This window comes from Prinia subflava, chromosome 9 (genome assembly GCF_021018805.1).
Source record: "Prinia subflava isolate CZ2003 ecotype Zambia chromosome 9, Cam_Psub_1.2, whole genome shotgun sequence".
Classification (NCBI taxonomy): domain Eukaryota; kingdom Metazoa; phylum Chordata; class Aves; order Passeriformes; family Cisticolidae; genus Prinia; species Prinia subflava.
In genome coordinates this window covers 4616658-4760836 of record NC_086255.1, presented here as the reverse complement: position 1 = coordinate 4760836, position 144179 = coordinate 4616658, and the positions used below count along the sequence as shown (strand labels likewise).

At 42.3% G+C, this 144179-nt stretch overlaps 2 protein-coding genes across 11 annotated transcripts; one reads left to right on the top strand and one right to left on the bottom strand.

Annotated features, from left to right (window-relative positions):
- Positions 1–56671: 56671 nt before the first annotated feature.
- On the bottom strand, positions 56672–136994 carry FGFR2 (fibroblast growth factor receptor 2). 10 transcript variants are annotated; one of them, XM_063405172.1, is made up of 18 exons: positions 136860–136994; positions 132470–132726; positions 117289–117555; positions 116521–116595; positions 109256–109425; positions 103090–103213; positions 86481–86671; positions 85496–85643; positions 81423–81625; positions 73528–73679; positions 70659–70780; positions 69886–69996; positions 68895–69085; positions 65984–66106; positions 64616–64686; positions 62767–62904; positions 61910–62015; positions 56672–58416 (listed from the first exon to the last, which is right to left on the bottom strand). In XM_063405172.1, the coding sequence occupies exons 2-18, from the start codon at positions 132642–132644 to the stop codon at positions 58252–58254; spliced, it is 2532 nt and encodes an 843-aa protein (XP_063261242.1). In that variant the 5' UTR covers positions 132645–132726; positions 136860–136994; the 3' UTR covers positions 56672–58251. The 10 variants fall into 10 exon arrangements, with proteins under 10 accessions (XP_063261242.1, XP_063261241.1, XP_063261239.1 ...); XM_063405171.1 differs by lacking the exons at positions 85496–85643; positions 136860–136994 and adding exons at positions 83753–83897; positions 134890–135215 and having other exon boundaries at positions 81429–81625; XM_063405169.1 differs by lacking the exons at positions 85496–85643; positions 136860–136994 and adding exons at positions 83753–83897; positions 134890–135210.
- On the top strand, positions 136376–142139 carry LOC134555072 (uncharacterized protein DKFZp434B061-like). Its single transcript, XM_063406426.1, has 3 exons — positions 136376–136385; positions 136693–137287; positions 141769–142139. The coding sequence occupies exons 1-3, from the start codon at positions 136376–136378 to the stop codon at positions 141986–141988; spliced, it is 825 nt and encodes a 274-aa protein (XP_063262496.1). The 3' UTR covers positions 141989–142139.
- Positions 142140–144179: the final 2040 nt, after the last annotated feature.

The following is a 144179-nucleotide window of genomic DNA, read 5'->3' as shown; positions in this document are numbered from 1 at the left end:
GTTTCCAGCACAGAATGGCACTGCCAACATGTCATGTCACGTTAGCTGCAGCACAAATACCTCCTGGGACAGGCAGCAGCTATGTTTGTTTTTCCTCTGGCTCCATTCTGATGACACTCTCTGTAACCTGTGGATATCACCCCCATCTCTCCTGTTTTAACCTGACTACAATGTTTGCCTGTCTATCTCTTAGTCAGAATAAAAGCTAAACAAGCAAATGTTTCCTGCTTATTATTTGGAAAGAAAGGAAAAATGTTTCTGCAATAAAAGAGAGAGCAATAAAAACATCAATAAAAGCCAGGGTGATGCTTCTGCAGCAACTATTTTTCCATCCTGGTGAGCAGTCACACTCTTGCTCTTCTTTAAATTTAAAGATGCCTTTGCTTTCAGCAGCTTAATGTGTAAATATTTCCCCAGCCAGTGGGCAGCAGCCTCACAGAGCAGTGTTTTCCTTTCCAAAACTGAATAAAAGTAGGACTCAGAGGACATGAAATATGGGAATTAAAAAGCCTTGGGTGTCCAGGGATAAACCACAGCATGGTTTAACAGCTTACAACGTGTCTGGAAATCACCACATGTGTCCAAGCACCTCTTCCTCCCCCAATGATGCTCCTGCTTACTTAATCCTGATGTTTTCCACCCAAAGAACTATGACAGTTTATCACCAATTTAAGTGAATTAAGTTGAAATGACAGCAAGGGTTACCTGGGTGTCACCCTGTTTTTGAGGACTTTTCTAAGCCTTCTGAATTGTTCTTCATGTTGGAGTCAGAATTTTTACTTTATCACACTTTATACTATAAAAAATAGCTGGGTTTTGCCATCTGTCTTTCATTGCTTACATATTTTAGGTAGAAGGAGAAAGTTGATTGACAGTTGGCTTGACCAATGTGGTTTGAGAGGTGGGATTCCATCCTCCAATCCACGGGCACTGTAAGAAATGTATAAAATTGAGTTTTGTAAATAAATCGCCCCTTTTCCTGCTTTGCTCACCAGCGTGTCCTCGTGCAGTTCTTCCTGTGTCATCTGTGACACCTGGGCAAATAAGTAATATTACTATGGTTTGGGGTTTTTTGGGACAATCTGCAAGATTTCTGAATTGACAGCATAGTAAGACCAGGCCAAAAAAAACTGAAGAGAAAAAAAAAAGTTGAAAATGAAATAATTTTTAATGAGGTGCTGTGGTGGTTCAGCTGGATGGAGAGACCACACAGTTTAGCAAGGACAAAGTCACAGAGAAATGCAGGGGCCCAGTTATAAAGCCCAGCAGACACTTGCTGTCCAGAGATACTACTTTGATGAGAAAACTATGCTTTTATTTATTTATCTGTCTATCTATCTATCTATCTATCTATCTATCTATCTATCTATCTATCTATCTATCTATCTATCTATTTATATTTTATGTAAGATCACCGTTTTCATAATAAAGCATTTTAATTTGAGGATATTTTCTGCCAAAATTAAATTTTAAAAGAAGTTGAAATATGAGAATTTAAAGGCTTATTTTTGTATTTGTCTCAAAGGGTGCTCAATACTGTCGAAAATCTTTCCACTTCCCTAAGTGTTGGTCTAATACCTATTATCAGATCAACATTAAGAAATAATAATAATACAGTCCTAACTCCAACTGAGGCAAACCCAGACTTTAATTACCAATTAACTGCCTGCTGAATAATATCACAATCAGAGTCATGGTTTTCCCCTTTAATTTCTGCCTTATTTAATGGCTTCTTTTTAGGATGCAAGAAACAAAAGTGTCACACAGACAAAGGCAGAACATTATTTAAATGTTTATACAAACCATACACACTCAAACAAACGTGTAGCACATCCATAATATGCTCATTGTTCCTAAACACAGGATTTGCCATTGCACTTTGACAGATCAGATTGTTCTCTTTTTTAATGCTCCACTTCATCTGTTCACACTTCCTATCCCTAAATAATTCCAGTGTCAGGTTTTGTGATGCTGTAATTTACAGGCCGTGTTGTAATTGTTCCAACGAGGCCACACTGAAAAGAGAAAGAGGAGGATGTAAGGAAATCCCTCTGCTGCCAGCATATGGCAGTCCCCATCCCTCAGAGGTTGGGGACAGCATCCCAGAGCTGCTGGGGCTGAGCTCCTGAGGGGTTTCTGCTGGAAGGACTGGGATTCTGGCCAAGCCAGACTTTGCCATCCAACAGAGCTCACTCCCATCTGAAGGGATTTTCTGTTCTGGTCACTCACTGAACTCTGATTTGTTTTCTTGCTCCAATAAGGGACCTATGAGTAGAGCATCTGCAAATGGATTGATTGGTGAATAGTAACAGGAAAAAAAAAAAAACAACTAATTTATCTTTACCCTAAAAGAAACATCAGACTTTAATGAACTGTTCTTGCTTTTCTCACATTTTCCTGATTTCTGGTTGGCAGATTCCATTATGAATTAAGCACATATATAGGCTTTGCTTGTTTGCTTTTAAGCTCACATCTCAAAGCCAAACAGCTTTTTTTTTTTTTTCCCCCGATTTGCATTATTTCACTGAAGTTTTGACTAAATATTGTTCCTGTTTTGTCCACATTTCTTTCAGGGGTAGAGAAAACACTTTTTTCCTCATCTCTCTTTGAAACTTTTAAATGCAAACATGAGAAATCCAATGTGACAGCAGGACTGTACTACTGCAGCCTAACTAAGGTGGCTGAAAAAATTCTAGAGGACAGGCCCCTTTATTCCCACACATTCACTTGGTATTTATTTTCTGTAATACTAAATCCTTAAACTAGATTGGAGGGGGGAAAAAAAGTAAGATTACTTATATTTTAAAAAAAAGTAGATGCAGAACACCTACAGCACCACTGAGAATCTCTATAAGCCACATTTGTTCATCTTCACATGGACAGAACAAGAAGAGCTTCAACCCCAGCAGTTTCTCAGGTGTTTTGGCTCTTTCTGTGCAGACCTAGTAGCCCTGCAAGAATTTCCTGCGGGGCTGTAAAACTGCTTTCCTGCAGCCACATTTGTCCTTTTGTTCCAGGGACTGTCTTGGCACGAAGCTGTGGTTCCTCTGCCCATCTGATTAGATCGGATTACATGCTTTCACTACTCCTACAAGCTAAAGCAGCAGACCTACAATTAAGCGTGGGATGGTTTAGGGTCTAAATGGAACTAATGTCTGGCCCTAGCAAATGCCCCAGGTTCTGGGTTTGGGGCCTTTTTTCTTTAAATTGATATTTTTTTAGGCTGTTTTCCAAAATGTAAGCCCCTGAAACAAGTCAGAACAGTGAACCCACCCACCCTATTCACAATTATTTTTGCTCCCTAGCAGTTTTCAGTATCTCTGACAAATTACTCCCCCTACAATCTTGCCTTTGTCAGGGAGGAATGAACTGGAAGCAGCAACGTGATGTCATTCAACCTTGTATAATATCAGCATTTGGGGAAAATACATTTGTTAGCATGGCCATGGATATGGGCAAAACACTACAGCTTTATGTTTGTCCACCTTGAGAATGGAATACAAGAAAATATGGCATGGGATGAAAAAAAAAAAAAAAAAAAAAAAAAAAAAAAAAAAAAAAAAAAAAAGAGCCAACCCATGCTAGAAGCCCCTCCTTCCCTGGCAGGAAAGTGAGAAATACCAGAGGTGTTAGGAACCCTCTGGCAACGCAATTCCTGAAATTATGACAGAACCTTCGAATTTGTTCTGGCTAGTTAGTCTGAAAACTTCCTAGAGGGAAACAGATAACTGGATAACAACATGTTTATTGCCCACAGGCCCCATATGGAAAAGGAGTGTAATTTCAGTGCAGTGATATGATTACATTTAATTTGCTTGCTATAGGCTGCAGCACGCCGTGTGCTGAGGAGGACAATCAGATAACCCTCGGTGTGCTGCTCATGGAATTCAGAGCTTCTGGCACCAGCCCTGCAATAAGATTAATGGCAACGTGCTCCACTCTGCCCTGAAGTAGGTTTGCATCTAGTTTCACTAAATATTGCTGTTCCTAGCATCGTTATTAAAAAAATATATATTAATTTAAGATCCAGAAACCTGTCACTGTGAGGAGCTGAGGTCTCGTTTTCATGCATCTTCCTCACTGATACAGGGATTTTATCAACTGATTTTATCAGCACTCTGAGTGTTGTCTTCAGTTCAACTTTCAAAGTCTTCTGTAACCTGCACTGGCACTCTCAAATATAACAATTCAGCCCATAGGAAACAAACAGCTGAATTTTCTCATTTGGAATAAGTTCACAAATAACCTGGTTCACACTGTGCTTGCTTTGCTTTTCCTTGTTCTCTATTAATATTTTCTACATCACACTTGAAAGTTAGCTTTAAAGATCTACCCAAGTCCAGGTAGCTTTTAAATTTGTAACACTGTGAACCTGGCAATTTTTCCAAAACATCATGTTTAATTCCTTATGTTATCCACTGAACACCTCTATCTCCTGTACAACAATGAATTAAATAGGATCACAGAGTAGTGTGGGTTGGGAGGCACCTTCAAGATCATCTTGTTCCACTCTCTTTCACTATCCCAGGTTGCTCCAAGCCTCATCAGCTTGGTCTTGAACAATTCCAGGAGTGAGGAATCTACAACTTCTCTGGACAGCCTGTGCCAGAGCCTCACCACTCTCACAGGAAAGAATTCTTCCCTAATATCTGATCTAAACCTGCCCAGTCTGAAGCCTTCCCATAGGAAAATATTGTGGTTTGGTATCACAGACTCACAGAATTTGCTGAGTTGGATGGGACCCATCAGGATCAGCAAATCCAGCGGCTGTCCCTGTGCAGGACACCCCAAAAATCTCACCCTGTGCCCAAGAGTTGTCCAAACTTATGTTGAAACAAATGCCATTCTTGTACAAAGTATGAAGGTGTTACACCTACTGCTCAATTAAATAACTGATTGATTATTGGAATCATGAAGAGTTAATAAAGGTCTTTTTCCCCCTCTCTCTCTCTCTCTTTCTTTGCCCTGGAGACCTGTCAGTGTGTAATTATTTTCCACACTGATGAGTTTAAATTGTTGGATCCTTTCCAGCTATGTTCAGCCTTCAGGTTGCATTCTCCTGCTTGCTCATTTGTGACAGAGCCCCTCGGGTAACCAGCCAGCCCAGTCTTTTCCATTCTTGATCTTTAGGAACCCCACCCTGGGTCAGATCTGTACCCCTGAGCCATTCCACTCAGCAGGAAAACATTTTTTATTGTGTAATGCACCTCTGTGTGCATTGCAAAGGACTTGGAGCTTTTTTGAGGTGTGATCTTGTCCCACATTTCTCAGACACAGCACACACAAACCTTGTCTCAACCTCCAACAATTAATAGTGAGACATGAAGACCTGGGTTGTTTGGTTTGGGTTTTTTTTTCTTTGTCTTTTCTTGCAAACTTCTATAATGAAATCAGCTCAAGTACTCTCAAGGAACTGAGTTTATTTTTATTAAATGTGTCATTTCTCTGGGCATGTAGGATACTCTTAGAGTAAAGGAAAACTAGTGGAGTCTGGTATAAACTCCTTTTTTAAGCTAAAATGGGATGCTAGTCTTTATTTACTTTTCATTCATTCATTCATGGAATATATGATGTCTCATTTCCGTTTCCAGACCATACAGAGAATCACAGAATCAATTAGGTTGGAAAATGTCTCTGAGATCATCAAGTCCAACAACAACATACAACTTTAGGTACAAAACCTTGGTGATCTGATGGATGACAGTGGAAAGGAAATGTGGTTGGATTTTTCAGATAAAAGAATTTCCATGTCATTCCCCACTACTTGTAGTTGTGTGCACAGCAGCTGGGGTCTCTGAGAGACTGTCACTACATGAGTGTAGAATTATTTTTTTCTCTTTTCTTTCAGGCATTATTATTTTTTTAACCATGTTCTATTGAAGATATGTGAGACATTATCAGTTCAGGTATGCTCCTTTGGTATTGCCTTTTGCTAATAAAATTTGGATGCCTACAACGTTAGTCCTGTGTCATTTTTGTAGTCCTAAACTCTTCCGGCCACTCCTACAAGCCATTGTCAGCAAGGGGGAAATGAAAAATGGAAAAGCCTCTGGTCTGATTCTATTTGACCCTTTTGATGGTTTTGTACAGATTTTCTGAACCATTTTTTATGGAATACATTGTGCAGAACGATGTATTACCTTTACATTTTCTACAAACTCTCTACAGTCTTCCATAAAACTCAGAGAACGTCCAGTTCTGTGCACGTCAAAATTAACATTATATGGCCAAAATTGTTCAGTCTTCTCCTTCACCCTACAGAGCATATCACTCATTCTTTGGGGAAAGCAATGCTGTTATCCCTGTCCAAATAAATGATCACTAGGAAAATAAACCTGAGCTGTAAACAGATTGTTGGACAGAGGTGCACATATGGGACCCAAAAGCCATCTGTTGAAGTCTGGTTTTCTTCCATTGCAATAGCAGAATAGTTCCAAAACCCTTAAGAGATTGGCTCTTTATCTAAAGAAATCATCTTGCCTAGAGGCTACTGAAGCAGCTAATTTGAGTTCTTATTTTAAAAAAAAATTCTTTTAGCAATTATGATGTATGAATGTTTTAATCCATATTTTATATGTTGCTAGGTCATCATGTAATAGAGTGTTAGTTCACCATCAAAATAACAGACTGTAAAGCACAAATTGGCAAAAAAATGTAGAGAAAACAATACTAGGTAAATATTAAGGTTTACAGAAAACAAACCAGGAAGAATAAGAATAATGTCATCCATATTCCCTCCTAAGGTAACAGTCAATTTAGGAATAAGTTCCACCATTTATCTGAGCAACAGTATTCTGGCTTGTGAGAAATTTCCTAGGAAATATGTGTGCATATATGGATTTTTTTGTCAAATTGACATTTTATCTCTTGAAATGCAGATTATTTCAATAATATTTCTTTCTAATTTCTTATTCACAAAGCCATATCTTTTCTTTCTGAGTAAACTCAACCAAATTCAAATATTTCACTCTGTGACCTGCATGATGATTCTTTTTCTTCCAAGACAGCTCTTCAGCAAACTGCATCTGCCAAGCTGCTTACTGGGACGAGCAGTTCAGGTGATTTATGGCCTCTCTGTGTGAGATCCTGTCTGGGGTGGACTGTGACACTCTGCTGGAGTCATTTGATGGAGCAGATGACTCATGTTATTACCTCACTGAAGCCATGGTCCATCTCACAGGGGCTTCTTGCTGCTCAGACATCCCCATCTGGGGTTGCTGATTCCTTGTAGACAATCACAAGAGAGTGTTTGGGGCCTGGAGAGAATCGATTCCCGTGTTCCCTGCTAATGAACTTTGCTGTTTCCCAGGTGCTCTCTTCCCTCCATGCCAGTTCTACTCAGCAGAGTTTCACTAAACCCATAATTAAAGGGAAATCTGGTAGCCCAGACAATCCTATGTAGAAGCTGCAGCAGCATTCATTGAACTGTACATGATCCATTGTCCAAAATTAACAAAATTAACAAAATTAACCCAAAATTAATGAATTAATGCGTATCTCTGAGCAGGGGAAAGTATTCTAAAAGTCCCTGAATTTTGGCAAGGTAATGGTGGTAGTTAAAGGTGTCATGAGGTAAAGAGTATGGATGGGACATTCACAGACACAGGATATAACAGGAAAAAACAGGTTCGCCTTATGTGAGGCTGACTTCCTAGGATAGCACCTTTGGGGTTTTCCTTTCTGATTTGTTCTTTCCCTGACTGCCATGTGGGGATCATTGTCAGCACTTTGCTTTGTGAGAGAGCTATGCCCTAAAAGAGACAATTCCTCCATCCCTGAAGCATTTTCACACCAATATCTTCGTATTGAATTCTGTGTAACACCACATTTCAGTCATCCATGAAGTCTTGGGTACATTGGGAAAGGATTGATGAAGATTTTAATCCAAATGAAGTAGAACTGTCCCCAGCACTAGCTCAGGCTGTAGATGCTTATCCTGGAGCACTCCAGACTGCAGGAATTGCCAGGGCCAGGGGACTGAGCTGTGCTCACACACTCACACAAGACCTGCCTGCTCGCTTTCCTTCCCCTCCTAAACAACTGGTGCTTTCCTCGTGCTGTCTCTTTAAAAGCAATTTGGTGCCAAATATCAATGAAAGGATGCTGGCAACACCTTTTAATAAAAGGCAAATCCCACTTACCACTTTTGATTTCGTTTTAGTAACGTTAATCACGATGAATTCATTCAGCGTGTCGCATGACTGCTGTGTGTAATTTCTTAGGAATTCCATTTTCATTTAACGTTAATTAAAGAACACTTATTACAGCGTTACCAAAATTAATTCCCGGTCTGCCGCCCTGTCTGCCAAGTTTCAGCCTTCAGCAAATTATTCTGGGTGAGTTATAGACCCTGGGAAATCGAGGCCTATCATGGAATATTAACCATGGTGATGCATTCCTCAGCACAGGGCAATGCTCAGGGAGGTGCTGATCCTCCAAAATAATGCACCCCCTGATCCTGCCTGGCCCTTTAAGAGAGTTACTGGAGCCCACAGAAATTCCAGATCCTTAGCAAGCTTGTTTAATCCAATATGGCTTGTGAGACACTCCATCCTTCTTGCTTAGAGTCTGTTTGATTATGATACACTGATCAGACTCAGGATATTACCTCTTTGGCAATTCAGCTTCCTGCTGCTGAGGCTGCACAGACACCGTGGCAATATTTTTGATACAGCCCAGCAGAGCTAAGTGTCGTTCATTAAAAGAAGATTTATTCACGTGCATCTGTCTTGAGTCTGTCATACTTTCCCTAAAGAGTCTCAGGCATTTAATAGATCTCTTTTTTTCTGTCTATGACATTCACCATGGAGTATATAATCTTAGTTTTCCCATATTTTCAGCACCAAAATAGCAGTTTTGTATATCTTAAAGGATTTTGCTGTATCCTGTTTTTGCAAGAAACCCTAGAGAGACCATGAATTATGTAACAGACCTTCTAGGATGAGAGAAGTTTGAGCATTGCTTTTTCATGTTGTTTTATGCAAGTTCACACACCATTAGTTGGTCCCTTGTTCTGGCATCTTTCCTATAAAATTCCAAACATCTCCAAAGCCTTCCTGATGAGAAAAAATTTAAAAATCAAGGCAAACAGAGTGATTTTTTTGCCAAGAAAAATCTGAGCCACCTGAGATGGCTTTTTTTTTTTTTTTCAACTGAAGAGAGGGAAATAAATGCACAGGAAAGCCATACAAGTGACCAGCATGAGAAGAATGTCTGTTCTTTCCTTTCCAGCCCATTATTTAATATTTGTCTTTGGGAAAGTTGTTCCCCAAAAGTGGCATCTACAGAACTTCATTTCCCTAAGCAATGCTGAATTTCACAGGTATTTCAAACCTAAGGTAACAAGAAGTGGCAGAGGAGAGTCCTGTGCTGCCCACACAACTGGGCAGGCCAATACCATGGTGCCTACCTAAATATCTGTTCCCAGACATGGGAGAAAACAAAAAAAACCCAAACTAAACAAAATAAAAGGTATCCAACAAAATCACAACCAACCTTCACTTCTGTCTCATGTATCAGATTCCTGGGATTTAACATGGGATGAGGCCCTACCTATTTTATCAGTGAGGGATCCTCACAGCTCATCACCCCATTTCTAATAAATCAGAGGAATTCTGATCATTCAGCTGCTGACCAGCAGAATCAATGAGCAGCAGCTAAAAGATGTTTCCTTGGTCCTGCACCTTCTCCAACCCAGAACCTGGTGCCCTGTCCAGAGGGGAAGCCAAAGATGCAGGGAGCTCAGCCCCCTAACCTGATGTCATGTATTTCAGGAATTGTCATTGTAGCCCTTCAATGTCTAACCTAAGCCAGTCTTTTCATCCTAACCATGAGGGACACGACACCCAGGACCCTTTTTCATTATGTATTTCTCTCTCACACAATTAGACTCAATTACACAACCACAGCCTGTGTTTGCTTCTTGGAAAGGGTGATCTCAAGGCTGTATTGGCAGACTGGTGGAACCCTGGGTTTATAATAACTGCATTAAAAAAAAAAAAAAAAAAAAAAAAAAAAAAAAAAAAAAAAAAAAAAAAAAAAAAAAAAAAACCACAGAAAAACCACAAACTTTTCCAAGCTCTAGGGTTTGTTTCCAAACTTCAAAAATAATTCACCACAGAGGGCTCTGCAAAACTTCCGCAAAACTTCTGCAAAACTTCTGATGGAAGCTTCCCAGGGGTGGTGGGCACTCTCTGCCCAAGACTTCAAAGCCACCAGCCAGGAAACAGCAATGTTACATCAATAACCACTCAGAGGTTTGAAATTTAAGAAATCTGTCCATGTCTGCAGTGCTGGAGTGAGGGATGTCTGTGCCAGGTAGACATCTCCAGGATTCTTTTCCTCCTCATCCAAGACCATCCTGAGCAGTGACCCAGCAAGTGCTGGTCACTGGTTTGGAGCTGACACAGGGCTTGTTCTGAGGGAGTGACAGCAGCACACCTGATATGAAACAGCAGCCTCCAGTAATGAGATTTTGGCACATCTTGTTCCTTCAAGCACTTCTCCCAGGCATCCCTCAGAGGCTCTGATTTTCTCTCTGCTTGGTACCTGTAGATCACACACCAGCACGTTTATACTCAGCCAGAGACTTGGCAAAAGCATGACCTTCTCTAAGTAACATCATCCTGACAACAGCCTATTGTCTAAAAATCATTCCCTGAAAACTTTCAGCAGCAGCTTACAAAGAAATGAAAGGTCTTAAACCAGTTCAAGAGAAGCAACTATCGTGACATGAGCTGCTCAGGAATACAAGCAGCCTATTGTCTAAAAAGCATTCCTTGAAAACTTTCAGCAGCAGCTTATAAAGACATGAAAGGTCTTAAACCAGTGCAAGAGAAGCAGCTATCGTGACATGAGCTGCTCAGGAATACAAGCTGCTTGCATGAGGTGATGAATGTAAAAAAGGATAAGGATTGAGACTGTGATTACCTGACTGGAAATATCAAAAACTGGCATGACCCTAGTCAGGAATGAATTATTAACTACTTAGCTATTTGGTCCTTTGTACACATTTGCTTTTTCTACTTGGAAAAAAAAATTGAAGACAAAGTTTACCGAGACACAAGGAAATAGCTCTGAGGCACAAACCCAGCTTCTCTCAAACCTCAGCACTGCTAAGAGTTGAGTCACACGGGTTCTACCATTCAATCTTCTGCCAGAGCACATGACAAGAACATACATTAAGGGATTTTTGTCTTTTCTTGCAGGGTGACATCCGTCCCATTCAAGCAGCAACTTGCACCGGTTTGCTCTAAACCACATTTTGTGAGTCAGCGCTGCGGGTGAAGATCAAGGCACACGTCAGTGGGCTCTGGGTCATGCACAGACACACATCTGAGAGGGGAGAGGTCTTCCCAACATTCACAGGTAAGAGTTTCTTCTGTTCTTTTCACAGACTCCCTCCAAACCCTGCCAAACTCTGCCAGCTCATGCCTCTGGTATGATAAAAGGCTCGACCAAGAAAGTGTTTTTATCCCTAGCAGGAAATGTGCCATCACCTGATGACTCCCCCCAGTAATAATTTCAGCAAGGGTGTGAGTTTCACCTAATTGTGACAATAATTCCATTATTGTGCTTCACTCCACTATTCAACTTTAGCCTGCTTTAGGCCTCTGAGCAGTTGGACAAGCACCTAAGGAATGTCCTTTTTAAAGGACCCCATAAAGAGATGCCTTGTTGTTCATGGCATCTCCAAAAAGAAGTATGTTCACAGCAAGGTTAGCAGTATATGAAAAGTAAAATGCTGTGATAGGGTCATTGAGTCATTTAGGTTGGAAAAGACCTCTAAAATGATCAAGTTCAACAATTAATCCATCACTAAACCATGTCCCCAAATGCCACATATACAGGGCTTTTAAATCTCTCCAGGGATGGGGGTTCCACCACTGCTCTGGGCAGCCTGTGCCAATGTCTGATAACCACTTTCAAGGAAAAAAAATATTAATATCCAATATAAACCTCCATGACAGTTTCCCCTCTGCTGTATTGTATTTTCAACAGAGACCTGGTAAGGTGAAGTCCCTCATGAGACCATGGTGTCTCATGATACCAAAATAAATATGTAACAAAAATCAAAGGGCCACAAAAAAACCCCAAGCATCATTCGGGAAATAGACAATAGAGAAACCAAGGTGTCCATTTAATCTCTGCTACATGCAATATTTCATTATCTCATTGTGAACTGCTTTAATTTTATTATTTGCATGGTAAAAAACAACCCAAAAATCTCAAAGACCAGAGTGGGGAATGTAAAACATCAAACCTGATCCCAACAGCTGAGGTCAAACAGGCAAAGGGCCTGGATTTCACTTGGGATTGTTCCTGGATTTTCCTGCCACCTCTGTGGCTTACAGTCAGTGAAAAAGCAGCACTAAATTCAAGAGGAATTACTGTTACTAAACTCAAGCTGAATCCTGCAGGCTTCTTGCACAAAGTGAAAAGTATTTGATGAGACAACTTTTCCTTTGACTGAACTTTTTTGTGTTTTATTTTTCTTTTACTTTCTTGGGAAGGAGGCAAGTTATAGTCAGCCACTGTGGCAAAGGGCAAGCAAGTAGATGTGCCTGCACTGATACATTTTCCACACTTTAATTTTTGTCTGGTCATAAAACTGTGTTTTAAAGGATTGTTTTGTGTTAGTTTGGAAGGAGAAAGGAGACTTGGCTTAGCAGGTCATTCCATCCACATCCAGCTAATGATATTGATCTCCTTCAAGAATATTACTAAAGAAATAAAACTCCAGCTCCTGATTTTTCCATTTTTTAAAATTCTCTGGGGAAATGAGGCCTAATCTCAGTTCTGATGGTGCCTTTTGATCTGAGCTTCAGTAGGCTCTGCTCAAATCTCATTTTCTTCACACCCAGGCTCTGCAGAGTCTCTCCAAAGCTTCTGGTGACCATCCAGGCTTCATCCACTCTCAGAGCTGCTGCTGCTGCAGGGAGTGACACTGAAGGAAGCAAGCAGATTGAAATTATAATACATTAATCTCAGAGTCTGCATTCTTTTCAAGGCATGGACCAGGTTTTCTTTTTCAGAAATACCCTTTATTTGAAGAAAGGATGTAAAGTCATGCTGATATTGTGTCTCTTTGCTGCATACAGTTCTCCATAAAATCTCACTGTTGGAACACAGTTCTAACACAAGTGCCAGAAGAATTGAAGCTATTTAGTAATTAGTAGCTAATTAGCTACTGAGATGTCATTTTACCTTGAGGTTGCAACATAGCAAAATCGATTGCCTCATTGCTCAATTTTATAGGAAATATTGAGAAATAATTATCTATGTTTACTTGGAAACCCTGTCACTTTATAAGGTTTTAGACCCTTGAATAGCCCAATGAAGTCAGAAAGTTTATCAGACAACAGATGTTTAACAGGCTAAACTCCCATTTTACTCACCAAAAAAAAAAAAAAAAAAGAAAGAAAAAAAAAAGAAACACAAATGAATAAACCAACAATTGGTTGTAAATCACAGCAAACCAGATGCTACTGTGTAGTGAAGAAGAATAAATTCGGCTCTTTTATTCTTTAAATCTGAAAGCTTTTCCACAAAAGCTGAAGAAGATGTAGTGTCTAATGAACACTGAATTTGCATTTCTCTGACATTTCACTATAAGCATTAACCTGTTGTGGAGACATTTCTTAATTTCCTTTGAAAATCCTGATTTCTGAGTCTACAGATTCAGAAGTTCCCTCTATATCTGAAAATCAGAGATACCCATGACCCCTGAGTTACCTAAAAAACATTTTTTTTTCTTTTTTTCTTTTTTTTTTTTAGTTCATTTTTGGTGCCAAACCCAGAGCTCCTGGGTTCTCTGGGCAGTGGAAACTCTCAGAGAAGTTCCCTCCTCCCCAGCTGAGGGCTGGTTGAACTAGGAAAAGAATACCTGTGCATGGTTAGTCAAAATTACCCATGAGGTGACAAAACAGGAGTACTGAAGTGTTGTATTTCACTGAAGGTTGGGAGATGTAAATTAATTCTCTTTTTTTTTCCCCTCCCTGTGCTTCAAAGCTGCTTTGGAAGCTCTGCATGTCCAACCTTCAGCTGCAGGTGGAATCCTTCAGTATTGCAAGCTCTGCCTGGTGGCTGCTGCCCTGCCTACCCTGAAAATACACAGAAGCCACCATAAATTCCAGAGGTGGATGAACACATACTTTCTTCTCATTGCCTCAGACATAATAACTGCTGAATCCATGAGGGAAGGACCTTGTACGTAATGGGTTTTCCAAAACAGAGCTGAAAAAAACCTATGAGATGCAGATTTGGTCAGACAGAACATTTTAATGAGGAAGATTGGTTTTCACAAAACTTCCACTATGAAGCTTTCTTTGGCCTCAGATAGGTTTTCCAGTCCAAACCCAGGGGAAAGAAAGGATCCACTCTAAAAAGTCTTGTTAGAATAACATTCCCCCCTGAATATACCTGTAGATCAAAATTCCATTTCAATCCATTTTGGAAAAAATGCTGTGATCACAGAAGAGTTATCTACCCCCATTTGGGATTTTGGCTCCTCTTGCTCTCCACGTAGTGGAGGTGGCTCTGCCATAAGGTTACATTACCCAACAAACTTCCTCAGATATCAATATTCCAACCAATATTGAGAGAAAAGCTGGGAATCCTCTGTGCTTTGAATTGGCTTGATTCACTATCATGAATATTGGGAGGCTCTGACTTACAACCTCTCCCTTCATCTGTGAGCAGTGGGAATTATTTTCTTGCATGGAGTCAAGCCTAAGTGAATAAAAAGATGTAATACTTGGAGTGTGCACACACTCCGTGGTGGAGTTGGCAGCACAGTGGTTGTTTTCCAAAGGTAAACATCAGTATCTCGTCACCAACCACTAAGAAATTTGTTGAGGTAAAAATATTTATCTTCAGCAAAACTTCTACAGCTGTTTCAGTTTCCCAGGATTCCCCAAAATAACATTTCCCCCCCTACCCCAGATTTTCAATTACATAAATACAAACACTTCTGTCTGCCTTGGCATTCACTTCAAGGTTTAATAGTTCCCACCTTTTCCCATGTGGCTCCCTTCATAAAACACGTTTTGTGTGTTACCAAAAAGAAGAGATGACTTGGGAGTTATGGTTGTTTGAGAAAAGTCACTTTCCACTACACTGCTTTATTTGCTGACACTGCACTGGGCAGTGACACATCACTGGTTTCACACCTCCATCGTTTGTTAGCTTGGCTTTCATTTCCATTTAAAATAGAGGTATTTTGGTAGAAAAGAAGAAAATTAAGAGCTTCCTTCCATAAGAATTTTTTTTAAAAACCTATATATTGTGAAGCATCACTCAGTTGAAATTCTGCTAAGATCCAAAATGACAACTTCTCCTTGAATTAATCTTTCAAAGTGGTGTTCAGCATCTATCAAAATTCCTTCTATAAACAGGATTAACATTTTTTTTGTTGTTTTTAATTTTTTTTACCATTTCAGGTAATGATACTTGAGCTGCTCTGTAACGTGCAGGGAAGTCTGGTGAATGTTAGGGTTGTTTGGCAGAGAGGAAGTGACTGCACCATTAACACTGTCCAGGAGTGAGTGGTGATAAACCCTGACAGGGCAGCAGAAGGAATGGCCAGGCAGAGGGACACCAGGACTTGTGGAGTGCATTCTGCAGTGGGAGGCAGAAGAAATTCAAAACATCACCAGCTCAAACAAACCCTGTCCTCTGCAAGCTGCAAACAAAGTTCAAGAGTGAGTGTAATGGTGAGTGAAGTGATAAGAGGTTTTTTCTCTACTACATTTTTTAATAAAAAAATCTAAGTGTGTCAGCTTCAGTGTAAGAATACTTCACAATACAATTAGAACTGCAATTAGTTCAGAGAAGTCCAGTTGTAGCTACCATCTTGAATTTATCTTTCAAGAATTTCCTGCTGTTTTTATCTCACAACTCTGGCAGTTCAACTGAGCTGAATGGCAGCTCACTGTTAACCAAGAGAAACAGGAATGCACCAGATACTTCCTTGGATTCTGATGGGCTGCTCATGTTTTAACTTTAGGCTCCATAAGTTATGTGAAGTTCTACATGGTGTTCATGCTCCCATGTGCTATTCATGCTGAATTATGGCTGTCATTTCCCTTTTAGCATGAAATATGAGCCAGTTAATATATTTACCTTATTTCCTTTCAGGATCAAAATTCAGAAAGAACTGAAAGAAAAAAAAAAAAGCTCTACCTATGAGTGATGAAATATCAAACAAAATATTGGTATCTAAGAATGTATTCATAAATTAAGCAATTTTTGAGCTTTCATTAAGGAAATATTAAGTTCCAATAGATACTGGCTTGCCACGTGCATGAATTCCATCCATCCTAATCTATCCATCTATTCCAAGTAATAACTTGCAACCCATCACATCTAAAATAAACTTTTGCTAATGAGTTCAAGGGAATCGAAATATTTGCTTTGGCATCCTGGATATTTATATTTCACAGAGCTAGCCCATTCTGACATAATCAGCAGCAGGATAGCACATTAACCTTTCCTCAGTGCTCCTAACTCAGCAAGTTTGATGGCCAAGCACTAAGTCAGGTAGACCAGATAATTATTTAGGAAAACAAGAATAAAAGTCTTGAGACAAAAATATGAGATCCTAACCCATGCAGAGAAAGGTTAAATAGAGATCATATTTGAACTAGAAATGCACTGGCTTAGGTTGAATATTTTCTCCTATCTCAATAGTTAACTGTACTTGTTTGTTCAAGCAGTGGTTGATTAAGTTTTCAATGCCAGTGCATTAAAACAGAAAATTAGGATTAACTTAATCAATGGCAAATAAAAGACTCAGATACTGATGACACCAATAATACAGAAGAATTTTTCTGTCAGTTTGTGGCATGTAGATAATTTATATTTATATTATATTTGTAATTATATTTATAATTATATTTATAAATATAAGAACAGCATCTCTCCACTTGAACTTGGTACTTTCTCATGAAGTATTTCTTTTTTGTGTCACTTCCTCTCTCTTTCTGACTTGTTACAACTTTTTCAAGACTTCACCAAAGAAATACCTGTCACACATGGAAATACTGTAATAGTGTCTCTTTGAAATCTCTTCTTTGTACAGTCCTCATCCAGGGTCTGTCACAAACTGAAAAAGTATTTCACACTCAAATCTCTGTGGTAGCTTTAAAGAGATATGAAATAACAAATATATAAAACATCAAAACAAATTATTCCACAGAGAGACCAGCATTAGCCTAAGCTGAGATAGGGTCTTCAGCTGCTCCTTCTCTGCTTTGTGAATTAGTCTTGGGGATTTTTTTTTTTACTGCTGGTTTTCATTGGGGGTTTTCTGAAGCTATTTTCAGCAGCTGGCTGTCAAAACTTTTTCTGGAAAGCATTGCTGATATAAACAGACTACTGATCTAATTGTGCAGTAGCCCTGCATTTAATTAAACTTACAGTGTGTCTTCACATTAAGGAATTTTTTAGTCCTTGAAATGTACATATAAAGCCAAACTCTTGATTTATTGGAAATGCCTCTTTGGGAACAAGGTGATGATTCAAAATGCCATATTTCAAAGAGTTGTCACACAAATAAATACAAAGCTTACCTCCCCTGGGAAATACCATATAATGGATTTAAAAGATGAATAAAATCCCAGTGTTTATTCATTCCAGTGGATAAAAAGAGCAAACTCACTGGCTTATCACAATGGTCAATTGTGCAAAAAGCTGAAATAGGCCATTTTGGACAGTCAGTGAAAAGTAACATTTGTGCCCATTAAAAAAAAAAACAAAAAGAAAAAAACACCACCACAACCAAACCAAACTCATGTTGTATTTCATAATGAAAAGCCAATAGTAGCTTTTTTTTATCACTGAACTATCTTGATTTATTCTTTGTCTGAAGTTCTCAAGATGAAACTTTCAGTCTCTAGCTCACTAAAAATAGCTACAGCTGGTTTGGGAGGCAGCTGGGGCAGGTAAGGCTGGAGCATTCAGCCCTAAGGAGAACAATTGAGGCATTACTCTTTTGTTCTTTGGAAAGCAGTCACATCTTCTAGGCATTCAGGTCTGCAAATTCTTAGTAATAAATAGTCCATCTGAAGCTCATTTGTGAGATGGATTTGCAGAATCTGAACCTTTTTTGAGAAAACTCAACATCATTAATGGAAAAATGTGCCCTCTCTGCAGATATTTCAGTTTGAATATTTGTAGTTACCTATTAGCAGTTGAACCACTGAGAGATGCTGTGAGAGCCTTATAACAAAACAGTCCCTTTTCCTCACTAATATTTTTTTTTTTTAATAAGAAATTAGTCAAAACTCTGCCAGGACTGGTTTGCAGTAGCTGACTGCTCTGGGACCAGTTGACCTCTCCAGGTTTTCACTTACATGTTTAGATTCTGAGAGTTTTCACTTCAGAAAATCTGTTACTTATATAGGCAGGTACAGCATTGCTAGCTCAAATATGATTTATGGAGTTGGTTCTGAACTCAGACAAGGCCAAGAAACACTCTCAGACCTGGATGTCAGTTCCTAAGCTACACATAAAGACATTCCTGACCCTCTGGGCAGAGAAGCATTCAAGATAATATTATAATGACCCGCAGGACAAAAGACATAAAAATATGGAAAATAAATTCTTAATCTTGCAGACACTATACACTTTTCTTTGGATTTATTGTAGCTTCATATTAGTGCTGTTCTAAGGTCAGTTGTATGGGAATTCATGGTCACATATATATAATTTTAGAGTCAGATATATTTTTTGCAGCCACTAATGTATTAAGGGAAAATTTCCAGTTTCTTAGTTTACAATTTTCTATGCTTTGCCCAATTATCTTTGAACATTTTTTCTTCATCCAAAAGCAGTGTGGAGTTGGAAGATAAAAGTGGAAAAGCTGCAATCTGTGGGATCCCTCTGTGTGCACAGGTCCTGAAATTGCTCATTGTCCTCACACTTTCTTACACACAGCTTCATAAGCTCCCAAAGAGCCCCACAGGACTATTTCACTCAGAATTTCACACAGCAGACAAAGAGAAGGAAAGAAGATAGAGACATCAGAATTAAAGATTGCATGTCTAAGGGATCCTGTTCAGCAAGTGGGCTTATTTTAAGCCTTAGTGCTGACATTGTTAGACACAAAAAAAATAAAAAGTATTAGAAAAATCAGCTGCTGAAAGTTCTTTAAGCCTCAGAACTGGGATAAATGACTTTTCTGCTGTGTTGCAAACTGCATCAGAAAAGGAGGATGTTATCTTGCTTTGAGTGTATTCTAAATTAAAAGCCGTCAGGAAACTATTGTGCTTGTGTTCTGCAGAACAAAGTACATGTTGTAGAGTATATTCCTCAATAATTCAAACTTTAAAAAGTGTGGTGTTTCAAGCCTTAAAATAACAAAGGCTACAATCTTGCAGAGGTTATACCACATGGGGGTGTTCATTTCCCTTTGTCTTAGCTGCATAAACTCAAAATCAACCCTATACAGTAAATGATGTCTGCCCTATTGTCTTGTATAAACACTCTTTTGTTTTCCTTTGGTGCAAAGCTGTGTTTTAAGAAAGGTCTGTACAAATTCCAATAAAGAAACCAGTGTAAGAAAACTGGATTGGTAAAACGACTTAGAACAGCTCTACTGTTACCTCTCCTGGTGCTGCAAAGCCAGCAAAGTCAGATAATATTTTATTTGGAGCTGAAATGAACTGTTGTGAACTCTGACAAACCAGCACTTCAAAGCATTCTGAGCATACTGCCACCAGCATAAGGAAATTTATCGTGACTGAGAGCCTGACTCCGACCCTCCTTGCACCATCTTTACTCTGACTTCAGCTGGGTGGAAGAGCAGAAGTCCATTCAACCCTGCTTTGTCTGTGATCTATCTAGAGAAACATGCCAAAAATAAAGGTGGGAATCATACTTAATACACCTATTTTAATCCCACAGAAAAGCAGCTAAGAAAAACCTCAGACAAAAATTTGGGCAACTTCATGGGTGGCCCATGCAGGACTCCAGGGAACTGATGAAAAGTAAGATGTCAGATTTGGTGATATTGCTGAACCTTTAGAAATTCAAACTTTCTGAGACTGGGATAGAGCCCACATCATTATATTATTTTTACTGAGCCATAGAAATGCATTGACATGGCTAAATTATAATATAAACCACAATAAAATTATTTGAAGGTTTTAAGAAAAGATACATATTTTTACAACCTCAAGCCCATTCTGGATTTCATGGAGACTGGTGTGTAGCAAGCTGACATTATTACGATGATAATTTATTAATGATCTGTATATTTCAGTGCCCCTCAGGCTCTCCTGAGACAACATCAAGACTTCTCTCTGCTATGCATTTCACAGACACAAAGAATGGATTTTTTTGTCCTCATAAATCAGCAGAATAATGCAATTGCTGAATGCACATAAAGGCCAGAACACAAGAGGATTGTTATAAAGCAGGGTATAAATCGTGTTGCCAGTTATCCCTAAATGTTCCCTTTTTGGAGCTTGACAGGTTTGGGGGTTTTTTATCTATACTGTGCATAGATCTCCTCAGACATTAAAAACAGTTGAAAACTTGTTAAATTCCTTGATCACACATGAGTGAGTGAACAGTAAACACAGCGTAGCCACCAAGAAGAATTCAAAGGACTTTGAATCTTTAGATCTGATGTGTAATTCAGCTGACACATGGCACGTGAAATTTAACATAAAGTAATGCAAATTGGTTACAGAAAAGCAGTTCAGAAGGAAAAAGAGAAAGGGGAAAAAACACAGAAGGGCTTAATAACAGTGGACACCCAATAAAACAATCATAGGACTTGGCCTGCTGCCAGCACAGCACAAATATTCACATCCCTGGAGCTGGTGGAGCAAAAACCCCACCAACACCCCACAGGGGAGCAGGGTTAATCTCAGCCACAGCTATGATGTCATCAAAAGCTATTATTTCGTTCCCATTTTTAAAAAAAAAATTAAAGCTTGAGCCCAGCCAAGAGAAGTCACACAATGAAACTGCTCTCTCTCCACAAACATGTGCCAATGGCCTGGTGGCTGGAATGCAGATTTAGGTGAAAAACAGGGTGGTATTTTTAGGGATTTATCAGCATTGTGGACGTTTCAACATTACAGTTTTGGAGAGGCCTGTCAGGACTAGAGGACCCTCTCTGCAGTGGAGGATCACACCTCAGCCCTGCCCAGAGCACCACCACAAACTGTGTTCTGTGTGTACATTTTGAGGCACCTGCCCTGGCCAGTGTTACCTCCCTAGTTCAAAACCTGGCAGGATTAGAGAAGTTTGTGAAACTTCGGGGCTGTAAATAGTGAATTACTGGAATCATTCTTTAAAGTTCCTTTGAATTTTTTTTTAAACTTTTTTTAATCACTTCCAACTCCCTTCAAATTCAGATTATGTGTCCTTAATGAGATTGCATTAAACACTATGGTATCTGCCTTTTTTGAAGTTTCTTAGACAAAACACCTTTTCATTTCTCATTGTCCCACTATCTCTGAGCATTCAGAAATGCAAATTGTGATGCCAAAACCAGCAAAGACTCTCATATTTGTACATGCAAGACAAGAGAAGTGCTTAACCCTGCCTCTCTGCAATTGCAGCTTTGCAAAACCTTGCTGCCTTGATAGTTTAAAACTTCCTTTCACTGACCACTATAATGTGCTTTTGCAAATCTCTTGATGAATCCCAGCTTAGTTGAACTGTTCAATTACAACTTTATCCTAATCCTACTTGCTAAGCATTAATGCCAGCAACCTCCCACATCCTAATCCTGTCCCACTTGACACTGACCCACGCTCAGTCCCACACGGGCCGTGTGTTAGCACAAAGCCATGCAAACAACAAATTAATCAGGAATGCAACAGGAAAAGGAAAGAGGTGGAGCAGGGAAGAGTTTTTCAGCAAAAAGACACCACTGGCTCCACACACACAGGCTTGGCACATACAGGTTTAAATACATCTTAAAAACAATGTAAATACGTACACAAATGTGCTGAACGGTTACAAATCTTGTAGCTAAGCTCTTAGAAGGTCTCTTGATCATGATTTAAAACAAGAGAAAAATCCAGTCTGAGGTCAGATTGAAAGTATTAAAATTAGATACAGTCTTAGAAAATGGAAAGACTTTTATGTGTGATAGACTCCCATCCTCTATAATTCACTGCAGACTGGGAAAGTGATTCCTTCAGATCTGCTGCTGACAGCTTAATATTCCCAACGATAATGTTGTCAGGTGATAACACAGAGCCAGCCTATACACTTTGATCTGGATGGAAAGTTTGCTTTAACTGAAACAGTCAGAGAGATTCTGCTTGGGAAAAAAGAGCTCAGCTAAGCTGAAAGATTACCTGAAAAGCATCTAATTGTGGTCAAGTTAGAAATGCATCAACCTTGAATAGGTCTAACTTGCCTTCCCTGAACAAACCCTTAACAGTGATCAAAATTCTCTCTCCAGAAACATTACTGAGGCAGACAAAGGCACACAAAGAACCTCATACCCAGTTTTTAAAGTGAGTGTGCTGTCAAACGTATTCTCTCAAATTTCAGGGACATGAATATATGGCTTGTCGAAACTCTTGGTTTAAATGTCTCTCCACATCTTTCTTTCGCTAACCACAAGACCAACGAAATTCCTGTAGGTTTCTACATCCATACAGCTAAATGTGCTTTCAATTATTTTCCTGGCACAGTTCAGGAAGAATTTCGATAGTGTAAGGCCTTTATGTCAGGATAGTAAAACTGTGTCTTTCAGAATGCTATTGATACTGCTCTGCTCGTGCCCAGCACTGTAACTGCACCAGTGGAAGGCTGGACTGTCCCTGTGGGGCAAGAGCTGAGCAGCACTCCCCACCACTTAGGGATTAAGGACAATTATTCCCTGCCTATGGGCAAAAAGGGCACAGAGGACAGAGAAAAGTAAAGTGATCTAGGGTCATGATTCTTTTCCTCAACTGCTTACCAACTTTTGGAAAAGGTAGAAGCACAATTGTAGCATGATAAGTAGGAAAGGTGCAACTTCTCCATCTTCTGAGGAGCTCTAAATTTTAGGAGCAAAGGCCAAACAGGAATTGGCCAAGTTTTGCACTAGCAGCCCATTTGCATGTTGAGAAGTTCTCTTGAAGAAGCATGTTGAAAAGTTTCTCTTTGAAAAAATCCTTAAAGTGCAGAGAAGCTGATTTATGCTGCGTTTAAATCCATGCCATAATTATCTGTCCCTGTTTTCCATGTCGTGTTTCTGTTTGCAGTGTAAGGAGCATTGTGCTCCAGGGTTTGCTCAGAACATGAGAACCTTGTCACTGCAGCCCTCTAAAGTATCACATGCTGAAACTGAGGGATTTGAGGTGGCAAGCAAAGTGGCACTAATGGTTAAAATCCACCAACACAAACTGGAAATGGGATCTGAAAAATAACCCAACTGTTTTGGAGATTATGATGAGTTAGAAATCAGGGAATAATTTGAAAATTGCTTTCAGGTATTATGTTTTCAAAAATTGCTTTCCTACCCTGACTGAATTGCAGAGTTATTATCACCTACCACACGTACCAGATAAGCTGTAGCATTTGTAACCTGAGCATTATTCATATCATAAGGGTTTCATTAAGAGCTTCCATGTGATACTCTGGTGTTTATGTGCACACACACGTGCCCCACTGCTCTGTGTGTGCATCATCAAATTACTTTCCTTTTAATTGCAAAATCCAGGTTGCCTTTGTGCTTAATACAGGCATTATGGAGTAGGAGAAAAGAACAGCATATGAATAAGAGAATCTCGATTTCCTGAAATTTAAAGTGCTACTGTCAGTGTGCATTAAATGCACATAGCAGAGTGGTCAGTTAATTGGAAAAAAATTAAAAAAGCAACATCTTTAAAAAAATAAATTCAATACATCACCTAAGCACAATAAACCACTTAACAGCATAGAAACTTGAACTTCATCAAGGAGAAAGAAAACAGCAGCCTTTTCAGTTATCAGACTTGATTTTGGCAGGAGTGACAAATCTTGGATCAAATTCTCATTAAGTTGTGAATTATTAATTTTAATCCTAATACACAAAGTGAAATTTCATCTTGAAAATCTGGACTCAAAAAAGGAATATTGCATCTTCAAATATACTTCAAATATACATTCAAAATACTGCATTTTCAGGTAGAAGGAACAAAGTCTTGGTGAGCTGGAGTCATGGTGCAATTTTCACACAAAGCGGGGTGACACAGGACCTTCTCCTCACTGACCCCATGGATTCATTTCCAGGGGAGTTTCAGGAATAAACCAGCTGAGCTTTGTCTTATCTTCCCCTATATAATGGTTTGAAGTTTCTGACTTGAACAAATCTTCACAGGCAGCAGGATTCTCCCTGAAAGTGCAGACTCCCAACCAGAAAAGCAGAAATGGTGCAGGCTGTCAGCAAGTCTGTCTGGAGACCCTCTTTGAATGAGACATTCAATCCCCCTCAGATTGCCACTAAACCTGCTGGCCACCTCTAGGATTTTCCCTGGATTTACACTTTATTTTTTCTTTTGTCACTTTTGCAGGGGTTTTAAGTGTTGGAAACTCCTGTATTTTTTCCAATCTGACCCAACAGTGGCCTAAAGGTGGTTGAGTACATATTATTATCAGCCAATGGTTAGTACTGCAGAAAAGACTACAAAGATAGAGCTATCAAGTCCACGTGAGCTCAGTTAAAACATGTTTCTTTCATGTAGAGATGATAAAAGACCTGTGGAGGAAGGGTAGGTCATGCATCACCAAAAAAGTACACATGAAGGTTGTTCCTTGCACAGTTCTCCCCTTTGTCAGTCCATTATTTACCATAAATATACCTTTTGTCACTACCTATGTCACTACCACTACCCTGTTTATGTTAATAAAAAGCAGACTGACAAAAATCTGCTCTCATATATACAGAGAAAATATCCACTGATTTTGGAGTGGTCTAAAGCTACCAAAACCCTGAGTTTGGCTTAAATATTTACATATGGACATGTGCTGCTCCAGATTTTCTATATCTTTTTAAAGGGATTTTTCCACATGGTCTTCTCTTAAATTTTTCTGGTGTGCAATGAACTTTTCCAAGCCCAGGTTTAAATCCCACCTTAACTCACCAGACAAGGTGGAATTGGCGCCTTCTGAGCACCAGCAGCTCTCACCCTCTGTTGCTGGGTGCTAAAAGTGCACTAAAAAACAAATCAAAGCATAAACCACTCCAGACAGTAAGGAATAAAATTTTCCTGCCTTTCTCACACCTTTTACTACTCTTATTATATATAAAAGATGCTATACTGCTAAAAGACAGGGAGAAGGTGTTTCCATTTGTGCAGATATGTAACATATAAAATATGTTAAGCAAATGATAAAAATAGTGGAAGATATGACACTTTATATTGTTCTCAGCAATACATTTACTTGCCTGTATTTATTTAGCATGGCTTGTTAATTTGTTTATTCTTGTTACAGAAGTAAGAAGCCTTTGCAACCTCTTCCACAATATAAATCTGACAGCTCCTCCTGCCACCCTTCCAATTTTTTCTTGAAACTCCCAAGCTTGCACTCTGCCCTCTTTCCCTCAAAAACGTAACCACGGTTTTTGGGAGTGTTTCTGTTCCTGGCAGGGCTGCCAGTGTCTGGTGGCAGGCTCTGCATGGGCAGAGGCTCCCTGCAGAGGAATGGCAATGTTTTCCCTTTTCCCAGAATGTTGTGTCCCCTCGCTGTTCCGCTCAGTGTGGGGTTCCTGGCCAGAGGAGCACTTTGTCCTATGTGTCATACGCTTGAGCCCTCCCTCCTTCCTGCTTGGGATCATGAGATTACTGCTAACAATAATAATGTCAACATTCTGAATTTACAAAATAAAAGGCACAGAGATTAAGTCCTTTAATTAATGCTTGAGGGGAACAATCCAGACATTACTACCAGAGATACTGAATTTTTGGGGATGGGGGAAAAAACCCTCAATATTGGTTAAAATAATTTTCAGAACGTTGCAAATTACTAAAAGCTAAGTTGCAACAAACTCTCTCCGTGTTCCTCAGCAGGCATTCAGATGCAGCAGCTGCTCAGGACTGTCCCAAATCCACGTTATGGGCTCAGGTCAGGCTGTTCTGTCCTGATGCAGGATGATGGGGTGTAAGCAGCACAAAACTCAAGTGGGGGCTGTCACAGATATCACAGACACTCTCCCAAACTCAGATGGAGTTCACTTGAGTTGCTCCAGGCACTGGGGATTTTTCAGTCCAGTCCCATTTAGGAGCATCCTTAAAGGATCTCAGGCTACACGAGGACACAGTGTGGTACCAGCTCATGCTCCTGCCTGGGGATGCTGCTCCCTGTTCCCTTGGAAGGAACAAACCAGATTTCACTGGACTGGACAGAAATCTTTATCCTGACCTTTAATGAGGGCTAAATTGGGTCTTTTTTCACACAGCTCCATGACTTGGTATGAGTAAGAACATTACATCTTCTTTTAAGGGTATTTATTCACTGTTGACTTTTCCAGTATTGGTGCCAGCTTTTCTCATCTTGTTGGGAAAAAAAAAACAAACCCGCACAGTGAAGACCCTGGCAGTGCTACAGTGGAGGTTTCATGGTTGTAGAAATCCTAAAACTATCATGTATTCTTCTAACACATGTGTTTGGGAGTGCTAAAACACTGACTTCGCCCACAAGCAGTTCAGCATTTTACCAAGTTCCACTTCCCTGCCCTCGAGAACTTTCTATCTTAAATGGCAAAAACAAAAGAAGTGAAGAGAACAGAGCAGAAGTGAAAAATATTTCTTTTTAAAAAAAGACTCTGGTCCTTTGTTTCGTCATTTTTGTCAGTAGTTGTAAACAACTTTTATTGAGACATTAAACTAACTAGTATGTCTATGAGAGAGTACTGAAAACTATATATAAAACTATGTATAATTACTTTTCAGTAATTAAATCTTTCTTCTGTCCTTCAACAAAGGCTGAAGGTTGAAAATACCTAAGAGTTGTTCCCTGGGTTCTTATGGGAGTCAGTCCAAATTCCATTAGCTCTGGTGGGTTCAGACCCATAATTTCTGTGAAATGAATGGAATAAGTTCCCAAGAAGATGGCACTGATTCAGGAAGACTAATTGTAGAACTAAATATTAATAAATCTTTAAAATTATATCCCAGTAATGCTGGTGAACATTTCTTACCCTGCAGCCAGAATACATTTCTGTACTGAAAAAGTTCTATACTGTCAATAAATATTTACACCAGTCTTGATCCTAAAAATATTAAGAAAAAGATTTTGCTACATGAAATTCAAGGAAACACTTGGAACATGGATTTATTTGATTTATTAACTAAATTAAGTCCATTTAGCAGTTTCAGTATTAAGGAATGTATTATTACTATTGCTGTACTAGGAATAACAGTTTTTCTCAGAGAGTGATGCTGATAAGTACGGAAAGAAGTGATCTAAAAGCTGTGCAGATGTTCCTGGGACAGCAATGGGAAGAGCAGCACCTACAAATTCAGTTCCTGAGAGGAGAAGGCAATCCAGACAGCTCAGCTTGCATGGGGAGGACTGAGGGTGAGCCAGGGTAAAGGCTGCAGTGGACCAGGCAGGGGTGTCTGGGAACAGTAGGATTTGAAAGCATTTTTCCATTAAAAAAAAAAAATACACAAAATGACAACAGTGAGGCTCAGCTTTCAAGTCTGCGTATAAACATCAGTGCTTGGTTCTGAGACTTGTGGTCCTTAAGACCTCCTATTTTATTTTCAAACAGCATACCCCCTGCCAAGAAGTTACATTTTTTCCCTCTTTAAATAAGCAGCTAGGGTAATGGCGTGATGAACAAGTTTCATTTCTTTCTGTTCAGTTTTTTCCATCTTTAATACAGCCTCCAGCAGGCCAGATGGCACCAATGCAATTGCTAGTAAGTCAATACATCTGGCTGCATTCCTGAAATGACAAATCTGATGGATAGAGCCCCAGCTCCTATACAAAGCCTCTTTTCAGAACGCTCTCCCTGGTACTTGTCTGCTTTAAGCAAAACCTAATGTGTGAAAACAAAATAAAATTGAGCTCTTTCACCACCCCGCACTAACGTTTCATTTGCAGTGTTTTTATTAACGCTGCCCTGCTCCTGTACCTCGGCCCTGCTCTGCCCAGAGCTCACTTTTTGGCACAAGACAGGCTCTGTTCAAAGCCCTCCCTCCTCTGGAGCCGCCAGCGGTTCAAAGCAGGTTACAATAAACACTCTGGGCTTTGCTCATTAGGAGCAGCAAGATTGTTTAGGAAATTGTCCTCGAAGAGAAAACAATCTGAGAAAAGCAGAAATTGAGCAAATGTTTCTTTCAGCTTCAATAATCTCCCGTTGGGCAAACTGGGAGTTGGAAATAGGTGTGACCTGCTGGCATCAGCAGAGCAGAATCTGTCAGCGAGGGACTGTGCGGGTGCTGCTGCAATCCCAGCCATGCAAGGTGCAAGGACTTGCACAGGATCCCTGGATTATTCACAAATCTGAGGATAAACCCCTGGAGGAAGTTGTTCAGACCAACAGGAGTGTGTGTAGGCAGAAAACCTACAACAACAGCAAGTCAGGTGTTACCCCTCTCCAGAAAGCTACAGCCCGCTGCACATCAGGTGTTCCCCACCTCTTAGACAACATTAGACCTCATCTTATTTTAGAGGCATGACTTGGGAAAGCAACCAGCACCAGATAAAACACAAAACCCAAAAATATGCAACTGTACCAAAGAGCTGCTCTGTCCCCATAGCTGTTTCAAAAAACAAAGCACTCTGTGAGGTGTGATGCTCGTAATTTGTGTTTATTCATCACTGACACACTTGTGGAAAGGGGGAATTTATTTCTGTGGTAACTGCAGTCCCTGCCATGATAAAGATCAAACAACTGACCATTTTAAGTCACAGCTTTCATGTTACTTACTCAAGAAGTGGCTCAGTCCCTGAAACACTTATCCTTAAAAAATAGTACTTTATCTCCTGAAGGCACTGAGATGGCTCAGGGAGTAACAAAGCTATAAAGAAATACAGAAATCAAAGAACTCATATTATAAACACTACTTGGAGCAGTTACCAACTAGTGAGTAAGAGGCTGTGTGCAGTGGGTTAAAGGTCCATCATTCCATCACAAATACAAGCCTTGATTTCGAGTCTGAGCAGCCCCATGGTGAGCATTTCTGTCTGCAACCTGAGCTGAAGAATCTCAGTCCAGAACATTAACAGTGCAACAGGCAAAAAAATTCTGATTTATTGGGTACAGTCTTTGGGCATAGAAACAAAAATGACGACAGTGAAGCTTTCCCAACCTTTGTACTCTGCACCAAGGCTCGGATTCCCTCAGAACTCAGGGTTTTCTTCTTAAAGGGGCAAACCAGCTCAGGTGGAGCATTTCAAACACACCTCCTGCAGCTCAGAGCTCATCTCCAGACAGAGAGCATCGTGTGTTCAGGGGCAGATCCCCTTCCAAAACCCCTGCCCTATTCTTCTTAAGGCTTTTGGGATTCATTCTGTCTCAGCTATATCCCACATGGAGAATTGAGTTACTTGCAGAGGGGCTTTTTGCATAGTTCAGTAATATCAAAAGTTTAACCTCTATTTCAGATGATTTCATTGTTTTAACTTTATTTTTTTTATGAATCATGGAAATAAAAATCATTTAAGCCACAGCAAGACTCAGGGTCAGGGATGTACAGCACAGATAAGGACCCATCTGTCCATTTCTCTGTACCACAGCATCCTTGGCCTGGGTCTCATATGTGTTTGGGGCAGAAAGGAGAGGAGTTGTGGTTTATTTAGTCTCTTGCTAGATAATGTGGGTAGCCCTAGAAATCAGATTCACATTTTTCACATTTTTTGGTGAGCAGTGAAAATAAAATCCTGGGCCTTATCAGGAATTTATGTGTAAATAATTTCAGCATTATTTTAAAAACAGCAGTGCAAAAAAAATACTTCACATACCTCAAGTATCAGGAATCAGCAATAAAAAAAGAGAAAGTTTTCCTCACCATATAAATTAGAATGTAAATATCTATACACAAACTTACCATGGCAACACCCAGCCAATGGATTATTAAAAGTTATTACTAAATTTATGATACAAAACTGCATCTTCACAGCACTGTTTCCAGTGGTGAAGACACTGAGATTACAGACCTGAGGTTTTAGATACTGAGCTACTCTTATTTAACATATCATCAAACATCAGAGAGATGTATAGAATTATTATAATATTTTACCCAAGAGTTAAAAAACCCTAAACCTGACAGCTGTCATTATGAGGAGTGATTAGAAGAGGAAAATTGAGAATAAGAGAGCATCCCTTTAAGTATAAGGGGCTCTACAATTGGGAGAGAGTGAAGGAGTCTTATTCTGCACAGCTTTCCATCAGTTTCTCTCACTGTCTTACTGTTTGTAGCTTTCATTTCTTAGCCATTATTTCACCTTCCAATCTACTGCAGACATTAATTATTTGATTTTTAGATTCCTTTAATCTCTCCAGGTTGCTTGTCTAGCTGTCCTTTGACAAGATACTATATGTGGGTGAATATTTTCTATTTTCTCCACTCATTTTTATCAAATGACACATTTTAAATTGCCTCATTTTTCCAAGCAATTTTTGCCTACCAGTGTAATTGCTGCAAGGACTTAAATCATGTTATATTAGAACATTCTGAAATAGCAGTAATGATCTAAAAATAGAGAACCCTTTTGAAACAGCTTTCACTTACAGAGAATCCAAATTATTCTAATTTGGAAATACATTTAAGGAAATTTGGATGTGTTGTGCAGCCAGTGATTTTTCACCACTTTCATTTTGCACAGCCACATTCCATGCTGATCACCTGAAATCAAAACTTCACTGGCCTTGTCACCCTCCTTAATTTGGTTAGTGAAACAGCACTGAGAAATTGCTTTGTTTTTGAATATTTATCCATTGAGTCATGTACTGAAGCCTAAAACACAGTGACTGAGGGGGAGCCTCCACACATTAAGTCACCTTTCAGGATTTGGCCAGGGAGAAAAGGAGAGCACACTGGCTATGTTTGGAAAGACCCTGGGGAGAGAAGGGGAATCAAAGAAACCACTTTGAATGTGCTGATAGTAAGATGAGCACGAAAATCCGTGTTTTATAGGCACTTACGTCCCATTGGAGCTTTTTTTATATTTTAAATCTGCCCTTAGATATTCAGGTGATAAGAACTGTAGAAAACAGATGGTACCCAGCCCTGGGGATACTAATTACTAGAAAATTAGCATAGCTGAAAATGACATAATCCAAGTGAGCAGGGATTCTCTGTTAAAGCTTGTGCATTATACAAAATAATAAACAATATACTTGTCTTCTGGTTGAGTGACTGGGCAGAGGCCCTGGAGATGCTTACTGTTCTCTCCAGATTTGATACAGGCACCTTTTATCACTGGGCTTGATGAACTTTTCTTGTCTTTTCCCACTCCTGAGAGCAGTGCAGCCCCAGCCTCCACCAGAATTTCCAGCAATTACTGCAACATTATTGTTAATAGAAGAGAAATAAGTCCCAGCCACATTAGCAATGCAAATATATCTGAACTTTGGCTGGTTGTATTAGATCTGATGCCATTATGGAGAAGACCAGTAATCCCACAGTAATCTATTCCTAGGAAATTTAATTAGGCATTTTGATGTGGGCACCGTTGCTCCGTGATTAGCACATCACAGGGATTCACCATCATTAGCAAAGGTAATGACTGTTTATCTCATCCCTCGGGATCATCTACCAGCTCTGAGAGCTTCACCCCTCTCATTTTCTAGTCTGAGTGGAGTCAGGAGGGTCTGAGAAAGGCTGTGGGATTTGGAGATTGCTCCTTGGAAACATGTGCTCAGTAAAGAGAGGCTCATTCCACAATTTTGGTTTGAAGTCTGACCCACAAGGTTTTATTCAATACAAGAAATGATGCTGGAATCACAGTTTGGGTCTTTGCCTGCTTGGATTGATTTTCTTAAGGTCCTGGGTACTTTTATCCCTGTTTTTCAACAAATAACACAGGACAGATCATCAGTTTTGACTGATGTTTTGAGGGATTCTGAGGTTTTTGTGCAGCAGAATGTAGTGGGTAGGAGAGCCCTATCTCTTGCTCTCACTGCACCTCCTCAGATGCAGAATAAATGTCCTGGATTCAGATGTCCTCCTCCATGGAAAGAGCCCCTTGGCACCTGATACCCTGGAGTATCTGTGTAAGAGACACCCTGTTATCAGTGCTGCTCAGAACAAAGCAGCCCATTGTTTGGGGTTTACAAGAAGTTATATGGATTAAATCATTCACCAAAGACCATGGTTCTGGAAAAAAATGTGGCATATATGAACATAATAACCAAGTATGTGTCCCACTATTTGGGGTTTCATTTCAAGAGAAAACAGAAAATTGGAGATCATATCTAAGCAAGAGCAACCTGTGGCCATTATAAACAGAGGTGCTTTTCAAGGTCCATTAAGCACTAATCATACCTGAGATTAAGGGGAGAAGGGGGAACCACGAGTCTGGATTGTTTAAAGGGTACATTTTATATTAGAAAGAAATTTAAGACAGAGACAGGTCAGGCTGAGTTCTGTTTAATTTAAAAGATACTCATCTCGAGCGTTAGTCAGAGGTCTCGGGATACTGGATGTCTTTCTTGTAACAGTGCACAACAAAAAAGTGAGGAGAAAGGATTTCAGGAGAAGAAATAGGAATACAGTCCTGATTCAGGCCTAGTTTCCTACATTTCTGCCAGAAAAACACATTTTAGGACCCAGTTCTAGAATTATTCTAACCAGTGTTCAAGCTGTTTGTCTAAGACACAAATTTAAAATATCTTTATCCTCCCCTAACTTGCCAGTTGACTTGCTGCACTTACAGAATATCTTTCTGGGCAAGTTCTGCTGCTGTACAGGGGTGGTTTTATCTCAGTGCTTCAACATTTGCTCCACTCACCCAGGCAGTGACTGCCTGCCAACTCCACCCCTGCCCACACACTGGGCACAGGCTGGCACCAGGCACGTGCTCCTGTCAGATAAATCAGAAAAACCAGAAAAATCAGAAAAATCAGGTAAATCAGGTAAATCACATAAATCCCAGTGCTGTCAAACAGAAACACTACTTCCTACTTAAAATGGTCTTGCCAACTACTGTACACAGTTTGAAGTGACTGAAATTTGGAGTACAAGTACAGTGGTGAAGTTCTTCAAGCTGGAGAGGGACTTTTGACTAGGGTGTGTAGTGACAGGACAAGGTGGGATGGATTTAAGCTGCCAAAGGGCAGGGATGGATGGGATATTGGGAAGGAATTGTTCCCTGTGAGGGTGGGCAGGCCCTGGCACAGGGTGCCCAGAGCAGCTGTGGCTGCCCCTGGATCCCTGAAGTGTCCAAGGCCAGGCTGGACTTTGGGGCTTGGAGCAGCCTGGGACAGAGGAAGTTTTCCCTACCCATGGCAGGGGATGGCAACAAGATGATTTTGAAGGTCTCTTCCAACCCAAAACACTCCATGATGTTATGATTCTAAATGTTGTTGATCAAAATGGGAAACGAACATTTTACCCTGAGCCTAGTGGTGAGGATCTGATGATTTAACATTTAACACAGTTCTGGCAGCCTATTCCCAGCAGCAGGTGAATTATCCAAAAGATACCAACCACCCAAGCCAAAGGGTGCTCATCTTCCTTCCAACCTCAACATATTCCAGCCACTCAGTCTGTCACCAATTTGGATAAGGGACTATCTTGATTTAGGGTAAATTTGGGAAAAAACCTCCAAATAGAATTTCTCTGGGAAGCAGCCTAAACAACCCTTCCTTCAATCGGTCTGGGAAAAAAATCTCCTTAGAGAAAAGTGGAAAAAATTATTCATTTGACAAACAAAGTGCCCACAAGCATAAAGAATGAATAATATGCAACAATGAAACCTCTTGCTGTTCTGAAGAGAGATGGTAAAGTTGAGCAAGTCCTTGCTGTGGGTTGTAGCTCAGCTTTCCCTGTCCCTTGTCAGCCCCTCAGGCGCTGGAGAAGGCCAAGGTCCAGGCCCTGGGTCTGGGTTTTTCAGTCTAGGACAGGTTTAAATAGTTCTAAGAAAAAAGAAAAAAAAACAATCTAGGGAATTTCTCTGCCTCAGCTAGCTAAAATCTAACTAAAAGCAAAGGAGAGCTTTGTCTTGCTCTGTCTGTGCTGCAGAAGCTCAGTCCAGGATGTGCAGCAGTGAGTGCAGGTTCTGCAATTTATTTCCACGTTTCTTCTTTCCCCCCTTTGTGAAAATGGTGCACAAAATAACAACACGGAGGCAGGAGATCTACAGTGAAAAGCTGCTCCCCAAAAAGAGGACAAACCTGTTTATTTCTTTCATTTTTATACATTTGTGGGTCCGGTTGTGGATTGGCTTCTGGGGTTACTATCCCTTCACCCCACTGGCCAGACCAGCTGTCAAACAACATTATTTTCAGGCTAGAAATACATAAACAAAGGACAGTGAACAAAAACAAGAAAGGCTGTTTATGTTCCAAAGTGTAAGAAAGTGAAAAACTGACCCTTAATATTGCACAGAAACTAAAGAACTGACTCCATCTTATGAACAAGTAGAAGGCTTTAAAAAAACTCAGGAAAGCTGAGAGAACAGCCCTTTGCTCTCAGAACCATTCTGGAAGGTGCAGAACTTAACATCCAGCACAAAGAGAACAGACAGCTGGGGATAAAAATATCATTAAAAAAAGTCATAAAATATCATAAAGTCACCACCCCAGGACCCAAGGTGCCCAAGGGCTTGGCCCAAGCCCCAGCAGGCCCTCAGGTCCCTCAGCAGCTCCAGCCCAGCCCGGTTTGGCCTGGCTGCTCATCCCCTCACAAACCCTCCCTCCCCACCAGGAGCACCAGGGCCAAGGAAATCCCAGTTCCTGCTCCTCTGGCTGTGGGAAACAGCCCCAAAACAAGGCCGGGGAGGAAAATGCCACCTTTGAAATAGAAGGAGGTTTCTGTAGCACATTATCACGTAATGTAAACAAGAGTGGCACCAGAGACAGCAGAAGTTTGCAGCTGTATTATAAACTTTCTTCCATCCCCCTCCCCGCCTAGGAATAAGTCATCCAAACAAGCCCTGGCAGTTTTGACTGCTCGAGGAACTTTATGGCTGAGAGCTGCACAGATGATTTACTGCCACGTCCCCTTTTTCCCCTCAAGCTTGCACTACACTAGAACGTCACAATTGTTTAATGAGGGACAGCACACTCGTATTTTTCCTTTTTTTCCCCCTTTTTCCTTCTCATGAGGAAACTTGTTTTACGGTTCTTGTGAAAGAATCTGTGATGTCTGATTACAACATGGAGCTATAAATCTAAGTCTTGAAAAACAGTGTCTCTCTCTCTTTTTTTTTTTTTTCTTTTTTTTTTTTTCTTTTTTCCTATTCTTTTTTCTTTTGATGCAATAGCACAATTGTTTTAATGAGCCAACTGTCTAGGTATGAGAGCACACGACTGGGGAGAGAGAGGAGATAAGACAAAGCTCCCTGCTGCATCCCTGACGTAGCTGTGATGGATGCTGCTCTAGCAAGGCACAGAGCTGCTACTTAAAGCTGTTTATAAACTTCAGGCCAGCTCCTTTCTGCTTGTGAAAGCCTGGAAAATGAAGCCCCAAACCCTGATACTCTGAGGTGCTGCAGAGGAGATCCCATTTTAAGTACATTGCCTTCATCAGCCTGAGATTTAATTATGGAAATTGTATATATACATATACAAGAGTCTTCACTTAGTCCATGAAAACTAACATATGAGAAGCAATTGTTTTTGTACTTACTTAAGTAGAAGACAACCTCCAAGGAAAGGCAACCACCACTTTTATAGGAACAGGTGTTTCACTGAATAAAATGCTTCAAATTCAGTGTAAAATATTTCATATCAGATTCTGAAAACTGAAAAATCTCAATTCTCCCTTCTCCAGTTTTAGGTTTTTTCCTCTCCCTTCTGTTATTCCTTTCTCTCTCCAGAAAGGTTGAAGCAGTATGAGAAACTAGAAATACAAGGAAGTCCAACTTCTTTATTTCACTAGGATTCTTTAGTTAGAAAAAATTACAAACATTAAGATGATATAAAAGTGGGATTGAAATGACATGATTTAATGCTTAACCTCTAATTTGAAGCATTTTTTAAAGTTAAGTATTTTATGTGTAGCTCTTTCAATAAGATATAATCTCTCAAATAATCGCAGAACAATCAAAAAATATTCAAGCTGATTATTTTATTCAATGAAGTTTTCATTCATCTCGAAATAGCAACGAGGTCTTGGGGAAATAACTTGTTTATTTTTTCATTCATTGTGACAAATGCTTGACTACACCATGGGTTTTGCTGTTGATACTAATAATTTATGTTTCAGATTAATATACTACTGTTTCAGAAACAATGGGGCTGACCTCTTCTGTTAGGAACCATCAATGAAAAAGCAATGTTTATTTATTTAAAAAGAAAACAGCCTGGTGTCTGACTTGCTTTGCTCAAGATAGAACAAGATATCAGCAACAGTCCCCAAAAGTACATGTTATATTGAAAACCAGAGCTACAATTTAAATCTAAATCAAGGTTTGAATTTTATTAAAAGAAAGAGGAAAACTTTATATTTTTCTGTTAAATCAGTTCTTTTCCAAGATCAGCTTTTAAACTGAGTTTTTAGCACCTTGTAGGTAGGACTCCAATGGTATTTACCTGTCACTCTGAACCAAATCCCAAATTTTCAGTTTCACCATTTAAGATTGAGTCCTTGTGAAATTTAAAGGAACTCTAAAATGAGGCTGATACCTGGTGTCTGTATATGGTTTTGTCTTAGTATTTTTAGAAAAAAAAAAAAAAAAAAAAGAAGCAGCAGGGGGACATATGATTTTATCTTAAATTTAATCATTTTTTATGATCTTTTCTTTGATGCCTTGGAACTATGTTCAGAATGCAGCAGAAAATGAAAAGTCATTTAGCAAAATCCAGTAGAGGCTGAGAATACAGGGGCAGAAAATCCCACAAAGCTTTGGAGAGCAGGGAGCTGTTCAGATCAAAAATCACTGTCTCAAATAAAAAATATCTCTAGTAAGTAACAGAGCAATGGTCTGCCCTTCTCTCCCAGCTGGGCCATTAGAGGGGACATGTGAGATTAAATCCACACCCACATCAGGACTTTATCTGCAATACCATTGCCCATGAACAGGAGTGGGTAGAAAATATGGATTATGGTGCTTTCTGTTAAGCAAGTTCAGAATCCTTAAACACTGTATTGTGCTCTTAAGTCCTCCCTACCCCCATAAAAAAATAAAAATAAAAATAAAAATAAAAATAAAAATAAAAATAAAAATAAAAATAAATAGAAATAGAAATAGAAATAGAAATAGAAATAGAAATAGAAATAGAAATAGAAATAGAAATAGAAATATAGAAATAGAAATAGAAATAGAAATAGAAATAGAAATAGAAATAGAAATAGAAATAGAAATAGAAATAGAAATAGAAATAGAAATAGAAATAGAAATAGAAATTAAATAGAAATAGAAATATACATGTAACTATAAATATAAATATAAAATATAAACAATATATGTACAAACTAGATCTGGACTATCCAGGTAGCCTCCCAAGACAGCCGTATGTAAAGTTAAACTTTCCACATTAATGAATTTATGATGAGCTAAAAATAAAATGAGGACTTTCCACATAGAATTATTATTTTTAAAAAATTAAAAATAAAAAATTTGCAAAGAGATTAGAATTAATTATGTAAGGATGCAGGGACACTGTCACTTTTGGAAATGCTAAGCAGAGCAGAAACCTTCCAGGCTGGGAAAGCACTGCCTGCCTCTTAGGAAGGGAAACTGTTAAAGTAAACAAGATTCTCTCATTTCAGAAGTATTTGAACAATGGTTAGTTTCAGTTTAGCTGCTGAACTTTCCCCAGGCTGGCTGTGCTCACAGCACAAGGTGTACCAGCCCTGGAGAACCATCCATCAACCTGGAACCGCTCTGCATCTGCTGCTTGAGCTTTTTGACTCGGGCTGCACAATTTTAACCCAGAAAGTGTCAGAACTCTGCTTTCAACCTGGATCTGCAGCCTTCAAAGCCCAGCACAATTTCCTGCATCCCACCAGCACCATCCCCCTCTCCTCCCACCACACACACTCCGCTTTTCCTCACCGCTGCCCCAAAAAGCGCTGCACACGCATTTCTGGCTCCCAAGGAAAACAGCAGGGAGTGGGTGTACTTCCTTCAGATTGCATTGTGCTCAAAGATAAGCCAAGCACAAAACAAAGAGCACGTTATGAGCAACTGGAATAGCAGCTTCTGAGGTTTCCAGGGCTTCAGTAAGTTTAAAGTGGATATTAATGACAAACTTTCCTGATTGTCAGCTCTGCCATGGCTTTTTACTGGGTGAATCAGGAGAGGACAGAGCTTGCTGATAATGCTGAGTTTGTGGTGTTGCTCAGCAAGGGGAAGGTCAGAAATGTTGTGGTGCACATCTGCTGGTGCAAATTCCACTTAGGATATGCACAAAGAGGTAAATTTACCCAGGTTTGTTACTTTTCAGTACATATCAGAGCTCCACAAAGAATCTTGTTTAACAGTTTCCCTTCCTAAGAGGCAGACAGTGCTTTCCCAGCCTGAAATATTTCTCTTCTTAGCATTTCCAAAAGTGACAGTGTCTCTAGATCCTTACATAACTAATTCCGATCTCTTTGCAAATTTTTGATTTTTTTTTAATAATTAGTCTATGTGAAAAGTTCTAGATTTTATTTTAGCTCATGACAAATCCAATAATGTGGAAAATCTAAGTTTACACATGGCTGTCTTGGGAGGCTACCTGGATAGTCCAGAACTAGTGTGTATGTATATTATTTATCCTCCCAAAAACCTGGCTCGCTGGGGTGGAACATCCTGGGTGAGATGTGTCAGGCAGGACATGCTCCAAATGGAACTTACCTATGTTGCATAAAATCTTTCATTATAGAGGGATTTAGCAAGCTTTTCTCAAAAAATAATCCTCTCCCACTTCTGATGTTTGCAAAAAGCTTCTGGCACTTGGCAAGCAGAGCATCTTTGACTTAGGAAAAAGAGCTTTTGTTTGTCTCATCAAATTCTTTTTGGTTTGTGTTGATATGAAATTGTTAAAAATCTCCATTTCCTTTCTCCAGCCTGCCAAAATAGCAATTAACTACAAAAGGTGGCTGATTAAAGTCTCAAAGCAACACAGAGTTTGGAATGATTTTAGCTCTAAGTGATAGTCTCTGCAAGTGAAACCATTTGTTTTAAATCCTGTTATCTGGAATGTACTACCTAGGAGCAGCTTGTAACACACAAAGATTAAGAGCAGTGCCTTAGAAAAGAACTATGAAGGTTGCCTTCAGATCTTGGGCTTGTTTAAAAGCAAGAAGAAAGTATCATAGAGAAGTTCTAAAAATGAACTTTACTATGAAGTTGTGTAGAATAACTTGCCATCAGCTGAAAAATTGCTTGCTAAGACAGCACAGAAAATCAGAGTAGTTTGGCTTTAGGGGTATTTGTAGGTATTATAGTGAATATACCGGCCCTAACAGAAAGGGTAAGGGTTCTCCACATTGTTTTTTCCCCAGTATAAAATTTGGACAGTGCTAGGATTGCCACTCTGAAGGATCTGCCTGGTTTAGGCCAGAATACACCAGAATTAACCTCTGGAGAGATTCTATCAAAGCTGTCCCCAAGTCAGTCCCACATATGATGCAGCATTTTCCTAGTGCCAACAGCAAGTCTAAGATGTAGAGATCCCTAAAATTACTACAGAAATACTTACCCTGAAGCATCATCAAGCCAGTAATATCTCCAGAGTTTTAGGGTCCTTGAATCTATGAGTTACACCAGGTACAAGAAATTACATAAAAATCACAAAAGTCATTAGTTGGCCAATGATTTTTTTTAAATCACATATATTAGCAGGCTCAAGATGTGAAAAATTAACAGTCATGTGGTCCAGAGCAAGTGTGCTGCCCTGAGTTTAAATATAATGTGGAAAAGGGTGGAAGCCCTCAAATGGACTCTTATATTTACATTATGTATTATCAGGATCCAAACCAGCATAGAAACATCAATAACCTGTTTTGATTTTTTTCTATTTTTTAAGTGATAGTTCACAAATGCAAACCATGAAGAAGAACAAAGTAGGGGAAAATAGAAAAGGGCTCAAATAATTTGATTGCACGCCTTATGACTGCACATATTACATTTTATATCTATGTAATTCAGATAATTAAGCATCAGATAATCCACACAGACTCTGCTTTGACCATGCTACAGGGATAATATTGTCACAAGAATGATTGAGAACAACTGGCATGGTGCCAATACCCAAAAGTGGGGAAAAGACCCAAAAATGCATATTAAAAATTAATGGCATAGGAAATCTAAAATGACATGCATTTAACTGCATAAGAAGGAACAACATTTCTAATAACCTGTGTTTCAAAGGTCTGCTAGGCTGAGACAAAACCTGACTTTGAGAAGCAAGGTACCACAGAGAATACAGGAAGGAAAGTGCTGGGAGTAGAAGGAAACCACTTTTTCCTAACTACAAAACCTGATTTGTGTCCAAACATTCATCATGGGCCATCTAGGAAGACTCTTCCTTGCCACCACACTCCAGTTCTCCTAGAAAGCCAAAAATCACTGACATGATAAAAGATGTTGGATCTATCATTCTTAGCAGGAAATCCTAAAGAAAATACACCTCTGTAAAACTCAGTATTGAAAAACGGCTGGATTTTGAGCTTTCGTTGACATAAATGACTTAGTTCTTTCTAATTCCATCCTTTTGAATGACCTCCCATATTCTAAAAAGTATTTGGTACTTTTTCTTAAAGTATCAATGTTTGGAGTGATCATATGAAAACTTCAGGAATCATTAGAAAAAATGTCTAGTAAAGATAAACTCTTAAATCCAAACCCTAGAATTTTAATTTAAAAAATCTCAGATTTTAGCTGTTCTAGCACCTAGCTAAATATTAGAAATGGGAAGGATAGACAAGAGGGTTTAGATATTCAGGTTTAGAATAGTGAGCTGCAGACCTAAACTTTATTGTCAGAGCAGACAAGGCTACTTTTAAATTCAACATTTCACAATTTAGATCCTCATGCCAAAATGTATTGACTTTGCAAAATAAATAATGTCCTTCCAATAAGTACTCCTACTGAAAATACATATCTATATATATATCATTCTCTGAATAAGAATAAGAAGTTATTATAAAGTTACATATTTAAATCAGTGTTCTGGGATTGTTATGGAGTTGGACTTGCATTTATAAGAACTGCTTTGAGTTGCTGAAAAATCTGAATTAGAGAGCGGATGTGGAAGCAAATTCTGTTTGATGAACACGAGGCACGCTTGAAACCAGCTCAGAAAATTGTCCAGAATTTACCTTGAAAGACAATGGAAGGCTGAATGTCATAGAACAAGGCTGAAAACTGTTGGTTAACTTGCTAAATGCATCTCATTTCAACTCTTCGTATATTCATGCACCAGAAACCTCAGCCCTGACTCCTGAATCCCTGCTCAGAGCCTTCCCAGGTCCCCCTGGAGGGACAGTCAGAACCCCATCAACTGCAGGACAAGTTCCAGTTCGTTCCCTGAGCAGCCTGGTCAGAGCTTGTTGGAAAAACCCAGCTCTACAAAGACAGGGCAGTTGAGAGGTGTTTTTGAAGATTTTGTTCTATTATCAATCTCATAGAAGGGTGAGACACAATAGGTGTAAAACTTAAAGCCATTTTGTCAGAAGTCAACCTATCTCTTTGTTACAACACCTTATAAATGTTTTTCAGCCTAATTAGCTTTTGCCACACAATGCTTCTAATACTTCTAACACCGCTCACCTATTATTTTACCCCACGTGGTCTTGCTACAATGCATCTTCCACAGTTCTAATTCTCAAAAACACCTGGTCTGTTTGCAAGGTCATAATTTAAACTTGTTTCCAGTTCAATTTCTCTCTCAGCGTCTTCTCTATGCCACGGCCTTTCCGAGTCAGCACACCTTGTCTCAGAGTTTGCACACAGATGTACAAGACTGTGTGAGCTTTCAGTCAGGCTTTGAGAATCCTCTACAGAACTGGCAGAGGTTTTTGAAGGCATGGCCCATGTGCACATCTCCTGTGCAGAAAAGATCCTTTGTTCAAAGCTCACTGCCTCTTCTTCCTCTCTCCAATTATCTGCACACAGCTCTAACTTATGGTGTGTGTGCTCTTAGCACATTTCCTCTGCTTAGGGAAAAAAGAAACCAAACCTCCCCTCAAAAAACCCCACAGCCAACAAAACCACCACTTTTATGGCCATAAGCCAGGTCTTACACTAATAATGAGATTTATATTAAAACCAGCAGTCGGGTACCTCGGTTCCTATTTTCTGGTGTCCTGTGATGTACAGAGCAGTCTGAGCTGTGCTGCATTTGGGGTAATTTTGTCTTATTTCACAGGACAAAGACTGAATGTACCCTCTGTGCCTTGGTACAGGGGGGTCATTTTGCTACATATTTATTTCGAGTCCCAGTGTAGCACAGAAATGGGGAAAAGCAGAGGCAAGGATTAAACTCTCAGTATGGAAAGGGAAGTTTGAAGCAGGATCAGCCCAGAAGAGGCTTTCAGGAAGCATAAAGGAATGATGAAAGCATGGAACTTCCTCAGGACTTGGTTTGTTAACATTACCATGGGTTGGTGAACGTGAGGTATGAAAAACAAACAGGTCCTTTAGCCATGTGAACAGATTCCACAAAAAATCACCCAGGCTGAGCCTCTGCACATGGCAGAGATTTCACAGCTCCACATTGCTGCTCTTCCCTCATGGAGAACTCCAGTTTGCATAGGAAAATATCCATCTCTATAACCCTTCCTTCATCATCATTCCAAAAGTTTTATGGCTTTATGTGAGTACAGTGGCATCCCTTATTCTAACATCCTCCACAGCAAGAATCAGACTTTTGGATGTGGAAAACAGCAAGATTTCAGGCTTTAGAAGCTTAAAGGAAAGTGACTTTGGGGAAAAGCCTCTGGAATGGGGTGTAGGTGGGCAGTGGTGGTGGTTGCTGTACCTAAACCTCAGCAGGTTCTCGTGTCTCTTCTCAGGTGCCCTTCCCTGTAAGCCTGCAGGAGTCCTCATCCCCAGGCTCAGCTTTCCAAGAGTGTTGAGAAGGACAGGAGAGGAGAGACAATTACAACTCCTAATCTGCTTTGTGGAAGAATTTTAAGAATTTAGGCAAATATTCATCAGAAACGAACCAGAGAGCTTATTTTGCCTCAGCCATTTAGAAGGGGGGAAGGAGAGAGGTTCCAAACAATTCTGAGGTCTCAACAGTTCCTGAAATATCCAGAAAAGAAGACGAAAAAAAAGGAAAAAAGGACCTGAAAATTCAGGTTTCAAAAATAACTGACATATTTTTCTCTTTGCCTATCGTAAGCACAAACCACAGGAGCAAGTTGAAACCCCTGCCTTTTCCTTGCCCAACTATTCAAGTGAGGCAAAAGATTTTCTCTCTCCAAGGTGAATAAACTTCAGCCATATGTAAAGTCCTGCTTAAATATTGACACAGACCAGTATATTCTCCACTACCCAGTATTTTGTTAGCAATTAAAGTATTAGATAACAAGGCACATGTACACAGCTGGATGGAGAAACCTCAAATTTCTGAACAGCGTCCCAGTTTCAAGAGTCAGCGTGGAGTCCAAATGACCTTTATCTTGCCAGTGTTAACAAATTTAGATTAAGTACACAGATACCAAATTCCTTGCATGATTTATCGACTATGTAATGCTAATTTTTGCACCCATACCATTTGTACAGGCTCATTTGACTCGGTACTGTATGAAGTACCACGTCAAGCATGTGGCAGTGTTGGAGATGAATGGGGATGCTGGGTTTTTTTCTTGGGAGTATTTTCCCCTCTAAAATAACCTGTGAGCACGCTGCTAATTGGAAAATCACAGAGCTATGGTGGGTCAAGTGGGCAGAGGAGACACCAAGATGCTGCAGAGGGCAAGGGCAGTGCTCTGAGTAGGGTGGAGCAAGGACCTGCTTGGATGTTGCCTAGAGGATGAGGCCAAGGTCCTTCTGCATTCTCAGGAGAGAGAAAAAGAGATGACAGATGGAAACAGCAACTTTCATTCTGTACATCAGAAAGGAATGAGAAAGCTGACAGTAGAAACACAGATCTGTCCTGCTTTATTTAAAGCAATGCTTTATTTATTTATTTTAAAAAGCAATGCTTTATTTATTTATTTAAAAAAGCAATGCTTTATTTATTTATTTTTATTTAAAGCACAAATGACTGGCTTTGAGATGTGGGTAAAAGTGAAACTCAGAATATTGCTCTACTTTCCAAGGTTTAAAGCTCTTGTTAGAAGCCTTGTTATGACATCAAATTCCAAAACAAATGTATCTGTTTCCAGATGTCCACCAGTAGTACTTCAATTACATTTGTGTTTGTCTATATACAACTATGTCTTTCTATTCAATGTTCTGAAATACATTTTCATTTGCAGGTAGAGTCTGGCAATCAGGGTGTTGCAACACTAGCCTTCCTCCAAAAATAAAACCAATTTTAAAGGTTTCTGCTTTCACACCCTCCACACATGATCATCCCAACATCACTGTTCACTGCCCACCACTTGCACCAGTACAGCATTTTGCAGCGGTCTGCTGGAAATTGTATTGGTGAAGTCATAAAAGTTATAAAACTGAAAGCAAAAATGTGAGTGCAACCATTGCCTGGACCTATGACTGTAGAACAGGATTCTTTAAGAGCCCTTGCTGTGATTAGATGATTTCACACCACTCATTTCAAAGGGAACTCCCTGCCAGCTGATCTGATTCCCACTAAGGCATAAAACATCTCCTTGTATTTCAGAATAAGTCATCTGACCCTCTCAGCCCTACAGCATTTGAGACTCAATATCACCATCTAAAACCCAGTCCAGCTCTGTTTCATGGGGTATTAGAACAGCAGAGCAGCACTGTAGTTAAAAGTGGAATATTTATCCATACTCACATTGATAAGGAGAGGCAGCCGTAAATAACATTTATCCTGGTAAAAATAAGGTTTTTAAGCATGGTGCTTTAGTAGCTGTCTCTTGTAGCCTGGAACGTGCTGCATCTCTGACTCTCCTTTCTATGAAAACCCAGAATAATTATTTTTTAAATTAACCAAACACAGGTTTGTATAAAAAGAAAATCATTGAGGTATACAATTCCCTGAATACAGCTGTGAGGTCAGGAGGTCAGGCACATGCTGTGTGCCAATAGCAAAAGGTTAGAGTGGATTTTTAAATCCATTATGCTCAAGAGTATGTTCAAAATTGTGAAGAAAAGGTTTGCTTCTTACTTGATATCCTCACAGCACATGAAAATCCTGCACACTAAACATAGATTTATATTAGAAGACAGCTTCTTTTTTTTTTTTTTAATGACAGAATTATTTTGTAATCAAATGCCACAACCAGATACCACAAGAATAACTTAATGATGTAGGAACACAGAGCTGGCACAAAATAAAGTACAGCTCACAACCTCAGGCTGTGTAAACTGATGCAACTTCCTTGGTTATCCATTTATACCCCTTTATTCATTTACTTTGGTAATTCAGAAACCCAATTTAAGATTTCATATGATCTCAGGAAAGAATCCATAACCCTCAAACATCTGCAGTGATAGTCAACTGATCAATACAATGATGGCATTCACATGAATTTCAGCAGAGCACAATTGAGGGCTTGTGCTGAGCTCTGGGATATGTGTGATAAAATATTTTGGTTTAAATCACTCTTGTCTGAAAAGTAAACCTAATCTAGCAATTCAGGATTCTGGCTTCTCCAGAAGGATAAAGGAAAACAGATTTACCAGGCTGCAGTTGGGAATCTCAGCTTTCTGCCCTATGACAGTCAGTTATTCTAGAAACTCAGGTTTATCTGTCAGGTTTTGTGCTTATTTAGGAGCTGAATGAACAACCTGATTTCTCAATTGAATTTTAGAGACAATAAAATGTTTGACGGATTTCACTTCCTTGAATGCAGAGACTCCATGAACAGACTACAACCTGTTTGGATGCTCTCCTTAGGAAAACCACAGCAGGAATACTTTTATTTCTTTATTGCCCTTCTTTCATCAGTTTTTCCTAGAGCTGCTAAACCCTCTGTGCTGAAGCCATTTTCTCTGACAGTCTCCCCAGATAAATTTTCCAGCCACTGCTACCAGGCTGTTGTGCCCCATTCCCTTTACACCAATACCCACACGTACCCTGTGTCAGCCAGCCTGGGGACACACCCTGAGCACAGCTTGCACACAAACAGCCCCTAAAAGAACAGAAACTTTCAGCAGTGGCAGCAAAAATCCTGCTGTAGAGCCCCAAGTGCCCCTTGCCACTCCCATCCCATCACCTGAGATCTGCCTCTCCTCTGGCATCACATCCTGATTTCAGGATTGGTGTGAGCACTCTGTGGATGGAATGCAACCTTCAGCAAAAGGCAGGAACAAATATATTTTCTATGCTTTTTCTTTTTTCCTCCAAAATTATTCTCCTGCTGTGCCTACAAGACAAAGCTGGCAGCATGATTCCCTTCCTCATTGTCACTGCAGTGGCTGCTGTGAGCAGACACAAGTGCTGCACTCACTTTTTTCTCCTTTCTTTTGGAAGTGTTGGGCAAATATCTGCAATGCAAAAGTCTCAAATATGAAATTCAACTTCTGCTGACGCAAATTATTTCAAAGGTTGCTTTTATACGTGGTCAGACTGCAATGCTCTTGGTGTGTGAGGTCCAAAGAAGGAAGGAAAAGGCCAAAGTGAATTCACTTCAAAACCCAAGCAAATACTCATGGAATATTTTGGCAACTATTCACCAAGTCTAGTCTGCATCACATTTTTAATCCGTGTCCATTTCTCATTGCCAAACCAGTGAGACACTCCTGCTGTCTACAGTGCTGTCCAGAAAGGACAACATTTTGTAAAGCAGAATTTGGAAGAGGATTAAACAAACAAAAACCCCTCCAGAATTAGTTGCCAATGGTTAGAAGTGATTTGTTTATATCTTTTTTTCTCCTCCCTGGGACATTGTCTGCATCAGCATGGAGGTGGCCCCAGACAGGTAACCCAGACCCATCTTGCTGATGTAAAATGAGTTTTGTGTTCAATTCATGAAGTCTATAGCCACTGAAATAATAGTGCTGAGAGAGAAAAAGCAAAATATGTAAATGGAGCACACATTAGCAAATATTTTGCAATATGATCAGGAGTGACTGAGACTTAACAGGAGATAATTCCCCTTCTAATTAAAACATGCTTGCTCCCTCTCCTGATCCTCATGGTTTTGATTACCTTAGGATAAACTGATTGTTCAGTAGGAGATAAACTAAGGACAACACCTTCAAGTTAGAAGTCTGGTTTATATCCTTAACCAGTGATTTTGGCAACCTCACTTTGTTATTTATGTCCCCTGATCTCAGTTTGCATGCCAGGTTATAAAAAATTCCAACCAAAACAAACACATATCAAAAAGCTTGTCAATACTAGGATGATTGTGGTCATGGCTAAATAACTTTGGATGCCTCTTTAAATCCCCAAAAGTGCTCACTGGAGTTCCTTTATTGAAGCAGAGGACGGTGCTTCATCCACTGCATCCTTTTAGACTTCTGAGGTTGCTGACATTCTCACTGCATTCTGTGCCAAGTTTGTATTACTATATCTTTTTTAAAAAAATGGTTTTAGGCATCCAGATATCCTGCTGGTCATATGTGCCATTTGGAAGTAAACATCCAATGAGAATAATTTCTCTAAAAGCAGCTTGAGTAAGTTTGCATTCATTTAGAGTTATTTTGCATGTACCTCTGAGATCTTCAATGTCAAAGCTACATTTTTTATACATTCATTTTCCTCTTTATCTAAAACAAAATACAGATTGACGAGCCAGTCTTTTCTGATACAAACAAGAAGCTGCTGGGCTGTGTTTGGAGATTACTTCTACCCCAAGAAGGCAATTACTCCAGGCACTTAATTCCACCCTTATCAATTAACTCTTGTGATGGAAGGAATTTTATCTAGTGGAAAATGGACAGAGATCTGGCCTGAAAACTTCCAGCATTTTGCCAATAAACTCATAGCAGGGACACTACTGTGCATATCCAAGGTCTCCAGCTATTTAAACCTTAACAACTCCTCCAAGTATAAATAAAACACAACAAAAACTGCCCAGCAAGCTCACAAATCACAGAGCCAGACTCAATACAATTGAAGGAGTAACCCCTCATCCATTGAAAAAATCACCCAAATTCTTTCTTTACCACATATTCGTCTTTAAGTCTCAGTAGGGAATCTGAGAAGAAATTAAATTTCTCTTCTAGAGCAAGTCATGCTCAGACATGCCAGTAATGACAAGGGTGTTGTGGTAGTACATGGAGCTCCATAAGGCGTAGGAACAAAAGAAAACCAGGAGGTTTTTGTGCTCTATCTCAAAGCCAAGGGACAGAGGTACCAGCAGCAGATGATACTGGGCAGAGAAGGCTGAACACGAGTGGGTGCTTTTCATTGCCTGCCAAAACAGAGCAGCCTTGGAATGTTCCTGTAGGAAGGGGAAGAATTAGAAGTGTCGCTCTGAATCCTGCTGTTCCAGCTGCTTCTCAGACTTCTGACTTCAAACTACAATCCAGCTGCTGGTATTTTCATTCCAATTAAGTTCTGAGTGTTTTTTAAACAAAATATTTTCATAGACCGACTATTAAACCATTTCATCATGATCTGATTTCAAACAACAAATGCTTACTGAGCTGCAGAGACGGAGTCTGAGAGATGAAGAAACGTGTGTTTGGAGATTATAAAAATGCTAAAAGGATTTAACTTGGCAAGCAGAGGCCTGAGAGCTCAATTTGACTCAAGGGATGCCAAAGTATTGAGGGCTGTGGTAAACAGTAATCCAGACCTCCTCCATAAGCTGTCCATTAATGAGGCACCTGAGGGACACATTAGGAAATTAACAATTGGAAAATTTCAAACAAATCCAAAATCCAGCTGAGCGTGTGCAGTGTCCAGGTCAATGCAGTAGCTGTCTTTAGACGATCATCTTGCAGAGGACCTGGAAGTGAGGGGGTTTGTTCTAAAATAAAAGTGAGATGCATTTTTTAGGAGGTAAAGTGGGAACAAGTAACACCAGGATGAGAGCTGCTTGCTGCTGCAGCCAGGGTCTGATGTATGTGTCCTGGGGAGCTTTCCAAGGCTGGGGATCCCTTCTGGGGAAAAAAGCAAAGGAGGGAGAACACACCTTCCCTCATCAGCTGCTTCTTCCCCTGGTGCTGCAGCTGTAGCAGAGAAGCTCTGGTGGGTGGTTCTGCAACACAAAGCAGAGAAGGTGTTCAGAGAGAGAAGATAAATCTCACAAGCAACAATCCTGTCAAGGAGTTGGGTTTGGACTTGCAGGGCCTTTCTGCAAAGCCTCCCACAGCCCTTCTGGAGACAGCAAACTGCTCTGGGCACGGGCACCAGGAGCAGCAGCTGTTGGACTCCCTGGTCCCATACCCTGGTCTGGAATTGGGTCTCAACCAGCAAACCCCCTGTCCCAGTGTGAATGTTCACCATCTCAGAGTCACTGCAGGATTCCAGAGAATCCAACACTTTTCTATCAATCATGGCAACAACATCACGGTCTGGATGCCTGTGGCCATTCCACCACCAGGACAATGTTGCTGGTTTTTTCAAAGCAGTGCTTGAAGCCAAGCATTGCACCCTCCCCACCTCTCTAAGAGCTAAAGTGGGGATTTAGAGATGGAGGAAACTTCACCTCTTTACTCTGAAACCATAAGAAACTCAATCATATGGCTCCTAGCAAAAGGCCTACTTTTAATGACATCAAATGTCCATGGACTTTGCTGAGAGAGATCCTTGTTCCTGTTTTAATGCTGGGTCTGGAGTACTGGCTCCATAGCAGAATCAGAAGTGGTTCAGATAAAGATAAGTTTGTAAGGAAAAATAAATATGCAAAAATGGGAACTGGCCTTTGTTGAATATCAAACACAGAACTAGGTGCCAAAAACCCCACAAGATTTATAAAGTGAGCTAACATATAGATCAAGTAGATGGACAAAAACTTATTTTTTAAAAAAATTGTTTGTTTGTTGTTATGGAAGTTGATTCCCCTTTTTTTTCCCCATTGTCAGAAAACTGCCAGAATTTTTTCCACTGGATAAAGAAGGTCCTGGGACATTGCAGCTTCCCAAGTGTGTACAGGAATATATTCTTTTCTTTTCTGTAAGAATCAGCCCAATATGTGAACTGCATAGGAGCACAGGCACCAATAGTTGAGTGTCTTTTTCTTTTCATATTATATGAAGAGCACATAGTAATTTACATATGTCTGTAGTGGTAATAGAAAAAACAAAAACATTGACATTTGTTAATGTGTGCAAGCTTAAGGAATATTAAGCATTTCTCCTCAAAAGACATACAATGGGTAGAAGAATAAAAAATTTAACTTTTTTTGTTTCATTATCTGTATATCACAGCTGCTTTGAAGAAAAAGGATTGCTACAAAGAACAAATAAATAAATGAAAAAGCAAAATCAAGCTGCTTCTGGCTGGTGGTAGTTTCCTGGAAGTCAGCTGATAGACTTAGGCTGTTCATAGCAACACAGTGGAAATCAAGAACTCCAGAGCTGTTTAAGAAAGGCTTTACAAATCCAACAGGCAACTCTGTCATGTTTGCATCATATCTTTGCTGTTAATTAATGAAGTGGGAATGTTCCCCTTGAAAAGGAACATGCTTTTCACGTCTGCTCTGCCTCTCAGAGCAAAAGCAGACACTGAGACTGCAGAAACCACACAGATTCAGTGAGTTGCCACTTTGTCATCTGATGCTCCTTTCACCCCCACTTCTACCCCAGGACTGAAAGTAAACCCCATGGTTTACAAGCTTCTCTTCCCCTTGGCTCTTCTTTTTTTTTTTTTTTTTAATCCTTTTAGAACCTTTGAGGGTATATTTTGAGAGGCTGAAAACACCCTGGAAAAACCTGGAAAAACAACCACCTTCCCTTTGTTTTCACTCCAGGCCTCTGGAAGCCCCAGCTCTAATGACATCTGAAGAGGATTCTGTGAGCAGAACCTGGAACCTTCAGCCCAGCTGATTGATTGTGTTTAATTGCCTTTGTTTCATCAACCCAGAGCCACAAATCTGCTGTGTGTCAAACAGAGGGACAGATTAATGGGGCAGTGGCTGCCCAGTCAGGTCACAAAGAAATCTCAACAAAATCTGGGTGTTTGAGGAGGTGTGTTTTAAACTTCTGGTGTGGTGGGGTGCCGTGATGAGGGCAGGAGGTGCTGGAGGCTCCAGCAACACAGACAAGGAATGTGGCACCAGGAAAAGCCAGGGGCTGCTGTCTCTTCCCTCCTCATCTGCCTGCAGGGAGTGAACCAAAGCTGAAGGAAAACCACAGCAGATTTTTCCTCCTTTATTATTGCAACAGCAAGAGTGAAGGGAGCTCAGCATATGCTGAGGGACTGAGCTGACACAGGCAGAGAAAACAGAGCTTACAGCATTCAAGTCTGCATCCAAGGGACATCCTTCATGTTCAGGGCTATGCAAGAGAGGCCAGGCTTGAAATTCTGGGGGGATTTTGAGGTCTGCTGGAAGCATCCTGAACATAAACTGTTGTTTCCCAAATATTAAGCCAGATGAGGGTCCAGAGTAGTTGTCAACAATGAAGCAAAAAGTCCAATGAGGGGCAAGCAAAGCACTGCCAGACACTAAGGGGAAAACCCCACAAACATTCCACTACTTTTAACTCACAATAATAACATATTTCCCTTTTTACCATTTTACCATCTTAATCTGGTTGGTAACATTTCTATTGATTTTATTGACTTTCAGAACCCTGTCATGATTACGTCTATTATATGATTATCAAACATTTATGTATATAGCATTAGTCTCCTGATTTAAAAACCTGCAAACAGGTTTTTTAATTTCTTTACAGAATTTCTTGTACAGACCTAGTGTGCATACATCATTAGAAATAACTATACTGTTTGTGGTGAAAAATACAACACAAGGGCTACTTAACTCTAAAGAACAAATCCACAGGTTGCATTTCATTGACCAATTGATAAATATATATTACAACTCCACTGACATGACTGAAGTCTTGGATTACATCAGCTGAAGAAGCCCCACTATTTGTTATAACAAGTGTCAGGGAACAAGTCTTGGAAATTTTAAAGGAAAGAGAAAATACTAATTTGAAAAAATGTATAGGCAAATTTTTATTACTTACAATTGCCAGCAGAAACCCAAATGTTTGGGGGTTTTTCTCAATTCTCTGACCTGAAAAATGGAGATACTTTTAAAAAGAAACTTTCTGAAAATAACTGAAATATACTCAAGAAAATCAGTAAGAACAGGGGGTATTCATTAAAGAAAAAGCTTCAGCTTCCTCACTGCAGGCCAGGATTTCCCCAGGAGCTTTCATGGTGGTGGCAAATTATCTCAAGTGCTTTTGGCACTCAGGATTTGGCACATGACCCTTGAAACTCTGGGACTGTGTAAGAAGATGCAACCCCAATTTCTCCAGCAGTGTGACACCCACTCTGTCCAACTCTGGGTGTAGCTGTTCCTCTGGACACCCAAGGCACCATTCCCATGGCCCATCCCTCACTCACTGAATTCAGCACAGCAGTATTCAGCAGGCAATTTGTGCATCTCTGTGCCAACAAACTTTTGGAATAGAAAGTCCTGCAGGCTGCTGAAAAACCCTAGAATAAATTACAGTTGTGCCAGGGAAACACATCTAGACAAAATATTGCACCTTGGCTACCTTCTCTCAGATGTCTTTAAAAGAGTCCTTGGGAGTATTGATTTTTTCCCCCCATAAATTGTATTTCCCATTGGTTCCAGTGTAACAGGGCATAGATTTCCCCAGACAGCAGTGACACCAGGCTCCTGTTTGCTGGCCTGTTTCTCCACCCTCTCAGACAATTCAAATTTGTGATGCCACAGCAGAAGAGATGAGCTGCTCCCCTGCCAGAGAATTATGAGTCCTCCCTGGAAATGAGGACTTTGGAAAATCTTTGCCAGGAATTCCCTATTTCAAAGAAAACAAACTGGTCCCAGTACCCAGCACCCATGGGACCCATGGGACCCATGGGACCAGGTCCCTCACAAACCATCCCAAAATATCCTGGCTTCTGGCCTCGCTCAAAGCCTCTGGTTCCAGGGGACAAAGGCTGGAGCATCAGGAAAAAACGTGTTAAAATACTGGTTGACAGTCTGAGCAATATGGACATCTTTGATCCTTCAAAGGGTATTCATCAAACCTCATTTTCAGCCTGAACTGGAAATAAAACATTTGAAAAGCAAAATTATTTGTGGTATCTGGATGTCACTTAGTCTGTTCTGGTTTTCCAAAATCTTAATACTCCATTTCTCACTTTGATTTTACATGCCACGGTCTACTATTAAATAGCCGCAATATAAAATAATTTCATTTCCTTCTGACTCTGATAGGGCCATGTCATTCTGATAAAGTCAAAATACTGCATCTTCTGCAGGGCACTCATGCTCTGGAAAGCTTCTGACAAAACACTGCTTCCACTGCACAGGAATCCAATCTCAAAACCTTTGGCCAGCTGTGATAATCACAAACAAGCCAGGACCTGACATTTAACATCCTTAATAGAGGGGGATCTCTCTTGTTAAATGCATGGCTAAACTGAATTTACTGAACAATACATTCCCACTGACAGCCTCCACATGTGCCAGCACAGCTTTCCAGGACTCTCTGCAGATCTGAGTTACCTTTGGCCAACAACACAGATTTGCAAAATCACTGAGAAGTTTCAGCTGGAAAGGACCCTGGAGATCATCTTGGCCAACCTTGTGATGAAAGCAGGGCCTTAGATGAGGTTATCCACGGCCCTGGCAAGCCAAGTTCTTGAATATCTACGGCCAGGAAGATTCCACTGCTTCTCCAGGCGGTTTATCCCAGTGTCTAAGTGGTCCCAAAGTGAAGGAATTGCTTCTAAAATTTGGGCAGAAATACCCAGAAGCAACTGGTCCCTCTTCCCTTGTTCTCTCAGCACTGTCTCCATCTTCTCTCTCCTCTAGGAGCCTTAGAGAAAAGCTGGTTAACAGGTAAATCTGATAAAATGGGATAAAAAAGAAGACTTGCTCCACAGAATCTGTTGCATTTAAGCTGCTTGTAACATTCAGGACTCGTGGCAACAAAAGCTCAGAGGTACAGACATTTTCACAGGCACAGGAGTGATGGTCTTCCCAAGAACAAACTGTTGGAGGTACCCCATGCCTCATCCCAACAAACGTATTGCATTTACTGTGGAAAAATCAATGAAGTTTTTCTAATTATTAAATCAAATTATGCAACTACAGAACTTCCTGATTACAGAATGGACAGATGACCTTTCAAAAATAGGTGCTGGTTGGATTTTTTTCTCCCTTTCTATGGCTGGGGGAGGTTTTTATGAATAGCAATTATTCACTTTTTTCCTCAAGTATGTTTGGCTGCTTAGAAAAATGTAAATAAAACTAAAACATAATAAAGTTCCTAGGACTCATCTTCTGACAATTCTTTGCTTTTCCTAAACAGACACACACTTAAAATTTCCTGGATTACAGAAAAATCTCTAAAACTCATCACTGGTATTAACCTTCTCTTGGTTTAATTTATCACTTTGAGATCACTGAGCTTTTCACAAAAATGATGCTCTCAGGGTTCTGTGGAACTTTTTTCTCTTAGAAAAATTTTCTTGTATGAAAACTGCTACACTGTGCACACAGCTTTGCTCATCTTGCTTCCAGAAATAAAATGGTCAATTTATTTGTCTTTAGATTAATTTGGAACTCATGACACAGCTAAACTCTTACTTTTGTAAAGGCAAAATGAACCAGATATTGGATGGTATAACATCAACAGAAAAAAGAAGCAGCTATATTTTTATCTGATGCATACAGCCTGTGCTAATTGGTACATTACAGCAAAAAATTGCAGTCTTGTCTGATATATACCATGCCTGTTACCTGGTAAATAACAATAAAAAAGTGGAAACCCTCCAAAACAGGCAATATGAATTTGTTTATGGATTTGAGCTGTAAAAAATTTCACTTCTACATTATTTTCCTGTATATTACATGGAGTTGATTCAAATCCATACCTAAAGGAGGGACAAGAAACAAAGAAGTGTTGATGGGAACTGATAACACACAGGACACATCCCCTCATAAACCCACCTCCTGACAAAATTACTGCTCCTACTAATGGCAACTTTATTTTCAGATGAGATAGCAATCCCAAATCCTCAACCCTTCTACTCATGAACGATCCAAAGGTAGGATTTCCCAGATTTTATTTTCTGCTGCCTACTTTCCTCGTCCAACTTCACACATGGAGGATATTCTGCTTCTCCCCTCAAAACTGTGCCCTGCTCTGGAGCCAAGGTTTCCACTGAAGGCAATCAGTCAGCAGAGAAGAAAGTCTTCAGATGGCAGGAAAGAATAAAAACTTTATCCAGGGATTATGTACAAAATTAGGAAAATGGCACAACAGACTTCAGATAACATTTGTGGACCTGTGGAATACCTACAAGGTGCAAATCTAACTTTCAGAGAGCTAAAAAATGAACAGAGAAAAACCAAATCACCTGTCTGAAACAAAATCAGGGCATCAGATAAACTTACATTGATTAACAGCACCTTTCCACCACACTTCTGCATGTTTTTGTCCTGTTATTTTAAAAAGGTATCAAAGTAGTAGTGATGCACTTAAATCCATTTCAACACAATTCAATATCTTCTGAGAGCCTTTAAAAATCTTAAAAGCAGACATGTGTCATTACAAACGTTGTGGTTTCTGTCACAGTAGCCACTGTTGCTGCTAATAGTAACAGAGGTTGTGGGGAAAGGGAATTATGGTTTCCAGTGAAGTCAGTGAGAGTTTTCCAATCAGATAATTCTTAATTGAAAACCACCAGTTTTTAACGGGAACTTTTTTAGAAAGTTTCTTAGGGTTGGCACAGGATTTTCAGTCAGAGCAGAAGGAGGCAAAAAGGAACCAAAGAACAGTTTGGTGTCTGGAGCACTTCCACAGCACGTGGAGAAGATCACACCCAGACTAACCTGGGGGAAAGTGACCACAAAGTTCCTATTTCTGCCTCAAGCACAGGCTGGTTTGGGGTGTCTTCCTTCTGTTTCCAAGTTTAAAAAAAAGAAAAAAAACAAACAAACAAACAAAAAAAAAAAAAAAACCAAAAAAAAAAAACCAAAAAAAAAAAAAAAAAGAAAAAAAAACCCAAAAAAGAAAAAAAAAACAAAAAAACCCCACTTTTAAACTTTTGCCCTGATGCCTCTTCCCATCTGTTATGATTTTTTTTTTTTTTGATCTCCCATGCAAGTAGTGCTCCAGCCTCTCCAGAATTAATCAAAAACCTCACTAATTAAAGGATACAGCCTAAATAAAAAGAGAACATACTTTGGGTCTACACTATGAACACTTCAAGCCATTTACCACCAAAAGCTGTACATATGTTTACCCAAATAACCCATTCTCTTCGTGAGTAGATATTTCACAAGACAGAGGCAAAAGCATTATTCCTGAAAGGATTGCTTTGTGATATGGGATCTATGATAAGGTCTAAAGGAAGCTTTTCTGGACGTGTTCCATCACTTGATGTTCAGGAAACCATTTTGTATGACACAAAGGATTAGGAAAAATAAGCTGCATGACATTTATTTTGTAATTTTAACATTAATATCTGTAGAAACATTTTATTGTCAGTACAAAAGTTAACAGATTTTAATACTTATTTTACCCAATTAAAAATTATTTTTAAAAAAACAAAACAAAAACAAAAACACACCACCACATAAAACAGTGAAATTTGCATTATATTCCATGGCCATGTCAATGTGAATGTTCTGAAAGTAAAAATACAAGATTCTGTAAAAAGAAGAGATACAAAGAACAGTGATATTCTAGCAGAGGCCAGTGCTACACCTACTGTTATGGAATGGTTCAGAAGGAAATACTGGAGTCAGCATGAATTAATTCCCTAAAAAGATGCTGATATTCCTATGGCAAGTTGTCATTATAAACAACTTCTCCCTTTTTAACTTAAGTTACAATAGAGGGATAAAGGCAAAAGATCCAGGCCAAAAGGTCTGGAACCTATTATCCAGCTGAGGCAAGAGAATTGTAGATAATTTGATGCATGTGCAACTCAGGGTAGAAGCTCAGCTCCTTTTAGAGCAGTCTGTTCTGCTGTGGTTATAGACCAACTCATGTCTTTCCTTACTTTAAGAACCTTCTTCAAAATTTTATTTTCTTTTTTTTTTTGGAGTGGAACGACTCTGCTTTTTGGACCTTATAAGAAAATGACTTTCTTGTTGAAGGGTTTGGTTTTGATAAGAATAATCATCTGACACTGCAGTTTTTAAACACAAATAAATCAAAAGTTTAATTCCCCCAAATTAGTTATATACTGTAAATATTTCTTTTCTTAAAGATCTGAAAACTAGTAAAGTCTGAGCAATATATCTACTAGTCCTCTGTGCTGCCTGCATAGAAATGCCATTTAAATTACAAAAACACAACAACCCTATAAACGATTAACGGTTTTGTACATTACCAATTAGTTAATAAATTAATGATATACCATTTTCCCTGAAAGCGAAGTATTTTCCACCTTTGGATGGTGAAAATTAAGAAATTCTGTGTAAGAACAGCATTTAGCAAATAGCTGTTAAAAAAGAGACTAATTTGCTAGGTGGATTGGGACATCCATTTTTTTAAATCAATACAAAAAATAATTCATTGTAAATATATATAATATATATTTATACATATTTTTGAATATATTTACATACATCCAGCACCTATATACTGCATTTGTGCTCTGTAAGTGTGTGCCAACATATATTTTCTCCAAATATTACAAAATAAACAAGAAAGGCAGACCCAGAGTTTGCCTCAAGTCCGACTGGTCCATTGTACAAACAAAGTCTGTTGCAGCTCACAGGAAGCCAGAAAATTGATAGCAATGGGTATCTAGACACAGCTCATAAACATTCTTCCTTCTCGGGAACATCTGAAAGCTGCAAGTGATGAGAATCTTTATGTAGGTTCTGACTGCTTTCCTCCAAAATGGATTTTTTTAATCATTTTCCTTCTTTTTTTTTTTTTTTCTTTTTCCCACATTTCCTATGTACAAGCAGAAACATGAAGGTCCTGGAGAAAAGCTCTTGCTTTGCACAGGGCAGGCAGCTCGGTGTTGTTGCCCTCTGCTCATGTTTTCACAGCCCCGTTCATGTGCTGGTACTTGGGCAGACAAGGTTCGTAAGGCATCGGGTCGGGGGAGAACACGGAGTCGTCCCCCGAGGAACACGAGCTCCTCGTGTCGGGGTAGCTGGGTGAGTACTGCTCCAGGGGTCCACTCAGGTCCAGGTACTCCTGTGGTAAGAGGAATAAAAAACTATTTTTAACCAGCAAAGAGAACAACACCATGTTTTGGGGAAGAGCGGCTTGAAAGCGACGCTCACATCCGCGCTCGAAACTGCCTCGTTGCTTAAATACCTCATAAAACAGGGAGCTCGGCTAGGGGAAGAAAAACCAAGCCAATAACACGGTATTTTCTGAAGTCCAACATCACCAGCATTAGCTGTGTCAGTGGGAATAAACATGGCAACCACATCAAAAGAGGGCTTTTCACTCGCAATGATAAAAATGAAATTTCATCCTAAATAGAACCATTTTTCTTTAGCACATGGTAGTGATTTGGAGAGGGAAAGACGCTTCCAACTTTGTATTCCTTCGGTCACTTTGAATCTCTGTTTTATATTCTGTGATATTAAATTTGTGTTTCAACATGCAGTGGCATACGTGCAAAAAAGATCTGAAAGAAAAACAAAACCAAATTCACACGATTTGGGTTTTTTACACTACATATTTGTGTGTTGTGCGTCCCAGAGTAGCCATGACCAAAGCAGTCATTAAAAAAGGAAATATCATCTGCTGAATCCAAGTTTTGGGTTAAGGCTCTTTTGCTAGAAACAACAGTTTTGGCAAGAGAATAAAGTTATTTTTTCCCCTTGAAATGTTCCTTCTCTTTCAACTTCTAAAGGCAGCTGCATTCATTTAAATGCAATCTCTTCATTTGCTAAACCACAAGTTATGATCGTACTGACGGGACAAGTCTTCCACCTCAGTCAGTATTTTATGCTGCTGTGCTTAGTTTTGGGGTAATTTAGTCCTTTGGCTAACATTCCTTTTTTAAGTCAGAGATTCAATCATTACCATCTTAAAAAATGGTCACCATTTTAAAAGGAGGGTGTGGTATGGGAGTTTTAAAATGCTGAAAAATTCAATAGGGAGCAAAAGGAGTTTGGATCTATTGATTACTGACTATGTGGCTGCCCAGGCTCTTGAAAAATCCACAAGGGCAATCCTGATACGTATTTATGGTTAGCAAATCAGCCTTACGTGAGCAGAAATAATCAGGTATTTTCTAAATAGACAGGAGAGGATCCCAGACTCTGAAGAAACAGGGCTTTCCCAGGGGCTATCAGCCATGGCTCATCATACCAGAAGACTTGATGTAACTCAGATATGAATTCAGTACTGAAGATGGATCCTTATCCAGTGTCACACCAAGGGCACAAGAACCAACACCAGGCTGGTTTCTGGTGGTGACAAAGCAACACAGCCACGTCCTGGTGACCTCTGTTCATGTGGGTCACAGAAACATGGGAATGAAAGTCTTTTGGAGAAAATAAACCCAGCAATAAAACACACTAAAAACCCAAAAAGCAATGATTCAACGTGGAAAAGAGTGAGACGTTACTGCCTAGGCAGAAATCATTACTTGCACAAAAGCAGAAGAAATTATTGGCTGCCCCAGTGAACTGATTTGTTGGGTAAACCAGACTGAGCCTGGGCCAACAGTGTGATTCTGGGGGGGAAAGGCAGAGTGGGGAGAGGATAAGCAGAAGCGAGCCTGGGGGACCTGCACTTGAGGAAAGGATTGCACAGAATCAGAGCTCTCCAAGGCTGTGGAGGAAAATGGGACACGTTGGAGTTCTCAGGAGACACCAGGATGACGACGAGCGTTCAGGAACATGAAACACGCTGCGAAGACAAGTGGAACGGTTTGATTTCTATGTCCAGGGTAAATAGGACAAAAGCAATATCTGATGTTGAAAGATTAGAGATTAGGAAAACAAAGCAACAGGCTGTCAGGAGGCGATGCCGAAATACAGCAGTGGAGATGTGTATGGACAAGTTACGTAAACATCTGTCAGGAATGACAAACGTATAGTGGGCCCTGCCATAGGCCCATCAGATGGACTGGACGTGTTCCTAAGCTTCTTCCAGACGTTTTTCCTATGATTCCAGTCTAAAGTAATTTACATAACCCTAAAGGCCTTTTCAGGTTAACTTTGAGATCATTCCAGGTCTATGAGCAGTACGGAGTTGGGAAGGCTTGACGGTTAAACACACGCGAAAAAGAAAGCAATATCCTTTCCCAGGCTTGGAATTGCAGCCCAGAACCTCCCTCTTGAGTCTGCAAACACACATCCAGTCCAAGCCACCCAGCACTCTGCAATGGCAGCCAGCCCACCTCCAACTGGTCTTGTGAAATCATATATGAATTAGGCAGGAAAAGATGCAGGCAGGACTGGATGAGGTGAAAATGGTAACAGGACACTGAGCTACATCCATGACTCCAGAGGGAGAGCATACTCCTGCCACATCTCTCAGCCAGCCCTGAAGGTGCCACTTTTTAGAGCAAGCCTTAAAAACACAACCCAGATCAATTTACAGCTTCTACTAAAGCCAGATCTACTGGGCGAACTATGATCATAAAAAATGCCATCTCTTTACTCAGGTTCTCCTGTCATCTCCATGGTGAAACGGCTTTCCCAAAGCTGCTCCATAATCCATTTTTTATTTCGCTGACAATTCTAAAAAATTAGAATGTAATGTTGAGGAGCCACATAGAGGGATCCAAATCTCTTTTTTCTTCTACAAAGAAGCAGTAACAAATACAAAAATCTTGCTTTGAAATGGTCAAATCAAGTCGTTGCAACTTTCCTGTGTAACTGCTTTGTTCTTTTCTTGCTCCCGTTAAACATTTCATTTCTCAGAAGCAATAGGAGTTTGTAGAATATTTCTGGGACACAAAGTATTTTCTCTCCAAAGAAATTTCCACCAGAAGAATCAACATTTCCATCACTTGTGATTTTCCTCGAAGGTGCACGTGGTTCGGTGATAAGAGGACAGATTCCTGTGTGAATACCCTAATCAGTGTGTTTCTTGCTAAAACTAATAATATCCCAGACCTCTGAAAGAACACTCTTCAAATAAAACCTTTCTGCATCCACATACCCCAACCTGAAGCTAGGCAGGACCTTTGGATAATTGGATGGCTGTTTGCACATCCCCCGTGGGTCCTCATTCCCTCCACAGAGAGCTATTTCAGTGAACCTAATTCACTCTCAGACACATCCTCTGAAATCTGCCATCGACGATTTCTCCTCTTCTGACCTACATAGCATGGCTGGGAATCAAACTGAGCCAGCAAATGAGAACCACCACGAGCTCCACAGCCCTCCCTCACCTGCAGCTCCTGCTGAAACACAGACACTGCCCCTCGACCTGCCACACGCAGCCCCTCCACACTAAAAACATCCAGAGATGCAGTGGGAAATAAACAGAAACTCCTCGAAGATGTGTTTCTTTTTAGTTACATAATTCCAGGCAGCAGGCAAGCGACGGAGGATTTCACAGGATACACAGTTTAGCTGAGTGAAACCTCAGAGGACAATGACAAACAGAACAAGAAGTGGACTCGGGCAGGATTTCATAATTGAATAAATTCCATCTGTCCCCTGAACCATTTTTCCCGATCAGCAGCTTATTGGAGGAGGGAGGACAATTTACCTACCTCGTTAGTTGTGAGAGTGAGGATCCGATCCAGGTCCTCCACCAGCTGTTTGAACGTGGGTCTGTGAGAAGGCACAGCATGCCAGCAATCTCTCATCATCATATAGCTGCAAGAAACACACATTTGCTTGGCTTAATTAAAATCACACCTCCTCCTCACAAACCTTTTCATGCACAGGCAGTGCTGCCCTTCACGAGGAAAGCAGTGAGCACAAACAGCTCTGCTCGTGGGCCACTGAATCCCCAAACCTGGGCAACACTCCCTGCGCTCAGAGAGGCTTTCTGCTCCTGCCTCTCCCTTGCTCAGTGTCTAAATCACCTTTTCATGGCACCAATTCTGTGTCCCAGAAACTTCTAAGATATTAAATTACAATATTTCTCGCATGTCAGGGATTGTAGTCTTTGTGAAGAAATTAAAACTCAAAAAAAATCTAAATATAATTAAGGTCTGTACTGAAATACCTGAAATCACACTTCCCACATCACCAGGAGATAATGCTAACACAGAAGTTCACAGATGTGTTCACAAATGATTAGTAGTATATGCAGCATTTATGAATTTTTACATTAGCACCATTAAAATCAAACAAACATGGGTGTAAAAACACGGACAGAGCCTGGCTTGTAGATGATTTCTTCTTTCTACAACAGGATCCCAGCAGGGTGTGCAAAGAGGTATCCTCTGCCAAACATTCCCTGAAATCCTTCCCATGCCTTTTCCTTACACATCTATACCCTCACAAATATCACAATTTCAGAGCTGAGCACTTCTGAAAGTGTTTGGATTCTCCTGGGGGAGCATTAAACTCGTGAATTCAGCTGTGCCCCCAGCCCTGGCACAGCAGATCAGGTCCTTACAGCTCGTTGGTGCAGTTGGCAGGTTTGTCCATCCGGTGCCCTTCTTTAAGCAGCTTAAAAAGTTCCTCCACTGGGATTCCTGGGTAGGGTGACCCTCCTAAGGTGAAGATCTCCCACATTAACACACCAAATGACCAACTGCAAATCAAAGAGAAAACTGCATCAGTGCATCTGCCTGGCTGCTGGAAACAGAGAATCCCATCCCTCCCAGAGAAGCTTAAACCAGCCTCTGCCTTAGGTCTGCCTGCCCAGAACAGGACAGGGATCTGGGAAGTGCATTTAGGATGGGCACTGAGCCCAGCATGTTCCCAAAGACTCTCTTTTCCTCTGTCTGCTGTGCTCTGAGCCCCAGGGGCTACTGCCCAGCACTGCATCTTCACAGCCTAATGACTTACAGAGCACTCACAGCTCAGCTGGGGTGCAATTATGTGGCAGGATATTTTGGAAAAAAGCAGAAAAGCAGACTGTTCAAAACAAAAATATTTTGCGTCACCCTGCCTTTCTTTTACTTTTTTCTTTTTTTTTTTCTTTTGTTGCTAGCTTCTGCTAGGAAATGAAGGGGGATAATTTTTAAGCCAGTTTTCCTGCCTCGTCCTGCCTGGCTGGCAGCTCTGCCAGGTGAGCACCAGCACAGAGCCTGCACTGGCTCCCAGCTCCTCTGCAGCTCCCCCAGCCCTGCAGCACGGTATTTTAGTAAACTGTTTGCACAAACTTACAATAATATTATCTTTAGCCATCTTCAAAGCCACCATGGGGCCAAGAGTCTCCAAGTCCCAGCACTGAAATCCTCATGCTCCCTGGCTGCTGAGGAGCTCAGGCTGGCTCTCAGTCCCAGTGAAGTGGTTTACTTCACATTCACTTAAATATTTTGCCAAGATGTTATTTCAAAGCACAAGTTTGATCCACCCTTAACCTGTGTATATAGTTTCCTTTGTAAATGATGTAGAGATTGCAGGAAACGCCTCAGTAAATGATTTTCTTAAGGAGAGAACAGCTTGGAAACTGCACCCAGGTTAAAGGAAGAGGAGATACTTATTTTCTCCATGCTGCTCTTTTCATTTTTAACCCTGCACTGACTTGCATAACCTTTTGCACCTCTGCTGGGAAGCATCCAGCCCTTTACAGTTTTTCCTGAAGAAATAAAAACCAGGATCTTCATCTGTATTGCATAAGAAATACATGTCTCCTTCAAGCACAATGCACACAGAACTGTAATAGGAAGCAGAATAAACCCTGAGCAGTTGCATCAGCCAGTGGCTCTGTGCACACATTAAAAGAGTTTTGAAGTGTCAGAGTCCAATGATTTCCTATTACATGTGAAGTACTGCTGGGAAGCACTTCTGAAAATCAGTGAAAACTTTTCCAGCACACCCAGCCTACATTTTATTACACCAAATCTTAGCACAGATTTTTATAAGAAGTTTTCAGGAACTTTCTCTCTTTTTTTTCATTCCTTTCTCTCTCTCCCGTTTTTTTTAAACCTGAAGGAAGTCCAGAGTATGTCAAAAGGCAAGCAAATTAGATAGACTCTTTGTAGCTGCACATCCGTAAATAAGTTCAAGGGGGGAAACTTCCGCAGTGACAGAAGGAGGTTAGCATTTTCCACCTTTCATGTGCTTTGAAGCTGGGCAGATTAGTAACAGAGCACTGGTTAGCAGTCTACCATAAAATCCTCACTTTCTAAGGGCAAGCCCTGTTCCATCTATTAATATGTGAAACAGAATGAAAACTCTTAAAGGTAAAGGACAACAGCAAAATTCCTATGAAATACCCCAAACTTCAATAAACACAAAGCACAACAACCCCCTCCTTGCCACCCCCAAAACCCCATTGAAATCAGGCCACTTACACATCACTTTGATGTGTGTAAACTCTGTCAAACAGAGCTTCTGGAGCCATCCACTTTACTGGAAGCCGTCCCTGTGAGTTTGGAAGGGAAGAGACATTAAAATGGCAGCAATTTACAGCAGGGTTTCTCTAAGAGCTGTCTGCTAAAGCAAACCAGCACATAATCTACCTTCAACATTTTCAGTGAGAAAATAGGAAGATGGGCTAAAGTACAGAGACTGTTATAGAAATGGATATAAGCATTGAAGATATAATTAAAAGCATTGAGAGTTCCCAAAGATTTCCCAGACTGCTTGCTAGGAGAATGATAGCATAAGCAGATCAAAATTAAAAGTATCATTCTGCTATGGCTCTTTAAAGACAAAAAAACCACCCATAATTAATAAACTTTTGAAAAGCAGATCTGCCTGCAAAAATAAATTGATTACTAAACCCAAGAATTTTGTTTTCCTTTTGCAGTGACCCCAAGCCCACAGTCAGAGCTGCCTGTTGCTTTGCACACACAGAGCCCAGGAATTACACTGAGCCTGGAATGAGGAAGGTTCAATCCCCTCCAATTCTGCTGTACATGGTGGTTCTGGCTTTTGGAAGCAGGCAGATGTTACCATTCAAATGCCACTAATCACTTAGTGATTTTCATAAATAAGCCACTTAACATGATTGTTAATTAGAAGCCACATTTACATAAATAAAACCTGTAGAACTCAATGAGTTCTGCAGAGTTCCCATCAAAACCCAAGTGCAGCTCAGCAGGGCCTGAAGAGATCCCCTGAGGAGGTGTAAGGATTCCAAACCAGGTATCAATGCTACATCCCAAACGTTTTATGTTCTTGATTTGGTACAGGCTAAGCAGCCAAACAGTGACAGTGTGGGGAATACAAATAAGTTTTCTCTGTCTCTAGCCCCACTTTGAGATCACCACCACAACCTGTCCCAAACAAGGCAAGTACAGGCACAGGCAGAAGGCTGAATGTGACATCACCACAAGCAAACAGCATTTTTATTGTGGTTGTTGCTGGCATTGTTTGTACAGTGTATTTCAAGATCCTAGGCTGGCTGCTAAACCAGCTGGGATCAACAGGAATATTTCCACTTATTACAACTGACTGGAGTCAGGGACGCAATTTTTAAAAAGTTCTTGTATTTTAGCATTTCTAATCCTCCAGTATGCAGCCTCTTTGCTTATCTTTTTAACTAACTACCACTGTAAGAGGAGACAGAAATGCTCGTGTCCTTGATCCCTGCTTCTTTGTCTGGGATGAAAAGTGAGGCTGCAGTACAAGACGCCCATTAAGTTTACAACCATAGCTCTGAAATGAATCACTGAAAGAAACACTTGTTTGCAGAGATTAGAAAACCATCCACTTACATTAGTAGTCTTTTTATAATAATCTATATTGTTGATGTCTCTGGCTAAACCAAAGTCTGCTATTTTCATGACATTGTTTTCGGTTACCAAAACATTTCTTGCGGCCAAGTCTCGATGGATGCACTGGAAACAAAAAAAGAAGAAAAAAAAATCCCACTGAAATAAACTGCTGCAAAAGTGGAAGTGCTTCAACACCACAACTAAATCTCCTTTCCAGATTTCAACCTAAATGACCAGGTGGGAAAGCCACACATTCACTACAAGCCTGTGAAATATGATTTTCTAAATTATTGCAATCCATCCTCTCAGCTGGTGTTTCCAAGCTGAACAAATATCCTAAAAAATGTCTCAGAAAGTCCCCTTTAATCTTATATTTTTGCTAAGGCTGAAAGGTGGGTGGTGACCCAAGTTGTGCCAAGCATTTTGTGATCCACTCTCCTTTACATGTGCCCAGGTACAGATATTGCAGTTTCATCAGAAATACTGTTAATGAACATTTTTATTGTGTTGCTTCTGTTAAATTATATTGTCTCACCTGAGATAAGAACTGACAGTCAATCTGAATGGGTGCAACTGTTTTTAATAATAAAGATTTTAATAGAAATGTCAGCAGGATGTCTAGGGTGTGTAATTACTTCAACCACAAGACTATAATAATGCAATTATTAAAAGGAAAAGGAAACAAACCCCAAACAATCAGGGTTGGACTGTTTGTTTTTAAGACAGCTTTGATACTGAAACTAAATCTGTTACCTCCTGAGAGATGTTTTCTTCATAATGTCAACATTATCCTGACACTGAGGGCATTTCGTGACTGCTCTGGGTATTATTCCTGTGCTCAAGGAGCTTTATTAGGGTTGATACAAGGTGGCAATGGGGGCACTTTGAATCCCAGAGGATATTTTATTTATTTTCAACTTTAATATATTTTTCCCCTCTTTAATTTTGGATAACTCTTGACATTGTATGTTTTATTTCTGTATGTGCATAGACACACGACAAAAAGCTGTACAACAACCAGGTGTTTTTCTTGCTCTATAACTTGCCCCAGTAAATGCTGAGATCTTTTATGAAAATGAAGTCTCTGCTCCTTACTGGGTCAGCCATGGGGAACTGCCAGGAAAAACCTGCTCCAGCAATGCCTTCATGAGCACAGGACCAGACAAGAGCATGAATTCAGCATCCCATCAATCTTTTAACTCAGCATCAGCAGTGCTGTGGTGGCAGAAACAACACAGGCCAAGCTTCCTACTCTCCAAAAGCATCCATCCCACTTTGGAAATGGGGAAATGTTTCTAAGTACTGCTGCTTGTGAGGCAAAAACTTCTTGTGAGGCAAAGGGCAGGTGAACAAACATCACCTTTACCTTTTCTTTACTGAAGTCTTGGTGAGGCCCTTATTGGACTGAAATAACAAGAACAGTGCCCTTCCCACAGCTCATGCAGGATGGGAATACCATGAGAAGAGCAGCTCTCATTATTCCAGCTCAGTAAAGGGATCCCTAAGGGGAGAAGAAGGGGTGAAATACAGACAGGAGTGGTGGGGTATCAGGAATGCACAGCTCTATTCTGTGCTGCCCCTGTTCTCCTCTGCCCTGGGCAATGCCTCTCAATCTGTCCAGCTCAGCACCAATCAAGTGCTTTTGCAAACAAGAAAGGCTGCAGTGGCTCTTGGGAGTGTCCTACAGCAGCACTCCAGAGCTCCTCAGGAGGACACTTGCTCTCAAGACAGCCAATGAAAAGATTTATGATTTCCTTTCACATCAGCTCTCTTTTCTTGGGACGTGGCTCACTGCCAGGCAGGAGCTGCATTAATTTCAGAAAGAGATATCCTGAGGTGTGTCACCTAATCAATACCCCTGCTTCACTCCATTAGAAGAGTTCTGCCTTGCTGTCGTGCACTTCACCCTGCCAACCCTGCTGTGCTGAGATTTACTGTTTCAAAACAAAAAGAATAAAAGCAAAATTAAACCTGGATTCCCTCTCTTCCCAAACCTCTACAAGTGCAGAAAAAACAATAACAAAATCATGACTCCACACAACAGGAATGGAGGGTTACAGTCAGCCCTGTCTTTGGTTAAAAACAGCTCCATACTTGGGAGTGGACATGACTGGAAATCTGTATAAATCCCACCAACCACTCCACACCCTGCAGGAAGTACTTATCATTGGTATCTGCTGCTCTGGTTTGGCCTTTGGGTCCAAACATCACCCAGGGTATCCAGGATTGCTCAGCCACTAAGCCACAGTGTGTTTATACAGTGAGTTATACTATTTAAGGTTTTATAACTATAACTTAATCAAAATGCTGGTTAAAAAGAACTGTTTGAAGACAGGTTTTGGAAATAATCGTCTGGGGACATGACAGGATAAATAAATTCTTTTAACAAGCTCACTCTCCTGAAAACACCAGTTTTAAGTAAAGTACATAATTAAGTGACTAATACACTCCACATATTTTTGCCTCTTCTGCCCACTATTTTTGCCCTGGTGTATTGGGTCTTCTCAACCCTGCCTGCTGTTATTCTGTAAGTCCTTTCAGCCATTGAATTCATTTGTTTTACATCACTGTGTGAAATGATTTGGTTGGTTTGACTGCAAACAGAAGTCAAGCAGAGCCTGCTGCCTCATGGGTGAAGTGACCACCTGTGCCTATGGATTCAAACTGCAGATACGTGCACAGAATTTACTTTAAATGATCCACCCCGGGCCTCACTTCAGCAATATTGCTAAACAAAGATAGAAAACTTCTCAAAGTGTATGAACTTTCCCACTGGTCTGCAGGGGCGTGGATTACACGACCTGCTCGAGGCAGCTCCTTCCCCCAGCAAATTCTCGAACGCAAACGGGACGAGGACAGAACCAAACTGTAAAACAAAAAAAAAGCACTGTATTTGCTGAGTTCCACCTACTTTTTGGGAAGCCAGGTACTCCATGCCTCGTGCCAGCTGGTAGGTGCAGGACACCAGGTCCTTGAAGGTCATCTGCTCCTCGGGCACCCTGTTGATGTCGAAGGAGTACTCCATGCCGGGCGGGCGGCGCGCTCGCAGGTACTCCCGCAGGTTCCCCTTGGAAGCATACTCCACTATCACATACAAAGGTCCTTGGGAGGAAAAAGGCATGGGAAAAGCAGGGTCAGGCACCAGGGTAAAATGCTGGAGGTTTTTTTTAATGTGAGAAAGCTTTCAGTGTGCTATAATAAATTCTCTGAACCAATAAAATGGGGAAGCGGTAAGCAACGCTTTAAAAAAATTATAAGGTTTGGGTGTGGGGAAGTGACTGCCCAAAGCTCCACAGCAGGAATGGCAGAGCCACAATTAGTGCCTTAAAATACCTCAATTAATTAGTGCCTAAACTAATTAGTGCCTTAAAGTATCTAAACACTGCCCCAGTGCCTGTTCATTTCAGACCACGCAATATACTGAAAAACAAATATTTTCAAAAAATCACCCTGAGATCTCCAACAAAGAGAAAATGCTTCTTTTTTTTTTTTTTTTTTTTTTTTTAAATATCCAGAGTGTTATGCCATTCTGCATCACTTTATGTGGCGTAATTAGCTGTTCCAGGAGTGAAAGTGCTCATTTCAAATTTGTGGGGTGCAAGTTCTCCTAAAGCAGGGCTGACAATTCAGAACAGCAGACATGGGTAAAGGCCCTGCAAAAGGTCATTTTTTCCTTACAGCAAGGGATTAGAGAGTTTTCCTATGATACAGGACCCTTTCTCATTTTAAGGCTGCAACTATAATGAGAAACAGAAGTTAAAATATTGCTGTTAAGCTAAAGAAATACCTAAAAATCCTATCACGGCATGACTGCTTCCTTAAAACCTCTTGAAAAATTATGATTAATGAGACCTTCCCAGACCTGTTGGAAAGTCCTGGTTTACTTTCTTTTCTCTACTCACCGTCCTGGGTACAGGCTCCAAGAAGATTGATGATATTTTTATGCTTCCCAATCATCTTCATCATCTCCATCTCTGACACCAGGTCAGACAGGTCTTTTTCTGTGGCATCATCTGTAGAAGACACAGGTTCATATATTTCATATATATGAAATACATATTTTCAGTTCACATATTTTAGTGTGCCAGCCTGAGCTTCAGTAAGGCTCACCAGCTGGTGTAAAATCTGTGTGGATCAAAATGCACAATGGGAATATGGGATTTGTTTTCCAGTTTCCACTGCACATCATATATTGTGTCTTACCAAAAAAACAGTCTCAGCCTCTTGGGTGGACTGACCAACTCCTCAGTGTTATGTAAAGAGGCAGTACAGCAAGATCAGAGATTAAAAAGCTGTCCTTAGATCTCAAACCTCCAATAACACCACCCTTCCTGCAAACTAACCTTACAACTAAATTCAAAATAAACAGGCACCAACCACCTGGACTGAATGGGCTCGGATCTACACAAGGATAGCCTCTGACATGAAATAAACTGAAAGCAGAGAGACCCACATGGTGCTAATACATCTCCTGGCTCCCAAATACTCCCTGCTCAAGATAAACAGGCTGTCAAGGGTGCAGATTTACACCCCAAGCTGCTGAAGGCTGAGGTCAGCTATGCGCTCTTTGACCCGCCCCACAACGATGACAGGGTTCAGATGCCACAGGAGAAAATCCTGTGGCTGAGAGCCACCCCATCGCCCACTCTGATCCCTAATCACCCAATTTTCTTACCTTTCAACATCTTCACTGCCACGGTCACTGCTTCTTTTGGCCTGTCTTTGTCAATCCCCACCGCTTCGGCCATGACCACTTGCCCAAAGCAACCTTCTCCCAGGGGTTTGCCCAGCGTCAGCCTGGGGGGGCAAACAGCAGATTAACACATAGCATCTGCTGAAGAGGTGCAGCCAGTGAAATTCCAGGGCTAAATATAAAAAGCTTTCACCAGCTTGCTGCAGCATGAGGCGTTTATCATATGGAACCAATAAGGGCCCGGGTGCGCGTCGGTTTTGGTGTTTTCTTAGGGATGGTGGGGTGAGCATCTCAGAGTAGCACATCAGTCACTAAACCCAGCTTTTAAGACCTATTCAAGGCTTGAGTAGGTCAAAAACAACTTGATTGTTTTTGGGGGGATGGAGTGTGGAGGGGCAGAGCTTTCAAAGAGATCAGAGCGTGGCTGGAATCGGGGAGCAGGCAGCAGCAGGCCAGCTCCTCGTGTCCCTGTCACACGGCTGGCCATCCTCGTTCCCTGGCCACAGGGAATGAGAGTCAAGTTTCAGCCACACAGGGTCCAGCACAGTGGCTGCTTCTTGACTCTTTGCAGCCACAAGAAGTCTTGGCTGAGGGGCCAGAAGGTGCCTCCTGCCTGCAGAGCCCAGGCTCTGCTCAGAGAGGGGAAGCAGAGATGGGAAAAATAAATTTGATTGTACTCATCACAGCTCCAACATCAAACTCTCCTAAAATGAGCAGTCTCTAAGTGGGCTCTGCAGAATGCATTTTGTGAAGCCTATTCCTGGTTTCAAAACCTGCTCAGATCTAACAGACAGAGATGTTGATCTCATCTTGAGGAGAAAGAGATGAAATAAAAAAGAAACTTGAAAGCTTCTGGGCAAAATCTTTCTGATTCCAGCCTAATTGCTTAAGGGCCAGACCCAGGCTCCTTTACTTGCAGAGAATATCATGAGACATCCAGCAGCAGTGCTGGGGCAGGAATCAGGGAGGATGCTCAGTGAGTGTGATGCTGATAATGTTATCCAACACAGGGGCCAGATTCAGACAAGCATTTCTATAAACAAACTCTTAAGGACTTGAATTTCCATGGCCAACAGGGGGATTTCACAGCTATCACAGATGTAGGGGCTCATTCTTAAAAGCATGGGTACCTGTTTTTCAGCATGAAGCAGAGGGAGAGGCTGTCACAGCCTCAGCAGAAATGTTAGATGAGGGCTAAGTGATTTCAAACCCTGCTTATCTGCTGGGGCACGGGCAGGAGTGAGGGGGCTCCTCCCGAGGGCAGCCAGCTCACTCTGTCACACGTGGGCTCTGGCTTGGTGAGAACTCCTCGAGCTGTTTTGGATTGGTTTCTAAAGCAAATGCGAGCTTTAAAAAGGTGCAAGGACTGAAGGGCAGCATATGCTGTGCTGAGGTCACCCTGCATTTTCTCCAGAACTAAAACTGAATTTAGGGTCTTGGCAGAGAACAAACATTTGCATTGGAAACTGGTTAATTTATGTGCTATTGCCCTGCTAGGACCAAAGTAACAAACCCCTTATTGTGTGCCTGCTGCCCCCCAGCCTAATAAAATGCCTCTAAATAGCCTCCTTTCATTGCAGATCTGCTCCACCTACATTTGTGCTGAACACTGGGTTTAAATGTTTAGCAACTCTAAAATTTTCCTCGTTCAGTGTATCCCCCCAGGGCAGGGGCTGACAGCAGCACATATACAGGACCCCACTGTTGACCAGAATGCTGCAGGTGGCAGTTACAGCCTTTCACTCCAGTTTTCAGCTAAACCAACAAAATAATTTCCAGAGCAGCTATCAAAAAGCTCAAAATTACAGTTCATCTATTCAAAAGTTACAACCCTAAACTTCCAAAGAGAACTGTCCATGATAAAAGGTGTTATTTTCTCAGAGCCATCTAAAGACTTCTTAAAGCCAGCACTAATTCTGATAAATAATCATGGTTCTACCTATGCTAACATTATCTCTCTTTTGCATGTCTTTTTTTATATTAAGCAATATGGTTACAGTTTTAATTAGATTATCCAAAAGCTCATTTTGCATGTTACTCAACAGACTTTGAAGAAAATATTATGCAGCCATGTGAATTTGAATATATAAAATTCAGTATGCTCTGCTTGAAACCCAGCACTTTTAAGCCACAGGAATTGCACATACATGCACCCAACATGCAAAATGTTCTCCTAAATTAAAAATAATCATCTCCATTAATACATGTCAATACAAACTCAACACCAAATCCTACTCAGAGATGTGACAGAAAGAAAAGATTGTCCAATAGTATAATTTAGACTTTCTCTATCTCCTACATATTGTATTATCTATTTTTAAAAAAATATTAGCCAAATAAATAGTCAACTAAGAAACATGGTTTAATATTCAGGGTATTGCTTGGGGAGATCACCACTGCCCTTCAACAAAGCTTGCATATAGATATTTTTCCCAGTCTAGATCACACTGGGTTTTCCTAACTCATTCCCTAACAGAGGAGCTCCATTTCAGCAGAGCATCTGAAAACCTGCAAGAAATCTGAAATAATAATCTATAATAATAATAATAATAATAATAATAATAATAATAATAATAATAATATCAATAATAATAGTAATAATAATAATCTATAATAATAAATAATCAGGACTGCAGGCGGAAGAAATTTAGTTTCTATTTAGTTTCTATTTAACACAAACTGATTTCAGACAAGTGAACTGAATCTTGATCCTCAGAGCAGCTTCAGCTAACTGAGATTTTTCTTTAGACTAGAGAAACCCCAGGAGACATGAGGAGAGATGCTTCCCCTCCCGTGCAGTTCAGGGTTACCCAGGACTGCAGAGTGGTGCCAGAGGAAGCAAGGCACGTACTTATCCCTTGGGAATTCCCACTTGGGGTCCTCTGGCAGCTCGTACTCCGAGACCCCTGCCAGCATGGGGGCATCAGCAGTGGAGGAGAGGCGGGTGGTGATCCTCACCAGGGGCGTGTTGGAATTCATGGACGAGCTCGAGTCAGCAGACACCTGTGGTTGCAATGCAGGATGCAACAAGGAAAAAAGGAATATGGAGATGTAATCTTGGCCCAAACTCTGAAAACCGCCAGCACCTGATACCAAGCCAGCTCAGAATCATGGTGTTAGGAAGTGGCCAGACCTACAGACTTGATTGTAGTGCTCTGTTCTCACATTTAGCCTCCCCTGTAAGCACATACTGATTGCAATGGTTGCCAAGGCTGTCAGTCTGTCCCATAAATCAAAAACCATGTAGGTTTTAAATTTATTCCCTCAGAAGGTATTTTTGTTTATCATATTAAGATTTTTTTTAAATAAACTGGCAGTATTTACATCCCTACCCTCAGATATCCAAGTGGGCAGCTTATATCACGAGCAGAGGTGACCCTTAAGTTCTCTTCTTCCACTCCTAGATGTCCTTGCCACCCCGTCTTTTCCCAAATCAGCACACCAAGGTGGGGCTCCATCTCTTGTCCCAAGGAAAAGCAACAGCACAAGGGTAAATGGCCTCCAGGGGAGGTTTGGATTGGATATTAAGAACAGATCCTTTAATAGATGGATTTGTCAGGCTGCCCAGGGCAGTGGTGGAGTCACCAACCTCACAGGAATTTAGAATATGTGTAGATGTGACACAGGGGACATGGTTTACTGGTGGCCTTGGCAGGACTTATATTTGGATTCAACAATCCTTAAGGTCTTTTCCAACCTATAGGATTCTATTGCTTTCTATTTTCCAAGTACTCAATACTGAAAGCATCAAAAAGCTATCACAACACTTCAGTTTTCAATTAACTACATTCTTAGCTAAAGACTCTACAGGAAATGTGGGGAAGAGGTCCTAAAAATAACTCAGTTTTGGAACTTTGGAGTGTGATTTCTCATCAGCCCCAGTAACTTCTTCAGAGTACCAAAGAAACTTGTTGATAAATGTTCTGAAAAAGGAGGCAGCCACTCCATCCATGTAACAAAATTCATTTTGGTATAAATCTCCTATAAGGCTCTTTCCTCAAGCCTGCAAGCAGCAGCCTGACATCTGCTGACCTCAGAGTTTCAAGTGAATGCTAACACAAGATAGAAATGCTTGTGCTGCCAGCCTTCCTCTCCCCAGTGTGAATCCTCCTCCTCCTCCTCTCTCCATGGCACAGTCGCGCCTTGGCTAAGCCCAAGAAGCCAGGCTGGGATGAAGGCTGGCACAAAGCATCACTGGCACCCACCCTCACCCCAGGCAGCAGCAGGGTCTTCTCTTGGACCCAGCTGGAAGCCTGGAGCAGCAGAGTCCCCACACCCTCATCACCTGGACAAGGATCCACTTTGCTACAAGCTCTGCTTGTGTAAAATGTCACCAGGCTACGGTTTTGTTCCCCAGGTCTTAGATTAAAAAAGGTATCTTTCTAAAACCAGAGGTTGAGAGGTTTCATAAGGAGGAAAATATGAAGGATTGCTATCAAAAAATTAATCTTGGTAACCAGATTTGCAGCTGACAGACCTTTCCTGATATCAGAAACAGCTCCTGCATGCAAGATGTGGTGTCATGGAAAGAGAGTGAAACTGCATAAACACAAGGCCACCATTCAAAAAAGAAAGGTGGACTGCCTCTGCCTCATTCATCCCACCATCACAAATGTTAGTATTTACTTTCAGCAAATATAAGTACCTGGCACATTCCTCTAGGAAAATAAATCCAGTGACCACTTGGGATACAAACAGAAAGTGCTATTAAGGCAGACTATGGAGCTGTAAATAAATCAGGGGGTGAATACTGAATGGAGCCTGAGAGAGAGATGCTACAGAGAGGAACTCACCTGCTGGACCAGACAGCAGGAGAACCAGGGCTGGAATCTGATCTGCCTTTTTTTTTGGGTGATTCTCATTATTTCACTACAGTTTGAAAATGATGCTTCATGAAATGAACCAGCTCAGCACCAAGAAATGTGTAAATCTCCAGTGTGGCAGCTCCTCTGCCCCCAACCCTACTTTCTTGAATTCCACTTTTCTGTTACTTCTGCTTTCCATTTGTTTATCTCTCACCACAAACCTATCAATACTCTATGACCACTTCCTCTGTATTTCCAAAATTCACTTACTATTCTCCATTGTTCTACCAAGATCTTTATTCAAATCTTGATTCTTCTATTCTTTATTAATTTACATTCCCTTTACTTCCATGCCTGTCTTTGCGATTGTTTCCAAGGGACAGAAAGGCACAGAAGTGAAGCTACAAAATTTAGATACCTTAGGTATCAGAAATGGTCCAAAATTCTGGGTGCTGGGGTCTTGTTTTTGGGGTTTCTTTTTCATGAATACAATAATTGTACTAGACACTGTCTGGATCTCTTCCAGAGTTTCATCTTTTCACTAGTTTTTTACACTCACCATTCAGCAGCCTTAGCCTGGTTAAAGCCTATAAATATAAACTTGCAATAAACTGAAATACTCTGGTGATGAGTTTTAAACACAGAGCTTAAATAGCAATAATGTACAGAAAAAAGCAGATTAAGGGCTCTGCCAGTTTCCCTTTTAACACTGCTCCACGTGTTTACTTCACAGCAGAACTGTGTGATGGGCCAGAGACACTGGAGGTAACCAAAGTGCATTAATGTGGGTAGGAATGATGAGAAATCCAGAGGAACTACTCCGTGTCTGGGAGAAGACAAATGGACTGTACTCCCAGGGAATATTCTCCTGATTGATTAACTGGAGCAGTACAAGGAGTTACAGGAGCTCAAGGGCTATAAAAATCTGCTCCAGAAAAGATGAAGCCAACCCAGCCTGGCCTGTAGTTGGGGGAGATTTTCTGTTTTGAAATGGCCTCTCACCTTTCCTGCAATAAGAAAGAATTAACCTTTGATCTCCTCCCTCAAGCATCTCTTTTTTTTCACTGCCTTAGAGCACACTATAAAGGACTGAGGAAAATCCTACCTATTCCAAGGTCAGTAGACATGGTCAGCTTTAATCTGCATTTAAGTGGCAGCTTTCTGTATGCTTTTTTTCCTTTTTTCCAGCTTGCCACGTGCAGCTCTGCTCTCCAACCCCTCACCAGGGTTCACCTGGTACAGGTGAATTAAACACCGTGGGGGCCCCCTCAGTGTGCTGACACCCTGTTTTAAGTGATGACACTGCACCAGGGAGGTGTTTTGAGTGCTTAATTAAAGAAAGAAAGGTGAAACTCATCTTGAGTCAAGCAGAGCACTGAAAGAACCATTATGGTACATGTTAACCTCAACAGGAAGGCAGAGCTCCTCCAGCAAATATTCCTTGTGTGCTTCTTTTTGGCTTTTAGCAGGCCAGAAGTGAGATCAGCACCAGCCTCAGACAGACCTTTAGCCCCAAACCTGCCCTCAAGAAGGAGAAAAGCCCACTGCACCCCAACCTCACGCATCAATGCATGGTTATATCCCTATTTTAACTACATCTTCCTCCCCTGGCCAGCACACTGTGTTTAATCAGCTCTCAGTTAATGCTTTACAAGCATTTCTAAGCAGCGGAGCATTTAAAACAAACAAATCTTCGCTGGAATCTTCAAATGCCATGTGGCAAAATCAGCTGCAGAGCAGTGTGTAATTGTCTGTAATTGATTATGAAGGGTGTTTTCCTCCACTGATAATTCATACCATGTCCTGGAGCCTGGATCTGTCAGTTCTGGCACTCATGCTGGGACATTTTAGCAGGCATGCAGTGATTTCCTATAACTGTCAGCCTTTTTGAAGGCTCTGCTGGAAAAGTTCATTTGAAATCATATGCATATTTGTATATTATAATTAGTAAATAATGCTGCTAGCTGCTGGTAGAAACAGCCCATCTGAGTGACCAGATGCAGGAAAATACAAGGTTAAATGCACCACACAAAACTGAGTAATCCTAATGCTAAGTACTGGCATTTAAAACACATGTACCACCCCTCCATGAAAAGCACTCATTTGGAAACACTTAGACACAAAATAACATCCAATAAGTACCACTAGACAAGACAGTGGTTTCCATCTTGAAAAAGCCAAGCATAAAGAAAAAAATGAAATAAATACTTAAGGTAAATTCCATTCAATAATATCTTACTGACAGTAGTGTATTAATCTTTGTACTTTACAGTCCATTCCTCTAAAAAAGTGATCATTTTGCTGTTCACTATTACATGAAACACTACATTATTTTCCTTTTTCCTGATCACTTTTCTTTTTTTTTTCCACATTCCATCTGCCATCATCATTTTGAATTATTGAAGTACCATTTTGAACTATTCTGCTGGGCAAGCTCAAGCCTTGCTTTAAACCCAGCAGTCTTTGTTCATCACAAACACACCCATTATAATCTTTATGAAGGATTAGACTCCAGAACAACAACAATAGACATAAATTAATGGGAGTGTATTTTAAATGCTAAGCATAAAAAAGATCATTGCCTCCTATTTGAGAAACACATGTTGAGGGGGTCCAAATTTCACAGATGGACTGTGACAGGTCTAACAAAAACCTTTAGTGATGACAAACATTTGTACTTGACTTGGAGCAAGTCACAAGAGATGGGACTGTCTTTTTGTCTGCTTCAATCATAATTTATCTGTTAAAACAAAGGTTCTACAAAATAGATGTACACCCTGTTAAAGGCTATTCTTTATTCTTTAGGTTCCATGGCCCTGACACTTAAAGCCTGTCCTGCAAATCAAACCCACAAATTCCTCATCCTCTCCCTCCCAAGCTGAGCATGGGTAACACTGGAACTGCTCTGATGAAAAGAGCCTGCTGGATTTCCCTGGAAAAACCTGAGAACACCTCAGATCCTGGTAAGCATGAGGAGTGTAGGGGATGGGAACTGATCATCCTGACTTTATCCTGACCCTTCCACAAATGTGAAAAGAACTGCATTTTGGCAGGAAAAAAAAATGCCTGCATGTGGGGAATGATGAAATCCTGTGGTAGTTCAGGCTAAACAGTGCAAGGGATCCAACCCAAACCATATGTTACTCAGCAAGACTCTTCTCCTGCTCAGACAAGATGGCATCAGAGCCGTGCAAACGTCTCTCTGTGAACCAGGATTATTTTCCAACCCAGATCCTTGGGGACCCTGACCCAGCAGCAGAAGAGCTTTGAAAACAATATCAAGAATTTCCCAATCTATGGCCTCATTTCTCTGGAATTCCAAGAAATCCCATTAGCCAGCCCTGGATCTCACAGCACACCTGCCACCAGCACCTCCCACCTCACACACAGCACAAAGGGAGAACCTCTGTGATAAATAAAGATACCTCAGATAAATAAAGGTGTAGTGACAAAACCCCACCAAGTTTAAATACAATCCTCTGAAAGACAAATAAACCGAACAAAGTGAGCTTGGTGGCACAATGAAGCAGGGTTGAATGATCCAGAAACACACACCCCTTTTAAATAAAACATCTGGATTATTTTTCAGTTCTTCACTTATGTCAAGAGCCCAGAAATCCAAAGTCAGCTTTAAAAGATGCAGAAAACTAAAGAGCTGCTGCAGCCTCAGCACCAAGGAGAAATTCAGGAATATTCACAAGCAAATCTTCAGGGACTGCTTGTCTCATCCTGCCTTTGCAAGCTGACCAGGGAACTCATCAAACCAGAAATACACAATTCAGACAATGCTTACAGGAGTTACATTTTCTTCCACGCAGACACAAAAGCACAGAGACCTTCAATGAGCAACTGCTGCTAACAAAACAGTACCAGGAACAACTGGGAGCAGTGGGATTTTTGCTTAGGGGTTGAAACAGCATTTGCACTTTCAAATATGAATATTTTTCAAAAAAAGCATTCCCAGTTTTAAAAGCAAAATGCCACTTCGGCTATAAAATGCAAAAATACTGAAATAAATTGATAAAACCCAATGTGACAAATGTTGTAAGACAGTTTCTTTCCTCTGTGAAAACAATAGCTTTGGAGAAGGTCCATATTGCATCATGTAAGGATAAATAGCCAGACTGAGGGCAGTGGTTGGCACTGCTGTCACACACAATGAAATAACACTCTTCTCCCTGAGGAACAATTTCCAGCCAACACAATTGAGCTTGCACCAAAACCTAGGTTTTTTTAATACCATCAACTTATCTCTGAGTCATTAGGCTTTTATATTCAGGCAGAAATCTAATAAATGTCTCCTATCTAAGCAGTTGATATCTCTCTCTCTCTCTCTGGCTAAGCACACAACATCTGAAAGGCCTTCTTTGTCCAGAAAGCTACACAGATTTCTAGCCAGAGAGATGTGTGAGTTGAGCTGAGGGCTTCTCATCACTCTTTCTGACACACTCGGAGTGAAAAGTCTCTCTCTGTCCCAGTGATACTCGAGCAAATGAGTAAAATCATAAAATAACAAAAAAAAAAAAAAAAAAAAAAAAAAAAAAAAAAAAAAAAAAAAAAAAAAATCACCAAACATAAAGTGGCAAAGAAAGTCAGAAAAAATAAGAACTAACATTTTTTGCTTGTAAGACAAACCAAACATCTTTCAGATTGAAAAAAGTTCAGGTGGCCCACCTCAACATTCTGTAAAATACTGAATTCAGAGGAAGGTAGCTAAAGCATTCCCTGGTATTTTTAACCAAGGAAATTCATGAAATAAGGGTCCAGAAAAATGTAATGCTGCTCAGATCTCCCACTCTGAGTGCCCAGGATCTCATTTCAAACACTTACCCACGTTGAAGAACCCTTTTCAGGGTACATGCATTACTCTGACAGGGACAATATTCTGGACAGGCTGTAAAAACAAATCTGCAGAGATCCAGCACCACTTACTCATGGTGCAGGTGGACACAAAGTGAACCCTCATATCCAAATTGTCTGGCCAGAACCTGGATCCATCCCCCCAGACAGGGATTATTTGGCAGCTGAGGTGAACCACAGGTTCCACAGCCTCAGATTCCAACATCCCCCATCCTGCAGGGCTGAAATCTGGGGGTGCAGAGGTCAAGACTTATTGCAAGAAAATCAAAATCTATTAAACTCCAGCTTTTCCAAACACCACAAATCCTTCAGGAGAGGACAATATGTGGGGATGGAGGCTGTTTTGGCAGTGGTGGCCTGTGATAAAGCCAAAGTCCTGTTACTTGTTCAACTGGTTTGTTGCTCGTGGCATCGCCCTCTCCAGAAATGCTCACTGCCAGCCACAAACAATTGTAAAATATACTTCATGTGATGCTATTGTGTGCAATTTAAATCTGGCACTTGCTTTTGTTTCTTGCTCAAAAGCATCATTATCTTAATCAAGCTGTCCAAGGTCTGATATAGTATCTCCCCTATTTTTACTTTATTACAGTCTTTTTTCTATTTTGGGGTGTTTTCTGGATGCCTGGCTATGAAACTCCCTCCCCTTGGTCTTCAAAAGCCTTCCTGAAAAATACCTCTCTGTATCTGGTACCTAGTTACCACAATAATAATCACCTTAGAAACATCATAAATACACAATTAAATAGGATTCTGTTCCAAAGCCCATTAAGGCAGTAACATTTTTTCCATTGACTCCAACAAACTGTGGGATCAGACCCCAAAATACTTGAAATACATTTTTTTATTCCCCCATCTACAGACTGCTAATACAGACCACATTTCAGTTCTGACACTTCTCCCCTCCCTAGCAGCCCTGCCCTGATTTCCCTGTCGCTGTGCTGAGACTTTCTCTCCACCCCACCCCTGGTACAATTTATTAATTCCCTCGCTCTTTTCCCTTTCCAAACTCTCAGCAGAAGGGTGTGCTGGCTCGGCCATTGGGGTGAAATAAGTTTTTTGAGACTCTTTATCTACTTTCTGTTACCTGTCTGCGCAGGGGGATGCGCTTGGTGAGCTTGTGCACGGCGGGCTGGCTGCCGAAATCCGGCTTCTTGGTGGTGTTCCTCATGCGGTACAGGATCACTATCAGCACCATGCACACGATCAGGAACACCCCCACGCAGTAAATGGCTATTTCCACGTAGTCTGGAGGGGTTTGGTATTCCTTCTCTTTCTCAGGAGCTGCATGGGAAGGGTTCAGGAGGGAACAATCACGCCACAGGGTTAGCACACGGAACGGGCGGCGCTGGGCACAGCGCTTGGAGCAAGTAATGGTAAAAAAACACCAATTGTGGTGTGGCATTCAGGGTACTGAATGTTTAGGCCATCTTGCAGTCTGGGAGTAATTATTATTTTTCCAGATTACTGCTTTGATTTCTCAGTTTGCACTGAGTGTGAGCTTGTGCATCTATGTATACACACACAAACACATAAGTGTGTCTGCCTAGGTGGGTACATACACATACATTGAAATATTGCACAATCAAGGATAATTTTAGAGGGAAGATAAAACTGTTCAAATTAGGCTCAGGTTCATTTTCTTGCTTGAGTCAAACTTTAGAAGCACTGAAATTCTTGTGAACCACACAAAAGCACATCTAAAGATAAAACTGTGAATTAGTTAGCCTGAATGAAAAGTGTCTAAATTTGAAAATAAATGTTTGGGCTTGAGTCTGCCTGTCTATTCAAAATTTTCAGCAGGATCTTAAAATACAGAGGATAAATCCATCCCCCAATCATGTCTATAAACTCAACTTAGGGGTTTCAAAAGGGTTTCAAGGACCTGGCTGTCCAGCTGCTTAACCAGCTGTGTTAATGCTGGGTGCCCAGCTCCCCTGAGGAGCCCAGTGCTGGATTAAAAAGCATAATTGAAGTGAAAAAACCAATTGCCAGCAACACGTCAATTAACGAGCCTGTGAGGACTGCGGTCTTTCAAGTAACCTCATCAGTGGTTACTGGCCTATGAGATTAGATTTTGGAGGGAGTGGTTCTACAGAGCTGTTGCTCTGATTGAAACCATTTTGAAGCCATCTTCAAGACAGTTCTATGTGCAAACAGTGTCCCTAATCCCTTATCTGGGATTCAGCCCCCGGATAAACAGCATTCCACAGCCATCAGCGGCCACTCCGCAAGCAATGCACGCCTCGAGCTCAAATTTTCTTGTGCCTTTCCAGGCTTATAAAAATACTTTGTTCAAGAAAATTGGTTCAAAAAAAAGAAATAAATGCTGTTCAAGCACTTGCAAAATGCAAACACTGCCAGCAGAAGCAAGCACTGCTCTGCCTGCTGGGTGACACCTCACAGGCTCGGGGTTCAGTTCAGAGTGGGACAGAATGAAGCTGCCTTGTTCAGTATATTCCAATAAAAGGTAAGAAATTATCTGCAGACAGTGGGAATGTTTAAGTCCCACACTGTGAACCTCAGCAATATGCACATGCAGGTTTTGTACCTCTTACTTAGGATTAGCAATTAATAAACGTTAAGCACAAGATGACCCAGCAAACCTCAGGTGGTTCTTGTTTTTTTTTTTTTTTTCCAAAGGAACTCCTGAGGCAGCTGCCAACAGTTATAAATGAGAAAATTTGACCAGTGTCAAAACCAACTACGGTCACATCTTCTAACAGCTGATAACAATTTTCAGGCAATAAAGCACATTGATGTTTGTTTCTTTTAAGGACAGAAACATCATCAACCCCAGAACAGCAAGACATGCTTTGCAGTAAAAGCAAATGACTACTTGTTTCCTTAGAGCATGCAATGTTTAAAGATGCACCGAGCCCACTCCCAAGATATGGAAGGCACTGCTTCTGTACATGATTCTCTGGCATTGAAATTGGAATTTCCACAAGAGATTTGCATGATAGGTAAAAGTGAATTGAAGTACACTGAATAGCTCAGGTATTTTAATGAGTCAGTACATAACTATGGCCAAATTAGTTCCAAATTTCATAACGAACTGAATTTCATCCTCTTGAAAAAGTTTACAATGATTTATGGGCTGATTTTCAGTTGTCTCATTGAAGTGCTAAGGAAATGCAGCTCCTTAGCATTTCTGATGATGTAAAAACATTTCAATTAAGTGCAATAGCCACGCACTCCACTCCCCTTTTTTGTCATTGCTGTTTGGTTTTTGGAGTTGCACACGACAGAACAACTCACTGGCTTGAGACAACTGCGCTTAGAAAACCAAAATCATTGTAAAAGTCCTTTTTACTGAGACAGAAGCCGTGCTAACTCTGCAGCAATCAACAAGGGGAGGGGGAGGGGAAAAAAAAAGAGGAAAAACCACAGAAAGAGAGCAGTGTATACCTGGCAGAACTGTCAACCATGCAGTGTGAAAGGATATCCCAATAGAATTACCCGCCAAGCATGTATACTCCCCAGCATCCTCAAAAGTTACATTCCGTATATAGAGAACCTCAATTTCTTTGTCCGTGGTGTTAACACCGGCAGCCTAGAAAAAAACAAGAGGGAAGCAAGAGAAAAAGCTAGACACTGAAGAGAATTTTTGTGGATAGGGAGATGGAGCCACGGGGCTTTGCACTCGGTAAAGGCAGAGGTGGAGAGATGCAAAGCTCCTTCCCCATCCACAATCCCTCATCCGAAAGGCGTCCGCCAACAGGTCCCAGCTCACCTCAGAAAGTAATCAACACCCTTCACCAGACCTAAACTCACCACCTAAACATGCATGCAATCAAAAGACATGGAAAAATTCACCCACAAATGGTTTTTTGGTTTTTTTTCTTCTTCTTTTATAACAAGAGGAAGTTGAAAGACAAAGAGAAAACGAAGTAGGACAGAATGTGGGATCCTTCACGTGTAGATACCTGTTTCAGAGGAAAGAATCTGCCATAAAAGCATACTCTAAAATGATAAAAAAGGGTGAATTCTGCTCCAAAAGACAACTTAGTAGCTGTCTTAGACTGTGTATGATCCTTGCATCACCCACTGCACCACATTTTCGAACAGTAACTACTACTGTACATTGTGAAGAGTTGCCAAATCTTGTCTAAATCTCAAATCTGGAAATATTTGGTATCTTGCTTAGAACCACAGTGGAAAGTATCCCAGCTCTTGCTCAAAAATCAGAGATCTTGTTCAGTTGTGGCTCTCACAGGTGGGAGAGAAAAGATTTCAAAGGCTTGAGAACGAGGAAATGGAAATAAAATATATTTTTCTACATCTTAAAGATTGAGGGTGAGGGGAAAAAACTCTGCAAGTTTTGAGTTTTTTACTGGTCACCTTCCAGACTTGTTGTCTTCACACTGTGCACCAATTCAAGTATCAGGGATTATCCAAACTCATACAAATGGACCAAATCTTAGGCCTGGAACTTCCCAGCTGCCCCAAGATGGGCACATCAGGGCATCAGCATCAAGGTCTCAGTGATGAAGGTTTAGAGAAATAAATGTTTGCTACTTTTGATCTCTGTTCCATTACAAAATGTTGCTCTGACATACATGATCAGGGAATGAATACCTTTTTATTGGACCATTCTGAGGTGAATTTAGTTGTGGGCTGTGATCACATGGTTGCCTGTATTTATTGTTACTGCTGAGTAAAACCCAGTCAGTAATGGGTGAGTAAGACCTGGGAAAACTCTCCCACCTGCACAGGCACAAGCAAAGTGGGAAGTTATAAGTGACTAAACTGACCTGACTTATGCTCCAGTGGGTATTTATGTGAACAGGTCATACACACACACCCCTATGTGTATATATAAATACACACTACCAGGCTGTAATTACATTATTCAGTGAGTACCCTCTGTGTGAACTGCAGAGTATGCAGAATTAACAAAAAAACAGGACACACACACACAGAGAAACAAAGACACCAAAGAGAGAATAAAGATCAGCACCAGAGACCAAAGCACTGCTTGCGGTACACAGAGAATATTGTGGGAATTTTTCCATGGCTGCTGGTGTAACACCAGCTGCATCACCAAAGGAGGATTACACATATACCACCAAGGCCAGAGAGTATCCTACAAGCTGCCTGCAGTCTCCCAAAGCACCATTTTTTCCAGCTTGCTTTAAAAAACGTTGTTACCTTGTACACTTGGCAGAACAGAGAGCCAGGCAGACTGGTTGGCCTCCCCTATATAATTGGAGACCTTACAAATATATTCTCCAGCGTCCGCCTCTGTCACATTGTACAGTGTCAGCACTTCAGCATTGGAACTATTTATCCCCGAGTGCTAGAACAGACCAATAACACAGGAGAACAACGTCACTGCTGCCCAGAATGGACACAATCTCTCTATGGTCCCACCACCAACACGTCACCAGAATATTCCACATCAGCCTCTAAACATTGAAGGGTTGGGGGTTTTGGTTTTTTTTATTTTTTTCCTTTTGGTTGTTGTTGTTTGGTTTTCTCACATCCGAAGCATCACACGAGGAGTTAGGAAACAGCAGCGTGGGGGAAAAAAGAATCCACCTTGGCAGGTACTGTGTGGGACAAGCAGGTACAGAGCTGGCTGTCCTGCCTGTCAGAGTTTTGGCAATGCCACCCAGCTTGGAAAACTTCAGTTTCCCTGGTCAGGCTTGCTCCAAAACTGGCAGGAATGACAGTACCAATACACTGCTCCAAACCAGGCATCTCTGCAGGCTCAGCATCCAGACAGCCCAGTCCTCCAGCAAGCCTTTGGCTGCAGCTGCCACGTTACTTTGGAATCAAGAGGCTGAAGAGACATGAAAGAAATGGAGTAGATTGTCCCAGGTATGTTTTGGATGCTTTCTGCCCATACAAAAATGTAGGTGATGTTCTTTAGAAGGATTTTCAATTTTTTTCTGAACAAGTCATGCCTGAAACATTCACATATAAAGGACTTTTTATGGAAGTAAAAAGGAGCAAAACAGTGTCTATAAACTGCACAGTTATCATTCAGACAAGCAGATATTTATCTAACTCATCATTCCACTTATAACACAAACATCTCCACCTTCAAGAGACGTTCAGAACTCAAAATCCTGGGATTTACACCAAACAAACGCCACGCTCTGAAGAAGGCATCACCTCTGCAAGGCCTCACCTTTAGAACCTGCAGGTAGGGCAGCCCGTCTGGGCCGTACTTGCTGCCGTTCCTCTCCACGTGCTTGATCCACTGGATGTGGGGCTGGGCGTCGCTGTAGACCTTGCACACAAACTCGACGTCGCCGCCGACCACGGCGGAGGCGTTGGCGGGGAGCCCGGCCTGCAGGATGGGCCTGTGCGGGGAGCGCTCTGCGCCGGGAGAGGGGCAGAGACACAGAGAGAGAGAGGGGGGGAAATAAAGATGCATAAATAAGCAGGGCTGCCAAGAAAACTGCAAGTGAACCCCAGCCAAACAGCCCTGTAAGCCTGCTGGCTGACTCCTCCGAAATCACGCCGCGGCCAAAGCGTGAAACAGAACCTGCGGTTCAAAGGAGATGGCTTGAGAGCTACATTTGTAATTTAAAGAACTGACATCTGAGGGGAGGGGGGAAGCCCTGCCTGAACACTTTACTCATTTGCCATGGTTTCACTCAGCACTGATTAGGTAAAATATCTGCTTTTGGGTTTTCTTGTAAGCTATCGCAATAAAGTTACCTCTGAGTTCTAAAACACCTTGAGTGGACCAGACCTCCACACATTTAGAAGAAATAATATTGATTAATTTTAAAAACGTGTCAAAATAAACCAAAGGGAATTTCTCAAAAGTTGCAGAAGCCTCAGAGTGCAGGATGCACAACCCAGGCAGCTCAACTTCCTAAAATGCTCTGACCAGTGCCACCACCACCACTGCTCCCTGCTTCACCCAGACACTGCAGCAGGAACACTGCTTCACTCTTATTCTCACCAAGACACAGGGAAATACAGAGCTCTCTGGAAAACTGAAGTGTATTTAATGCGAGCCAATTCAGCTTCTAATCTATGCCCATGCATAAGCATTTCTCGCACGTTTTCAGTCAGACTCTCACTGGGAGCAGCTGAGGGAATTGGGGTTGTTTAGCCTGGAGAAAAGGAGGTTCAGGAGGGACCTTCTCACTCTCTACAACTCCCTGACAAGAGATTTTAGCCAGGTGGGAGTCAGGCTCTTCTCACTGGTGACAAGTGACAGCAGGAATAGCCTCAGGTTGTGCCAGGGGAGGTTTAGATTGGATAGCAGGGAAAATTCCCTCACCAAAAGGGTTGCCCAGCTTTGGAACAGGCTGCCCAGGGAGGGCATCTAAAAGTCATGTGTGTAGATGTGACACCTGGGGACGTGGTTTAGTGATGGCCTTGGCAGTGCTGGGTTAATGGTTGGACTCACTCAATCATTTTAGAGGGCTTCTCCAACCTACACAATTCTACAAATCAGACGTGAAAAGCTCACTCACCATCCCCACCCTCAGCTCCCTGTTCTCTCCTGCTCCAGGAATTCTTTCAAAGATAAGTAAAAAAATAGCAGACCTAAATATTTATTTTTAGAGGCTGTATACTGTAAAAGCTCTGACATTACGAGCCAAATCAGCTGAATTTCAAACCAAGCATTCCTCCTTAAACAGACTGGTCTCCAATAAATTGTTTCACAAGCAAACATTGTGAGTATAATAGCAAATAATGATGCCAATGAACAATGGGATCTTTTATACAGTCCAATATATTTGGCATGCAGCAAACATCTACTGGGAATTTATTCACTGAGGCTATGCTGGCAGCACACTACAAAGCAGCAGTTTTATTTTACTTGTGGCAAAAGTGTATTTGCATTGCAGTTACTAAATTATTCCATGGCTATGTGTGTCATTTTGGAAGATCTAGGAACAGTTTCATATTTTTTAATTTGTAAATTGCATTAGAACATATAAATTACTATTTTACAGTTCTGGAGAGAACTTTTAGTTTCTCACCTTATACTAAATAAGCTCTAATTCCATCTCCCTCATTCCTTCATTTGGGTACAAAAACAGCAAGCAGAAATCTCTCTCTAATAGAAACCTTACACCATCTTCCAAAACTTATTACAGCTGCCTTCGGTATAAAATGAAACCTTAGAGAATGTTATTTAAAATGTTTTTTAGAAGTCAGTAGGCCTCATGTTTCATTTCTCCACATCAGGGTTTGATTTCCTTTGTGACCTTATTCTCTGCCCTTTAACAAACCAGAGAATGAGGCCTGAAACATCTTGGAAAAGTTCCTACTATGCCAGCATCCACACATGAGATGTGTTTAGTTTATCCCAATAGCCATCAATGATTTAATCTTTTATTGATGACTGTCAAGCATTTCCTCTACCAAGAAAGAGGAGGCAAGGCAAAGAAGTAAAAGTTCTCACACTCTTGGTCCCCAATTTCATTTAAAAAATTCAGGTGTGTGCATTTGAATGGGTATATATGCATGGTTGTTTGGGAAATTTCTGCTCTAAAGGCAAAAGCGTTAAAAATAAACTTTGCTTGCCCTCCCACACGTGGATCAGTGTTCACCAACTCCTCCACTTCACAGAGGGGAGTAGTCCTGTGCCAAACAGGCAAACAGCACAGGAGAACAAAACCATCACCGTGCAAACCCAGCAGGGCTTCAGGGCAAACCTGGGGTCCAAAGAGAACACAGAATACACCCAGGATTGGGGAGAATAACTATGAAGAAACCTCCACTAATTTCCAATGACCAAGCTTAATTCTGTACAGCACCTTTTCTTAGAAATACTAACTTTGTTTTGAGTTAATTATCCAAAAACATCCTGAAGTTAATCCTGAAGTTATCCTACTTCTCTGCAAACCCACACACATCTAAGGACTCTGTTAAGCACAGGTATTGTCAAAACCATATTCATAAATCTCACATCACTATTCAGCATTTAAAATTCAAGCTGTACATTTGTAAGCAGATATCATCACTCAGACAACTAGCTGCACTAATATTAGATGGGAACAGCGTGTTCCTTTTTACTGAACACCAGCAAAGGAGTTAAAAGTTGCCTTTAAAAAAATCTAAAAGGCTGGTGAAAGTGATTTTATCATTACCTAATAATTATAATCAGGATGATCACTAAAACATGGTGACCATATACATCTCTAGTTATTTAAACATTATTTTCATAAAAAACAAGCTGGCAACAAATCTCATAGCTCTGCAGCCTGATTTTACTATTCCTCTTGCTCATTAATATTGAAGAACCACCTTGAGAAATAAATCTTTGCTGCCTGAAACAAACATCTGAACACTGAAAATTGAAACTTGCACTGAAATTTCAGTGTTACAACCTCACTGTTGACACAGTCTGTTATAAAATCAAGTCAAAAGCATATGGTATAATACAGAAAATCACTCCCAACATGCTTCATGCTGGATCCCACCACAAGAGACAGACGCCAGCTTGCAACTCAGATACAAAACCAACACCATCCCCATCTGAGGAATCAGTTATCTACAAAAGACAGAGTCAAAATGATTGCTCACATGAGGAGTTATCAGACTCAAGGCCACAAGCACCTAAATTTTACCCCACCATAAAAGTGCCCAGGGCCTGAGCGTTTCTGCTCACTTATCTGTAGGCAAACAGGGTGGCTATCTGAAGGGATGGCTGACAAAGAGGCCTTGCCCAAAAGGTTAGAGTAAACTGTCATTTAGCCTGTTAATGTTAAAACTTCAAAATACCTCCCTCCAAGAGATAAAGCTACAAAGAATCCAGGAAAGCTGGAGAATTCCAAGTTCCAAAAAAAACAGGAAGGAGCTCCCCAGGAAGTTCCAAGCACTGCCTAAACTTGGTGGGAGCCTGTCCCGATGCTGGAAGTGACTACTGGAGCCTACACCCTTCCCAAGGAATCCTGAGAACTGGCTCTTCAAGGGATTTAAGCCCCAGAACAGAGGATTCCTACAAAGGGGTCTCATCCCTTCCCCATCCTTGGCTTTATTTCCTTTTTTTTTTTTTTTTTTTTTTTTTTTTTTCTGGGCAGGGGAAAGGAGAGAGGAGAGAAAGAGGAAAGTGGTGCAACCGTACCAGGTGAAGATGCTGGGGTGTGGAGGGGGGTGACAGGGGCTAAACCCCAACCCTGCCAGCCAAGGAGACCCCAGGAGACACCAGCCCATCCCAGGAGACACCATCCCAGGGGACACCAGTCCATCCCAGGGAACACCAGTCCATCCCAGGGGACACCAGCCCATCCCAGGGGACACCAGCCCATCCCCGGGAGACACCAGCCCATCCCAGGGGACACCAGCCCATCCCCAGGAGACACCAGCCCATCCCAGGGGACACCAGCCCATCCCAGGAGACACCAGCCCATCCCAGGAGACACCAGCCCATCCCTGCAGCCTGGAACAGCCACGGGAAGGGAGGCTGCTGGCCAAGCAGCAGAGGGGAGGCACAGGGCAGGAACTGCTGCTGCCAGAGGCCAGTGGAGAGGGATTGTGGCTGAGAGAGTGGCACTGCTGCCACCAGAGAGCCTTGGCAGGGGCAGCAGACAATAACCCCGGAAGGGGGGAGCCCCAGGAGCCCGGGCAGGCCAAGTCTCCTTAGCAACCTGGCTGTGCCAGGGGCTGGGAAGAGCTCTGGGAATTGTCTCTCCAAGCTTCCTTGTCAGCCTAGCACAGATAGTTCAGGACCTTTCACAGGAGCTAAAAGCCAGAACCAAAGCCCATTGAAGTCAGGGGGAAAACTCACATGGAATTCAATGGGCTTTGCATAAGGCACCCAATTCATTGAAAAAAAGAAGAGAAAACGAAAACTACTTTTACTTTCTGCTTTTGAATGTGCTTGTTTCCTCTCCTTGCAAATTTGTGATTCAAGTGTGGGCTAGGAAAATAAAAGCTTAATAGCAAATGCAAGACCAAGCACCAAGAATGAGTTTTGGGGACAATGGAGAGATCCTCAATTAAGGGGGGAAGAGAGGGAGAAAGAAATTACCTAATTTTTAGCTAGACACATTTATCAAAGCCTTTAATTGCGATTTTGAAATGTTACTGACTTCTAAGGATTCATTTTTATGGCTGCCACTGAGCAGCTACAGAGGGGTCCCTCAAATGATGCTTCTGAGTTCTGGATCAATAGCCCCTGTAGAGGTTCTGTGCCTTCAGTCATCACTAAGAGAGAAATGAAGTAGTTCCAGCTGTCACTGTATTGACTGAAAGCACAGACCTGCCATACCCTCTTCCTCCCTTGCCCTGGTCAGCACAGCACCCTCAGCTCCAGCTGCTTATTTTGCCTGACTCCAAGCTTGGGAAATATTCAGCAGCAGCCTGGACCCTGTTTGGAGAAAACACTATCCACTCCCAACCACCTTCCTTCAGATGCTGCAACATCTGTTGCTTTGGAAGATGCTAATTATGCTGGAAATTATGGGTCCCAAAAGCATCCTACAGCATTTGAGGGCAGACTGTAATCACAGCCCCTTGCACTGGCTTTGGCTTCACACTGTAAACTTGCAAGCCTCAAAAAAACCTAACCACAGCCTTTTCATTGCAGGCTGGGACTGAAACATTCCTCCCCTGTGTCTCATCTTCACCAATGAGCAGCACTTTCCCACCATTTCCTGGGCCATCCACCTCGCCCAGGAGATCTCAGAAGGCTGCCGGGGTCTGGGAGCAGCTCTGCTGGTGGAAGAGCACGGCTCTGTCCCTGAATTAACAGCACATCTGGGCATTCCCTTGGGAAACACTTTACAGATGGATGTAAAGTCACCTGGCACATCCCTTGTGACCCACAGACTTCACAGAGTGGGAAGGTAGAAATGGCAACCAACTCTGGGACACCCAGAGCCCTCTCCAGCAGTGTCACCCACCCCTGGGACACCCAGAGCCCTCTCCAGCAGTGTAACCACTCCCTGGGACACCCAGAGCCATCTCCAGCAGTGTCACCCATCCCTGGGACACCCAGAGATCCCTCTGCAGCAGTGCCACCCATCCCTGGGACACCCAGAGGCCTCTCCAGCAGTGTCACCCATCCCTGGGACACCCAGAGCCCTCTCCAGCAGTGTCACCTATCCCTGGGACACCCAGAGATCCCTCTGCAGCAGTGTCACCCACATCTGGGACACCCAGAGGCCTCTCCTCGTGCCCTCATCCAAACCATACCCATGGGATTACCAAAACTGCTCCACCAGGAGGGGCAGCTCCGTGACAACTTTTCAGGTGACTTCAAGGTAGCTCTCTACACATGGGCCAAGCCAAACCTTGGCTTGCTCTCCCCAGCCCAAAGCCACTGCTGTGAAATCCTGGGAGCAGAACACTCCCAGCTCCACCCCTTGCTCCATGGCATGGAAGAGGAAGGCTGAGTGCTGGCTGCTCTTCCAGAAGAGCAGAAAGAGCCCAGCAGGTGTAGGCAGAACACCTCCACTCATTAATGTCACGTGGCAGAGCAGCCTCTGCCAGCTGCCCGTCAGGTTGGATTTCTCTCTGCACAGGGTGAAGCACTGCATGCTGTTTACGGCCAATTCTGAAGGGCTGCTGAACTGTCATGTTCTATTTAAACAGACATACGTGCAAACCCCCCTAGTCCTCACTCCCTGGGCGATTTACACACGCCAAAGTAGAGCCCACAGCAAGTTTGGGGTGATGCTCTCTTCCCAAACCCTGCAAAATCACAGGATGCTTGAAGGCTGGAAGGATTAACATCGCTGTCATGAACCAGCAAGATAAAGACCATCCCTGGCAAGAACACTTGATAAAGAACAGCAGCCTCTCAGGCAGGCTTGCAGAACAGCTTATGGATCAGCCCAGCATTAGCAGTACTGATGACATCACACCTTACAGACTTTGGCATCTTTTAACCAGAAGGCATTAGCCAACAAATGGTTCATGCTACTCCAGGTTCCAGCACAGCAGCAGTCTCCATGTGCAGCATTTCCTGCTGGCCCAACACTGCTTGAAGAAATCATTTTGGTGGCCAAAGCTCAAAGGGGCACCGCTGCAGCTGGATCTGCAGTGAACCTGGCACAGGGACCTGGGGCTAACCTCCATCACCACTATCTAAGCTTCATTTGTCCTCTCATTTAGAAGCATTTTACACAAATTTGAGCACCTCTTGCTGCTGTTGTGTCTCTCACTCCATCCTTGCCAACAACTGGGCCCCACCAGCCAGCTCTACTCTGGTTTTTGGGCAGTACCAGCAGTCAGCAGAGTGAGACATCAGGGCACCAGACTCCACACAGCTCTGCTGTCACTGAGTACTTTCACAAGAAGTTAAACATTTCAACACTATTAAAGAATTTTAATGCTAAAGATTAAAGTTCTGTCACATATATCAAAGCAAACCCATTTGTTACCCACAGCAAAGCCTCTGCCACCCCATCCAACCTCCTTGGGACACTCAAACCCTTCTACTCACCAAGGCCAGCCAAGGAAAAGGCAGTGCCTTTTAAAACTCTTTACAGAAGTTAAGCAGGTGCATTCAAACTCTTTGTCCTTGGCTTCACCGCCTTCACCTCTAATTTTAATATTAAGTAATGGCACTGCTTCCCAAGCAGACCAAGCTCCCACTGATGTTATCCCATCTGTCTCCTTGGATAGCTCTACAGCAGAGCTTCAGCTCTCTGTCCTATCTGCATTTCAGCTGAAAATCCATCTCTGCACACCTTTACAGCAGAAGTGCATCTGCACACCTCCCCCTAACAGGGCAGCAAGATGGGGAAAGACAGCAGGCAAGACTGGCCTACTTGGCTTGATACAAAACCCATTGATGTCAGTGAAAACAGTACCCCCACCCCCCAAAAAAATCAGAATCGGAACTAGTTAAAAGCTGTCCTTTCAAATCACACATCTATCTGAGGGTTAAAAGAGACAGGAACATCCAGCAAGCCTGAGGCTAAGGCAGGAAACATGAATGCTCTTGTTTTAAAACATGAAATTATCAACAGGGTTTTAAGACCAGTTTGTCCTTAAAAGCAAAGCCCTATTGTCAGGCTGACAGTGTGGGTTCCATCAGCCCCAAGGAGCAGAAAAAGTTGTACAACACTAATCTTGGAGCTCCCTTGCAGTGTCCCTCACACAGTGCATGCATAAGCAAATGCTTCATACATGTCTGAACAAAGGGTGGAGAGGCCTTATTTTAATGTGAAAAAATTATGGGAAACAGAACAATGAGAGGCTACAATTTTCATTGATATTCTTTTCAGCGTACCCTAAAAGAAAAAGGCTACAAGAGAATATGAAAAACAGCTTGTGACTTCTCACAGACAAGTGGTAAAATTTTATTGTTCTGGCTGTTCCCAGAGACTGCATTAATTTTTACACCCAGAGATATCATCCTTTGTACTGTGCACAGCTCCCAGCACTCAGCTGCTGTATAATAACCAGAGACAATGCTGGGTCCAGCAGCACTGGAATGGGCCCTCCAAAGGCTCTGCCAAAGGTTTACTGCATGCCTGGCAAACAGCATCCCTCCCACAGGGATGATGTCCTCTCCCAGCTGCAGTGGCTTTAACTCCCCAGTGCACCCAGGGATGCCATAAAGCACACGGGGGGAGTTTTTATTTCTGCTGGTATTGTGGCCCAACTACATATTTCTCACAAGCCAAATTTCCTTTCCTGAAAACAGCTCTGCCTGCCTTTAAAGTAAAATGGAAAAGATTATGTAAAGCTTTAAAAGCACTCCTTGCATTTCTGCCCTTCTGCCCCCTTCTCTTACACAGCATACTTGCTCTGTTGAGCAATGCAGGTGTGAAATTATTGGAAGCACTGCAGAATTGCCCCTTCCCCAGCTCCCTGCCAGACACAGCCAACCAGCAGCTGAATGACCATGCTGACTGGGCAGGTCTCAGGGCAGAAAAGAAGCTCCAGCACTCAGAATTTCAGTGCTGGACAGTCCTGGCTCATGATAAATCTGTGTCAGCCCCCACTGAGCCCTTTGGGCTTCCCTTTCCTGGTGATGAGGTTTGGAGACATCCCTCCATCAGCATCACACTCCCTTCTGCAACACACAATCCACTGTTCTGAGAGCTGGACCAGATGCTGAAGAAGACTGCCCCAGGGAAGACCCTGATTATACATATTTGTCATTATATTTCCAGTAATTTGGGTAAATCCAAGTAAATCTCACAAGATGCAAGAGCATTCACAGGCTAGTCACGCTCGGGCACAGACTTAGTGCTCCAGAGCTACAAAGTTGATTTGTTAACTTTCTCCAGCTCCTGTCCTGGTTCTGGCTGGGGTGGGTAATTTATTTCCTAGCACTGGTGCAGTGCCCTGTCTGGATTAGGGGTGAGAATAATGTTGAGAACACATTGATGGTTTGGCTGTTGCTGAGCAGCTCCCACGCTCAGCAAGGACCTGCCAGCTCCTCGTGCTGCCCTGCCAGGGGGGATGCTGGGGCACAAGGAGCTGGGGGGACACAGCCAGGACAGCTGACCAAAGAGACATTTCAGACCAAATACTCAGTGTGTAAATTGTGGGGAAAACAGGCCAGGAGCCACTCAAGGAGCTGGCTGAGCAATGGTCAACCAGTGGTGAGCAGCAGCGTCTCATTTGCATCATTTGACCTTCTTGAGTTTTATTTCTCTCTCCCTTGTTTTCTTTTTCATTATTACCATTATATTTAAATTATTAAACTGCTCTTATCTCAACCCATCAGTTGTCAGTTCTGCCCTTCTGATTCTCTCCCCCATCCCACAATGAGGAGTAAGCCCCAAGAGCTGTGTGGGGCTTGGTTGATAATCCAAAAAACATTCCTGCACCCCCATTTTCCTGCCTTTCAGCATAAATGGGCAGCTTTAGCAGGGACAGCAGCACACCAACAGCCTCTGGCTGAGCAACAGGTGCCAGAGCTGCTTTCTGAGAAAATGTTGGGGCAATAAAACCCATTTGCTGGGATATTCACTCAAATACTGACACAGGTATGCTCACAAACACCCTAGGTGCACAAACACCAAAGGAAACCAGCTGCTACAATGAAATTATGTTGCTTGGTAATGCACATAATCCAACTGAACAGCAGAAACAATGCTGCAGGTATAAACACTAATGGAGATTCACTTACAAATGCAGAATACACAAAACAACCGATGCTTTGATCTCCTTATTTGTGATGGTGATTAAAAACCCCTAAAAGTAGACATAATTTTAGACTTTTATAAGCATCTTGTAAAAATGATTAATTACTTTATTCCAACTAATACTGTCATGTTGTGCTGTTCCCTTTGCTAAAGTTCTGACAATATCAGTGTTCTACTTTCATGGAAAGTCAAAAATTTCAGCATATTCATGCTACCTTCCAAAGAGCAATCTGAAAAAAAACAAACTCAATATGTTAAATTTACAGAGCAGTTCAATATTCAAAAGTGTTTATCAAACTCTGATTTTCAATGTGCCTTTTTTTGTTACATTTAAATGGAACAACATCTGTGGAAGCTGCACCACGGGAACGGTAGCAATCCAAAGATGACATCATGGCTTAAAATCCTCAAAAGCTGCAAATCACAGCCACCTCTGGATGCCAGGTCACACAGTGGTCTGCAGAGCAGAGAGGAGAGGAGACCAACACTAAGGTTCTAAGTGCAACCTTCTTCTTTATTAGACACAGAATTTTACATTTTACTGATTTGTTTATTGCTTTTCTACTGCCAGATTCCTCACCCTGGTAGCACCCCTTTAATTTCTTTCTTTCTTTTGGATTTTAAACCTTGTGTTTGTCTTTAATATGTCGTCATCCAACCTGTATCACAGTTCATTTACAACTTTTCTGTATTTATAATCATTTTTTCAGGTTGGGTTTTTCTTTTATATTTTTAATACGTAGCTTTACCAATTTACTGCCAATTACACTGGCATTTTTTCACTAATAAAGCTGTGAGAAAAGGCTGGATCAGGTTAGAAAGCCCCTCTTATTAGGCACAGATATGGCTTTCCACACATGCCAATTGCACATTAACAAGGCAACAGTCTTGTGTTTGCATCTTCAGACAACTCCTGCAAATTCCTACTTGCACCTCCACAAGTAGGATACAGCACAAATTAGAGGGCATGATTAAAAAATTATAATAACAGAGCTGAAACAATATCCTGTTCATCACTCATCAAAAGAAAGAGAAATAACTGCCTTGGGGCTGTAATAAGACAGAAAGTGGGACAGGGAGACCAGTCCTCCCCAGCAGACTCTGCAGGAAGCATTCCAAACATGACAAATTCACTGTTCACCCAGCAGATGAAGTAATGACACCAGTATTTGTCCATAAAACGTAATTTAGCCAGACTACTCCAATGAAATCAGAAGCTTTAATGCTATAAAACTACAGGGTTGGAATATTTTTACCTTATTAAGGAAGGGTGGAGGTGGGGAACCCATAAGCTTGCATTTTCCCTGAGCTGAACCATCACAGTGGGGGCTTTGTTTTCAGGAGCAAACCACACAGCCCCCAGCACTAAACAATTTGCCTAATTCCTCCTGCGATGCACACACCTTGCCAAAAGCCTGGTGCCAGGTGTAAAGTCCACACTCTGGGCTTATCAGCACGTTAAATAAAAGCATCTTCCCTCTCAGCCTGACCTGAGGGCAGGCAGCAGCCTGGATTCCTTCGTGCTTTCTGTCCCTGCCTCGTCTTGTCCTGCCTGCAGCGCCAAGGTGAAGACATCAAGCCAAAGCTTGTCCTTGTAAAGAGCCAGTCAACAACCAGAGGAACATCTGCCAGAAATGCAAGTTTAGGCTTGGTTCTAATACCTGCCCCCTCAACTCCTGCCAGACATTAATGATGCAACACCCAAGGCATGTTATTGAGTTGGTGTCAGCTCCTTTTTCGAGTGTAACCCGAATCCTAAAAACAATTCTTTGGAAATTAAGGGAAGAACTACACTTGAGTCAAACTAATTCTGAGCTTTATTTCAACAAGCCTTGGCAAAAAGCAAACAACAATCCGTATGTTTTTATGAATTTGGGAATGACCAAATGGAAACATGCCTTTAAAAAAATAATAATAATATGTGCTCATGCCATGTTCGCAGCTAGAGACTGTGAGAGCACATCAAAGTCCCAAAATAAAACTTGACTAGAAACAAAAGCAGAAGTTTTTCCTTCTGTCTGAATGAAGGGAAACATAAACAGTGAAGCACCAATAGCAAAACATCGATTCCATTTTAATAAGATTTTTAACAGTGTGCCATAAAAAAAACCAAGAATAAAATTTATCCTATAGCACTCTAAAACCACCAAGAGTTCAGAATAAAAGTGTTTTTCTGCACAGCCACAGTAAAATCACTCATACATGATATTTCTGAGGCACAAGCTTTAAACTGAGAGTCATTTAAAATGCTTTCTGGATGAGAAGTTACTCTCACACTGATTTTATATGAAAATATGAATTACTGTTAAGGGACAGCTGCGAGGTGCTCTGCCACCCCTGGAGCTCACTCCTCAGCAAAGAGAGCCAAAGGCATGGCTATTAGACAAATTAAGAACTGCTCAAAGTACTGCTAACCTGGCTGCAAAAGCGCTTCTTTCCACAAAAAATGTATTTGTGACACACTCATTTTTATAGCAAACAGCAGGGTCCTCACAGATTCTTTGTAGAGGTGTTGTGCTTTAGCAGCTGCTTATAAATCCCAGTAAATGAGGTAACGTGGCAAACTTCACCTGCAACCAAACCATCTTTTGTCTCCCCCGATGACAACATTAAATAGGGCAGAAACAGCTACCTGCACTAGGACTGCTCCAAGAGTAACCTTTTTTTTCTTTTGCTGTTAAAACCCAAATTCAATTAGTTCCTCCATGCTCAAACAGAACTGCTGCTGCTGAAATTGTACTCCAGCAATAATTGCCATCCAAGAGTGATCTAATTATATACAAGTCTCAGTGGCTGCATTCCCACGTTGCTTCCTCCAACCCGGATTCACTACAATACAACTCAAGTGAAAACCACAGCGTTTTCATTCCTTCTCCCTTAAGATTGCACGACTTTATATACCTTTTAATGAGAATGGAGTTAGTCTATTAGTAAGCTTACCATAAAAACCCGAGTTTCTACCTACTGTTAAATACAAAGGAGGAGAAAAGGCACTTCAGCTGCATGTAAAAAACCAGCTGATGGGCTAAACTATACAAGGGAAAGAACATTCTTTTAATTAAGGTACTGGATTAGGATTCAAAGACCAGCTTTGCTTCTTGGCTCTGTTACCAGCTTCCTGTGTGACCCAGGGCAAGAAATTTCATCACTCCTCAGCTCGGGTTTTCATCCTTAAAATGGACAGTGACATTTCCCTCTCCTGCCTTGCTGTATTTCTGTTGTAAGCAATTACTGTGTGCTGGCATGTTGCCCTGGACAATAAGTATCCAATATTAATTGAAGCCTCTGGGTGCTACTCTAATAAAAAGCTAAAATCGACTGGTCTCCACAGCATCCTGGTGGAGTTTTGTATCACCACCACTTCCCACTACTGCAACCTAACACATCTGAGTCCCTGAGCAAAGCCCTGCTTCAATCCCCACTTGGAAATGGAGCAGGAAGGAAAAGGTCATTGATTGGGGTATCCCAAACATTCAGAGAATAACTTTGTCCAGCACAGAACATCCTGGCCAACGTGAAGGGGCCATTCCCTGCTAACACAGTCACTCTGCACAAGTATCCTGTGCAACAGAGAGGCTGCCAATGACTTGCTGCTTTTTTTCTTCTGTATTTTCTACTCTCACTGTACAAAAAAAAAAGCACTGCAAGGGTTTTGCCAGGTCTGTAAATTTGAACAAGACCATCTGAGCTGACTCTTAAGAGTTCTTGCAAGTAATTACAAGGTAAAAATGAGAATACTTCACACCTACATTCTGACTGAAAACTTCTCAGCCCTGCTGGCTCCAGGCTTTTAATTGTCAAAAGAGTTCAAGGTTTGGAAAGTTATTGGCATATTCCTAACTAGCATTGTGTCACTGTTTGGCACTGTTCTTGCTGGGATACCTCCCAACTCTGTGACATAATCAGAGGGTTCTCTACATTACACCATATAGTCAGATGCTCATGTTAGTGTAATATGTTACCATGTTTAATACCATTTGCTATTACTTACACTTAATCAGCTCTGGAACCAGTTAAAGTGTATAGGAAAAGTAATTTCAGAGGCTTTCAGCTGACAGTTTTCTACACAGAACTTGACCTAAAATTACGACCTGAAGTTTGTAAGATGCGGTCTACGTATGCAATTGCCTCTAAACAAACATTCATAACTCTCCACAGCCCTGTGGGAACTGAAAATTCATATGAAAACAGAAAAAAGGGCATAAAGTTAACTCTGTAGAACTGTCTCAACTAGAAAAACTGTCAGAGTTTCCCCTTCTGGCCAGCCTTAATTTACTGCTTCAGCAATTTTATGCTCCACAATTACTGCAAGCCTCCAGCCACACAGGAATGGCTGAGCACTCCAACATCAACCCCCCTTTAGGTTAAAATCCCAATCTCTTGAGAGATTCACACTAAACCCAACCCAAGGTGCACATTCCCATGCACAGGTTTTCAAACAGACTCACAATTATACCCTTGAACTCATCAAATGAAATGAAAAAAAAAAGTGGTGGTAAATGTACTAAGTATACAGGACTCCAAAATGCAGGTTGTGACTTACAAAAGTCATTTTTGGACTTCTAGTTTGATTTCTTACAAGACACAAGCAGAGTCCTCTGGGTGCCATCAGCTGGATACCCAGCACCCCAAACCTCTCATCACTTTTGAAAACCTCATTATTTACTTTCCTACCTCTCTATAGGAAAGGACTAGACATTTAAATAAATGACATAATCCTTACTACCATTCCATTCATTCATGCAGGTCACTATAATTTACTGCCAGGAAAAATAAACTTCTGCAAAATATTCCTCAATGCAAGACATTCAAAGGCCTCAAAGCAGGAGAGGAGGTGAGAGGGCTTCTGACAAATATTTGCTCAAGTGACCGCATCATCCATGAACACATTTGCTAGGGGAAAAAAAAATGGGTGAAGAAATTTATGGTCAACATGAAACACACCAGGCTGGGACAGGAAAACGAAGAGGGGGTAGAGAAGGGGAATTTTTAACCAGTTTCATTTCAGCAAGGAAAGGTTTTGAGTCAGGCAGCCTGGGTGAGGTGGGCAGCAGAGACCCACAGCTGACCACAACCACTGACAACCACCCCCGGCAGCCGCTGCTGCTGCACCCTCCATAAACTTTATTTAAACAAGTGTTCAAACAAAAATGGCTTTGCCAGCCACCCAGCCCACCTCAACCATACCCAGAGCTCACTCTGTGAAAAAAGTATTGCCAAGGCTATGAAAACCCTCAGTGCTTTCAGTGCCCAAACTCAAGAACGGTGAGCTGGGTGGTTCATGGGCTCTGAAGACTTAAAAGTACAAGAGCTGGTGGTGGGGCTTTAGTCTGGTGGCATCCTCATCACAAAGTGATCTTCCTCCTCCTCTGCTCCACTAAGGCTAGCTCTCCTTGGCATTTTCACAGGGAATGTTTTCCTTTCGTGGCCCCCAAGAAGCTGGCACTTTTTTCTCTTGGATTTGGGTGTTTCTGCAGATTTAGGTGGTCTCAGACAAAATAACACTCTACCTTTAAAGATCATCCAAAACAATGCAAGGCATCTATTTTTACTCATGTAAAACCAATCAAGAACCAGGGAAATGAACATTTTGTCACCATTTAAGTCATGTAAGCCCACGCTTACAGTAAAACATTCCGCAAAGGATCTGTGGAGTTGGGCTGCCTGTCACCAGCCAAAAATGGCATACAATAATCCAATTAATTTTTGCTTTCAATAGTGACCGATCAAAAGTTCTATTCACAGAGCTTGCAATGCTCAATCACCTCACAAAGCTGGAGAGAGCAAAGCCCACTCAAGACATATTTCAGAAACTATGGCTCAGATCCCTAAAGGTCCTATAAGAAAAGCCACACTGGTTAGGTTGGACAGCAATGCCTTCAGAGTCAGTAAAATTGCTCACACCCATCCATGCTAATCAGCAAGACTAGAGATGAACAGAAATTCTTCCTGAGATTTCAAGCTCTAATTTAGCTAACCGCTTAATAAATATCTGTAAGCCTCATTAAAGTCAACGGGATTTGGGTATTAATAAGATAACATTATTAAGCCTGTGTTTATTAGTCCTGCATAATCACAGCTTTGCTACTGCTTAAAAATTCACACATCTGTTTAGAATTTGTCCTCAGGTAAAACACTTCTTCAGAATTTTTATCATCTGTGTTTTGGAGATTGCTCAGAGCCCACCCAACAGGCTCCAGTCAGATCTCTGTTAGACTGCTGTGAATGCAAACTCCCTTTCCTGAAGCTCCAAATCTGCCCTAGCTGCAAACACAACATCTAACTTTTCATTTAAAAAAAAATCCTTTCAGCTATAATAACAGGACTCTAAAGGATTGCTTGACAGTTTTCCTAACTGCAGTTATTAAAGTCTGTGTTAGTACAATTGTACAAGTAATAATTAAATTGCAATACTAATGATTAAAATTGCATCAGCAGTTATGATTTGGTCGTCATGGCAAACTCGTGGGTGGATATTACACATGGATATTATACTTTTTGCCAAGGCAGGGGTAGATTAATCCTACAGACACGAGTGAGACAGATGAATACACCAAGTTATGCAGCAGCTGGGTGTGCAGTGAAATCTTATCTTTAGAGTACCGTGAAATCACCTCCAAAATGAGCACAGAACGGATCAGCTCGGTTCTAAAGGCTTTAATAGAGAAAGCCATTAGTGCAGAGCCTCGTCCTGCCCCTGGGAGCTGCACTTACCAACCACGTCCAGGTGGTAGGTGTGGTTGATGGAGCCGTACTGGTTCTCCACTATGCACGTGTAGTTCCCTTTGTCCGACGGCACCACGCTCTCCATGATCAGGCTCCAGTGCTGGTTACGGACCTGGGGGAGGGAAACACACAGGTGGGATCTTCTCAAGTAGAGTTTTACCCTCTCCCCTTCCAAAAGAACAGTATAATAATAATTAGCCTTGTGTAAATCACAGCTGAAAGCCTCTTCTGTGCTCGTTTGACAGTTCTGGCACTGAAGTGATTTATGCTCGATCCAGGACAGCACGGCTGCAGCAGTGAAAGCTTTCACACCTTCTGCTGTAAATTTACCTGGCCCCTGCTCCAAGCACTGCAGATGTCAGTGCACACTCAGTCCTCCCAGGCTGACCAGGATGGCACCAATTAGCAGCAGTTGTCTTACTGGATTTTACCTTTAAATCCCCTCCAAAGTGAATGCCTCAGGATATTCCCCACCTGTCTCCAGACAGCCACCTGGTAATAACTACCCATCAGCAACACAGGAGGGATATGATCCCCTAACATCTAAGTCTGCATCCTCCTAAAAGCTAATTCATCCCTAAAAGCTCAAATACACAGCTCATGCTTTAGAGAAACTGAGGGGTGATGTTTGTGATTCCTCCCTCAGACCTCCTGCTGCTCTGGGGTACCACAAGAAAGAAATGAATCCTAGAATCGTGCTGCCTCACCAAAAAATGCCTGAAAAGAATCCTCATGGAAACAGAATGTAAGGATATACATTTATCTCACAGAATCCCTCTCAGACAGAATTTATTAAAGGTACTGATTCTGTTCCCATTTGAACTCCAAAGGAGCGCTGGCAGTGGTCTCACAGAAAATAGGATCCAGCCCAGTGCTGGAAGGATACAGAGCCATCCGGTACATACATACATTTCCTGCATCACAAATTGGCTCCCAAAATGACCTTTTGCTGGCTGTGGACTAATTCCTTGTTTTAGCATTACATTTTTGACAAAGTGCTCAGAAAGCTTAACATTCTCTGTAGCTGCAACGTACGATTCTTCAACTGCAAAGTACATATTTCAGCAAATGGAATAAAACACAATCTGGTACAGTCATTTTAATCAGCCAAATGGAAAGCAGTAATTCAGTGCTGTACACCAGAAAAATTTATGGACCATTCAGTGACACTTCCAGTAACCATACATTGTTAAAACATCATTATACCTATAGCTATGAAATCCTGCATCGTGCTTGACTATTTTGTAGGTCTTTATCCAGGAGGAAAAGCTGCACAGGGCCACATCCCAGTGCCAAGAGCACTTGCTGGAGGTAAAAATGCCTTCAGTTCAAAGCTTGGAAGAGAAGTTCTCTTTATAGGCAGCTGCTGGCTTTCTGAGTTCCCCCTGAATTACTAGTTTCTGAGCTAGTAATTATCTCAATAGCTGGAATGTCTATTATTGCTCAGTTGTGGACTAATAATATTAGCTAATAAGTGGCCATGTGGGCTTTGAAAAGCAAAGAAAGTGTGGGCAAGATTCCAGCAGCAGGAGAAGAGAAGATGCTAAGCCAACGTGAGAGAAATGTGTGACATGGCCTCAGAATCTCCAGCCCAAACTTAAGACTTCTCTCCTCAGCTCCTCGTGTTGATGGTCAAACAATTACATTGATTTCATCAAAATGATATCTCGATTTTTCTGCACACTGTGAAGAGCTAAGGAATACGTTTATAGAACTAGAAAGAGCTTATGAGTGTTATTTTAACATCCTGTTCTGCTAAGCAACTCTGAAAGTTAAAGTTTGGGTCAGGAAGAACCACTGTCATAAACTGTTGGTAAATAACAAATACAACAGCTACATATCTTGAGCATTTTACTTCTTTGTGATTTATTTTGAAGGACACTTGATCAAAGGGACCTGAACTTTCTGCCATTACAATTTAAAACACGCTGCTCGGAATCAGAGCAGGAGTTTTTAACCATCTGACTGTAAAACAGGAAGAACAGATCACAGCTCCACAAAACTTAAACAAATAAAAATTGTAAACAAGCTGCAGGTAATAAATTTAACAGGAAAACACAAGAAATTGTTTATGTTCAATAAGAAAACATAACTAACTTACAGCCACAAGTGGATATACTGGATGGCAATATTAAAAAGTATTTGTGCAATTTCCCTTCTTGTAACTGCATGGGCAGAGATAATATCTTTATAACAAAACAACAGCTTAAGCCACTTTGGTTTAAGCTAAACAACTGTTGTAGAGGTCCAAAGCAGTTCTGACACATTGTCAGACAACAGGATTTATGTCAGGGGCTTGGATCCAACGAGACTGTTGGCTTAGTGCTTGGTGGCTGCAAGTGCAGCGTTGCAAAATCCAGGAAAAACCCCCTTTGTTGGGGATGAGCAGCCTCTTCTCTCGCTGAATATTTCCAAATTCAACATTTCCTTCTCAGACATGCAAAAGCCCAGCCACATCCCTTCACCCACACAGCTTGAAACACAGGCTTGGGTAATGTGGGCATTTCAAGTGAAATGCCACATCCTTTAGTACAGGGTTTTTCCTGACTAGTTATGGACACTTCTAGACAATTACTGACAGCTTTTTTGGGGGGAAATCCTCTCCATCAAGTTTTAACCATTCTTCCAAACAGTCTTTCTTAAAGATTCAATTATTCAACTGAATTTTCAAATGCATACAAACTGCACCCTTAACTTACAGCTTGGAGGTGGGAAACAAACTGGAATCAAAATGCCAAGAAATATTGGTCAGAGAACTGGGAAAGGGCAAAGAATTTTTGACAGGAATTTTTCATTTTTGCTTTTGGAGTATCCCGTAAAGAACAGTGACAGTTTTGTTCAGTCTTGAAATGCATGTCTTCACTGAAGAGATAATGTCATGAAAAGTTGTCACTTAGCTAAAAATGGATCAATTTTTAAAAAATTCAAAGGAAAGAAGGATTAGAAACCAAAACTCAGCTCTCCACAAAATCAGCACAGTTCAGACTACAGTGCAGTGATATTGCTCAAAGAGAACAAATACAGAACACCCATAGGCTTGTGCAGTTGTTCCTGTAATCAGGAATTTTCTCACTCTGTATTAACCTGGCTGAATTTAAACGTGTTTTAGACAACTGCAGTGATGAAGCTTATCCAAATGCATAGGTGAAAACACCCACGTGTTAATGCTTAAACGGTAACAGCTGATAGAGGTGCATTTGCTTTCTGGGTGGTGTACAGGAAAGAAAAGGCTCCTGTGGTCTCAGAGAGGATTTAGATTATCAGCTCAAAGAAAATACAAAATGCCTCTAAAGGCACAAACAAGAGTTATCATCACTTCAAAAAATCAGAGTGAAAAGGATTTAGATGTTCAATAACCGGTCCTGTTCTCTTTATTTTAAGGAGGTTGGGTATATCTTGAAAGATCATAAAAGGATCAATTTTGAAATTCACCGCCCAGAATTAGTCACAGAGCAGGAATTCCACTCTGGAAGCTATCTTGGACAGCACATACACCCTCCTGCTAGCCTGCCCGAGTGCAAATTGACTCAAGACATTCCCCAGTCCCAGGGACAAAGTGCTACAGGCCACTATCTGATTTAGATAAAAACAATCCACCAAGGGATTTCTCAGCTCTTAACAGGAAAGAGGTGGCTGAAGGATTACTGGGAAACTTTACCTTTTCTTTCCCTTCTCTTTGTCCCTTAAGGCTTCAAGGGATGATTATCTATTCTGTCAGATACAGCCAGCTTTGGTTTCAGCTATTCTATCTCAAAGTGTTGTGAATATCTCCAGCAGGAATGCCTTGCACAGAGCAACACCCAGATTCAAGACAAGCTAACGTGCAAGATTTACCATGAGCTGCTGTGGTACCTGGTTGAACACAGACCAGCACTGATAGACTCAGTCCCTCCTGAGGATTCCTTCAGTTAAAGTTCATTGCAATAGGGATGTCAAGACAATGCAATTCTCTCTCTATTCTTGTATAATTTTGCCTAAGCCAACAATGATTTCTTCCTGCCCCTCTAAAAAGATGAGGACACAGGTTCCAAAAGCTCTGGAGTCCTCACTCTTTAACACCCCTTCACTGGGAACAAGCTTCCATCTTCAAAGATGATCATTCAGAATGGCAGAACATAGCAGATATGTGGATTTGGTTGATTTGACAATGGTAAGTAAATCCTACAAGATAATTTAAAATTTAACGTCTTTCTGAGCAACAAGAAAGTCTGAAATCCTCAGCTGTGTGCCTTCTTTCCTTTGGACTAAAGAGCTATAAGAAGTTATGATTTAGAATTAGAGGTATAGACTTCATATATCCAGCTGGCTTTAGGAACAGGCACCTGTGGTTCCTTCCCAGAGTACACACATACCTAGGAAATTGCATACGTTTCATACACACGACCAAAAGTTTAATTTGTGCCACTTAATGGGCACAGCTCTAAATGATCTCACCCAGCTCCCTAGCACAGACTAGCAGTGCCAGCACCGAGCCCCACAAGAGCTGATTTACCCCACCAAAGATCCCCTTCCCAAAGCAGGCACCAGGTATCTCCACCCTGCCTCTCCAGACACACATTTTCCTTCATGGTCTTCAAGAGTGATATCTTCATTTCCCCTTCATCAGATGCAAAGTGTTCAAAATAACAGCCTGGTTACTACCAGAACAGTTACTATTATTTTCCAAGACAGGATTAGTTTGGTTGGGTATTTTTTTTCCTTAATTGGCACTTTTTTTGTTTTTAAAAAAGCACTGAGAAGGGCAAAAATCACTGAATTGGAGCCAATTCGTTAACACTCCACAGCATTATGAAAGGCAGAAGGTGTTGCCAGGTGTACACTCATAAGCAACAGAAATTTATGGTGTAAGCAAACATAGATGGAAAAGTCTACTTAGATAATTAGTGCTCATGTGGGGAGACTTTCTGGGCTCTGCTCTCTGCTAACACAAATGTTGGAAAAATTGACACTTTCTACAGTAAATCCAGCTAGAGAGGAAAAGAGACTGAGGCTTGTCCTCCTCTGCACTGGAAAACAGATTTTTTTGCACCAAGCAGGACCTGAATCAACAGCTCACAAAGTAATGGCTCAGCCAAGGCAGCCCCCCCAAAAACACTGCAACCATGGGGGCAAGGCAGTGGTGCAGGGCTGGGGACAGCCTCAGGACTCAGAACTGAGCTCTGTCTAGCAAAGAGAGTTAAGTTGGGTCTAACGACCATGACAAACTGCTGGGAGCAGCTCAGCACACGCCCCAGGCTGGGGATTCCAACCCTGACGCAAGGTGAACACCTCAGAACCTTCTCTTCTTTGGAGAGGAGCTGCCAAAGTGTCAGGGACGTGAGGAAACCATTGAGAGAAGACCCACACAAGAGGTGAAGTCAGAAATGGCAACGCTTGAACAGCAATTTGCCACCAAAGTCAGGCATTCCCAGTTCCTTGGAGAAGAGGGATCAGATGACCGAATCCTGACTTCTGACCTGACCTAGGCAGATACCACGAGGTTAAAGGTCTGTGCACTCACACACAGAGAGAGCTTGGCCTCCCTAAACCTCCCTCTTAATCAGTAACCACCAACTCAGAATAAGACATCTAATCTGAAGCTATTTAAAATTCAAACAAACCCTTCCAAGTAATTGCTGTTACTTTCCCTCAAATCCTTCTTCCCATTTCAGTTTCACAGGCCATAAACTCTATAGAAAATAATAACTTTTGACTTCCAAGGCTTCCTTTATTAAACTGCCTTACACTCACCAAAGCGGATGGTCGTGTTTTTAACAAAGCAGCCAAAAATGAATAGAGCAAAACAGTCTTAATCTGCTTTGCTAAGTCAGTCTTTAGTTTTCCAAATACTTCTCTATAAATAATCCTTAGCTGCACTGCTAGGCTAGAAGCTTGAATTTCCGAAAAAAATAAATAAATATAGAATTAGTGCTCAGTAACCGCCAAAGAAACCACCCACCCTTCCCCAGAAGAAAACAACCACCTCTTTTTGCTTCCACGTTTGATCCAAGGCCATTAAAAGATTTTCTGTCGACTTCAGCAAGTCTTTGGCGGGTTTTTGGTTCGGGATTTTTTTTTTTTTTTTGAGTGGGAGGAGGGCCGGCTTTGGGTTGTTCGGTTTTGTTATTTCTTTTTACAGCTTTGGTCAAGAAGAGAAACTGTGGGGAGCCCTTACCTTGTAGCCGCCGATGCGGTGCTCCTGCTTGAACTCCTTGCCGTTCTTCAGCCACCGCATGGTGGGCGTGGGGTTCCCCATGGCCGGGCAGCGGAACTTGACGGTGTTGGCGGCCGGCACGGCGTGGAGCCTCTTCTCCATTTTGTCCGTGTGCGTCCAGTAAGGCGCCCCTGTTCCGAAGGGACACATCCACAAACATCAGCACCTGGGAAGCCAGCCCCACCTCCAGCCCCTGCCGCCGGACCCTGCGTGGACCCGTGCTGAGCGTGGCTTAAAAAGAGCGCGGTTTAAAGAGAGCGCGGTTTAAAGAGAGCACCGTTTAAAAAGAGCGCGGTTTAAAGAGAGCGCGGTTTAAAGAGAGCGCGGTTTAAAGAGAGCGCGGTTTAAAGAGAGCGCGGTTTAAAGAGAGCGCGGCTTAAAGAGAGCGCGGCTTAAAGAGAGCGCGGCTTAAAGAGAGCGCTCGACTGGAGAGCGTGGGCTGCAGGTGTCAGCCAGGGCTTTGCCACCATCAGCTCAGGCTGCTGCTCTGGGTTTTTATTTGCAACAAAATCCCCATAATTAGCCACAGACAAGCTTTGTTTGACGTACATCAGGTAAGGCACAGGATTCTCATCAGACACTTTTGACCTCGAGGTGAGTTACTGTGATGGTTCAAACTCAGTTTTTGGCCTGCAGCTGTGAAGTCAGGCAGACCAAGAGAGAAGATGCTTGGAAGCATCAGCCTTCCCCTTTCCCCCTCTGTGAGCAGGGGGATAAAAGCACCCCCTGTCTGACAGCACACTAAAGCCTGCAGTGTGTGATGCCAAGGTGGACTGTGCTGCCACTGCCATAGAAACCACTGAAATGTATTTACAAATGGAACGTATTTTGGAAATCTTAACCCAAGCAGGAGAAACCAAATGAGTAAATGTGGATCAGCAAAAAACGTTTATCATTTTGGAGGGGTTTCCCACACTAATGAGCCTTTTGAAGTCCTAAGGGTCAGTGACATCCAAAAACATGGCATAAAATGAGAGCGTCTCTCTCTCAACGCACATTTTCTGAGGTGATCACTTTTCCCAGACCCTGACATGGCTCTCCTGGCTCTCACTCACTCCTTGCCAAGTCCTGGCCCAGCCTGTGCCCACATGAACACCACAGGAAGCATATTTGTCATGTACCAGTAGAGGAAACACAGCAGAACAAAATTTACAACAACCCATGATATGATTTTACCCTCACAGAAATAAACTTGGATGCAGAAACTCAAAGACAAGGGTATCCCATCTGGATCCTTGCACCACTTCATCTACATTTCTCAATGTCTTCATGGCATTGCTTCAGTCGTCTCACCATAACAGTTTTTTAAAAAAGTTAAAGATTCAAGATCTGTTTAATAGTAGGAAACATTAATTTCTTTTACAATGGAGTTTTCCTGAAGCAAATCAGATTAGCGTGGAATTTTTAGGACTAGAGGGGTCCAGAAAAATAACTCCATTTCTCTCAGCCCTGTTTCATTTCCTTCATTAGCAGGCCAACACTCCACTATAAATAAACTCTTCCGTTCCTCAAATATTTATAGCAGTTCTTACAATCAGTGCAAACTCAGAAATCCTGCTAACCCCCCTCTCTAAATAAAAATACAGCTGGACAGAAAATACAGGAATAAATCCTTTAACAAAGTCTCTCTCAGTATAAAGAAAACATTCTAAATGCAAGTCCTATAATGATGCTATGAACGATAAGTGTTTGGGTTTGTTTTTTTTTTTTGCCTGAAGTGGCAATTAGTGTTAAAATTAATGAAGTAGAAAAGCAAAGCAAATTTGTGCATGTAATCAAAATAGAAAATCAAGTAACTATTGAAAATTTAACTGCAACACTAAGAAATTGTTACGCAGACTAAAGTGAATTAGGGATGCAAGGAAAATCACTGTTAACATTATTTGCTAAAAGCAGGATCAGATTAAAACAACAGAAGACTTTAAACAAAGCCAACCAGAGGAATTAACTGCTACATGCAAAGGCCAAATTACATTACAAGTACACCAGGCAAAGGCAGAATTACATGCTGGTACTGAGGGATTAAAAAGCTCTTTTCCCTGGACTGCTAAAAAGCCTTCCACAAGGCAACCACTGCTGGGCCCTCCTCACAGCTCCCACCAAGTCAAAGCAAACTGGAGCAGGTCAAAGACAATCAACCATCCAAACCAGCAGTATGAGCACCCCAGCCAGGGCAGAGTGCTCACTTTAGCCTCCAAATGGGTACTGCCAACCCAGCAGCTCTGCAGCCAGCACGGTCACTTCTCATCACCTCCACCACACGAACCTTTCTCAGGTGTACAGAGCACAAGGAGCTCACAGGCAGGCACTGCCAAGCACAGCCCCTGAGCCACGGGATCCACAGCTCACCCATGGCACAGCTGCCCTGCAGCCCACGGGTGCAAGGGCCAAGCTCTGGGAAGCTCCACCAGGCTGGGACCAGGCAGGAATCGCACAGGATGCAGCCACCAGCAGCTCCCCAAACAAAGCTGCTTCACACAGCCAGGTTTGTACTGTGGAGTAGTGCAGCCCATCCTCTGGTTACTTGAAAATAATTATCCTTTCCATCAACAATCTGCTCCTGGAAAAGCTCCAGTGCAGCAAATGCATGGAGGAAAATCTCTGACAGAGATGGGTGCAGAAAAGAGGCCAGGCAGCATCAGGCAGGAATGAAGAGACACGGCGCAGGTTTGTCCCACAGGAGGGGAAAGGAAACACTCCAGAGTGGGAGAAAGGCCTGTTTGGAAAGCTTCCCCTCACACAACTCCCAGCATAACCTGCAGTGCTCCTAAATTACAGATCAGCTCGCAGAAAAGCATGCAGCTGCCACATACGGAAAACACCATCTGAAAATGCTCCAAGACATCCTACATTTTTCATTTTTGGCAGCTCCTCAGCATGTTCAAGGGAAAGAGGAAAAGGCAGCAACATCCACAAACCACCACACTTGCCCTTAAATTGTGCTTCCATCCAATGATTGATCTGATTGACACATAGCTTTCATCTCTATAGATTAAATCATCTTTTACTGCTTCTATTTGTCTTGAGAGGAAAAACATCGAGCTTCACTAAAACCCAATAATGAACACAGTTAATGAGTAGATACCACCAGGTGCTGACTGCTCTCAGGGGCCATGTCCATCACATCCCATCACTGCTACCAGGACAGGTGGAAGAAGGTGGCACCACTGCTGAAAGTTCACAGTAAGCACAGGGCAGACTCCAGCATGAAGCAGTAATGAGCAGCAGGGGAACGGGTGGGAATTCCTGATTGCTTTTAGAGTTCTCATTAGTGAAGAAAATATCCTGCTGACCCACACTGCACAGACATTACATCTAATCAGCCAAATCTCCTGCATGTGAAATTGAAATTAGGAAGCCCAGGGGACCACTTCACTTCAGGACTCTTCAGTTTTTATTTGGACTTATCTAATACAAAGAAATACAAAAGTAGTCAACTCCAAGCCTGCCTGACAAGCACCTCAAGCAGGCAATGGAGAGCCGTAAGTGACCACATCAAACCCCTCCAAGGTTTTCAGTACTATTGTATTTGACCTTTAATTAAAAAACACTTCTAGGCAACATCCAATTTTTGCTGCTCCCCTGAGTGGGTTTCCACTCTACAGGATTTGATGAATTTGAACCTTGTTTCATCCTTTCTGAAACTCTTCAAAGCATGAAAGGAACAGCATGTGGATTACATTTAGATACTTTTTGTTCTTGGTGCCAATTTACCATTGCTTGCCCCAGAAGAAATTGTTTAAAGGGCGATAAGAAAAAAAAAAGTCATAAAGCTTCCAGTTGCCTGACCAGAATTCAAGGCAGAGCAGCAGCATCTTCAGGGCTACCCAGAGGTCTACAAAATAAATGAGTTGGTGGACTTGATTGCAACCACCACGACAGCTGCTGCCTTGCCAGCATCAGGTCAGGATTATAGAAATCCCTCAAATTAGAGCTACCTCCCAAAATCACAGTGAGGACAAGGCAGGAAATGCCAGCAATGTCTTTCCCACTGCTGCCAGAATGATGATCAGCACCTCATTTTGTAAAAGCGAGTTCTTGGAGATGACCCTCCAAGAACCAAGCTAAGGCCCATCTTTAGGGTAACAAAGGGGAAAACTCGTGTTGCCAACAAAGCCATTTTGTGGAGACAGGGGGCTTCTGCAGTGGAACCAATCCTGCACCTTCCCCACGAGCACTAATCCCTTCCACAAAAGCTGGAAGTAATAAAATGCTATTCAGGATGCAGTCTGGAACAAATCTACCACAGTGTTTTTTCAGACAGTTAAAGTATCTGTCAAGCTAAAGGGACAGCAAACGCAGAGTGAAATCTGCTCTGCGTGCCTCTTACTGAAAAATACACACAGGGCCAGTGGTCAAATGCACACTAGTGCCCTCCTCTCCCAAGGAGGAGCTGCTCCTCACATCTACAGAGTCACCTACAGCCTCCAGTGACTTCAAGAGCAATTGTATTTTCTGGCCAGCCTTGAAAATTGCACTAGATTTCCTCAACAGCCTCTTCACCTGCATTTGGAAACCCTGGCCTCTGAAATACTATTTGCAACAGAGGTAAAGAAAATAAAACAGCTTAAAAGAATACTTAGCAGTGTAAATAAAACAGCTCTAAAAGGTTTGTTTTAGTTTTAAGTATGCAGGAATGAGAATGCCAAGGTTCAGCTTCCTGTTGAAGGCACTACAGCCATTTCCTGCCTCATCTCATCATAATTAACATGCCAAGACAGCTGGACTTTATCAGAATTGTTTCATCAAAAAGCAACAACCTTTGAAGACTATGGCCTTTTGTTTCCATCAGTAAAGGCATAACCAGGCCAATTTCCATTGCTTATCCTTAATGATCACAGCTGTAATTTGTATGTAAATTATCAGTTAAATCATTTGAGATCTGCAAAGCTCAAACCATGACTGAGGAAACACTTCAAATGAGTTCTGCAAAAGAGCAGCAGCCAGGGCCTCTTGTGAGGTCATGGACTTCCTCAGGCTCAACATCCCAAAGGCAGGGAAGGGAGAGGGCATTTGGCCACTGGGTACCACTGCCTGCCTCACAGCACACACAGGGAAGACACAGCTCCTGGTTCACTCTTCCATCTGCCTCAGTATCTTCAATTGATGTGGCATCTTGGGTGAGATAGAAAATTTGGAAGAGGAGAATAAGGCTTACAAGGCACTAGGCACACTACACCAAGTCCTACCCCTGACTTACATGCGTATCTCTTCTTGTCAAATCACAACCCTCTTTTGCCAGCCTCATGTTACTCCAAGGGAGTTACTATGATGTAACTTTTCACTGAACACAGAACACTTGGAGGGACACAGTGCTGCGAGCCTTCATCACTGTCCTGCGTCCAGCTCAGACCCGTGGAGGCTGTGCTGCTCCCTCAGCTGAGAGTGGGCTCCTTTTACAGAGCAATCCAACAAGGAGTTGCCTGTGCAACACTCTGCTCAGGCCCAAACCTGTTTTCCTGCAGTTTCCTCCCTCCCATCTCCACGGCTGCGCTCTCCCCACCATCCCATTGTTCAAACGCTTTGGCTTGAGAGGCACCTTTCACTCAGAGCAGGGAAAATGTGCCTGGCCCCTGCTGCAGCACACACCCCTGTCCCAGCAGATGGACACTGTCAAGGGCCTTTCACCAGCTCCCCAATCAAGATTGATTAACAGTAGCTCAAAATGATAGCTCGTTTTACAAGAACGTCATTAGCGCAATCACTGGGCACTGCTCCCTGTTGCTGGAAGGGCAGGAATCCTTCTGAGGCCATTACAGAGCACAGCTGCCTTGAGAGCAGGTCCTGTCCTTATTCCAAAAGCCATTTATACCCACAGTGGATCACCAAAGCCACCACTGCAGATCAGAAGCACAACTGTCACCGAAAATATCGCAAGACCTTTTCTGACCTTAAACCAGTAAAGTTTTAAGGAACAGCAAACACTGGAAATGGTTCCCAAAAGGAATTTCTAACCATGATTCCATTTCAGGGCAGCACTAACACTGCCTGGATTGGTAGGGTTTGCCTAGACAACCTCTTTTAAAGGCAGTGTCCCTTTCCCAAGCTCTCCAATTCTCTTTGCCACCGCATTCCTCTGTCAGGGCAGGCTCCAGCTGCCCGATCTCAGTCCCCTTCCAGAGGCACCTATGCATCAGCCCAGGGTTAATCACATTAACAGATGGCAGAGGCCAAACAGGCAGCTAGGAACTTATATCACTTTAAATAGCATCTAATGTTTCACAGCTTCAGGCCAGGGGCAGCGGCACACAAAAGGCACTAACCAGGGGAGCCGAGATCAGGCTCGTGCTTTATCACCTGAACAAGTGTTCCAGGCTGCAGTGCAGCTGCCAGCTCCTAATCAGGCTGAGCAGCAAACACACTCCCTCCCTGCCCACTCTGGGTGCCACTCACTGACATCCCCCCCAAGGATTTCTGTGCTCTCTGTGTTATTGACTTTACCAGGCACCAGCGACAGCAAACCACCACTCACCCAGGGGGTTTTGCAACTCTGCACAGTGGCATAAGGAGCCAATGTGAATTTTATATACTTTTTTTTCCTCTCTCCAAGAGTGCTCTATTTAGAGCTTATTAATAGATTCAGGAATTCTCTAAAGAGGACGGAGTTTAACGCGTTCAGATGGGTTTAAGACTCTTTCAGCCCATTTTTATCAGGCATAAGTAACATAAAATGTGGGTTTAGCACTGAATTGCCTTCTTTGCAACAAACCTTACGGTCCTTTACAGACAAAAAAACCTCATTGTGTCCAAATTCATTCTCTCTGGGGAGATTTCTGCTGAGATTAGAGATTGAAGGATTTTCCTCATTACAACTTCTTTTTTTTTTTAAGTTTTCATACCACCTTTTAACAAAATGAGATGGATCTTTGTTTCTTCTATTGAATTTCTGATCAGGTTCAGGTAAAGTTAGTTCATCTGTGAAAGTCTAAATCAGACAAAGACCAAACTTCAATTCAGGAAGAAAGGAAACTGCAGAAATGCCAGGAAGAAGGGAAAAAAAGAAGTACAGACCAGGAAAGCACGTTCAGAAGAATATTAGTTTATTTTTATTTTTCTTTTCCAAGTTACGAGCTACGTGAAACAGAAAACAGAGGAGGACAAAGACACCACTATTTGACAGTACATGCAGTTAACAATCAAGAAGCTCTGAAGACAGGAGTGCAAAAGATGGGATATTTTTTCACGTGGATCTTGCTAGTGACTTCTGGCACTTGGCTGTTACTTACTCATCTGGTTGCTGTCATTCACAAAGTCCTCGGACCCATCATTGTCGTCTTCATCATCCCCAGAGGAAAGAGCATCTGCACATTAAAAACAACCAAGTCTTTAAACCAGCCTGGTTTTTTTCTTTTTTACAGACAAATAAATTGGTAAGCTACATGTTTTAGACTATAGAATATATCAAGGAGAACGAGTGTTTATGTTAGTTGTGCAGAAGGTAGGGGAAAAGAAAATCCAGCCACAAAACGTGCTATTTCCACATAAAATTGTAATAAAACCAGCTAATAGTCCTTCCTGAAGTGCTACAGAGATTCCCAAGGGAGTTTGCTAATTGCAAAAATCTCTTTCCACTTAATATTTTAACTTCTGTTAAAGAAATGCAGTTGAACAGAACTGAGCATCTCCAAAACAATTTCTCTCTGAATTTGAAGGATGTAGAGCACACATTTTCCTCTTCTGATGCAGGGGGCAAAAACTTGTATTCATTCTACTGGCTTTATCATCATCACAGCTGTCTAATTTAATCCTGTCAGAGTGGCATAAAACAGAGAGCTCTACAGCAGCTGTTAATCACCATAGAGCCCACGGAGCAAAAAGGAGTAGATACAAACTGAGCCCATTTCAGGGTCAGGACAAGGAGAAAAATCCCCAAAACGGCCACAGAGCTCATCTTAACTGACTGAGCCCAAGCAGTCTGTTTCATGTTAGGTCCCAAAGTGTCTCAACATCACATTTTACAGCTTCTGCATGCAAAAAACCTTCGACTCACTCACCTGTAACATTTACAATGAAGTACAGAGTATCACTGTCTAGGGTCCTAACAGCAGTGCAAGCATAGAGGCCCGAATCTCTGGCCGTGGCATCCTTAATTTGCAAGTACTCCCCAATAATCACTGTCCTATTGTCGGGCCCCAAAGGGAGCCCGTCCTTAGTCCAACTGATCATGACGGCGTCCCTCAATTGACAGCGCAACTCGAGCGGCTCTCCGGGAAGTGCCGAGTACACGTCTGGCTGAGAGATTTGGTATTTGGTTGGCGGCTCTGCGAAGGTGGAAGGAAAGGAGGAAAAAGTAGAAGAAAGAGAAGGGAAAGGAGAGAATTTCCAACACAGGTCAGTGAAGGGCCTTTTCATCCACGGAAATCAAGTTACGTTCAATAAAAAATAAGAGTTTCATCCGGATCAGCCTGGTGTGATGTGTGGTAAAACTGAACCACGCGCAGGTTGTTTTAAAGCTCAGGCACTACTGATCAGTGTCTTGGCATGTCCCTTGTCCCCAGTGCCACACCAACACATGACTCTTCTCATCAGTCACAGAGGGTGGGGGACAATGAGGATTGCAGGACCTGGAGGCTTCAACGGGCTCGTAGGATCAGGAGGTGTTCAAAAGGCAAATTCCGTTTTCTATCTTAGCATTTGGGTCCATAATTCAAATGAGTAATTATCTTTCCCCACCTGATTTTATTATAAGTTGCTTTTTAATTTTTAAAGCCTGGGAAGTGCTGTATGGAAAGAAAAGGATGCCCCAAAACCCTTTCACTCGCTAAGTTAATAAACATGAGTTGCTACACACATCATATATGATGTCTTTTATTTTTCTCCCTGTGCCCATCAGAAAGCCTCTACATTTGCCTTCTACACTACCAGCACTTCTCTCCATGTAACTTTTTCCTTGAAATTCTTTTTTGCCTCATCACTTAGTTCACAACCTCTCCCAGGTGGAATAAAGCAGAAACTCAGGTGCATAAGCAAAGCTTTCAGAGTCAAAGTGTGCACACAAGCTCAGAACAAATTGGCTCATCCATCAGCTCCCTTTTGTAAGCCAGTAAGAAGAATGTCAAACCACAACCTTTTTCCAAAAAACATCCTTGGGAAACTGCATCTGTCTATAGTTACTAGAGCTTCATCTCTCCCTTGCAGGATCAGCTGTCAGCTGGGGGAAAGGAGCTGCAGCCCCGGGCACCCCAGACTGTCTCCACAGTGCAGAGGGAAGGCTCAGCACACCTAGGATGAACTCAGGCTGTCCCACAGACAGGCACTGATCCTGGAACTGGTTTCTCCCTACCACCATGCCATCCCTCTCCCAGGGGCCTTGCCAAGGGCAGCAGGAATGGGAAATAAGGGAAAGAAGCAGTGAGGTATCTTCTGTTTGCTCATGGGGAGGGTCAGAGTGCACAGACAGCTGCTCTCCGAGCAGCCCAGCCACGTCCTGCCCTGCACGGGCACCAACTGTGCACCTAGGAATAAATAAAACACCTCTCTGTCTGCTTGGGACTCTGAGAGAGTGCTAAAAGTGACTCTTTGATGTCCACACTTCCTTCAAGGAATGCCAAAGCCCTGAAACCAGTGCTCCTCATCCTTGGGTCGTCATTTTCTGTATCACACTTTCAACAGGGTGCTTGCACCACACCTGAGCAGCCCTGCAGATGGGAATGTGGAAATGCTGAAGTTCTGTCAGCAGCTGAGCTTTGTGCAGCCCTGCAGATGGGAATGTGGAAATGCTGAAGTTCTGTCAGCAGCTGAGCTTTGTGCAGCCCTGCAAGAAGCCCGGAGTTGGACTTGATGGTCCTCATGGGTCCCTTCCAAGTCAAAATAAGATTCTATGAGCACCAGAAGGACCCAGCACGGTGGGGGATTCATTCAGGTTCTACTGATGGACTTGGAGACCCAATTTCTCTCCCACTCATCCTGCAATCCTGCCATTACAGGAATGTGCCCTGTCAAAGCTTCTCCTGCCTTTTTCATTAGGGCAAATATGTTTTCTCAAAGAACAGATCTGACACACATCACACCAAGGTGGCACATAAACCCCATCCCACTATGAGAAGTTACAGAGACTACAAAGTTTCTTGGATTTGGATTTTATAACAATGTTTCTAAACTTTCTAGCATGCAGAGTTCCATTTCAAGAGTCTAGGACAGGCTCCAATACAGATTTATACCCCTTATAAACTAATTCATTCTTGCTGATACAGCCATGAACTCACAGATCTGCAATGCAGGTGTTTCATGAGTACTACATTATGCTCTTAGAAATCGAATTTCCAGAAAGATCATGGGCTCCTTTCTACATATATTTAATCACAGTAATGAGTGTGTTTGTGTCTGCTTGAGAATTTTTTTAATTAGATTTCACTGTCAAATAAAAAGGTACCTAAAGCCAGTTACCTAATTTAGTTTGAAGTTAATAAGACTTCTTTGTAATGCTCTACCTGCAAAGAAAACTCCTTTTACAGAGTTTACACTGTGCCAACAATGTACTGGAGTATAAAAATGTCTCTGTTTAAACTTTTTTAAAAGCCACCGTGGTTGATGATACCTCAACCCTTCTTGAAGTGCATTAGAGCCTTCTGCTGAACAGTGCCAGGAAACTCACAGGATAAGCCCACCCACAATTAAAAGGAAATTGAAATGAAAATAATTTTTAATATCATGTCCCTGACTTCATCTCTTTTTAAACTACTAACCCCAAATTTGCACTGAGTCTGTCAACACAAATCCAAATCCAAACTTGAGAACAGTAATATATTTCAAAATTACAATTCAAAAAAATCCTTTTACAAAGAAAATCACTAGTACACTAAAGAAAAACAAGGTATTAGCATTTGGTATATATTATCCTCTTCCATTTCTTGTTCTCTAGAGTATCAGGGAAGATGCAGCAAAGTGTTGTCATGATATAATGAAGTCATGTTTGGAAATTGTGAGTTATTTCAGGTAAGCCTTTGTGTTGCCAAACTAGAATGTAGCAGCACTTAAGACTGTCACTTTTTATAATGTTTGCCTATAAACTTTTTTCCAGTGTGGGTTTGAAATGGTGCCCAAAAGCAAACAGAGAACAGGTGGGATTCTGAGGCACGAATCCACCCAACAGCTTCACTGCAAAATCAACCAGTTCAAACTGCTCAGAAATTCCCATCAGCACACAAACAACCTATGCTGCAAAGTTAACTCTCCCTGGGACACTGCACATGGATTTTTGCACTGCTCTGAAATTCAGGGAGAAATTTTGAAATCATGTCCATGCTGTCCCATCAAACCAATGGCTCCCCTGTGGCTGACAGCAGGACACTTCCCTGCTCCCCAGGCAAGGCTTGATGATGTCCAGCTCCTCCAGCCCTCTTGGAAGCTCTGCCTCGGAACTGGATCCTCAGCCATCACCAGAGGCCTGTGAACTAGCCCTTTGCTGGGTTTGAAAGATTAGATAGAAAGAAGTTTTTACAAAGAGGGTGGCACTGGCACAGTGAGAGGCGGTGGATGCCCACCCCTGGAAACATTTCAGGCCAGGCTGACAGGGCTGTGAGCAGTCTGGTCTGGCTCAAGATGTCCCAGCTTATTGCAGGGAGGTTGGACAAGACGACCTTTAAAGATCTCTTCCAATCCAAATCATTCCTTGTTTCTAAGGAGGCACGAAATTCCTTTTCAAGCAAATCCTGCAAATCCTGTGGCATTGGTGCCTCCTGCAAAGGTGCCCATCCTGACGTGAATCACACCCGTCTGTCACCCCTTAGAACACCAAACAAGCAACAAAGGCATGTGCAGAATAACTCTGGGTGTTCTTAAACACTGCAGGACAGGGGACACTGCCTCTGCTGTTTTCTGCTCTCAGCTACATCCTGATTCGTAATAATGGCGCACACAATGTATTTAAACTTTACAGGTGGAGCTGGTGAACAATACTGCCATGGGAAACCAAGCTGCTGTTAAATAAACAGCTGTGAACTTTTTCTCTGCCTGCTCACACAGCCCACAGCATGGTTTATGCCATCCAGCCATCAAGTGGAGTAAAGACTGTTTGTATAAAAGCCACGACCACAACAGAGGACTGGGGACACTCTGACTGCTCTATTTCAGATTATTAAGATATGCAATTGTATTCCAAATCATGTTTCTGTTCCAGATTGGATCACTTGAGATATTTATACTTCCTTAGGTTTTAAATTATTATTATTATTATCATTATTATTGTTATTATTTGTCTCCATCTAATAAAATATTAACAAAGAGTTGCTTATCTTAAGTCTCAAGTCATTTAGTTACTTAGTTACAGAGCCAAATAATGAAACAATCAGCTAATAGCTAACCCCAGCAAAGACTCTCACACAACTCTCCAGAACACAAAAGCCTCAGACCCCATCAAGCCACTTTCACTTCAAAAGGCTTTAGTAAATAACTAAACACTCACCACAGTGTGCCCAGAAGGGTCAACAGACCTGACCTGTCAAGAATCCAAGAGGTTCATTGCAAAATTGAATGTCCCCACAGGGAACACCAGGCTGCCAAGCAGCAGCACCACTGCTGCTTCTGCTACCCCTCCTCACGGTTTTCCTGCCATTGAGGGAAGTCCAGCAAGGCCACACTGGATGAACAACACGGAATGGGGATGTCAAACAGGTCTCTTGACTCTGCAAGTCAAGCCCAAGGCTTTAGGCTCTCTCCAGGAGGCAGCCCAGGTATCACCAGTCAGGTGTGCAGCCTTCCCTCCCACCTCCCAGGGACAAAATGATGGGATTGTCCCTTAATTTAAGCTGGCAGACCAATATTGAGAGTATCTCATGTCCTCTTCTGACAATGGATGATGAAATCAGCCTGCAAAAGACACGGCCACCAGTTTAAGAATGCAGAGAGTCATTCCTGGCCATGGTGACCATCTCCCCTTAGCCAACAACAAAACAAAGGCTCCTTAGACAAAGGGGCACAAAGCAGTGTTTGCAATTCATCCATCAGCTGCTCCAAAGCCACTGGATTCCTGCTGTCCCATTTGTACTGTTACTACCAGCCAGCTGCCAGCTCTGCCCAGCTCTGCCTCTGCCAGGCACCATCAGGAAGTCTCTGTTCTGATAAAACACTTTCCATTCCAAATTGCTACAGTTCCTCCCATAATTTTTAAGCACTATCAGTTTATTTTTTTCTAAATCCCTTGTCCCTGAACAAGACTCCAAAGAGCACGAATCATTTCCCCCCATCTAATGTATAAAAACATTAGTTGCTCAAATCTGATGAAAAAGATCTGGGCTTAGGAGAAAAGCTTCAAACACAAAACTTGAAAGAGCTATCCATGATAGCTACAAACACAAATACATGGCAGATTCTAAGTCTTTACTTGTTCCTTTAACACAAACGCCTGGGCTGCTCCATTTGATAGACTTTCACAAAACAAAGTGACAGATTCTTCAAAATAAGTTTTTCCTGGCACGTTCGTTAGTATTGTTATCCTTATAGAATAAGGACATAATCATCTGACGGGTAAAGAGACAAAGCCAGACCAAAAAAAAGGAAATTATGTAAGGGACAGGAATAATTCTCTTGCCCTGGAAATGAACATTTGCAAAATAAAGTTGCCACATCATATGTAGCTGGTGCTCCAGCAAGTGTGGAGCTTCCAGCCACACTGACCTGCTGGAGCTTGGGCCTCCACATCATGTCAACTCCTATTGAGTGCTACATATAATAAAACCATCTAAAAAAAGTGACTCTCCTCCAATTGCAACAACTTGCCAATGTCATCACGGGTAAGGGAAAATATTACACTGCACTATATCTTGTTTTCCTGAGCTTTGAAGGCTTAGAAAAATAAAAAATTCTGGTGAGCAACAAAGCGCTTTGCCACTTGCCGGACTCCTTGGATGAGAAAAAAAACCTCCACATGGGCACCCAAAAATGATCCCCACGTGATTCTATCCACCTGTCTTGGGTCATACTCCTTGGCAGCAGGTAACAAAGATTCCCCAAGCAGCATCTGGCCCTGGCTACAGCCACCCAGGCCCCATCACACCCAGCAGAGGAGAGCAGTGGGACCAAACCCCGTGAGGATGGTGATTGACACAAGGACATGAAAAGTTTCATCAGGGCTTTGACGGCTGCCAAGCAGTTGGGTGGGTGTGTCTCACTCACCCCATGGTTAAGGAAAGACTCATTCCCAAAGAGAAAGGAATTATACTTGTCCAGGCTTCGTGCTCATAGCCTGGTTGCTCCTACCTGTCTTTACAGACGTGGCTGTTGAGTTACGGCTGCACAACCACGCAACCTGCGTCAGGAGCGCCAAGGATCACACGCTGCTGGGCCTGGCTGTGCTCTCTGTGCTCCTGAAGCCAGGCCAGGGGAGACTCAGAGCCTGCCAAGAGCAAAGTAAACAGCAGAGCCCAGCGAGGCCACCTCCTGCTGCTGGGAACTGCCCTGCCACTTTCTTCCTGTTTGTCCCCGTTCCTCGCGCTCTGCTCCTTGCAGGATGAAGAGTTCTTCATACAGCAGCAGCAAAGCTCTGATCTCCAGAGAGGGGCAGAGATGGCTTCTGCACGAAAACTTGGCAACCATGGAGGGAAAGAGCACCCTCAACCCTGAGAAGCCACACCAAACCCCCCAAAATTATTGTGCTGCCTGTTGTGATTTCATCAGTTTGATGAGAAACTAAAGGCCATCCTCAGGATGTGAATGTTTGGTTGCAGGCACCAAATCTTGACCATTGCTGTTCAAGTCGTAAACTCCACCATCTGCCTAATGTAACAGAGTGAGAGTCTCTCTGCTAAGTGAACTGAGGAGTACAACAAACCTAAAGCACATGTAACACAATCTCAAAAATAATTAACTGCTCTTCCAACTCATTACAGAAGAGTCTTCTCATGTAATCTATTATACAATACAAAGGGGAAATGAATCACGTTTTGCCAGAACCTCAAATGAAAAGCTGAAAAAAAAAATTAATCTTCTCTTTCTAAAAAAACAGAATTCGAAACTAGGAACATTTTCTTATTGTTTCTTCTTTCAGCAAGAGCAGAACTTCAAATCTGCCTGAGTGAATTCTGCATGTAACCAAGTGGCAGAGCAATTAAACCAGCTCCTGTTGTTCAATCCAGCCTTAAAGTTTGCTTGGGAAAGGCTCCATAATAAGATATACAGCCTTGGGAAAGCGTACAAGCACGTATATTTGGTTGCAAAAGGTTTTTCTTGGGTTTAGAATTTTCTTCCATCTATTCCAATCTGTAGCTCTTTTTCAGGTTCTTTATTTGCATTTCAAGAGCAACATAAAACCTGCACAGAACGTATTATAGATCCAAACATAAAAACAGAACCTTTTTCTTTCAGGTTTGCCAAAGGCCATGCTCAAGACTATTACTGCTCAACGTGCAAAAGAAATAAATTACAACTGGGAGGTTAAAAATTGCACAATTCAATGTTGCAGTGTTAGTTCTGGAGGCAGAGAACATCTATTCAGATTCCCTACAAGCAAGTCAGCAGTTGTTTCTTTTGTACACGGTCCCATTTTTACTTGACTATACAAATCCTCTTAATTTTAGCAGCTCGTCTGGAAGTCTCATCTTGCCTGTTCCCCTGAAATTCATCTCCCCCCACTTCCTAAAGTGGGATTTGAAAATAGTCACTGGAAACAATATCCCCAAAACATCCTCTGAGCACTTTTGAGAGTCCCATCCACAACACACACGGATAAACCACGGGATATTCTCCAAGCACTTCAAAGCCTCAAGGCATACCAGGCTCCCTTTCAACCGAGAGCAATATTTAGGCAAGAGACATCACAGCTTGTTTAATTCCAGCTCCACACAGAGGACAGTCTCCAGTGAGGACAAAGAGCAGCACAAGCCCTGAAGTGAAAAGCCAGGCTGGCTACCTGCCCTTCCAGGTGGCACACAAGCACTCACACCACGCTTCACTTGAACCTCCAGACACCTCTGTCACCCCTGATGGTACCAGTGGCTCCTGGGCACTTTGCCATGCTAATGGAAGAGGGTTCAAATGCTTCTCAATTGCTAGAAGAGCTATTACTGAGCTGTGGTTCACTGCAGATTTATCAGAGAGTCTCCACGTTGATCCTGCACGGCTGAAATACCTGTGTACCCTGCTGAGCAAACAGTATCAGGGAAATCTGGGTACTTCAATAATGTAATATCTCAACAGCACTAATTTTCATGAACAAACACTGTTTAACAGAACCATGCTGAAGAAGTACTCAAAATTTGAACTGGGTGTTTAAAATTATTTTCAAGAACTGTCGGGTGGCATTCACAATCAGAAGTCGTATTACTTTCCTTGAAACAAATTAAATATTGCGACACTGAGACACTGAGCTTTCCAAACTTGCAAAGCCAGTCTCTCGAGAGAGAGCAGGTTCTGCTCCTGCCCAGCAGCAGGTCCTGCCAGCAGCTCACCTCTCCGCACAGCCCATCCTAAAGGAAGCGTAGCATGAACCTTACTGAGGTTTTCTACCCCGCAGCTTTTTATTACAGCTTAAAAACTAAGTTCTTGCATGATACTCTGATCAATTTCTGTCCATGCAACCACAAGTGAACCTCCTACAGCCTTGTCCTGGTGAGTGCAGCCCGCCAAGGCAACCCCAGACACAGCATCCCATTCCAAACCCCACTCAGAACCAGCCACAAGTCCCCTGAGAGAAAGCTTGAGATGTCACAAAATTCCTTTCCTTCCATGCATCAAAACTCTATTCAAAATAGAAAAGCTAAGAGAAACAAAAAACTGAAATACAACCAAACTCTGATTTTCTCATCCTCAATCAGCCTCTCATGCTCATTTTATTCCCTTCCCGTCCTTCAACACATTTCCCTTTCCAGTAAACCCTCACAAATGCAAGCCATTTCCTTGGCACAAAGGAATTTTCCCCTCTTCCCTGTTCTTGTGGCTTTGCTTGACACGGTGAATGTCCCAAACTGATGAGCCAGTTCTTTTGTGGGGAAGGAAAAGCAATAATTACACACAACCTGCAACGTGTGAGGAGGGGAATGAAAGTAGGTCAGGTCTCAACTCCTCAGCTTCACTGGGGTTCACCAAGTGCTTTCACTTACAGTCACTTTAAAAATACAATTAAAATAATAATAGCACAGCAAGTGAACAAAGCAGCACCGCAGAATTCAACATTCTGTGCTTTTCTTTGATATGGATAATGGCATTTGTGTGGTGACAAGAAGCACAAAAACCTGAAGCAGCAGAAAAAGAAGCCCACAAGACACATCCAAGCATCAGGTGCTCTGACACCCAGAAGTCAAGGAAAAACAAACCCATGAAAAAGGAGTTCTTTGGGGAAAAAAAAAAAAAAAGAAAAAAACACCAGTGATAATTAAGATATGGGAAAGGACAATCTGGAGACATACATAATTGATTGAATTAGAAGCGGGTTTTGAAAGTTAAAAAACAAAATCCACATAAAAAAAAAGCTCCACTCCTCTTACAGAATCTCTCTCTTGTTTTGCAACTGTCCTGGTTGGGAAGCACAGTCCCCAAGGAGCAAATGCCAAGGCAGTTCTGCTGACACTCCCAGCTCCGATTGAAACCCGAAGGGCCAAACTTCCAGAACAGCCCTGGCACTCCCAGCGCACGTTTCGTAATTATAACAGGAGCTGTTGGCTGCTGCACTGCTGCAAATCTGGTCCTCATTTAAGATCTGACTCTTACAAAGTCGCTCCAAAGTTGCTCAGTTGCTCCAACTTCTCTTTCAATCAGCTTAAAAGTCAGTTTAGTCCCTGGTACTGCAAGACGGCATCTGTGATTTGGGGAGCATGCTGTGCCAAATCTCCCTGAAAAAAAAACTCACTGCAACATGCTGAACCTAAACTCAAAGCTCTGAGTTCCAAATCAGCCCCCAAATTGCTCAGAGGATGATTTTGCACTGGCAGGCTCCGTGCCAAAGCAAATATTGCCCTGTTTCCCACTGCCACCACTAACACAAACCAGTGTCCTCTGCAGAAGATGCTCTCACTTGTCCAGCTGGAATTCATGGTCCCTTTTCAGCCTGACTTTTGCACTTTTTTAACTACACTGGAAAAAAAATTTCTCTTCTAGTCAAACCAGGTGTGCTATTACACACAGACAAGACATAACTTGCCGAAGTGGGTGATGGTTCTTTTAAAAACACAAGAATTCAACTGCTCAGGAGCGCTGCTTCGAAGAAAGTCTCTTTTCACTCTAAAGTCTCAAAATGTTTAACACTTAAAAATCTGACACTTCCAACAAGGATTTTTTCTCTATAAATGACAGAAAAAGACATAATTAAGTCTTTTTTTAGCATACTCATCTGATCCTAAACTAGATACTCATTTTAAGAAAGCACTAATCTCTGAATGTTTTTTGTTTAAAGCCATTTAAAGATCATTTCTAGTGGAGCTGGGAAGCTGGATATAGAAATAAGCTCATTAAGAGCCATGCTATGGGTATTATTAAAACACCACAATAGTCCATCGTGTCATGAATACACAGCCTTGCATAACTGGAGATGTCAGCATTTTCATTGTAAATTCTGCTTTCAGAGGTTTCAAACTTGCCTGTGAAAAAGTTGCTATAGCCTGAAATTTGTTGCTATTTCCCTGCCAAGGAAGAACTATTTTAACATTAGGAAACTATGCATTCATTGGAGTCAGACGCTGGTTTGGGGTTTTATCTATACAAGTGGTTTTAAAAAAAAAAAATATATATATATAAACCCTCACAATTCAGCATCTTTGAAAATCTTCTGGCTCAAAAAAAACCCCAAAAAAAACCCTCACTAAAGGAATCAAATTCCTAAAAGTTAATAAATATTATACCCTTTCAAAAAGCTTCAACTCTATGGCAGATAAGCCTAAAACATGCAATTATTTCTGCTAATTTGCAAAATAGTAGCCACACTGAGAGACTCCCAACTCCCAGTGTCTCACCAACACGGACTGTAAATAACAACCCTACCCACGTCCAATTAGTTTGAAGCTCAAGACCATGCCCCTGCTAAAGGGCTGCAGATTTTAAACACAGAAAGGACACATTTAGACTGATTTAATCTGGCTGCTTGTCCAATTCCCCAGAATCTCAGCTAGCAAATCCTGTCCTGGGCCAAACAACTTACTGAACCAGATCCCTGAAAGGGCATCCAGCCCTCACCCGAAGCTGTGGGGATGTCACATTCCTCCATAATGGGCTTTAATAATTGCCCTTCCTGGAAATAAAATTAAAAGGGAAATAAATGAAAAAGATAAAGCTGACTCTGATTGAACTAATCGGTTTTGAATTCTTCATTTAACTTGCAGAGAGCAAAGCCGCTGTTCTTGTTTAAAAAAGCCAAAACAGAACAGTCAAAAGGGAACCCTGGGTGGACAATTTGCTCTATTTTTTCCTACCAAACTAGAAGCAGCCTTCTGGTGCTTCTACACCACCTCTGTCCCAGGAAAATGATGGATGTGCAGGGTCCCCTGAGTCCTGCCACCTCTCAGCAGGGTGGCACTGGCTGGAGAGGACCCATGGGGACACCCCGGATGGAGAGTGGGACTGGGGACATCCCACCACCACAGCATCCCTCCTGCACACTGGAGCACCTCAGAAAATCCCACATCCTGAGCCAGGCAGGTCACAGTGGCTAAAGAAGGATCTCCAAGTGGACAGCGCTGACCACTGTGACCACAGGTGACATTAATCTTAAAGCATTCCCAACATTTTTACAAAAATGAAGGTACCCTCCCCATATGACTCAACACTTTTGCAGAAAGGAAGGTACTGTGCTGAACATACTTATTTTTGGATGTTGTTTAGTGTCAGCAAGTGGCTATGACTGATTAAATCCCAAAGAAAAACTCACTGATCACTTCCACACATCACCCCTTAAAAGGGGTCTCTCCCCTTCCCTGCTGCTCCTGGGAACCTCCCAAATGTAGGACCATTCTGAACTACTGTGTTTTCCACAGGACACAGAAATAGGCTGTCCCTTGTGGAAAGCTTAAATTAATCCTTTGAAATTTGACCTAAATTAAAAGAACTGAAACGCGTCGTCAGGGGCTCCGAGTGGGTGCTCCAAGGACGGTGTCAAGGCATTGCATGTGGGTAAGAGAGCAAATTAGCTGCCCAGCAGGATGATAACACACAGCCTGGGCAAGGAGAGGTCAAGGGAGAGCTCACTATTTATCAAATATATGTCCAAACTAATTATTCAGTTCACAAAGTAACCCTTCAACCCATGTGTGCGGTCAGAGCCCTTGTGAAACGCTGGCCATCATCAAAGGCCTGGGCACACACAGGCTGAGAGAATGGTGCCTTTGTACACGCTGGGGGAGGCTTATTTCTAAATATTTAAAAGCAGAAAAAGCCTTTCTGCTCACTAGGACAAAAAACACGTATGTAAACACTCGATGTAGGATACAATTTGAGAGCTGACAGTCCCCACAGAAGTCCTACAGGTCCTGGTGCTGCTCACACAGCACAACAGCCTCGGGTTTTGCCAGCGCTGCTTGGGAATAAAGCACCACAGCTGAGATCCACCACAGTGAGCTTCCACAATATCAGCACCAACATCATCACTCACACCGGATCAAGAGGCCATTGCAGTGTAAACACTTTCACATGCACCAGAGTAATGTCCAGGGGTCAGGGAGGGATATTTATTTACTCAGGATTGGCTGAGAATAGCCAAAATGCACAGCACCTTAATGCATGACATCTTGCACACATCCATGCAGCATGATCTTACCCTGTTAGATAAATACTGCTTGAACTAAAGCACACACACACTTCAGTATTTTTTATACATAGCCAGATACTCTGAAGGAAATATTGGAAATGTCCCTGAAGCTATGTATAGCTGAGAGAAGGAATTTTCCCTGTTACAACCAAAGGAACAAATCTCAATTCCTGTTGATGTTGTGTACAGCTTTTCCAATAGTCTGAGTCACTAAGACAATGAACAATGACAATCCAAGCACCTTGTATTAAAAACAAATAAATAAATACAGACAATTGAGGGCATGTCCATGAAGGAAGACTCAGGAACAGATCAGCAAGTGTCACCAAAGGTCATTGCCCTGGCGACCTTCTCAGCTGGCATGAAATGTCATAGCTCTAATGACTGCAGTCAGCAGCCCCACTGAAAATTTGCATTATTAGAGCACCTGACCCCCCCAAATTAGCTTTGTCCAAAATGTTTTGGCATTTACTAAATTAAAAAAAGAAGTCTGCTTTGTCTTTGAAGAGATCTTTTGAAGGGTTTTTTTTGGTTTGGGCTTGGAGAGCTTGTGGGTGGCAGTGATCGAACCCAGAGAAGGTGATTGTGTAAAAACTTGGGTTTGGTTTTTCTCATCAAAGGGTTTAATGAAATACATAAAGGAGGTTTTATTTCCCAAATCTCTGATATAAATCCCACACAATTCCCTGTATTCTGCAGCATAAAAGTTCTTATTATGCCATTAACTTAGAAGTGTTTTCTGATTTTTTTCTTGTTTCTGGTAATGATTTGGGTTCTCACATTAAAATTGTTTCACATCAGTAACATTCCTGCCCGGGAAAGAAGTTTGAAATCTTTTTTAACAATTTACTCTTTGATAAAACCCAGATTCCACCCCCTACATATTCAGTGTGTAAGAGACACATATTCTCAAACTGTGCTTTCCAAAATAAGAAAAGCTATTCTTTCACTGAAAAGGTGAAAAATTATCAGTCACCATTCAAAAAATATTACTCTTCTCCCCGTCAAACATTTCACCAATCTTCAATCACATTCTTTCTGACTTTACCCTAAAACTAGGGGACCTCACTACAAAGCTAGTCTGAAACCAGAATTATTCATGATTTTGTCATTCCCCTGAAAAGCCAAAAAGGCACCAGATGTTCAATTAACAAATAATACAGTAAGTGGCTAAAAGACTTGGGCTTTTTTTTTTTTTCTTAAGTCTCAGGTTACCTTCAAAAGAAAAAAAAAAACATTTTTGCTGTCAACAATCTCTCTGGCTGACAGATGACAATATTGCTATTCTTTAAGATTTCTTTTTCAGGAATGCTTGCTAGGGAAGAGGGCTCATCATCTCTAAATAGTCCATCCCCTGCCATCAATAAAAATGTACTTGGAGAGGATTCTAAAAATGCGTTAGCTGGTGACGCCTATTTTTAGAGGCAGTGGACAGAGACAAAAAAAGTTTTGCATGAAGAATTATTAAATAAAAACAAAGCTACATCCATGGACATGAGTAGTAGAACGTGTAAAGGCCAAACACTCTGCAGAAAGCTTGCCAGGTCAGAAATGCTCTGTGGACTATTAGATCAGCTTGACAGCTGAGTTATTAGAACTGTGATCACTCCTCCAAAAGACAGATACAACCTTATGAAAGAAGGCTCACTTCCTCCCCCAGATGCTTGGAGAGCAGGAATGATCCAGCACAACACAGTAAAATCATTCTTCAACACAATCAGCTCACAACAATAGAAAAGCAGCCCCTCCTGAGCTCTCCAGAGAAGAAAAGGAGAGCTTGAGGAACTGACAAACCTGGAAGAACCTACCAACAGGTGCAGGCTCAAAATAGGAGATTTTATCAAAACATCTCTTTCATTGTGAAGGTCTAGGCTGGCCTTTGCTCTCACAACAATAAACTACAGCCCTTCTATTGAGATCTCAACATTTACACCTCAGAACTTGTGATCCAGACCCTGCACCACCGACTGCGCTTAGATATTAACAGCAACAGGGAAGTTTGTCCTCAGCACAAACACCAACAAAGCTGCAACAGCGTTTTGCAGAGTGAACAAAAAACTGAAAAAACTGCCAAAACTGAACATTCACAAATAAAAACTACTGAGATTCATTTCTCTCTGGAGTCCTCAGGTTAAGACAATCCCAAAGAGCAGCAGCCACTTCACTCCTTGAGACAGCAACACAGAACAGCACCAAAGTGCCACAGACCGGTTTCCTTCAAGACACATTCCTGAAAACTTTCATCTGTACACTTTGATTATACAACGTGATGACAGTCCCAAGTGAAATCACTGACACCACTGGCTTGCACAAGAATAAACAAACGCACGCTTGTACAAACACAGCCCAGGCGAGAGCAGGGAAAGGCAGAAACCGTAACTCTCCAGGGCTGCTCTGCTGCTTGACTTAGATTTACCAGAGCACATGGAAAGATGTTGACTTCTGTTTCACATGTCCAAGCATTTAAAATTAACTTCTTTTAAGGAATTAAGTATTCTAGAGTGATTTACCTTCGGGTTCCACCGTGGTGTCTTCGACAACTAAATTAAATGAAGGTCGAGCCAGGCAAAGTCCAGCCATGGTGACCACCACCAGGCAGATAAGGCAACCCGAGTCCCAGCTGACCATCTTTTTAGAGTAAGTTCCTGGTCCATTTCCATATCTCCATGTGGACTTTAATCCCATCTGAACACCTCTAGAGAAGCATGGAGAGAAAGTCGTGCCTTCGGCCAGGGTAATGCCTCCTCCCTTGGAACGACGGCGGCTGCTGCGGGGAGAGAGATGGAACACGGTCAGCAAACATCTCCAAACAAAACTAAAAACCTTCATAAAGCTCCAACAGGGCTGAGGTGAGAGGGAGGGGAGGAGGAGGATGGGGAAAATAGTTTTCCAGCTTCAAGAATATGTGAAAAGTGAGTGACTTTTCATCTTCTGTTAGCAGTTTCCATCATCACCTGAGGCGTAACCAAGAACTCCTTGTTTTCACAAAATCACTTCTCAGCAAATATTGAGAGCTATTTTACTGACAGAAAAACATACAGGATTTCAAAAATGAGAGGCGCACACATGTGCAGGCACATAACCCGTAATGCTGCAAAATTACCACAATTATACAAATTATATTCTTGTTATTGTTTGAAGGTTTATGTAAGTTTGCCTTGTTTTTCATTCCTTCACCTAGGCAGTTCTGCAGCCAGATAAATTTGCAGGAATTCAGTAATTTTCCACAAGAAAAACAGTTGAAAAATGTATTCCTTAGACTTGGAAAGATCTGTAAACCTATTTCAACTCAGGACTTCCAGCTCCCTCATGGATGTATCTTCTTCTGACCCAGTTTAGTGTCCTTTGGAAGCCCCTGAGTCCTGGACAGGTGAAAAGCTCAAGTCTTTGCAGTGGTATTTGTTTGCTACACTGCATTACAGGAAATTAAAATCTGTATAAAATATAGACTGCAGTTTCACAGGAGACCTGCCCAGCATCACTTTCCATCCATATGTGCCAAGCCGTGTGCACAAACCTTTCTTTTCTCAGTCTCTCAATGATGATTATTGGGATATATTTTTCAGAGGTGGGAGGGGAAAAAAAGGCCTATTTTATTCACAATAAAACAAATTTAAACGGATGGAGTTAAGTGGTAATCCAGGCATGGTCTGACAGAGAAGTGGCACCTAAGGAACTGGCACTCCCTTCAGGGGACCCTGCTGCCTCCACACTGAGATGCCAGGTGAGGGTCAGAAGAGCATCCCCCTCACAGGGTGATTTAACAGCTCAAGCAGAAAATTGGACCTGATTTTCCGCTTCAGAAATAAAAGACGGTAAAACCTCAGTAAATGGATAAAACAAGTAACTGCAGCAATTGTTCTAATCTGGTCAATGATTCATCTTAGATGTGATGAAACCCAACTGAAAATTGGAGAGCACTTGTCTGGAAGAGGAAAAAATAACACAAAACCTCTTTTTCCCTCCTGCCCTCAACACTTGAAAATTAAGAAAAAAAAAAAAATAGGGGAGGAGTGTGGAGGTAAAGTCAAACTTCTCCAAACTCCTTGCCATTGGGATTTGGTGTGGCACCCCAGCACGCAGAAACAGGGACACAGATTCACCTTTTATAAAGCAAACCACTTAAAAAGTTGATTCTGATTTTCATTAGCCTTGTGCTAGCTGCTACAAAGTTCACAAATGCTGTTGAGGCATCTTTTATCTTGGGTACTACACACGGTAACTTCTGGAGTCAGTAGTAACGGGTTTTGGATGACATAAATAAGTCACTTGAGGAAAACAATTAATACATGGCATCCCAGGTGAGTCCCTGCTACTTCAGGGCAAGCTTTTCCAACTCGGTTGGTATCACCTCAAAGCCCTGTCCCTCCTGTGGAGATTTCGAGCATCCCACACCACAAGCTAGCAACTACCATTAAATTTCCAGTGAAAACACCACCAGACCACTGCACAAACATTTGCAAAGAGCTTGCCCAGCCCTTTCTAAACAAGCACAGAGCAGGTGTAGAGCTGGAGAGAGCTCAGTTTGTGTCTGGAGCAGGAGCGGAGCGAACCCCCCTGGACGCCGCCACCCATGTCCACTGCCCACCTCGCTGTCTTGGCAGCCACAGCCCTGCAGCTCAGTTTATCCAGCTGTAAAGTGGGTAGAAACCCCTAATTAACAGCCCGGGTGTAATGCTGATTTAATTTCCATAAATCATCCCGTAAACTCCGATTGAAGTCTATGTTGACAAATGCAAAATCCTATCATGGTTTTGCAGAAAGAAAACATACCAGAACATGCCAGCATGTATTTCAGACTCCAAGAGCATTAATTCCGCTGACATTCCTGCAAGTTTCAGATTTTCAGACTGCGCTGAACGCCACTGAAAGCACATTTGTGGTTCCTATCCTCATCCTAAATCCTGAATCTGATCCTGCATCTCCTCACCTGAAGATTTTTGTTGGCTCCTGCCCCTCAACATCTGCCGGCAGAAAGAAGGGATTCCTCATCCACAGGGCAGCAGCAAACTCAAAATCCTGGCTTGCCAAGGCGCAACAACGCAAAAATCAAAGCTCCGCACCTATCCATGGAGCCAAGCCAGTCTTTACCACCAGGACAGCAAACAGGCTTCAAGGATTGCCCTCTCCCAAAAGAAGCGGAGTCCAGCGAAGACGAAACGAAACCAAATTCTTTTCATAGTTTAATTGCCACAGTTGCTGGGGGACGAGGTCCCTGGAAAGACCTCCTGTGCTGGATAATTATGTACCTCTATCTCAATGTTTGGAACACAGCCCCAGCATGCTTTTTGGCCTCCACAATTCTGGCTTCCTGACTACAATACCATAATCCCTCCTGGAGTCTCAGACTCAGTGAAAGCCACACGTAGTGTTTATTTTTCCCCTTGAAAGGGAACTCTGTCTCTCTTCTCAGCCTACACTTTGGGGAGGAGTTGTCAGCCCCCAATGATTGATGGCTCTCCTTGCCACTCGCTCATCAAGTCAATTTTCACCTCGTCACATACCTGCCCAAATTTTCTTTGCCAAACTGACAAGCATGGGAAAGCAGACTGGTTTGGGAGCCCAACCAAATTCCTCCAAGCTGTACTTCAGCTTAAACACACTCGCACACACAAACAAGTAGTACTTGTTCAGCAGTGGCGTTAATTAAATTCAATGCTCAGTGTTCTTTTTAATCTACTTGCATTGTTGTTTATAAGATGTTTATCACTCCCCAGGGACAGTACGATTTGCAGAGTATGCTAACCAAATCAATACATATTGTATTGATTTGCTCACTGTATAACTTTTCAGCATCTTTCTCAATGAGGCGGGGAATAGCAAAATCTGAGTGAAATATGGATCTTCCCTCCACAAAGAAACCTCAAGCGCTCTAAAAGCCCAGTAGCTTCGTCAGAAAAATCCAGGTAAGATGAAGTTTTACAGCTAACAGCTTTATATGCACAATTCCACTGAGAGAGGAATTCCGTATGGACAGAAAATGCAGGCATATACATCCGTCTGTAAAAATATATATACACATACATATCTAAAAAGACTCTTCAGCAGAGTTCAATCTTCAAGCAAATCTGAGCATCACAGCTATTAAACATTAATTCTGGAGGACTAATGGGAACCGGCTGGCAGCTTCAGTACTTTTTCATTGTTTGAACTTCTTTCATTTGCTTTCCAGGACTATCCTGTTTTTCTCAAGTCTTTTGCCACCAAGAGATCGGGGAGGGGGGGAAAAAAAAATCTGCATTTTAATTGACATTCCAGAGAGCGGGAGAAGTCCAGAGGCTGCTGATTGCTGCTATTCAGCCCAAACAGGCTTTTCAGATGAAAATGAGAAAAGGCTAGTGGAAGATTTACAGGGATTTGGTACAAAGGAGACAATGAAGTTTTAAATGTTGATAGCGTTTCACACCAAACGCATAATGGGTCCCAGTTCGAAGGGGCCGTTTTGCATTTAAATCTATATTTCATTGAGGATTTCTCTGCCCCCTTATCTCAGACGGGGCGGTTGTGCCCCCCGGCCCCGCTCCCGCGGCACGGCGGGGCAGGACCGGGCTCCGAGCCGGGGCCGGTACCGAGCCGGGGCCGCTCCTCCGGGGCTGAGCCCCCTTCCCTTCCCTCGCCGTGCTGCCCGTCCTGCTGTCACCGCTGGGACCGTCCCCACACACACCGTGCACCCACGGGGATGCGGGCAAGGCAGCGGGACCGCGGTGCCGCTCGGGCTTCCCCCGCACCGCAGCGGCCACCGAGCGAGCACCGCCCGACCCGCAGCTCCACCGGGGAGCGGAACGGAGCCCGCACGGGCACAGCCCGCCCCGGGCACCCCCGAGCTCCGCACAGAGCGAGCCGGGACCCCCAGCCCTGCCCCGGAGCCGCCCCTTCCCCCGGCCCGCCCGCTGCCTTTACCTGCGGCGAGAGCGCCGGGCGGGCTGGGCTCGGCGGCGGCTCCCGGGCTGGGGCGCGGTGCGGAGCGGCGGCTCCCGGGACGGGGCGCAGCTCCCGGCACAGCGGCCGCGCTCACTGCGCGGGCGGCCCCGGCTGGCGAGCCCGCAGCGGCGCAGAGCCGCGCATCCCCCGCGGGACGCGCCCGGGGCAGGCAGGAGGGCGGCGAGGCGAGGCAGGAGCCGGCCCGGCGCCCCGTCCCGTGCCGTGCCCTGGCTCGGCCGCAGCGGCTACCGCCTCAGAGGGGCGAGCCCGCCGTGCCCGGCGCCAGCTGCCTCCTCCCCCGCGCGGGCATCGCCGAGCAGCGCGCCGCGGGTCCCGCTCCGCTCCATCCAGCCGCCCGCCCCGAGCCGCCGCAGCTTTGTCACGCCGACAGCCCCCTCGGGTGGGAGGTGGGTTTTCTCTCCCCGCCTTTTCCCCCTCTCGGCGCACTCCTCCGGCTCCTTCCTCCTCCCCCGGTCACTCCCCCCGCTGCAACCCGAGCCGTTTCCTGGACGGCGCTGCCGGGCTCTGCCAATCGCCGCCGAGCCCCTTCCCCCGCCCGGCCCTCGGGGTGCGGAGCCGGGAGCCCCCACCCCGGCCGGGGGTCGCGGATGTCCCCGCGGCGCGGAGCGGGCGGGAGGCAGCAGGGGAGCCCCGCTCCGGTGCTGCCTGCCCGGGGCAGCGGGACAGCTCGTCCCAGTGCCACCGCAGGCGCCGGGGCAGGAACCCCGCACAGCCGCTCCACTGAAAGTTTTCCAGCGGGTTGGAAAGGGAAGATGGGGAGCGCGGCGAGTTCCAGCGCAGTGACCGAGCCTGGGCAGCGTCTGCATCCTCACACAGAAATGGTCCCAGCTCAGCAGCGGTCGCCGAAACCTCTCCTGAAGGGTTTCTGGCTCGGAAGCCCTGGCTGGCCTGTGGCCAGTTCCATCTAGAGAGGATGGTTGGATGAGACCCGCTCCAAAAATCACCCTCAGGAGCCTCCCAGTTCAAAGCCTGATTCCAGCTGCCCCGTGAACTGGTCTGACGGTGCACTTTCAATACCTGTCTGTGTATACTTTTCCAAATGGGAAAAGTTGTCGAAAAGTTATGCAAACATCGTTTGTTTGGACACACAGATTTTAAACTGCATAATGTGGATATTCAGAATTCAATATTGCTTAGCCTGATCCTTGCTTAATGAAACATTTGCTTTGGATACCATCAACTAAAAGGTTTTGAATATGGAATCTGTGTAATGCTTGCTTGTGTAGAGTCAGCTTGACAACAAAATCAATAAGTGGTGGTTGCCTCAAATTTAATCAGTGTTGATCAATTTAATGTTACTTTATTTAAGCCCTACTGTACATTTCGTATGTTGTGTGCGGTATTGATCAAGGGGATTTTCAAGGACTGAGGCCACACATAGTGTAACTCTATTTACACACACCTAGACACCAAAACCTTGAAAAGAAGTTTTCTGGAGAATATGTACTTACCTCCCAGCATGTATTTTCCCACCACTACCGCAGTCCTTATGAGGGACGGCAGACAAATTTGTAATTGATTGGAAACACAGGTTTAGTATTTTTTTGCTGCTGTTGTTCCTAAAGCAACAGGCATCTGAATGTTCTAATTGAGAAGCTGAGATGTCACAGTCAAGATCCAATTTTCCCAGCACCGGGCATGTCCATTGCCCATTGAAAACATTGTTAACACATTCTCACATAAATTATTGTCCGGCACAGGAAGCTGCAATACCTTTCCCCATTCATCGATATCTTTGCATACTCTGAAAGAAAAGGAAGCATTCCACTAAAAATGACAAATCAGAACACCTATTTCCAAGGTCTGGAAGCACTTGTCAGAATTTATTCTTTTGGAGGATGAAAAGATAGCAGTCTATCAATAGCAGCCTTTTCTCTTAAATGAGCCACATTCTCCTAAAGTGGCCCACAACAGCCCAGCTCCTCAATCTGAGAAAAGCAGAAGCATGTTTGGAATTAAAGGGGTGGTGGGGGGAGATCAATTCTGTCATCATATTTAGGCTTCAAGAGATCTCAGTGGGCCCAGGGAGCCTTTCATAGCAGTTAGGCTGCTGAATGAGAGCATAATCTCTTTACAGTTTTTTCCTCCTCCTCTCAAAGTGGCTGGGATCTTTTCTGTGAGCCCTCCTGCACGTGAATGGTGTGGCTAATAAGCCTATTAATGAGGTTCCACAGCAGAGTGTGAATAGGTAAATAAGCCCCAATCTGTTGAGGTTCAGGAGCAAGGGCAGTAAAGCCATCATGAACTAAGGGTGACAGTTTGAACTGAAATAGGAACAACAGCTCCAGGTTTCAAGAGAAAGAATAGACAGACAAGGCACACATTCAGGCTCCTTCTACCCCCTACCGAGTCCTATTTTCTGTCCCATTCTTCCTCCTTTATAAAATGTCTTGAGTAGTCACCCATTTTTTCAAAAGCTCTTGAGACGTCCTTTTTCATCCTGGCAATGATACATCAATAGGGAGGAAGGAAAATGAGGACACCAATGCTCCTTTGCCCCGCAAGTTTCAAAAGCAGGAACAGCGCTGTGTGCCCTCGCATATGGGAGCGGGGGAGGAGAAAGAAAGTTAAATTGAATCTTTCAGCCCTGCCAGCTCTTTGTCGCTGCTGTCAGCCGGACTGCGGTCCTCCCTCTGCTCGCAGGCAGGGATGCAGTTAATGTTCAACAGGGGCAGGGTCCCAGCCCTGCTCCAGCTGCGGCGAGGGCACAGCTGGGCTCGGCCAAATCCCCATGAGGGGATGGATTAATCCCCGCCCGACATCTCTTTTACCTGGCGGGGTGAGGTGAAGGTGTGCCCGAGTTCAGGCTGCTCCTGGGCTGGGCCCAGCAGAGCCCGGCTCATCCATGAAAGCCCAGCTCGAAGGGATGAAGGTGGAAGGTTGAGCAGGTGATGAACAGCTCGAGTCTGCGGAGGGATGGGGTGAGATGGGCACCAGCGCCTCTGAGAGGAGCGGGAAAAGTCACCTCGGAAAAAAGCACAGCGCAGAGCTTCTGAGCACTCTCAGTTCCAATCCTCGCAGGCTCTCTGACATTTCTTTTAAGTGCTGCAGATAGCAGAGCAGCCGGGGCTCCTCCGTGGAATTGCAGCAGCCGCAGCCCCGGCGCGGTGCAGATGGCAGGGGGGACCCGGGGGAGCGATTCTGCAGCCCCGAGCTGCTCCCCGGGCACAGGACTTGCTAACACACCACAGTTCCATGTGAGGAATCAAATACAGGGGTTAAATCGGGGAAAAATGAAAGAAAATGAAAGCCCACACTCTAAGACATTCAAGTCTTAGAGGTCTATGGAGAGAAACCCTCCAGATCCAAATTCAACCACACATATCACCAAGGATTTTCTCCATAAAGACAACGGGAATCAACAATTCTTCCCTGTTATTCCAATTTTGCCATCCAAAAATTTCTCCTGCCCATGCTAGATAAGATTAAATGCTTGTCTAAGATTTTTTTTTAAGTTCTTCCAAAGCTAAGTGTCTAAACCCAAACTCTGGCAGCTAAAATATTTATCTGGTTTCCAAAGTGTTTACAGTTCTCTTTCTGGGCAGCTCCAAACATTTTTTTTAGGGTACCAAAGAGCAAATCATAGGAACCCACTTCTGAAAATATTTTTTTTTCAAAGACAAGCGAAGTTGCACTATAGATTTTTCAGTGTCTTAGGGAAAAGTCATTTCATACAAAAATGACCCTGCTTTAAAATAAAAGGTACTACAGAGAGGCTTTCATCACTAGTTCTCACCAGGTACTACTTCAAGATACTGCTAAACTGAAAAATTGAGATAACAGTTAATTATTTTAATGCCAATAGATCCAATAATTATCCGTGAAAATGTGAAGCAGATGGGCTACCAAGTTCTTTTGCAGCAAAATGTATATGGGAAGGGAGGGCTGCAGTTTCTGGCCCATCAAGGGCTAGTTTTACTGGGTGTTTATCAAACAAGAAAACCTCATTTTGGTTAAGCCAGAGAAGGGGCAAAATGATTGCTTTTGTCTATCAATTTTTGATCTTCCTCTGCATTGTGAACAGTTGAATATTCTAGGAAATACTTCTTCAGGCAGTGAGGCCAACTTTTTTCTCTTTTTTTTGAGAAAAAAAATCTTATTTTCACTGCTGCTGTGTCAATGTCTTGTAATGGCATTTGAGTATCAACACTCCCCTCGGATTGTTATGCCTTGTAGCCATGTAACCTTTCTGCTGCTCCTCTCATTTTGTGTGTCTTAGGGAAAATATTCCAAACAAATACTTGTTGTTTTCATGACAGTGTTGCAAGATATATTTAAACAGGAAATGTGGTGTGTTTTGAGCAGGGTATTACACTGGGATCATGGATATTCAGTGATTTCTGCCCTTTTTCATTGGCTTTCCTGGGAAAGACACTTAATTTGTCTGTGTCCAAGCTCTCCAGCTATGAAATGAGAATAATAGATGCTTCCTGTCTCCTGCCCTTTATCCAGTTCATCTATTTAGATGATAAACTCATCTCTGACCATGTTTTTATGCATGGCTTAGAACAATAGGACACTGATCTCAGCTGGAACCTCCAGGCACTTCCATAATGCAAATATTGAATACTAAATAATCAAAATAAAAGAAAATCCTTCATTTATTATGTATTCCCTCATAAAGAATTTGTCACACGCTGTCCTGGTAGAGCACCCCTGGCTCTCAGGGAAGAGTATCATTTCTAAGAGAGTGGAAAGCAGCGTCCATTGGAGAAGATCTTTCAGCAGTGAGCTCTTTAAAGCAGACTGCAGAGAAACCCTGTGAATAAACTCCTTCTGAGTGCTGAGCAGGGCACTGCAACTCAGAGCCAGACTTGTAAAAACGAGAAGACAAAGGCTGCAAAGAAAATTTCTCCTTCTGTTCCAGAACCTGGGTGTATTTTGCTTGTTGGCCCAAGCACTCCCCATTTCTGCTTGCAGCTGATCAATGCCCGCTGGTTTGTTCCACTGCAGCCCTGGTCTCACTGGAGCAGCTGGTGGCTGTGGCAGCTTCCCTGCAGTGTTACATCAGCTCAGATTCCTCTCTGGTGACACCGCAGGGTTCAGCAGAGGTGCTCCAACTTCCAGGCACAGAGCAGGAGGTGTGAAGTCAGCCTCTCACCAGGGTTCGTGTTACAGTTTAAATCCTGGAGGGAGCAGCAAGCTGGAAGGCAGGGAGTAAAGTGTGGGCACTCTGTACGTTCTGGGTCCTGTGACCCAGCTGTCCCACAGCACCAAACCCCAGCACATCCCTCCTGCTCCCCAAATCCTCTGCTGCAGTGCCAAGCTCTGCATTTCCAGCTCGCTCTCCCACAGGCCCAGGTCCAGGCACAAGCAGGCACAGTCACTGTGTAGCAGTTAAAAATATAAAATAAAAGTAATTCTTCTACTTCCCACCTTGGGTAATAAAGCATTAAATGCCTACAACTATTTCCCTGCCTCATTCTTCTTAACCCTCAAATGTCTTTCAAGTCAGCATTCTCCAGGCAGTTAATGTTCTTTCTCCTCTCCCCATCCTTTGCACATAATTTCCCTTCCCTATCTCCTACCATAGTTTTCACAAGAATTTGCTTCTTCCTTTATGTGTCTCTCTCAGTGAAAGCCATGCCTTTTATCAGCTCCAGTCCTCACTGTAAGATGACCTCCTCCTCCACTTTGCCAGGTGATTGTGGTACCCACAATTTCACTTGAGACACTGGATTGCCTTGGAGAGCAGCCAGTGATCTGCCCGAGAGAGTCTCCGCACAAACAGAGATGCTTCGAGGTTTAACAGCCCTCGTTTGTTAACTCTGTAACCTCGTTCACAAGCTGCAGTCCCCAAAAATGGGAGGGAAATGTAATGGCCAGGCAGATAAAGTCTGAAGACAATTTGATACAGGCATGGAGAGTTCCTTAAACTGAAGTCACAGAAAGCTTTCCCACACACAGACCCAAACTGTCCTTTTTCCCTTTTCTCCTCCATCCTTTTCTATTTTAAATAAAGGGTTGCAGGGAATCTTGCTTTGCATGAAATCCAGACTTGCATTACTGAATATTCATATGCATATGAATGAATATTCATATATGTATAAAAACACAGCCATATTTCAGGGCTTGAAGAGAAGGCCTGCTTTTGATTTAGATAGCCAAGTTGAGGTCAGATTCCATTCCTTAAAGGATGGCAAAGGTTGTATTGGTGATTGCTGGATGAGAAAAACCCAACAACCCTCATGCTGCTTTCCTGATGCCAATTGAGCAGAGATCCTGCTGGAGACTCCCAGGGCTGCTCAACTCAAGGGGTCAGGAAATGTTTTGCACTGTGGGTACAAGTAAAGAGGCCAGAAACTTGATTACAGGGGAGACTTAGTTAAATATTCACTGGGATTCATTATGTGAAAACCACTAGAAAGGAACAAGTTTCTACAGGAAGGGTAGGGCTGTTTTATTCTTGCTTCTGCTGTGAAATGCTCCTGGTGGCTGCATAACCCAGCTGCTGTCCTCTAGTGGGAGGAATACAGCAGGTCCGTGAGGATGTGCAGCAATGGCTTTGCTGGTTTTCAGTCCTGGTGCTCCTTGAATTTGCCAAAGAGAGCCTTGCTAGACCCAGCCCTGTGTCCCCCACGGGGGTTTCATGACAAATTGCCTCTCCCTACCTTCCCGAGCTGGATGGGTCCCAAAATTTTGCCAGTCCTTTGAAAAGGTCCATAATGTTGATTGGTGACAAATGACCAATCTCAAAAAATCTCTTTAAAACAGGACATTTTAAACGGGATTCCAAATTTTTTACTGGGATATTCAGCCTCGTTACACGCAAATAAGAACAGTTCAGCAACGCATCTGAAAACAACAAATTCAGTTTTGGCCACAGAGGACAAGAAAAGAGTAGTAAGGAGGGAGAACCTGGAGAAACACCGATCCCTGATTTACAGAAAGCATTAGCTCTGAAAAGAGTTTTTCATGGCATGCAAAGAGTGAAATCCTGTGTTGGCCAGCGAGGTAGCTCTGCCTTAAAAACATACAAGGCAATTTCTCTCCTGTAAATTTTATTCCCTGAAGCCTTACATTCAGCAATACCCTACTTTTTGAGGGGAAAAAAAAAAGAAAAAAAAAGAAAAAAAAGAAAAAAAAAAAAGAAAAAAAGGCATCAGCAGTCCCGCCCTGCTCCACATGTAGCAACAAGCTCCTGATTAATTCTAGAAAACAGAGAAACTGAAACATTTTAAACAGAAACTGCTGTGATCGCCAGAGTACAACCAAGGGTGAGGGGGGGTGGGGGGGAAGGAGGAACAAGTGGTGAAAAATTGAGCTAAAAGCAAAGGA

Excerpts from the sequence above, each read along its gene's own strand:
- FGFR2 (XM_063405168.1), bottom strand. The coding sequence starts at position 134,951 with ATGAGGAATCCCTTCTTTCTGCCGGCAGATGTTGAGGGGCAGGAGCCA. Across the intron at positions 103,214-109,255 it reads ACCGCATCGGCGGCTACAAG|GTCCGTAACCAGCACTGGAG; the intron begins GTAAGGGCTCCC and ends TCCCTCCCCCAG. Across the intron at positions 58,417-61,909 it reads TCACTCTCACAACTAACGAG|GAGTACCTGGACCTGAGTGG; the intron begins GTAGGTAAATTG and ends CTCTTACCACAG.
- LOC134555072 (XM_063406426.1), top strand. Across the intron at positions 137,288-141,768 it reads ACAGCCCCCTCGGGTGGGAG|AACCTGGGTGTATTTTGCTT; the intron begins GTGGGTTTTCTC and ends CTTCTGTTCCAG.